A 144,179-nucleotide genomic window follows, 5' to 3' on the forward strand; every position below is an offset into this window, starting at 1 on the left:
GCCTGCTTTAAATCCATACTCAGACAAGAGGTTTGCCTTGCAATAACTTGCTTTCAACCTATTCCTATCTTTTAGGTTTGGTATAATTACAATGAAACATAATGAAGACAGTTCAGTCAGTGGATGAGGGCAGATTTTTATTAACCCCAAGTCTGTAAATTAAAAACTTACCAGAAAGCCAGCTTTTTATATGTGGGGAACAATTGCAGCTCAGTTGTTAAATGTTTCTATGTGGGATACCATTGATTTGTTTATATGTATCCAGAATTTGCAACTGACACAATGTAATTGTGATATTAACTTGTCAAAGTGATGTTTGCACTAAAAATTCTGTATTGTTGCCAGCTGCTTACAGAACACAATTTAAAATACTGATAGTAACTTTCAAAGCCCTGTATCTGACTTCGGAGTCCAACAGTGAAGTATCAAAATATGTACTTGGGGAAGAGAGATATAATTTTATTTAATTGATTTTTGTCTTCAACACATTTTTTAATGATAAAAATTGAATAGAAAGAAGAAAAAGGAAGAAAAAGGAAAGAACAACTGAATGGAAATGGATAATGGGAAAAAGAAAATTGAACTGGGAAAGGAAAAAAAAGAAAAGAAAAAGAAGTCCTATACAAAAAGTTTTTTTTTAAAGAAAAGACAGAAAGGGAGCCATGCTATTGTTCAGCTATACCTAGGTGGCTTCTTTTGCTGTGAGTCAGTTCCCAAATATGGAGAGGTTTCAATTTCTAGCCTTGACAAATGCCATTGTACTCCAGTTTATTTAATTTTTAATTTTTATTTTATTTTGTCAAGTGATTATTAGATAACAGGTATAAGTATAAACATGAAATGGATATGAATAAGAAAAAAAGAAACAAAAAAAGAAACAATAGGACAGGGACAATAGGCATGTTGGTGTGCTTATGCACGCCCCCTACAGACCTCTTAGGAAAGGGGTGAGCTCAATAGTAGACAGTCTAAGGCTAAAGTTTTGGGGGTTAGGGAAGAAACCACAGAGTCAGGTAGAGTATTCCAGATATTGACAGTTTGTTCACTGTCTCTCTCACTTGTCTTCTGGTCAATGACTTGGTTAGCAGTTTGCCAGGAATCTAGAAATGATGTGACAGGAATTTTGTTTTAAAGTATTGAGAGTCATCTTTACTACAAGAACCTCTGCTATTTTCCTTGCAACTTATCCTGGATCATTCCAAATGGCATCAATTTTTCACAGCAAACTGAATTTCTGATTGCTGTTATTCTATTTGACACCATCTCTATTTATCAGAACATTTCTTTCTCAGTTTTCAGACCTCTGTGGAGACCACTTTTTTTTTTAAAAAAAATCACAATTGGTTTTCATTGTCTTTCTGCACGATATTTGCTTTTATCCATTTTATCAGGTTTCTACTCATAATAATTCACTCTCTAAAATAGTTGTAAATATAAGACCATAAAATCCATAATTTTTATAATACATACAATCATAATGGATTCTGCCATTATGAATGTGACTGGCAATTAAAATCTGTGTGAAATATTTTTTTGAAGATGACAATCCATCAAGCACATGAGAGAACATTTGCTGGGCTGCATTCAGTTATATATTGCAACCCCTTGAGAACTGCATTTGACTCCATTCTCTCCATATTTAAAAAATCTGTAAAAATATTTGCTTTGGCCACTGTGTTAACTGATAATTAATTTCAGTATTAACTTTAAAAAAAGAATACTAAGTGGAATGCCAGGAATGGAGAAATTACCTGCTTTGCATGATAGTTTCCACCCTTGTCATCCTTAATTATGCTGGAAATATATCTGCTTGAAACCTGAGGCCTTGAAGCTGCATGTAGCACTTGGAACCCTTAGGTGTGATTCTAGAAAACTGTACAAGTTACTATCAAATGGTAACTTTGAATGTGATCTAAAGAAAAACTATGCAGAATTATAGAATTGGAAGACGTTTTTAGACTGTCTAATTCAACCCTCGAGTTCAGTTCAGAAATCCAAATCCAAAGGTTGTCAAGGTCTTCTTAGACATCTCCACTAAGGTAATTGGTTCCTCTGTCCAATTACACTTACTATTAGAATTTTCCTCCCTTCTCTTCTGAAGACTACAATTATCAAATTGCAGTGAGTAAGAATGCAGCTTGCAGATCCAGCATTCGCCTGTACACTTGTTTGGAAGGAGGTCAAAGCAATTTAGATAATCATTATGCAAGTAATTCTGACAATTATTATGTAGTCTAAGAAAGCATGAAGGGGAGGGATTACATGAATAGCCCTGCCTTCTGCTGGTTCTGCTTCCACCATGCCCATATTAGTCCCTTCCAGGTTTTTGAGGCAAGATAGAAGATCTCTTTAACATTATGTTTTCAGTGTTTGAAGATAGTAAGATCAGCTGTGGAGATCTTTATAGTTTCACTTGTGGATCTAGTTCACAATATGGCAACTAGGAGTAAGGTTTTCACAAAGATGACACCTCAACAATGTGCTCTTTCTTGGAAAAAATAGGCACACATGAAATTTTAAATGAGAATTTAAGTCATCCTTGTTCATCCAAGCATTTGCATGGCAGAGTAACAAGTGATTCAGATGAATGTTGTTTAACAGTTTAACATCTGAATACAGTTGTTTACCAATGATATTTATTAACTCATTTTATTGTTAATTATTTTATTAAATAATTTGATAGTTTCTACTTCTGTGTACTATTAGAGAAAGAATGAAAGAATTGAGAATACCAAAATGACAATTTTAAAAAATGTTGAATAGTATTTATGGTGTCTCAAGTAGCCAGGATCTTTTCTCATATGAAATATTTTGTACTTGCCTAGTGGCAAATATCTGATATAGATTTTTCCTCTGAAGTGTCATTGTACACATTAAAATTCCTTACTTGATTAAAAAAAACATTACTAAAATTCAATTTGGAAGCTACATTAGATAGCCAAATGAAGCTACGTCAAGTGACATGTTAGGACAGTTGTTAACATTATATTGTTGTCTTTATTGTGGTACTGTAGCCACTCTGAGTACTTCTACCGGCACCAGACTCACATCTTTTTCTTATCTTTTCTGTTTGCAGAACAGTTGTCATCACTTGTGTAGGACATTGATGTAAGATCAGATAAAAAGAAAGAGGATCTCTGGCTCTCAGAAAGGGAAGGAGGGAAGGGGATAGCCTGTAAACCTGGGAAAAAAAGATGTACCTGCAGGCCTGTATATTTCACAGCCCTCAGCAGGGAGATGGCAGCATGCATTTGGTAAGGTGATAAAACCAACAAACTCACCCAGATATAGATGATTCAAGTTTTAACCCATTTAGTTCTCATGGTGCATGAGATATTTCCTGTGGGACATAGTTATAAAGTTTAGTTCATGCTTTAGTCATTTAAACATGTAAAACAAGATTTCAAGATTACTCTTGAAATGGGTATATGCAATGTAACAAAATAAAAATTTGGCATCAATTCATATGTATGTATGTAGAGAGGAAATTGACATGATCAATAGTAAGAGATGCTGCAATACAAAATCATCTTGAGACTCAAATGTTGTCCATCCCTATTATATACTGATATAAGCCAAAGAAGAAAAACCAGCTGCTATGAAGTCAGTAGATCAAAAAGATTAAAGGATAAGCCTAATTAAGCAGGCCAGTGATCAGTGAAAAATGAAAAGAACGTTACAGCATACACAAAACTCTAACAGATATAACTAAGAATAAATCCAGTTGGAACTATACTGCTCAAAAGTAGATAACTTTCTTTTCTTCCCATACTTGGCTATGAAAGCTATATTTTCGACTATGAAAAACAGTATGTTTGGTAACTTTGGGATGAAAAGTACAAAAGATTGTTAGTTACATATCTAGGTTTGTTTTTCTTGGATGTCTGTCTTTGCTCAAGTTATGTACTCCGGTTTAATTTAACAAAATAACAGAATAACAGAGCTGGAAGGGAGGTCTTTTAGTCCAACTCTTGCACAAGCAGGAGATTCTATACCACTTTAGACAAATGGTTGTCCAAGCCCTTCTTAAAAACTTCTAATGTTGGAGCATCCACAACTTCTGGTGGCAAGCCATTCCACTAATTAATTGTTTTAACTGTCAGGAAACTTCTCCTTATAGATTGGTTCTCTTCTTGATTAGTTTCCATTAATTGTTTCTTGTTCTGCCTTCAGGTGCTTTGGAGAATAGGTTGACTCCCTCTTAGTTGCACACTTTATATATGGGAACATTACTAGCATATCACCCAAGTCCTTCTTTTCATTAAACTGGACAACTCAATTCTTATAATTGTTCATTATATGTTTTAGCCTCCAGTCCCCCAATCACCTTTGTCGCTCTTCTCTGCACTCATTCTAGAGTCTCAACATCTTTTTAAAATGATGGCTATCAAAACTGGATGCAATATTGCAAGTGTGGTATTACTAAGCCACTATAAACACTTCACATGATCTTGATTCTATTTTTGTGTTAATGCAGCCCAGGACTGAATGGAAGAGGACTGCATTCTGATCAGAACTGAAGAAGCTTCTTGAATGAGAAGCGAAACATGTTTAAAAAAAAAACACAGAGAAAGTCCAGTTGCCTTTTGAAAAACACCTTTGGGACAACTATGAACCTGGATGATTGGGAATATCCATAAATATTTTTACCAGTAACTTCTGGATTTGGAGTCTTAATTTATAATATATGCTACAATGTAATACAATGAAGGAGTGCAGTAGCTCTTGAGGTTAGAATGCTAGGCTGACAATCAGCAAGCTTGTGTTTGAGACCCATTGCTGCCACAGGGCAGGGAGAGCTTCTGTCATATGCTCTAGCTCCTGACGATCTAGCAGTTTAAAAGCAGGTAAGTTGATATATAAGTACCACTTCAGTGGCTAACTTCATGGGGACATGAAAGGAGCCCACAACTGAGTGGCCCCTGGGCAACAGTGATGCCATTGGCAAATCCTTTCACCATATAAGCACTTTAGTGCTTCCAACATTGAAGTATTAGTATGCAATGCAATATATTACTGTTCTGTACGGTCATTACCATTCTTGTAGAACCACGCAGTGATTGGGCAAGACGCGCGGCGAGCTGATTGGCCGAGTGATCCGCCCTGATTGGCCCGCCGCGAATCTCCCGCGATTGGTGGAAACTAATCGCGGGAGATTCAAAGCGGTGCCATTGGCCGCGGCCGCTGCGGCCAAAGAATAAAAGCCGCCGTTTTCTTTCGGAAGCCGAGCCGATCTCGGGAATCAAATAAATGAGCTGAACCAAGTCACTGGCTCCGAGTCTCATTCCTTGCGACGGACACGACACTGGCGACGAGGATGGGATGCCAAAACTGATCCCCATTGTACACGTGTCCTGAGGAAATGAGACCGACGAGATGGCCAGCAAAGCACCGCCCGCACCCTTTAACCCGGCTACTTGGGATTGGGAATCGTACACCGACCGATTCCTGATGTTCCTCGAAAGTAGCAATCTAAAGGATGCAACTGGGCAGAAGAAAAGAGCGGTTTTCCTCACGCACTGCGGGCCCGCAGTGTTTAAAATGGCAAAAGCCCTCGCGAAACCAGAGAACGTAAAAACGATGGACTGGGCCGATCTCGAGCCATTGCTCCGGAACCACTATGCCCCCGACGTGCCCACCCTTATCCGGCGGCACGACTTCTACCGACGAGACCAGCGAGCGGGCGAGAGCATCGGCAATTTCGTGACCGATCTGCGGAATCTCAGAGGCATGTGTGGCTTCATGGACATGGACGAGGCACTCCGAGGCCGCGTCGTCCTGGGACTCAGAGATCCAGTTCTCCAGAGCCGGTTGATGGCAAAAGGCGACATCGCCCTCACCGACGTCCTCGCAGACGCCACCGCAGCCGAGGCCACCCGGAAGTCAGCGGCCCGGATGCGGAGGCCCGACACCGGGGACCGAAATGCGACCACCGAGGCAGGCACGGCAACCGAGACGCGTTCCGAAGCAAGCTGCCGAGAGACCACCACACACCATGGCGACCTCGACTTCGCCTCCGACACCACCGACGGAGAAGAGGACGTGCATTGGCTCCAGGTGGACCGAGACCGGCGCGATTGACGGGGTCGTAAGTCGGGGCAACTGTGCGCCGGGTGCAGAGGCGACCACCCTCGATCGGAGTGCCGATTCTTCGATGCAATATGCCGGCACTGCGACAAGAGAGGCCACATCGCCCGAGTCTGCCGACTCAAAAAGAACTACAGCCCCCAGCGGCGAGACGACAACGACCAGAGACGAGACGGCACCCCCCCAGGCCCAGAGACCGCCAAGGCGAAAGCCGATGGAGCCAAGATGGACGGGGCCGATGAGACGGCGGGAACAGGCGGAGAGAGGAAACCCACCAGACGGTCGTCATCGGCCATTCCTCCAGCACAGATGCCCGGAAAGTATATGTGGAGGTGGGCATCGAGGGCGAGCCATGCAAGATGGAAGTGGACTCCGGGTCCTACCTCTCCATGGTTGCATGGCAGGAAATCAAGCGCCTGGTGCCTGCCATCCACAGAGGAGGGCTGGAAAGCCAAAACCTAATCATCAAGGACTACCAAGGGAATCGCATACCGGTAGTCGGGACAGGCCAGTTCGAGATAACCTTCAAGGGGCGTACAGCAAGGTTTCCCCTGACGATCGTGGACCGAGACTGCCCTAGCCTTTTGGGACTTCAGTGGTTCGCGCCGCTCGGAATTGAGGTGACGGGCATCGACCACATCGGGGAGGCCGACTGGGAGGAACAACTCGTGAGGGACTTCCAGGAAGTGTTCGACGGCACCCTAGGCAAGTACCGAGGGCCCCCTATTTCGTTCAGCCTAGACCCCAGCGTTCCCCCAATTCGCCTGAAACCGCGGCGAGTACCATTCGCACTCCGGCCAAAGATCGATGAGCAAATAGACAAGCTCATCAGACAAGGGGTCCTCGAGCCAATTGACCATGCCCGGTGGGAGACCCCCATAGTCACCCCCGTCAAGCCCGATGGGTCGGTGAGGATCTGTGGGGACTATAAGGCCACCCTCAATTGCGCCTTGCAGCAAAGCGCCTACCCCGTCCCAGTAGTGCAGCATCTTCTGCACTCACTGGGAGGAGGCAAGGTCTTTGCGAAGCTCGACCTGGCACAAGCCTATCAGCAGCTACCGGTCGACGCAGAAACGGCCGAGGCGCAAACCATAGTAACCCACCGGGGGGCTTTCCGCTGTAAGAGACTCCAGTTTGGAGTCAGCATGGCCCCAGGAATATTCCAAAGCCTCATGGAGAGACTCCTGCAAGGAATCAAGGGGGTGGTGCCCTACTTCGACGACGTACTGGTGTCGGCAACCAACCAAAAAGAGCTAGAGGGTCGCCTGAAGGAGGTCCTAACAAAATTCAAAAATGCGGGGCTGAAGGTTAAAAAAGAAAAATGCCAATTACACACCGAGAGGGTCGAGTTCCTGGGGTACCTCTTAGATCGGCACGGAATTCACCCAACCGAGGAAAAAATCAGAGCAATCAAGGAAGCCCCCAGGCCGAAGAATAAAACGGAACTACAGGCATTTCTAGGACTGCTTAATTTTTACAATGTTCTCCTGCCCCAGAAGGCGACCGCGGCGGAGCCTTTGCATAGACTCCTGGACAAGGCGGCTCCGTGGACTTGGGGGAAATGCGAGGAAACCGCTTTCAACAAAACCAAGGACCTACTCACCTCAGATGCCGTCCTCATCCAATACAACGAGACCCTACCGCTAGCTGTCACATGCGACGCATCACCATTTGGCGTCGGCGCCGTCCTCAGCCACACACTCCCCAACGGAAAAGAAGCACCCATCGCCTTCTTCTCACGAACCCTCACCAAACCGGAAAGGAATTACAGTCAGCTGGACAAAGAGGCCTTGGCCATCGTTGCCGCCGTCAAAAGGTTCCACGAGTACATCTACGGCCGAACCTTCACCATCGTCACTGACCACAAGCCGCTGCTGGGAATCCTGGCAGGGAACAGGGCCACCCCGAACATTCTATCCCCTAGAATGACAAGATGGTCCGAATTCCTTGCCGCCTACAGCTACCGGCTCACACACCGACCCGGTAAGACAATCACCCACGGAGACGCCCTGAGGCACACGCCGCTACCAGACTTCGACACCGACCCAGCACCCACGACGACCACCCTCAGCATAGAGACTCTGCCCGATCTACCCATAACCGCGTCAGACATTGCCCGGGAAACTAATAAAGACAAACGTCTGGCGCAGGTATTGCATTGGGTAGAGAAGGGGTGGCCCGAAAAAGACGACGATGAAAACTTCAGAACATTCCGGAACCGACAAACAGAACTGTCATTGCAAAAAGGTTGTTTACTTTGGGGGGACCGGGTTGTTATTCCGGAAAAATTACAGGGAAAGGTTTTAGAATTGTTGCATGAGGGGCACCCAGGCATCGTTAGGACAAAGGCCTTGGCCAGAAGTTATGCCTGGTGGCCAGGGATGGACAAACAAATCGAAGCCTGGGTGGCAGCGTGCAACAGATGCCAAGAAACCAGACCCAGCCCTCCCACCGCCCCAATCCTGGAATGGGAAACCCCTAGGGGACCATGGTCCAGGATCCACATAGATTTTGCTGGGCCCACAAAAAGCCACACCTTCCTCATCACGGTAGAAGCTTACTCCAACTGGTTGGAGGTAAGCAACATGAGAACTACCACCACAGAGGCCGTCACCAAAGAACTCAGCAAACTATTCGCAACCCACGGCCTCCCAGACGTCCTTGTATCCGACAACGGGCCCCAATTTACCTCGCTAGAATTCGAAAAATTCCTAGCGGAGCAGGGGATACGACACGCGTTGACAGCGCCGGCACATCCGGCGGCGAACAGGAGGGCGGAACGGATGGTTCAATTTACAAAAAAAAACTATCCAAAAAATAGAAAACGGGGAAATCCAAGAGAAAATAAACAAAATGCTCTTTATACAACACATAACCCCGAATACAACAACCAATAAAAGCCCAGCAGAACTACTGATGGGGAGAAAATTAAGGTCCCCACTCGACAGACTGCACCCCACATACAACCCTGAAAAACCCCCAAACTCCTCAAGCAAAGACTGAATCTTTAAAACAGGTGACGCGGTATACGCGAAAAACCTCACCGGAGACCCACTCTGGGTACCAGCAACCGTAACCCAAGTGACAGGCCCCCGCTCGTACCGTCTACAGACAACCGACGGACGAACATGGAAACGACACATCGACCAGTTAAGGTCTAGAACAGCCACGGGAAACACAACCGACACGCAAACAGAAACAAACACAGAAGGGAACCCCCCCAACACAAACCAAGAGGGGAGGGAAAGCCCAAAAGACCAAAACCCACGAGAAAGGAACCAGGAATACTCACCAGCATACAGCCAGCTCGACACCTCACCAGGAAGAAGCAGCCCGGAAAGACCAGGTGGGAGCGGCAACCGCAACTCAACCAGCCCGGGTAGACCGGGAGGAAGCTGCGACGAAAGGCCCGGCCCAGCCTTCCAGACGGTTCCATCAACAGGACTAGGAGCAACACAGAACCCGACCAAACCGGCCAGGAGCCAAGCACTAACTAACCTGCGCAGGTCAAGTAGACAAGTACGTAGCCCCGCCTACTTACGGGACTACGTTACGTAGGACCCTACCAAGAGGGGAGGGGTGTTCTGTACGGTCATTACCATTCTTGTAGAACCGCGCAGCGATTGGGCAAGATGCGCGGCGAGCTGATTGGCCGAGTGAGCCGCCCTGATTGGCCCGCCGCGCATCTCCCGCGATTGGTGGAAACTAATCGCGGGAGATTCAAAGCGGTGCCATTGGCCGCGGCCGCCGCGGCCAAAGAATAAAAGCCGCCGTTTTCTTTCGCGATCTCGGGAATCAAATAAATGAGCTGAACCAAGTCACTGGCTCCGAGTCTCATTCCTTGCGACGGACACGACAATTACCACTACAGCAACTATCTTTAAAGTTCAAAATTGGCCTGCATCCACTTTTTAAAATCTGAGGATCCTAGATAAATTGAACAAGTTATAAATCCAAGACATCTGAAGACCATAAGTCTGAAAAGGCAGATCAGCACGTACAGTCAACCACTTCTTATACTGAAAAGCAGCATTAAAACACACATAGCTTTCATCTATAAATCATCTGGTTTTTAAAGGATCAATTTATGAAGATAGTTCTTTGGACAAGCATTTTAAAGATGTAATTGCATTTGAGCTGGTAGAACAACTGCACGAAACAATAAAACTGTGTGATGGGAGCCCCCATTCTATGGATGCAAAAGGATCTATCTATCAACCTTTTCTATTTACCAAATACAGTATAACAGGTTAAATCCAGATTAAATTAGACATTAGTGTTAATTCTTATTCATTTGTTCATAATAATATTTTGATAATTTTCTATTTTGTCAAGCTATCTTTACTCAAGTCTTAAATAATACATCCAAAAAATCAGCAAAGGGACAATAATCAGTGGGACTGGAACAATCCAGGCCTTAAGTACTTTAGTAACATAAACTCTATTATTTTTCACCAAAGGATTTTAAGTTACATAAGGAAAATATTTGAATAAAATAATTAAATGCTATATTAATCTTTATTAAGACCGTAAATCATAGTATCAAAGAAATCATACTGCTGATAATTATCATTTCTGATTTTCCATTTATCTTTCTAGAGCAGTTTCTCTCATTGGTCTGTCCTTCTGGCAAGTTAAAACTTGCATGAGGAATGAGCAACTACATGAAAACCTCCCACCCATAAACTGTACACGTTATAGTTTAAAGTGCCATCATCCATTTATCATAAAACAAATAAGCATTATGATAAGTATATAAGGAAGTAATATAATGAAATGAATAATAGTTTTTTTTTTTAATGTTAGTACAAATGCTAATCCTGAGTCAAATGACAACATAAAATGTGTGTTTCAAGTTCCTTTCACTCGTAGGCCAAGTCCAAAGAGGTTTCTTTTACAGATTTAAATCTCTAATGATTACTTCCTTTAGTGCAATTCAGAATTTTTTGCTTCCTTAGTTGATCAAACAAACAAACAAAAAACCCTAATCCTCAATTTGAGTTCTGTCCACTATTAGTGAACAGTCAAGGTCAGATTTTTGACAGCAGTTTGTTGACAGAAAACACAAAATGCCGCATGAAGCAACATTATTCTCACTAACACACCTGCTTACCTTACTGGTTTGGATGCATATAGTTTGTGATGGAAAAGATTTTGACTACAGACTTTATGTAAAAAAAATCAGGCTCACCAGATAGTTTGATTACACTCTATGGGCACAGCCCAAAGTTAAATAGAGACCTGGTGTCAAAGTGGTTAGAATACAATATTGCAGGTTAACTCTGTCCATAGATTCTGATGGGCTCTGACTCAGCCTTACAACCTTCCAATGTTGGTAAAATGAGGACCCTGATTGTTGGGGGCAATTTGCTGAAATTGTAAACCAATCAGAGAGTTCTGTAAAGCACTATGGAGCCATAAATATTGCTATTGCTAAACATTTGAATAACTGTTTTTCTGACATACAGTAGATAGATCCAACTATAACTTGCTAATAATATAGTCTGTTGCTATTTTCTATAGCAACACAGGAAATTCAAGACATCACACAGGAAATTCAAGACATAACACCTAAATACTTCAATATTTGTATATGTCATCGTCTTGACATTTGCAAATTAAGAAGGACAATAAGGTTTTCCAAAAGAAAATCAATATTCAGTTTAACAGCAACTAAGTTTGAATTCATAAAGATGTAACATTAATTCCTGTTTATCAAGCTAAATAAATTTTAATCCAGCCTATTTATATATAGAGTTTAAAAATACTCATTTTTCTTTCAGATGGTAGAGAAAGACACAAAAAGATCAATCCTTCACAAAAGTATTTTTTGGTAAATTCAGAGCAATGATTCCAAAATTAAATAAAATTTCAACAAAAATGGAAAAAGGAAAAGCAGAGCTTCTTAAGGCCTATTTTGATTCAGTCTTCTTCAATGAGAAAGTACATGTTCCACTTGGAAATTGGGAAGAAAAGAAAGAGGATTTTCAAACTAACATGATCAGGAAATATCTATACACTATGAAGTGTTCTAGGATGCAGGTCTACTTGAACTACATCTGAGAGTATTGAAGGCACTAACCAAAGTTTATTCTTTGAATAATTCTGAAGAAGGGGCGAAGAGCAAACATGAACAGAGAACTAGAGTGAGAGAGTGTGAACAATCTGGCCAGACTTAATCTGGAGATTAATAAACTGAGAAAACAGTATTCTTCAAATATCTTAAAAGGTGGCATAATGGAACAAAATAAATAGTGCCAGAATGGAGGGATAATGGTATTAATGCTAGGCAGATTCCTGCTTTGAGCAGGGATTGGACTCAGTGAACACAATGACACCAATTCTTTGATTAAAATGCAACATTTATAGTGGCCAATAGAAGTCAGAGGAATACCACAGGAATTATGTCTATGTACTAAAATCAGTGTTTCTCAACCTCAGCAATTTTAAGATACATGGACTTCAACTGCCAGAATTTCATGCTTCATGGTCTTAGCCACTTTAGCACAGATATTGTTTTCATGATTACAGAGTAAGATCTACATAGACTTCTGTAAAGCCTACATAGACTACATAGACTTCTGTAAATCTACATAGACTTCTGTAAAGCCTTTGATTCAGTGGTACACGTCAAACTACTCCTAAAACTAAAATCGTACGGTATCTCTGGACACCTGCATAACTGGATAGAAGCATTCCTGTCAAACAGACAACAAATGGTCAAAATTGGGAGCATCCTATCAAATTATGTACCTGTCAACAGTGGGGTCCTCCAAGGCAGTGTTCTAGGACCAGCTCTCTTCATACTCTACATAAATGACCTCTGTGATCATATCAAGAGCAACTGCGTTCTCTTCGCTGATGATGTAAAGCTATTCAACACCACAGACAATACTACTACCCTTCAAAAAGACCTTGACTATGTATCAGAAAGGTCAAACAAATGGCAACTTCAAATCTCAACAAATAAATGCTCTGTCCTACATATTGGCAAAAAAAATCACAAAATAAAATACAGGCTGAATAGTCAAGACCTTGTTGATGATCCAAACTCTGTCAAGGATCTTGGAGTACTCATCTCAAATGACCTAAGTGCTAGATCCCACTATAATTACATAGCCAAAAAGGCGTTAAGAGTTGTTAACCTAATCTTACGTAGCTTTTTCTCTGGTAATATTACACTAATAACTAGAGCATACAAAACATTTGCTAGACCAATACTCGAATATAGCTCATCAGTCTGGAACCCACATTATGTATCTGATATTAACACAGTTGAGAAAGTCCAGAAATATTTCACAAGAAGAGTTCTCCACTCGTCTATTCATTGCAGAATACCTTATACCAAACAGACTTGAAATTCTAGACCTAGAAAACTAGAACTACGCCGCCTTCAGTCTGATCTAAGTATAGTATATAAAATCATACATTGCAATGTCCTTCCAGTCAATGAATACTTCAGCTTCAACCATAACAATACAAGAGCACACAATAGATATAATCACAAGGTTAACCTAACCAAACTCGACTGCAGAAAATACGACTTCAGCAACAGAGTGGTCAATGTCTGGAATACTCTACCTGACTCTGTGTTTTTTTCCCCAAACCCCAAAAACTTTAACCTTAAACTGTCCACTATTGACCTCACCCCTTTCCTAAGAGGTCTGTAGGGGGCATGCATAAGCGCACCAATGTGCCTACTGTCCCTGTCCTATTGTTTCTTTTTTATTTTTCTTATATGTATCCATGTATTCATAACTATGTTTTTACTTATACCTATTATCTTGTAAGCAATTGACAAATAAAATAAAATAAATAAATAAATAAATAAAAAGATAACTCATTTCAAACTAATATAATGATTATCTCTATGGTTAGCTCTCTGACCCTATAGCTTTATCCTGATGCAGAGAAAAGGCTTTCCTTTTGCAAAGTCATATTCTTATTTTATTTGTCCTATAATTGTCCCAATAAAACCACTGCCTTTCACTGAGTTTGGTTTTTTTTTTACAATTCTATAGAGACAATATTCAACTGTTAGGATCAGAATTCTCTAGCTGATTTGTTCCAAAAATGACCTAATGCCTCCTTCCTATATCTGATATGGTCCAGATGGGTTAGACTAGAAATCCAATAATCCACAGCCAATATATTTAGTATATGCTAATCATAAATAATGAAAGTTTTGTTATATGTGGCAGACACATAGTTGGAGAAGACTTTGGTTAGGAGACATTTCTATGGATATTTTCCTAAAGACCATGAAAATGACTTATCCATAATTATTCCCTGCTAGGTGAGTGATCAATTAAATTATGCTGAGCCAATTATTTTTATAGTATCAGCATCAATCATTCCAGTGTAGTATTATTTCAATGGAAAATACCTGTGCAGTCAGCATGGTGTGACTGCTGAAGCAACTTCAATGTTACATTGGGAAAAATAAATTACTTCATGTCAGTCAGAAGTCCCATCAAATGGTGACAGTTTTGTGCTAATAAAAATAAATATTTATGTCAGGGTATCTCTGCAATGTAATTCTGTGTGGTTAGGAGACCAGTGGTAAAAAATGGTCAGAAACCAACAAGGAAAACATTCAATTCATATTTAAGCAGTTTATTGGCTTTGGAAATGCCCACACTAAATGGTTAATCATAACCAAGTGAGATTTGTTTGTAATTAAATGAAGCTAAAATAAACTTCAGGGTGTCTTCTGGAGCATTTTAAAGCTAATTTTCATAAAAGATCCACTGAAAAGTTGGCTGTTTCCAAATCCATCAGAAATCATATTAAAAAGAACCTTCCAATGAAAACAGCTTTTCAGGAAAAGGTCATTTTCAAAGCTTAATTAATATAGAAAACAGATTTATCCTATTACACCAGTTCTGCAGCTAACATATGATCCTAGGCAAAACCACTCTGGTTGAGATATTCATGACCGCTGTGCCATACATACTCAGAATCCCATATTGTCCTCAGAGACATTTGAAGGTGAGAAGTTCAGAAAAATTAAGATGGCTGCAGCAACTGAACAAGCAAAACTCTTCCTCATGAGTTACAGTTACAGCCTCCATCCTGATTTTTTTTAACTCTCTGCCTGATGATGCTGTTTTTGTTCTTTGAGTCCAGATTGCTGCAGGTTTTTTTTATAGTTACACTTTTACAAAATGCCCTATTATGCAGATCAATACTTTCAAACAGCCACATGATGGCAGTACTACTTCATGCATGCTATAGTTGGAAAACTACAACCACAATTTAAAAACAAAAAAGGGCTGTCAGGTGAACTAAATAAAACAAATGTATATAAGATTTTAATGAAATAGTTGTCGGTCCAAATGCAGCAGCAAACCATGTTGCAAAATTTTGGGCACACAAACATTAGAACTATACAGCTGGGCTGCAAATATTTATAATGCCCTCTAAATGTCAACAACAAAATAGATTTTAGATGCCTATTGTTATCTAATGTTTGCCCAGAATTTTGAGCTGAGGTATGAAAGTCCTACAAAAGATTCTACATGGCAAGTAGACTTAATTTCTATTAAAGTATAGACTATCATATCTGTTTGTTCACGACTTTCTTTTGAGAGGTTTTATTATCCTGTGTTAAAGCATTTTGGGCATAAATATCAATAATTTCATATTTTGAATGAAGAATATATATCATTGAAAGGGTTCATTATACTGTAATCTCTGGACATAGAAAATAACTTTAAGGATATAACAATAGCACTTAGACTTCCATACTGCTTTGCAATGCTTTACAGCGCTCTCTAAGCAATTTACAGTGTCAGCATATTGCCCCCCCAACAATCTGGGTCCTCATTTTACCAAACTTGGAAGGATGGAAGCCTGAGTCAACCTTGAGCTGATGTATACAAATATATGGTATTTTTTTAAAAACCATTTGAGTTGGAAGACAAAAAAACATCATGTTAATATAAAAATATGCAAAGGATTTTGATCTGGGGAGAACAAAATTTGCTGACCTATAGTCTGCTCTTCTAGTGTAAGAAAAAGCTGTAGGTATATGCAACAGTTGTGCAAATTTGATATTTATAAAGAAGATCTTCCAATGGCCATATGATGGCAGCAATTTCCTACAGTGTGATAGAATCAGCCCTCCAAACCAATAGGATACAAATATCACTCAATACTGGAAATGCTGGACTGTATTACTAGTTGCAAGAAACTGCAATGATATCTTGTTATGTACAAAGAATAAGTGATATAATAAACAAAGTCATATAATCAATTAAATCTAAAAGAGGCAGAGAAAATTTAGGGATAGTTTTATGAAAATCCAACACTATTTGGAAATGGCTAAAAACTGCTAAACAAGAAGTTTTGCAGAGAATGAAATGAAAATAAAAGTGTCCATCATGGTATAGGATCTCCTGCTCAAGCAAGGGGTTGGACTAGAAGACCTCCAAGGTCCCTTCCAACTCTTGTTATTCTGTATTCTGCAAGAAGCATTTTACCAACACCATCACAAGTTTGAACTGTCACTGAACGAGTGATTATTAAGCAAGGACCGCCTGTAGATAGTATGTTGCCTGTAGGATAAAATGTAAGTTTGTCAAAAGAAGCAAAAATTGATGTGTGTAAGAACACCCTTCTGACTACTTTGTTATATGAAAGTGAGTGTTGTGTATGTCAGTAGAAACATAAAAGTTGAATGCAGTGGCAAAGAAGTACTTATGGAGTCTATGTGGTAAAGCAGGATCAAGAAGAGTCAAGAATGAATAGATAGTGAAAGAGTATTTGTTTAATACAAAATGAATGACCACTATGAAAAAGGTATATTGTGCTGATTTGATCTTACAGAGAAAATCAACTGTGTTAGAAACAAATGTATGAAGTAAGAGTGAATGGTTTACCAGAAGGAAGAAGAGAAAGTTGAATCATATTCATCCTCAGAAAGAAAGACATGAAAAGTTTAAAGAATAAATGACAACATATAAACGAGTATATGGACATGGTAGAAACAAGGATGTTTTGTGAGAATAGAAACGAATAATGTTGATGAAAATCAGATATAAGAAAATTTCCTTTTTCATACCACATGATTTACATTTTTTCATTTTCTTTTTATTGTTATTTTGCATACTGTTTCTTACCTCTCAAGAGAATATTGTGATACATGTCTATGTGAAATAACTTGCTGCAAAATGTCATGCCTCATTTTTCATACCTTTTACATAGATTCTTGGCTTGCTATTGTGTTTGCATAACTTTTTTTTTTTTAATCTTCCATTCAATCTTGACACCTGGTGACTGCCTAGCAAATCTCTATGGTTTTCTTGGCAAGACTTTTTAACTGGTTTCAGAATTGGTTTGATAGAGAGTGACTGGTCCAAAATCACTCAACTGGTTTCATGCCTAAAATAAAACTAGAGTTCACGGTCTCCTGGTTTCTAGCCTGGGGTTGTAACCAAACCAGCACACCAAACTGATTGTCTTGCATAACTTTTTGTTATAGTTTGTATGCTATTGAATGGTGCAGGGAGCCATTTAAAGCATCAGTATAAAAACCAGAAGAGAATGAAAATTATCGTCAGTTGGACATTCTCTCTCTCCCTCCCTCCCTCTCTGACATATAAAGGAAACAATGGCAAACAATGGCTGAAATTTTGCCAACAGGAACTGTTGGGAAAAATTGACTGAAAGGTACACATACAAATATAAGCATGTGTTATAAAAGAATAGTGTCAAATATAGGGAGATAAAAGAAGATCTTGGTTATAATCTATTACTTGGGGATCCAAACATAAAGCCAGCTGCTAAAGAAGCCAGTTACTATCTCTATGCTACTCTAAAGTATTAGTTCAATCAAGGGCAGGCAATATTATCAAACAGGCACTTCCACAGATCAAATTTATTTCTTTCTCTTTCTGCCTCCTCTCTACCAAGGAATAGAACCACCCTCCTTAAAGGTTCTTGGGGAAGGGGATAGCAAAGACTGGAGAAATCCTTCAATTAGCAGGTGTTTGTGAGCTAGCAAGGAGCTCCTTATCTGCATACCAGAGATTAGGGAACTTGGGAACATGCCCAGTGTCCTCTTGAAAGAAATTATCCTTTGAAATGAAAATAACAGGACCTTTTTCATTCATGGGAGTCATCTCCTTTTAGAAATCACGTGCACTGATTTCTAAAGTCCCATAATCCCAATATATTTTTTTAAAATAAAAATATTATAAATTTTATTTACTGTCATAGAGAAACCTCAAAAATCTCCTCTATTGCCTCTTCCAGTGCTTCTATAACCTCCTTCATTCTGTTGTGAATGAAAGGAAGACATTGAAAAGATTTTGAAGTGTTGAATATCCCCAATTCACCCCAAAGTGAATTATCTACTCCATTTTTTTTGAGCAATCATACTGAAAAATTAAAAATTTGTATTTATATTGAGAATAAGCAATTGAGGTAAAAAAAACACCCTCTGTTTGAAACCAGATACCTCTTTTGGTGACTTTTGCTTCTTCCTAGTTTTAAAGCCACATCATTCATTTTAAGTTCTCTGTTGTTTTTGTGCCATAGAGAGCATTGTATTTTGATACTTCTTCCAGTAATTCATTGACTGAATCAAATGATTGGGGGGTGGGGAAGTCTTCTGCAAGTTGGAATATCCCTAAATATACCTCAAATGGCTGTTGTTGCTTTTATAAGAGACTCAGACAATTTTGATTATGCAAAAGGAATACAGTTTATAATGGTATCAGCAATCAATGGCTGGCAAACTAGGGTTACATATGTTAGAAATTATTTTGTTTGCCTATACATTAAAAATAATACACAATCATATGTGAAGCTGTCTTTGATTTATTTTATGAGTATATAAAACTGAAGTTTCCTTTTTCATCAAATGTCTAAAGTGGTATTTGCCAGTACATCTATTATTTCTATTTAAGGCCTGAAATGCAATAATTATTATATCCAATGTTTACAGAATGAAAAATATATCCTATACTTTTCTCATTGTCTATTGTTTTGCTTTCCAAAGGCTTATTGGTCCTGTCAAGTGTTTGTGAGATTTTTATCTTGCTACAACAATTTAAGATACCAAGGAAATTCTCCCATCATCATTTCACCTGGCTTCCCCCTCACTCACACACTGAAATCTGGACAGTATAAGTGTATTTAGCTGAAAATAATACCAAAGCCCCAGTAGAATCCTCCTATCTGTAGATCATAAAGAGATATGATTTAAAAAAGGAACTTATAAATGTTCAAGTGCAATGTTGCTTAAATGTTTTTTTTCCTCTAGGGACAGCTTCCTACTTTTAAAAATTATGGAAGACTCCAAAAGAGCTTTTGTTCAAGTTATACTTATTCACATTTATCATATTAAAAATAGATGAATTTGCTGCCATTACCACTTCTTCTAACTGTTTGTTGGGATTTTAATATTGTAATTACCATAGGCTGGCAAATAATTTTGATTTTGTAGACCTTTGTGAGATTATTGGGGGAACCCCAGGGTCAGACCACATGTAAGAAAACACTATTTCTAAACTCTGCATTTTTAATTGGATGTCCTGCAATCATCTGATAAAGAAAATAGACATTTCTTCCGTGTCTTTTCTTTTAGTTACTTATACTCATTTTTTACTTTCAAATAGTACTACAATTTTTTCTACCTGGATAAAAAGAAAACTATTGAAAAACTCTTAAGCTTTTTTTTTTTTTTTAAAAAAAACACTCTTGAATAGTTTTAATAGAAGACTTATGATGTATGTAAAATGTAGGCAAATTTGGAGGCCTGGAGACACATTTACAAAGTTGAGACATAACAGGAACACTCTCACAAAAGGGCCACATGCAGGATTTTACATATACACCAAATGGCTGTCATAGTGATATGGTCAGCCATAAAGCACCAATTTAGTTAATAGCCAATTGGAAAGGTTGCTCGGTTTCTACTACTTCCTCTCATTTCAAGAATTCTCTCTACCACCTCTCCTTTGTTTGCCCTTTTTGTAACTAAGTAGGTATTTTCCTAAAGTAGCAGGCAGCATCTCCTCATCTTTTTTCTTGTCTAGGAATACCCCAGTAGTCTACAGGAAGCCCAGATTTTTTTTTAGAAATAATGATAATGCAGAAGGGCTTTTGCAGCTTCCTACATTCCCAGGTTTAGCTTGTTTGTTTTGAATCAAAAGAATTTAAAATCATTTTTAAAAATTATAAGAATCTAAAACGTAAAGTCAGACACAGAATATGTGGTGAGCAGCAAGAGAAATGACCTTATGAACTAAGTTGCTGACTTGTGAAATAAGTGCCAATATATCACACTAAACTTAGATTTAAAAAAATAAATTCTGCAGCTTGTCCATCTTCAGGGGATTTTGTTTCATTATGACCTCAGGTCCTTCCTCTTCTTTGAATCAAGAACTTCATTATACTACAGATGGTGGTAATTGAGATATATAAAGCTAAAGTTGTGGCTTCCTCTTAAATACGCAACTGTTTTCCTTTGTAGCCTAATTGCTGAAGAAGATATAGCATGAAACCAACATTTTTGAATGGCTGGACTGAAATGAATTAGCTATAGTAAGGATATATTTTGGAATGCAACAAAAATTTTATAATCTGTATTTTGTGGACTTCTAGGTCAGTGATGCAACCATCAAAGATACTATCTGGAAAATAGAGGTATGTGAAGTAGTCATCATTAGGTAAGTGAAAGGCAAGCTTCTACATGGAAAGGAAATATCAAACAAATATTTTTTTTCTGAATAACATCATGTTGAAATTACTGCAAAGAGGCATATGGTAAATTATATTTAAAATGTACATTGTATTTTATAAAAATGAGTTTTTCCTGAAACTAGTAGCATGTTGGCAGCATGGCATAATGAATACAATGAATCTTACTTCTGTGGTCACTTGAGCAGGATTGCAACATAAGCATGTCTTAGACTTCTTGATCACAAGGACATTTATTTTAAGTAAACATGCATGAGATCACATTGACTAACAAAACTCTTAACTAACTATTATGCTGATGTTACTAAGTATTACTTTATTAAAAGTATAAAAGTGAATCTTACATAGCAGCTTTTGGAGGTGGAATCTTAACTACAACAATAGTGTTAGTTATGAACAAGCAAGTTTTGATGGGCAAAGAGCAAAATTGTTTCTTGGAGACAAAGTGAATGAGGTTATTCCAGACATAAAGAATGAAGCTTGTTTTAGAGATGGGAGTTTGTAATAATCCTGTTTGAGGATTTATATTGCCAGTCTCATTTTTTTCAACAAGGCGCAACAATGCTGTCAATTTTCAGCAGTCATGGTCAGAGATAATTCCCATGACCACTAAAAGGGGACTTGGGGCCTCCAATGGGATTGCAGGGTGCCCATGTTTGGCATAGGAAACAAGCTAATTCTTCTCCTGTTTCAATTCAAATTGATCAATTTAATAAAAACAAAAACTTGATTAGATTAGAATTAGGATTAGGATTAGGAGTTCCAGAGTCCATTGCAATAGTCACTTCAGCCCTGTCTCAGTTTGGGTTACCTTGATTATAAGGTGACTTCAAGTAAATAGGTGCAGCATTATGTGTTCAAACCAAAGACCCAATTTTATCAAGGCTATTTTTCAATGTTATCAAAGTATTTATATAACATTCTGCAGTTTCCATTTAAAAATGGGAGACTGACTGTGCATAATTTTTGGAAGACATAATTTTTGGAAGATGACTAAATAAAATAAATTTGCCCTGCATACTTGCTGCATTAGGATGTGACCCACAGAGTCTTAGTGTGTGCTGTAAATTACATGACTCATTTCTGCATTATCAAAAAAGGAGAAAAAATAGAATGCAGATTTGCATTAGATTGACATAATACATACAGACATAGATTGAGAAATAATGATGACATTTTCATGAATACAATTTATCTTATAATAGCAGCAAAGGTTGTATCAAGATGATTCATGTATGTATTCTGTAAATTCTCAGTAGACTGCCATGGCTCTTGCTTCCTCCTTTTAAATGGCCATGCTATAGAAGACAGGGCTATGCTAGACAGATTTCTGGCCTGACAGACTGCTTGCATAAAAAAACTGGAACTAAACACGTCCCAAAGGTGCTTTTTCAACTGGACTTTCTGGTTTTACTTTGAAGATGCGTCACTTCTCATCCAAGACACTTCTTTAGCTCTGATTGGATAGTGGGGAATGGAAAGAATGAAGCTGAACATGAATTACTCTACTTGGCAAGAGATGGAACTTTGTAATAATCCTGTTTGAGGGGTTTGAGGGGTTTCCATCACTGCTTACAACCTTCCCCTAAATAATGTTTCTTTTCCTTAGAGAAGAAGAATAATGGGAGTAATGCTAAATGGTTGGCCTTTGCATATGAGACAAGGGTATATAGAAACATTAAAGATCTCTTAATTCCTTTTTACAGGAAGATTAGGCCTTAAGGCAAATGGGGAGAGATTAATTTATGTGGCAGAGAGCTTCAGGCCTAATTGAACTATATAGGCTGGGCGTTAATATGTGCTAACCTGATCAAATTTGAACTTTTGGTATGAATTATTATTTACATTTAGAGAAAAGAGTTTGGAGATGGAGCATAGTAAAAGTTAGTGAGATTAGGATTTGACACATAGGATTTGATTTTGACCTGACTTGACTGTGGCTGAAATGTAAAGTATAACTGCACCCAATTTAATCACCAAAAGAGAAGCTACCAAAGGACTCAGACATGAGTAAGCTCATTTGTTTAAATAGCTCTGAATTCAGTGGATAAAAACTGACGGTATGGTTAAATGCTCTAGATAATGTGCAGCCAAGCATTGATTAGAATAATCAGTGCTTGACTGCACATTCCAGGTAGGATTCCAGGTAGGATTCCAGGTAGGATTCAATATACTGTTAGATCAGGGGTACCAAACTGGCCAGATCATGCGCAGCTCTGTGAAGGGGAAAAATTAGTAATTATGATGGCAATGTGATGCCGCAAGTTTGACACCTGTGTTTTAGATGTTCTTCAATAGAAATTAAAATGTTTAATTCAGATGGAGTCCTGAGGATAACATGTTGAACATAAATATTGTTTTCATTCCTCTGCTGGCAATGTTATTTAGAAGTTCTAGCAACAGAAAAAATAGGGAAAAGAAGTTGATCTTACAAATGAATTTGGAGAAGTTTTGGAAGGAAATAAACCCTTTGGGAAAGCTGCTTATTTCTGCAGAAAGCATTTAATTAAATGTCCCATTGCTGCTCGTGAATGTTAAATACTGAATTTCACTGGAACTCAGTTTCTCTGAATCTCTCCCCCCCCCTCCCTCCATCCTCCCTCTCCCTGTCTCCCCTCTCTCTCCTGGAGTTAATGATGTCAATGGGAGTAAAAGGCACAGTGGGTAATCTAATGATGCAAAATGATGGGTGACAATGCCATACAGACCAATTTTCTCTTTTTTTTCTAATTTGGGTGGAATTCTTTGTTTTTGAAAGTAGTATTATTTTGGTATACTGTCGTTTTCATATGGTTACTAATTAAAAGTGGAAGCAAAATTCAGGGGTTTCTAGGGATGGAGAAAATTGGACTACAGATCTTCAGAATGAGATACCACGTCTTTTCTTTTTGATCTCTAATATGTTAAATGGTTTTTATATCTCTATCAGGCATTTCAAGACAGCTTGGAATCTATTCTGTTTCTGCCATCCAATTCAGATATTTTTCCTCTTGAATATTTCTGAACTCAAGCAGGATGCTGATTATCTTTATTTTGTTCACTGTGATACATGGTGAGTAGCCAGAACTTTTATCTTGTTAGCATCCTTAAAACAGCAATTGTGTGTGTGTGTGTGAAGCAACTCCCAGACTAATTTTGGGGGTTCATTTTTTGTAGTTTACCTATGTATATCAACCACTCAATCTTTTATTTATTTATGTATTTATTTATTATTTATGTCTCACCTTTATTATTTTTGTAAATAACTCAAGACAGCAACTCCTATTTTCCCCACAACAAGAACCATATGAGGTAGGTTGGGCTGAGAGAGAGGGTCTGGCCCAAGGTTGCCTAGCTGGTTTTTATGACTAAGGTGGGACTAGAATTCACAGTCTCCTACTTTCTAGCCTGGTGCCTTAATCACTAGGCTGGCTAATTTATGGACTAAATGGTTTCTTAATCAATATAGCTAATACATTGCTACTATTTCTAGCCTCTACTTCAGCTTTTATTCTTCTTAAACAGTTCCTATAAGTTTGACTATTTATTTTAATATTGAATAAAATGGCTCTTAGATTTTTCCAGAAGTGTAAAGAATCTGTAAATAAAGCAAGATTTAGCAAACTATATATTTTTTCTCTTGGATATTTTCAAATAATTAAATATTTGTCAGTTGATTATCTTTTAATTTATTAATTATTAATATTTAAATAAATATGCATATTACTATAATTTCTTGTCCTGCTAATAGAATGAAAGAAGTGTTGCAATAATATAAAATAATCCCACTGACTCCAGTAATACTCCCGTACTTACTGTCAAATGAGATTATATGGCAATAACTGTAATAAACAAAATATGTTCTAGCAATTCATGATTATTAAGGTTTTAATCTGGTTTAACTGGATCTGGGTTAAGATTATTAATTTTCTTTCAAATACTTGTATTTGAAAGAAAATCTTTATTTTTCTCTCCTTTTTGGGGGGAATAATATGCTGACTCCATTCCTTCTTTTTCTTCAAAATAGTTTCAAGCACATTATATGGACCAAGGCTACTGATAAGTCATGTTGGTGGATCAGTGACAATCAAATGCTATTATGCACCCACATCAGTGAATAGGCATGACAGAAAATTTTTGTGCAAGGAATTGCCACATAAAAGCTGTCAAACTATCATTTCTAGCAGTACTTTCATTGATCAAAATTACAAAGAAAGAGTGTCAATGTACAACAACCCTCAACAAGGGATTTTGCAAGTGACAGTAAGAGAGCTGAAAAAGACAGATTCCAGTTATTACAGATGTGGTATTGGCAAAATATATAATGGTTTGTATGCTAGGGTGAATTTAACAATTTTAGAAGGTAAGTAAATATTATAGATGCATTCTTCTCCAAGTATGATGACTTATACTAAAATATTACAAAATCAAGTAGTAATAATAGAGTTAGTACTACCAATACTAATCCTATTATTTTGTATGTAATCAACTTGATTTTGGATACATATGGTTATCACTTGATTCAAAGAAGGGAAAGGAACAAACAATTTTATATAAAATAAGCAATACTAGTAATACTAATTGCATTTTAGGAAATTATTTTATACAAATTCCTTTAATCTCTTTGCACCTAGTGACATCCATATTTAACCATGCTTATTTTATTATATTATATTATATTATTATAACCATACTGATTACGATGGTAAAGTTACACATTTGGCCTGCATGTATGTGTATCATTATACTATTGTAAGTACAGTCCACAATGCTTCAAGGGACATTTTTCTTTTAGAAAAAGCATAAAAATAAGCAATTCAGGCAGAGAAACGTAGTAACTAAAACACACAGAACACATTTCTTGTTGTGTTACAAATGAAACACATTCTATGTGACAGGCAAGTGTTATAACCACTGTAATGGTGAGAAAAGACTGCTGTAATATTGTAGGTGTGGAGGAAAATGAGGAAAAACAGGGAAAATACAAGAAAAAAATTTATTTTAAAGATCTTGTTTTGCGTGCATATATGTACATTTTGATGTTTTATGTTTATACATATGAGTTTAACTTTGTAAGCAAGTTTTATATTTGACACACATATACATGTAATGTTATTTATCTCCAGTATGACCAACCAATAGAAAGCAATTCCCACTTCCTTTTTAATAGGGCCCAGAAGTAGAGGAATTTTGAAGATGTGGTAACTGGCAGTTTGGTCTGGATACTTTGTACATTGTTTCTTAGGATTAAACTCAGCCTAGTGTGGACACAGGGCAAGCCCAATTTAAGGGCACAGCATAGCTATGGCCACAGTGGTTGCTGCCTGGAGGGGAGAATTCTCTTTGGTGGCACCTCAGATCTGAAAGTTATTTCCCAGAGGGTTGTGTCTGGTGCACAATATACGTATTATTTATTAGATGTGTATGCCTATCCCAAATACATGACTCTGGGCATCCAACAATGATACATATACAAAAACAGTAAAAATACAGAGCAGCCAGGAACTTGACACAACTACCAAAAGGAGTCCATCTCCAGGGTCAAGCACAGAGCCAAGATTCCAAGTCTTTATAGAAAGCCAATGGAAGGGGCAATCTAATCTCCAGAGGAATGATATTCTGCAAAGCGACACCATGGCAGAAAAGGCTTCCCGCTTGGCCCCCACACCCAATACCACCAGGTTGGGTAGGATGGGCAGAAATGACTGGGATGAGACAGTCCTTAAAACTGTAAAATTAAATGTGACAGTATGTTACTAATAAAATTATTAAAAAGATATATTGTGGTTATCACAGTCTAGTAATACTGGGCATAAAACCAAATCACAAAGGAAATGTGTTAATTTTATTTATTTCTTTGAATTTATTAGCTCAATGTTTAAATGTATTAAGTCATTATTAATGAGTTACCTGATTGATTAGAATCACTGATAACAAATAAATTATAACTGCAAGATTGGGAAGTTGCCATGTGATTTATTAAAGAACAGATAGATTTGTCTTTAGGGCTGTGTTTTGAACAAACTAGGACTGAATGGGATCAAATATTTTAGTCTGGGGAAAACCCCCTCAAACAGTATTGAGATAATTTTCTGTAATGTTTGATTTAGTTCCCAACAATATTCTGGCAGAAACAATAATCAATGTACTTTGTGAACTATTGACCACATAAATAAACAAATAGGAAAAAATCAACCAACCAACCAACCAACCAACAAACAAATAAGAGCTGTTGCTTTGGTGGTTATCTTATTTGACTGATTTTAAATGAACATTGTCCATCCATTTCCAAGCTTATGCCTTTTGGATATTCCAATTTGAGTCATCTGGGAATGATTGAAACAATAATCCAAACTATCTGGAATGATTGTGGCTGGAGCAGTTTAGCTCTGGTTCCCAAAGTGCAACAACTTTTTAGAATAATTTAAATTAATGGTATCTGTTGAAAGCCCAGTCTGAAAAATATGTAAAAAGTATTTCAGTGAATGATTACAATTGCTAGCCATACTAATTTATTTGTTCCTCTTGCTGTGCATTTGGAATGTATAACTAGAATTGAATAATGTTTCATTGCTATCAGATGATCAATTTATCAAGCCTTTGACTATTTTTTTTTTAGTTGAAAAAGATCGGTATTTACCCAAATCCCCTCAAATTGTTTGGGGTAAGCTGACTGGGTCAGTGGAGATCCAATGTCCATCAGAAACTCCCAGGCTGGAAATGGACAAAATATTGTGCAAGATGATCCATACTGATTGTTCTCCCATAGTGAAAAAAAGCAACAATAGAAAGTACAGTCACCGAATTATTATGACCAATGGAAATAGCTCAGGAACTTTCAGTGTTACTATAAATGATTTGAAAAGACAAGACTCTGGAGTCTATGTGTGTGGGACAAGAATATTGGACAAGAATGCAAGTGTGAAAACTATACAACTGCAAGTTGTGGAAGGTAAGCATTTACAGAAAAATGATAGAAGGTAACTGTAGTCCCACAAAAGAAAACTGTACAGGGGCAGAGGAAAAACCGAGATGGAACAGATTCCTCATTGTACAATCCCTTAAACGTATTCAGTTTTCTGACTCTGTGCTATTGACTCAAGGCAAATATGCTACTGTAGTAATCACCTATTGACTTAAATTGAAGGTGCACCTGGGGCATAAAGTCTGCAACATCATGTCTATGGAGATTCTCAGTCATGCAGGTCATGGTTGTCCCAAAGATGCTTTTTCAAGAGGCAACTGGACTTTTCTGGTTTTCTTTGAAGGCGTTTCACTTCTCATCCAAGAAGTTTCTTCAGCTCTGAAGAAGCTTCTTGGATGAGAAGCAAAACATTTTCAAAGAAAAACCAGGAAGTCCAGTTGCCTCTTGAAACAGCACCTTTGGTTCAGTCTGCAAGATCAGCTCTACAACTCCTATGATGGCTTTTGGAGCCAAAATGTGCTTCTTCTTGCTCTTCCTTTGAAGTAGACCCTCAGCTGGCATGTTTCCCATGATGATTTTTCTTAAACAGTAGTTCATCTCATTCTTTGGAAGGGAGTTAAAGCAGGGATGGGATTATACTGCTTCTATCCGGTTCTATAGAACCCCTTGTTAACTTTCTAAGCAGTTCGGAGAACCGGTAGTTAGAAGCAATCTTCTTTTGTTTTTTTTCCACCCTTATTACATTTTTGGCAGACAGCCTAGACTTACTGTCTCCGGAGCTTTTAGGGCTTGGCTTTCTTAAAGGGGAAGGGTTGTTTTAAGTTTTTTACACTGCTGTTGTGAGGAAATACTTCCCTGGACAATCAGCACTCTGAAGAAATAATTGAATAATGAAGCAAAGCTTTTAGTGACAGGGAACCAAGATGAGTGACATTCAGCAAGGCTTCTTGGCTAGCTAGAAGGATTGACATTCAAATGTGAGTTTACATACCCTTTCTGAGTTTTGGACTGAAACTGTTTTTTTGTGAAGGTTAATTCTGTGCTTGGTGATGTTTAATCCTGTGTTTATTGATGGGATAATTTTCCCTATTCAGCTTCAACAAGCAACAGCTACTGTTGTGATTTAATTATTTGTATTGTGTTTGAATTTTTTCTTGCCCCATTGTTAGGGATATACACCCTAGCAGAACGTGCAACGGCAGTCTAGCAGACAGGCAGATATGTGTGAGATAAAAACGTTGTTGTAGCTTACACTCAGTAAGACAGATACACTGTGCAAGTTAAATAGTTTTTATTCCAGCAAGAGTTATAGCATAGTCAAAACAGTCCATATATCATACACTAAGTTCAGTCCATCCGGGGGTTATTCAGTTTGCAAAGTCCAGTGTCGAAAAAGAGGTCAGTAAACTTACAATCAATCAGTCCTGTGATATATCTCTTTTGCAGTCAGAGATATGAAGAAAATCAAACCTCCTTTCTTCTTCTCAGCAAACACGCAGTTTATCACCATCAATCCTTCATTGTCAGCATTCCAGTAAAAGCCGAGCAAACAGTGAGCTCTCTTGCTCCCTCTTATGGTGATTTTACAACCGCACCCAAAAACTTGGTTTAAAGTTTAAAGTGATACATACACTTAAACTCACTAACATAGTTTATATATTATTCTACCCAAACTAAGTTAGGTAACCAATGTTATCCCTAACACCCATGGTTTCTTTTTCTATCTGGGGAGGGGGGGTCTTCCTTCACTGCTTTAGTACTATTTAGCACTGTCCTTTTGCGGTATACTTCCAAGAGGCAGGATGCAAGCTTGGCACTGATTTTTTTTACTGCCTTTCTGGGGGGCATGTGACCTTTCCTTAAATCTGGATGATTTCCTTAGGATATCTTGTGAGGTGAGTGAGTTTTAAGTGGTGCAAATGGATCTAAGGATTGCTTTTTCTAGGTGTGCTTTTTCTGGAGAGCTTAAATGACCTCTCTGCTAAAGGGTTTCACTTTATGAGCAAGAGTTGGTTGCTTGATAGTTATCACTGCATTTTAACTATTTTCATTCCTCAAGGTGCTCTGGCACCCTGTCTGATTTGTAACTCTGGCTTGCAGGTATTTTTAATCTAATGATTGGTATTTAGAGCAGCTTTTTGCAAGCAAAGAGCTTTTTGTACTTTTGTACAGGTAATCCTTGACTTACAACAGTTCATTTAGTGACCATTCAAAGTTACAATGGCACTGAAAAAAGTGACTTATGACCATTTTTCACACTTATGACCATTGCAGCATCCCCACTGTCATGAGAGGCCAGGCGAGGAGAAGCGCCCCTTGACATGAGTGATGTTGAGTTAGCCATGCCCACCCTGTCACATGACCACCAAGCCACAGCCACCAACTAAGCCATGCTCACAGAACCAGTTGTTAAAAAAACTGAATCCCACCCCTGAGTTAAAGGGGTTGACTCTTCTCACTGGATAAATCTTCCTACCAATATCTTTGCTCTTCTTGACTTTTTCTGTCTCACCTTCCCCCCACAGTTCTCACTATCCACCATCTGTCATCTCAACTGTTTTGCATTCTATATTTCTTTCATCTTTCATTTGGTAGATTTCAGCTCCTGAGAGGCAATTGTTAAATTTCCTGCAGTTTTGTGAGCTGGTTGAAAGAAGAGCTGAGCCACAACTCCTAAAAAGGCCAATCAGCTGTTTGGTAGCTTATGGCATGGCAATGGTAACAGAGGAGCTGTCAGAGCTGGTAGTAATACATATATATCAGCACAGAACTGTCTATACTTGATTTAAATTAACATTGAGAATCCTAAGTATTCTGTAGTTCTATTTGTCTCTACGTAATATATCAAAATGGTATCAAGTCATTTTCTTTTGTTCAAACTGTCTGTTAGCTCAAGACAGTCAAGGGTTTGTACTTGCAATAATGTTTTTTTTCTTATTCATAATTTACACAAATTCCACTAAGCTGCTTCCCAAAATATATGCAGATGGAATCATATGCAGATTTGAAAAAAGTCTGTTCACAAAAAGACTGTAATTCCTTGAAAATGTGTAGACTTAATACTAATTTACCAAAATCCCTTCTGACTATCATCTGCCTGAGGGGATTATCAAATTCAGCATAGTATAACTTGTCAAGACATTTAGTTTTCCTTATATTAAAGGCCCATGTAAAATTCAGAAATGACAAAACTGTTGAATTTGACCTTTTTTTCTCAGGTAATTTTGCATTTTTTTAAAAATAGGAAAAAAGAAAACTTTCAAAAGAAAATTTCCAAAAGAAAAAATCTCTCTATATACAGTATAAATATAGTTATTAGAATTATTTTTCTACAAATATCCTTTGTCTGTAAATATGGCAAAACATCCAATTATGTGAGATTCTACTTGCAGTCTTGCTAATGCTGTTTAACTAACATTAATTTTTGAACAGCTGGTCAGCAGTCCAGAATGTTTATAAAAGGAAGAGCTGAAAATCACTGGTAAAGCACATGCTTTGTAGGCAAGAAGTTAGAGGCTAACCAGATCATGGCTATTTTAATCTCCAGGGAGTACATGCTACCACAGAGAAGTCATGACTCTGGGATCCAACAAGATCATGTTTTTTAATGGAAGGGACCTGGATCACACTTTCCCTGCTGGATCTGGTGGAACAAGCAAAGACAATGGGAGATATGACAGACCTGCAAATGGCCTTTGCATAGTGTTTGTCATATTCTTCCACTGCTTTTTCTAGAACAAAATATAAGAATTGGAAGGCCTCTTAGATTTCAGTTTCCAACATTTAAGCCTGTCGGCTACAATTCTGATATGTTTCTGACAATTCCAAATAATGCTACTCAGATGGAAGGCTGATTTTTAACATATAAAAACAGGAAGTTTTATCTTGATTTAGAAACACTTTGAATTTCAAGCTATAACATTATTTTATTCTATTTTTAAAACAGAATCAGTTTTCTCTACTATCTTAAATGATACCCAAACTACATATGAATCACAGACTATACCTTCGTACTGGAATGTGACATCTACAAATGAAGTCTACCAAGAAAGGTATAGTTAATGAACACAGATGGTTTCTAATTAAAACATTTTTCCATTCATTAGTGATAAGATTTTTTTCTGAAATGTAAGCTTCAAACATTTTATTACAACTTGTCTCTAAAGTAGCCATCCCTAACTTGAATCCTTTGAAAATTAAGACACAGGAAAGAATAAGAAACTGGATTGAAAATAAAAGAAATTGGATTGAATAGCCTATAAACAGAGATTATTTAAGTGCTGCACGTACTGCATGAATAGCATATAAACAGAGATCATTTAAGTGCTGCATGTACTGGACTAACCAAATAGTTGAATTCAGACTGAATGTATTTCTATTTTTTCAAATAGGTCTGTTTAGAACATGGCTAAGTCTGAATACTGTCCAAAATGCTAAGGTTTAGTTTGTGGTATTTTTAGAGTTCAGCTTCATAATCAACAACGGTAAACTGTCTAGTATATTTCAGTTTTCTCCTGAAATGTATACCAGGTATACTCATGAATAAGCTAAGAATTTTAGGTGCCAAAATTTACCTCAAAAAAGAGTCAACTTATCCCATGGATGGTCTTGTCCTCAACTATATACTGTAATACTTGTTTTAAAGTACCCATATTTCCCATATATACCTGCAAATAAGTTCATCTTCATTTTTTTAAATCAAAAATATCATTAAAATGTGGGTGGTGTGTGTATATATATATATATATATATATGGTGTTCGGCTTGTTGTGTGTAGTTCTTTAAAGTGTAGCAACGTTTCAGCAGTGTGTGTGTGTATATATATATATATATATATTCTGTATATATATATATGTGTGTGTGTGTGTGTGTGTGTGTGTGTGTGTGTGTGTTCTGTCTCACCTGTGGCCACAAGGTGAGAGTCCAAATGTCCAAAGGAAAAAACAACAGACAATATCAGGAACAACAGAGTTAACTTTCCTTTGGCTGAAGTCGTCGTTGGCAGCTTTCCCAGAAGCTGTCTGCAAATCCAGATAATGAGCAGCACTATAAATCAGAGCCGAACGGCAAACAGAAAACTTTTTCCAAACTGCGAACGTAAATAACAAAGTTTGACCCGAACGGGGATTCCAAGCTAACATGCCTCCTTATATTCCTTGAAGGGGCGTGTCAGTCTCTCTACTCAGTCCCTGATTTGACGTTTCCTTTCAATTTGTGCTTGATGTCTCAGCCTACATCTAGTCCTTACATCAACCCAACATTCATCAGCTTGATCATCACCCAAGGACTCCGGCACGTTCTGTCGATCATCTGCTGACACCTGAGGCATAATTGATGAGGACGGTTCTGGAGAGGATGATGATTCCGATACTTCCTCACCCTCCTGGCTCACGTCTGCATCTTCCATTAAAGCAGGCTCAAATCCCAATGCCAAACCTTCCTCATCACTCGAACTTGTGTCATCTGACACATCAGACTCAAAGCGCACAGCAGGCTCAAACCTCCCAGTCACAACACACACACACACACACACACACACACACACACACACACACACACACACACATATAATACATATATATATATATACATATATATATATATATATATATATTTGTTTTCTTATATATATATTTGTTTTCTTATATATATATATATTTGTTTTCTTATATATATATATTTGTTTTCTTATATATATATATTTGTTTTCTTATATATATATATTTGTTTTCTTAAGTTTTCGCGGGTATTTATATGTATGGTGTTCAGCTTTGTTTGGGTATTTTCCCATGTCATTACTGCCATCATCAGGCTTCTGTATTGTGTTCGTCTGTGAGTCAGACTTTCACAGCCGTTTCTGTTTTAAATTTGGCGCTAGCCTACTGCTGTGCCAGAATGGTTTTTTCTTCATCCTGATTGGCCTTGGAGTCTTGGTCTGTGTTTATTGGTCTTGGAGTTTGCTGTGTTCTGCTTGATTGGTGTTTCTAGTATCTTCTGTCTGTTTTGTAGCTTTTTTTGTCTTGATTGGCTGGCAGCATTGTGTTACTTTATTGGAGGTCTTTAGTGCAGCTTGGCTTCGGGTAAACGGACGGCTATCATTTATTAGGAAGCTAGGTTTCATCTGGGTGCCTGGTTGGGGTGTGTTTGAGCTGGAGGTATCAGGGGGAGTCTGTTTGTGCCCAGATGTTTGCCTGGCTTGTGGTGTGGAGATTTTTTTGCTTGAGAGTACAGGCTTCCAGATAATTGACAGTCTGGTGGAATCATCTCTTCTATTCATGCTTTCAGGTCTTTTTTCAATCTCTATGGCTTCTCTGATAATTCTGTAGCTGGGGTTTTCTATAGTGGCTAGGGTTTTGGTGCCATTGAAGTCGATGCTACAACCTGTGGCTTTCATGTGTTGGACTAGTGAGGAAGTGTGTTCCAGCTTTTTTACTGCATTTTTGTGTTCATCTAGGCGGGTACTTATTCTTCTATTCATCTGTCCAATGTATAGGCTTCATGCCCTGCCATATACAGTGGACAGACCAACTATAATGACGTGGGAAACAACAAAGCTGAATACACAACACACACCACACATACAGTGGACACACCAACTATAATTGCCACGATGGCCCCAAGAAACAGCTTTCTGATTTTCTGAATCTAAAAGGATAAATATACTAGCATTACAATGCATTACTATTGTTAACAACTTTCAAAAACTCTGCCTTCTTGTGAAATAGACTGTTTCTTTTGTTGCAAAATTAATTATAATTAATCATAGCCAGTAGATCAATTTTTATTTGATTCAATGTACATTCAGTTAGAAAACAAGTGGTTTCTGCTACAATAAAAGCAGAAATTTAGCTACCTATCGCTCTACTTATACAATACTTCTAATCAAAACTTTTTGATTGAATGGTTGCACCATAAAAAGGTCCAACTTCAGAACAGGCAAGAACAAGATCCAATACCCCCCCTTTTATCCAAATAGACTTTCTGAAAAGAGTGGTTGTTCAAAATTGCAGCTTCCCTACTGAGAATTTTAAGATTGAATACAAAAAGGACGATCCATACTCATGAAAATCCATTATTTAATTTTTATATCAGTGGTATTCATTGTTTAGGCTCTTAGTAAAGCAGAATTCCATCCCCATTTCTTGGCTAGAAAAACCACCTCCAATCTGCTTTATGGTAATAATGAATAATCTTGTCTATATCTCAAATAGAGTTGCAACGCGGGCTTCACACAATACCTTCCCTTTGCAACCTAAAATACTAGAAATTAATCATGCACAAACAAAGGTATATTCACATTGCAGCACCCTAATCACCCCCACAGTTGGAAGATCAACAGCAACTGAACTGAGCAGGTAAATGCTTTTAAATATCTTGGCATTTATTTCCAGTCATCTTCTTCCTTGAAGCTTCACTCCTCAGATCTTTCTCTGCATGCCTAAGCAATCTCAATGCAATAATTACATATTCAACATGTAGGGCAACAAACACATCCCTGCAGTAATTAAATATTCTAAAACTAAAGTGCTATACCTTCCTATGACCAAACAAATTTGCAGTTCCCATATGATTTAAAGGTAATTTTTGACTAATTAAGTAATCTTGTTTTGCGTGTTAAACATGAGTTTAAAAAAAAGGAAAAAGTTTTCCATCAAGCCCAAAAGACAGATGCCAGTGGAGCAACTCTTAATGATCTCTGCTGATTCCTAATTTTATTCTTACAAATTTCTGGTTGTTTGATTTTATGCCACCTGACTCCAGATGGCTCACAAAACATCATACAATGTGAAAATAGTTTAATACGAGGCAACAAGTAACAAAACCAAACTAGAACAGAACAGAACAGAGGGAGAGAGAGGGAGAGAGAGAGAAGATAAACCTCGCAGACACCCAATAACTTTCCACATCCAACAAAAGGGGCTTCAGTCACCCTGACTCAAAGCATAGGAGAACAGTCAGATCTTTACAGTGATTCAACCTGTCCTTTCACCTGAACTCTCTACTTCTGTCTTATGTTTGTTTCAGATTGACGGCATCAACTTGTTTTAATTTTACCTTTCCCAATTTAGTACAAAAATCTAGTGGTTGGACATTGGCACCAACTTCCTCAGTATAGTATTAAGCTGGGGAGACTTTCTATAATATGATGTAAATGTGATTCTCCTAATTCTTAGACCATGATATTGTTTATTGTACAATACTGAGGAGAGCACTCACTAATTAAAACCATGCAAGGTGTTTGAAACTGAGACCCAGTCGTTATGTGACCCAAATCCAATCAATTCTGGCAGATGTATAGCAATGGCCATAATATGCAACGTTTTTCTTGTAGGTTTTTGGTGTTTTTTGTTGGCTTCCAGCAAAAAACAGCCATTCAAATGAATAGGTTTGCCTGACAACTGCAGCATTTACTTAATGAGTGCTCTAAAAAGATCATAAAATTACTTCTGATCACATCGGTCCCTCAACTTGCAACCATAAATCCAACTCAATTATAGTTGTAAATTGAGGATTAGCCCAAAGCTGAAACTGGGTCAGGCATTTAAAGTCCTCCAGAATGCCATCAGGTGCATCAACTGAGATAAAAGTAACTAGTCTTGAATAAACTGGGGAGGGTTTACCATATTTCAGATGGCTGGCATCTTGCCAGAAAAGGCACACTTCCAAGGTCCCTATAGAAGGCACTGATTAATCAAAGGTGTGCCAATCCTGTTGGATCAAGACCAACACTACAAGAAAGGTCCATCAAGAAAACCAGGTGAAATAAAGCCTCACAAATCATGATAAGCACCTCGAATCACACTCAAAAGCAAAGTAACAACCAATGTAGTTCATTTAACAGGGGTGTCACTTGCCTATCACTGTTCACACTGCTGCATTCTGGAGCAGTTGAAGTTTCCAGAGGTTTCCAGATGGTCTTAACCCACCAGTTATAATTCCTACTCACTTGCTCGAAGAGGTAACCAAATCTACACCTCTCCCCCCCCACAAAATAGAATGAAGAGTTAGTTTCTTAAAAGCCAGAACATTCAATGTTATCATCTACAATTTTCCTCAGTATTAGGTGGAATCATTATGACTGATAATGTCCTCTTCATCATGGGAACAATTATATTTCCTGATGGTTGGTATTACACTAAATGTACAATAGGTATTTTAACAGCATATGTGATAAATTTCTAATCAGTATTTAAGTGTTTTTATGATCCAGATGATGATTCTTCTCTTTTATTTAGCCAATTTCCAGATACAGGTAGTCCTCAACTTACAACAGTTCATTTAGTCACTGTTCACTATGACCATTTTTTACACTTATGACTGTTGGAGCATCCCTATGGTCATGTGATTTACACTTGGATGCTTGACAACTGGTTCATATTTATGATGGTTGCAATATCCCAGAGTGATGTGATCCCCTTTTGTGACCTTCTGACAAGCAAAGTCAACGGGGAAGCTGGATTCACTTAACGGCCGTGCTACTATTTTAACAACTACAGGGATTCATTTAAACAAATGTGGCAAGAAAAGTCATAAAATGGGGCAAAACTCAACAAATTTCTCACTTAGCAACATAATTTGTGGGCTCATTTATGGTTGTAAGTCAAGGACTACCTGTACTTCAAAAAGGTTGCAAAATACTTATCAATAGATATGGCTTATAGAAATGATTTAGTTCCTTCCTTGCATTATTAACTATTCAAATTTTTCTTCTAACTTTTGATTACTTTTATAGGTATTAAACTGGACTATTTATTTATTTATTAAATTTATTTGCTGCCCATATCACCTCAGGGCAACTGTGGCAGCTTACAAAGTTAAAAGCAATAAACAATACAAATCTATATTTCAATAAAATTATAAGTTAAGGTAAAAAGATGGGAAGGGAAGGAAAAGGTATGCAGGGTGTAAGGTGGGATCTGCCATTAGTCCATCAACCACCTCTAGCATGAAACCCACTACTGGGGCCCCAAGCCAATTGTCAGATTGAGGTTTTCAGGCCCTTATGGAAGGTCAGGAAGATGGGGGCAGATCTCATGTAAGGGGTGGGGTAAGATGTTCCAAAGGGCAGGAACCACAGTAGAGAAGGTTCTTCTCCTGGACCCCATCAGCGAAAAATTTTTATGGATAGACTATGAATAAATAAACTCCAAACTCTAGTAAAGGATCTTGTGGACATTTATGCTATATCTATTTTCAGATCTTCATACACTGAGCAAAATCTATTGGCAATTGTAATACCAGTTCCTGTTCTACTTCTACTTTTTGCTGTCATGGTTATTTTGGTTCTTGTTAAAATAAGGCAAAGGAAGACTGGTAAGTAAAATCATAAAATCCCCAAACAGCAGGCCTCTTAATCAAAGGAAAAGAAAAGAGGAGAGGTGAGGAAAGAGGAGAGAAGAGATGAGGGGAAGGGAGAAGATAGATTATTCCTAGTAACTGCATCCATTCAATATTCTAGGCAAATCAGGTTCTTAGTTGAATAGCCAGAGCACTTACATCCGTGTTTGTCAAGTCTACTGTATAACACAAGACCAGAGTAAATATTGTCTTTTACTTAGAAGAGTTCTAAATAATTTTTAAGCTCTCTACAAGACAGAGGTAAATATTTTGAATTAATTTTCACTGTTAAATACTCAGTCGAGGATATGTGAAGTATTTCTTCTCTTTTATATGAAGTAAGTATTTAAGAATTGGTTTCACTACATTTTTAATAAGTGCTGAGAGCTTTTGAATTGGCAGCGTCCAAAATATTGTTTTTGGTATGATATATTTATTTCATTTCTTCCAAGTAATAATGAAATATTAACCTTACAATGTTACCTTTCTACATGGGGATATATAACATGAGATGTCTTGAACAAACCATAACTCAGCTAGGCTCATAATAAATAACTGAGCCCAATTTTTCTGCTACTGAGAATAACAGAAAGGACTCTTCAAACTTCTAATTACATTTATGGAATTTTGTATTTTGGGCACAGTTGTAACTAAGATTATTGATAATCCTACAGATGCCACTCCTTAAATCATTTTGTTTTCTTGCAGAATTTGAAAATAATGGGGTGCCAATATTGTTAAAACAGTCAGGAAAGAAATTTGAAAGCTGCTTATAAGTCTGTAGGTTTAGTTAATGAAATTGGTGGTATAAAGATTTGATGGACCAATCATATCTGGAGCTCTGAAATCAGACCTTGCTTTTTTATTTCCACCATAAATCTTAGAATCTTCCCACTGACCAAAGGATTACAGTCTGAATTATGTAAAGATGACCAAGGCATGAGTGACCATAAGCAAGGCCTCCTGGTTCAGAAAAGGGCACAATTGACACACTAGATGAATCTATATAAAAGCTTCCCTAGCAACCATTGCCACCTGCTCCTTGAATAGGAGCCATGAGTTCAGAAGCATCCCCGAGTTGTGCACCAGCTCAGTTTGGGGAAGTGCCACCCTGTGCAGAGTCAAAGATAGAATATTATCTAGACCTGGGTGGCCAAAAACATGGAACTACTTTATCTCGCCAGATTATTCAGATTACTCTGTCTGTAATGCACATTGCATATATACAGGCCTAGATGCAGGGGTGCAATTCAACTGGTGTAAGAATTGGTTCAGTGAACACACACTTTGCACGCACGCAGAGCATTTGCTACTGACCTTCTCCAGCGATCTCTATGTTAAACAGCTGATGCATGGCAATCCACTGTGCTGTGCAAATCAGTTGAGCTTGAAAACCAGGATATAAAGCACAGACTAGAGTCCGGGCAGGCGGATGGGCTCAACAGCTGATCATTGGAGAGAATGGTTGACTCACAGCTGATTCTTGGAGCTAACAGTTCACCCAAACCAGGCCAAATTGGTAGAATCCCACCCCTTCCTAGATGGTCCTGTTTAATTGCAGACACCTGATAAAATGAATGGCAGTTTAGAACAAAAGCTACATTTGCAAGCATATATATATTTAGTTACTGCCTTTATTTGATATATTTTTGCAGCCAAGTTTGGCAAAAATGGATATTTTCAAAGAGTATTCATGTATGTATGTCTGTGCACAGACATATGGGTCTTGGTAAATGTGTGAATGTGTATATATGTATATGTATGGTTTGTTCCAGAGGTGGTAATCAGCAGGTTTTGACCAATTCTGGAGAACCGGTAATGGAAATTTTGAGTAGTTCAGAGAACTGGCAAATACCACCTCTGACTGGGGATTTTACAGTATCCTTTCCCTGCCACGCCCACCAAGCCACGCCCAAAGAACCGGTAGTAAAAAAATTTGAATCCCACCACTGGTTTGTTCCCACATTTCAAGAAAAATCAGGGTACAGTAATTCTATTATGTTATATCAATGGTTAATGGATAAAAATGTAAGGATCTGTTTTCTTTTTTAAAGCATTGCTTAACATTACTTCAAAAAGTCCTGAAGGAGAAATGCTATCAACTAGTCAAAAGCATTCGGAGGAACATACCCAAAATGATAGTAGAAATTCAGCAGAAGAAGATGAGGGTGTTCTAAATTCTGATGAAGGTACAATATTTTCACCTCTGTGACTCAAATTCCCTTCAACTTTTCATTCCTTACTAATAGACCTACTTTAGTTGGGTTGCAAAATCTGGCCTATTTGGAAACATATATTAAAATATTTAATAATAATTAAAAACTATTTGAAAACATTTTTTTTTCTCATCTGGAGTTTGCGAGATATGGTATGCTTGTCTTTGGATACAAGTGAATTTAGTCTGCAGCAACTTGTCAAAATCAAGCACTCTGATGCCTACCAGCTATTCTGGACAAAAATTACACATTATTTTGCTATGTTGTGGGAACTAATAAAAGTTAAGGCATCTGAAGGGTACCAAATTGTCATCATTTATTATTTAAAAGAGACATTTGGAAAGTTATCTAGGTTCTTGAGAAGAACTTGATGCATATGAAAGTAAACACCAGCTAAAGAACCAACAGCTGTGAATTTACATTGTTATGAATAGATGATAATATTTTTCTTCTCAATAATTATTGTGTTTTTGTATTTACCCTCCCTTGAATAATATTTTGCAATAATATCACTCTCTTATAGTCAATCCAAAATTTTTATGATGAATGGATCCTATAGCAGAGCCCTGGCCTTATCTTCTGTTCATATAAAGTTCCAATAAAAGAGAATATTTATAGCTCAGAACTGAAAGCAGTCTTTGGTGTTCTCTGAGCTTGATCGTTTTCTTGCAGACATTTCATTACTAGGTAACATCATCAGTACTAGTGCAAGAAAACAAGCAAGCTCAAAGAGCACCAAGGACTCCTCATATTAAGTTCAAAGTGAAAAAAACCACAATTTATGTGGGACTTTAAGATGCTATAGTTTACATTTTTTAAAAAGCTAGTAAGCGCATATTTATCAGCTAAGACAGCAAATTATATAATTGAAATGTAAAGCTTCAGAAAATAATAAATTATTATAAATAAAAAATATCTAAAATATTACATTGGATAGGAATTTCCACTATCAAGCTTCCTTTCTGTCAATTTTGTATAAACACAATTATTCTAAAATACTTATGTGCTTAAATCCATAGGATATCAAATTAATTCCTCTCTTTTTTATTCTCTTTTAGCAAATGCCACAGTTACTATCTATTGTTTAGCCAATCCTGAAGACTCAAGTAAAAATGACTGATCGCCTTCAAAATAACTTTGCTCATATTATACAGAGAACCTATGGAGATACCTGTTAGATTATACAGATACGATTACCATTTTGTATTAGCTTCTTTCCCCACCTTATTTTGTAATGTAATCTCATCCCATGCCTATTTTACTGGAATGAAATTTGCTAAGATTTAGCAGTAAGCTTTGGAATCTGGGGGTAATGGCAGAATACGTAGCCATCATGTATTACAGTAATGTGACTCTCTTAATCGCAACAGTCTTCAAAATGAGAATGATGCAAATTACATAATCAGATCATTTGTGTGACAATGTCATGATGCATTAGACCAGGGGTCTCCAACCTTAGCAACTTTAAGACTTGTGGACTTCAACTCCCAGAGTTCCTCAGCCAGCAAAGGATTTCTGAGTTGAAGTCCACAAGTCTTAAAGTTGCCAAGGTTGGAGACCCCTGCATTAGACAACCAGTTTGCATCACTAAAAATTCAAATGGTCACCAGGTGATACAAATTCAGTCCCACAAATTACAGATATTGCAGATCAGCATTTACTGAACGCCATCTTACTTTTATTAAGGAGCACTTGGATATCTGATATAGGCTGTTCCAGTGCAGCAGCTGACAGTAGAGGAACTGATGGTTATAACTACCCCAGCGTTCCCAGGGCTAAACTTACTCATTTTCTTTTCTTATTATCTTGCCTCATGAGTAAGATATCCATATATCTTGCTCATTTCAAAATGAAGGGCTAATACTTTGAAAAGTGTTTGTTGAATAAAAATCCTTGTTCTATATATGATACAACTTTCTCCCACTTTTGATGCTTCACACCAGATTTAATCCTAAATATGTGGCCTCTCAAGTTGGTTCAGTGAACGATGGCTGTGACGATTGGATTTTACCATTTAAGAGATGTTTTACCCCTTGAGCTGCAGTTCTACAGATATTTAATAATAATAATTAAATAAGTTTTCACAGTGAGAACTTGCTGTCCTAAAAGCTCATTTGGATATAACACCCTGTAGCTATTTTATACAACATGTGTTCTTTATGTTCTTGACCAGTTTGAGGCTTTTAGAAGATTTTAGATTCATAATTAAAATTACCTTTTGCCTAATTTCCATCTTTTAGTATCTTTTAGAAATAGTACAATTGTAGACAGTAGATTAAACTATCAAGCTCTACTGTAATACATTTGCCTATGTGCAAATGTATATTTAAAATAAAATGATTAAGTACACATATATAATGGTAAAGTATTAATGCAAGACATAAAACCTCAAGTCACCAATGTAACGTGCACTTCTGTAGAAATATATAAAACCCACCGTAGTTAAACTGACATGGAATTTTGTAATGATGGAAACCATATTAAATAGTAATAATAATAAAAACAATAATTGATTTTTAAAAATGATTTTTGAGGCTTCTAAGAGATGTCTAACATTGCATGCATGTGCGTGGCTCCCTCTCCCTCCCTCCCTCCCTCCCTCCTTCTCCCTCTCTCTGTCTTTGTTCTCCCTCCCTACTTCCCTCCCTCTCCCTCTCCATCCCTCTCTCTCTATCTTTGTCTCTCCCTCCCTACTTCCCTCCCTCCCTCTCCATCCCTTCCTCTCTTTGTCTTTGTCTCTCCCTCCCTACTTCCCTCTCTCTCTGTCTTTGTCTGTCCCTCCCTACTTCCCTCCCTCTCCCTCCCTCCCTCCCTCCCTCTCTGTCTTTGTCTGTCCCTCCCTACTTCCCTCCCTCTCCCCCCTCTCTCTGTCTTTGTCTGTCCGTCCCTACTTCCCTCCCCCTCCCTCTCCCTCCCTCCCCTCTCTCTCTGTCTTTGTCTCTCCCTCCCTACTTTTTACTTCCCTCTCTCCCTCCCTCCTTCCCGCTCTCTGTGTAAATTAAACACATCAGTAGTGTGTTTAATTCAGTGGTAATGTAAGCCAAAAAAAATTTAAAAGAAAGATAGACAGTTCTTCATTGCTACTAGTTTCAGTCTCAAAATTTCTCAAATTGCCGGTACAATAATATTTCATTTCCTAGCAATTCAGTTTCAAAGAGTAATAGCAGTTATTGAAATCTGAATTGAAGTCCTAGCCCTCATTTAAAATGATAAGAACTCATAATTAGTATACAACTCACCATAAATCAGCTGCCAAGCAATAAATCAACGTTTTTTCTCTTCAAGTTGCCACATAGTGTCCAATCTAAAGAACTAAACTAAATAATTCAGGAAGATTACAGTGGCACTTTAGTCAAGTGCAGCCTTGGGCAGAATTCTTCTGATAATATTTAATGGCAAAAAGTCAAATAATTCTGCAATTGTGGTTATGCAATCCAGGGGACTTTGGCCTTTTTTGTGTGGTAAATAGTAGAGGTTATATATGTCATAACCCTAAATCTGGAAGGAGTTTAAACAGGCAATTCATTGTACGGTGTACATATAATGAGAAAAATCAGAAATGTAACCAGATAGTTCCACCCACTTGAACTTTTGTCTCCTAGAATTTTTGATATAAATTACTACATTACTAACCTTATTATGGTTGGTTGCAGAATCAGCCAAATGTTTAAACTGGATTGGCATTTTTATCCACTTATTAAGTCCTTCTTGAAGATCTGGAATAGGCAGGTGTTAATAATTATTTAATAATATTAAAGATATTGTCACAGGAAGTAACCTAAGTCAAACTGCCTTTGCAGACTGATGGTGATTTTGTCAAGGCCAATAGCATTCATACAATGCTCCAGATGCTCCAAGATACCTATCACTATGGATTCTATGTTCGCTTTCTTTTGCCATGGCTGTTCTAGTTCTATTTGCATGTCTTTGTATTTTGTGATTTTCCCCAGTTCTTTCCCGTTTTTTGTTTTTTTTTTGCTATCTCCAGGTATTGCAATATACATGATCCAGACTTTTTTTTCCTTATCAACAGTGATTATGTCTGGGTGTTGTATAGCAGATGCTTGTTTGTTTTAAAGTCCCAGAGCAGATTAGCTTCTTCATTTTCTATTATTTTGTTTGTTTATGGTCCCACCAGTTCTTACTTGCCAATCTAAACTCCAGTCCAAATATTGGCTATATATTTGGACAATGTTAAGTGGTGATTCCATTTCAGATGGTCTTTTCCATACACATTCAGGTCATCCATATAAAGGGGCTGGCCGATGTTTTTGATGTTTGGTACTCATGTCTGATTTGTTTTGTAGTATTGACAGAGGAATCAGTGCTATGAGAAACAGTAGTGGTGATAGTGAATTTCTTTGAAAGATTCCTCTGTTGATATTAATCTCTCCCAATCAGAGGTGGTATTCAGCAGGTTCTGACCAGTTCTGGAGAACTGGTAGTGGAAATTTTGAATAGTTCAGAGAACCAGAAAATATCACTTCTGATTGGAGATTTTACAGTATCCTTCCCTTGTCATGCCCATCAAGCCACACCCACAGAACCGGTAGTAAAAAAAATTGAATCCCACCACTGCTCCCAATATATATCACCATTGACCAGCATCTTCCATTATACCATTGATCTTTTCACAAAGCTTCAGATTTTTTTACTGACTCCTATTATTTTTAGGCACTTGATTATCTAGTTATGTGACAGGGAGTCAGATGCCTTCTTGTAATCAATCCAAGCTACGGTCAAGTTGGTCTTCCTTCTTTTACAGTTTTCCAAAATCGTCTTGTCAATTAGGAACTGATCTTTTTTTCCTCTGCTGTTTTTTTCTGCTTTGGTGGAAAATAACGTGTTTTCAAGTGGATGCTGTTGAACTGCATCTGCTACCATACCAGTTAGCAACTTTAATGTTGTTGGTAATTAGGTAATTGGCCAGTAACTGCCAATTTAGTTGAATCTTTCATTAACTTTTGTTGAATCTTTCATTAACAGGTAGGTTTGGCCAGATATTAATCAATGTTTGCAAAGGTGGTGAATATCTGTAGCTCGAGTGGAGGATGAAGGTTGGAGCTTCATTCTCTGAGCTTATGGGTTGGTTTCTGAATGTTTTATTACCAGGCTAAGTAACATCTTCAGCGGAACTAATCCAGAGGGGAATTAATCTAGAGGTGGTATTCAGCAGGTTCTGACCAGTTCTGGAGAACTGTTAGTGAACACTTTGCGTAGTTCAGAGAACCAGCAAATATCACCTCTGACTGGAGATTTTACAGTATCCTTCCCCTACCATGCCCACCAAGCCACGCTCACAGAACCAGTAGTAAAAAAAAAATTGAAACCCACCACTGATCTAATCCACTGAAGATGTTACCTAGTCTGGTAACAAAACATTTGGAAACCAACCAACAAGCTCAGAGAATGAACCTCCATTATTCAATATTCAATTTCAGCTCCTTGCTGTATATTGTTAAACTGTTTGGAAATCTGTGGGTGCAGAGTGGTCAGATGATTCAACCAAATATTATGCAGTTCATCTTCAACTTGTCTTCCTTGCTCTTTTCTAAACCATTTTTGCTGTTATTACAAGTTCTTCCATTTCAACCTTTCCCCCTTCTCCACTTCCTTTATCCAAGCTGCATTCTGGTTTTGTTGTTCCATAGTTGCGCCCAGAACTGCAGTTTTTTCTTGTAAGATGTTGGCTGGTTTATTGCACTCTCTCTATTGATTAATTGGTAGAAACCTTTCTGATTAGGCTGAAATTGGAGACTCTGGCTGTAAGGTACAGTTCAAACTTTGTACCTGCTGATTTTCTTGGCTACTGTTGTTATTTCCTGCTTTAAATTTTCCAGGGCTTGTCTTTAGGTGTTATTTCTGGATCAGATATTCTTTGGTCTTCTTTTTCAGCTTTTTTTACATTGGCTGTAGCTTGATTGCATCTGATTTTAACATACTGGCCTTATTGTCTTACCCTATCTTCCATTTTGGTGGTGCGCAGTTTAGCTTATCTCTTGCTCATTGATTGCTTTTGTATCCAAAATCTTCAGTTATAAATGCAGCTATGCTGTACATCAGTTGGTTTGTTTCATGCAGTTAGCTAGTGCTTATATTTGATATTACAATATTGGCATCTTTTAATACTTTGGCCAGCTGGTTTTTTATTTGGTTGGTTGGTTTTGTTCAAAGCAGACTATGTCATTCTATTATTTTTGTGCTGTTCTAGATGCTCAGTTATTTTTCATTTCAGTTCCTCTTGTTTTTCAATTGTAGGAATTTGTTCTTTCTGAGGAGAAGGTAGAGCAAAAGGTGCTTGGTTTGGGAATGAGAATTCCCAAATTCATTAGTAATGCTGGCTTTCTCTATTACCAATTCCTTCTGGTTTTTCTCTTCTGTCTGAATTACTTCTGGCAAGACTTTGGTGTTTTTTTTTTACCTTGAGTAGATCTTTGCAGTTCTTCTAATTCTATCTCTTTAAATACTTTATTTCATATTACAAACTGACATTGATCTGCTAGTCTCCTCCCTGTTATTACTGGATATTGTTCTTTCTAGAACTGGTGCATTCTTTTTGAATATCCTCTTCTCACTGGTATTGATTTGTAATAGCAAATCAATATTTCTTTGTTTTCAGTCTTCGTATATTGCAATAGGTAAGCAACTCTTCTTCCATTCATCCTGCTGCTGTTGATCCTGATTGCTCAGCTAATAGTCCTGAGTCCTATAGCTCTCTTGTCACCAGATGTCCAAGAACTCCAACACTGACCAAAGTCCTTGTTGACCCAAGCAAGGACTGATCCAGTATAAGTTTCTGTAAGTTGTATCCATATTGTTTATAGGAAAGACACATTTCATCTGGATCCTCTGTTGAGACCTGTCCAGTATAGTTGAACCTCTGGCATAGCTCTCATCTTCCTCAGAGCACACAAGGCCCACAACTATGTGCTTCACTGGAGGATTATTATTTTTTAACCCCATCCTTTTTTTACCCCACACTTGTATATCTATTACTCAAGGCAGAAAACATACCTATTCCTGCCTATTCCTGCCTATTATTTTCCAACATCAACTCTGGGAAGTGGGTTGGGCTGAGGGAGAGTGAAAACCCCGTCACTCAACTGGCTTTCATATTTAAGGGAGGCCTAGAATGCAATCTCCTGTTTTCTAGGCCAACACCTTAATCATTATATCTATACTATTTAGTAAGATGTTTTTAAAAGTGGGGGGGAAGATGGCTTCATCTGTTTGAAATGTTCATCAAATACTAATTTTGTTAAAAGGCAAATGATGAGAACTGGCTGAAGAACAATGTGCTCCAAGTTGAAAAATATCAACACTCAAAAAATAAAATCAATATTGTAAAATTGACCTGTGATAACAAAAAAATGGGGGGGGGATGCAAATAGCAATAAAGCAATCTGTCCCCCCCCCCACATTCAGTTTTTTAAAACTATAATCATTTAATTCTTTTTCTGAAAGATGTATTTTCAAAATCAATTGAACAAAATATGTGAATCTATTTCTCCCCTTACATTGGAAAAATACCCTTACTGCAAATAGTTTTGATAACTCCTGCACAGTTTTTTAATTTGCTTAACATCTGTTCCAGCCCTTTTATGATAAATTATGTAGTACAGGTAGTTCTCGACTTACAATCACTCACTTAGCAATCACTTGAATTTACAATGATACTTAAAAATGATTTATGACCAGTTTTGCATTTTACATCAATTGCAGCGTTTTCTCGGTTACATGATCAAAATTTGGGCACTTGGCAACTGGCATATACCGTATTTAAGACAGTTGAAGGGTCCTGGAGTCATGTGATCATCATTTGTGACCTCCCCAGTTAGCTTCCAACAAGCAGAGTCAATGCAGGGAGCCAGATTCGTCTAATTACTGCATGATTCACTTAACTGCAGTGATTTACTTAACAAGTATAAGAATAAAGTTTGTAAAATAAGGTGTAATACACTTGACAACAGCCTTGCAATGGAAATTCTGGTCCCACATGTGATCATAAATCAAGGATTATCTACACTTATAAATAATAGCAGGGCAAATGCAAATAATGTGCACTATTGTCTTATTGTCAGCCACTTGAACGAATGCCCAGACTAAAAGCCAGAATGCTATTAATAAGTAATACATATTGGTTTGGAATTAAAACTTACTTTCTTTTAACTGCAGTAGTCATTTTCATAAAAGAAATAATTTGTACACAAAAGCTATTAATAGAATAGGAATCATAAGTTTGGATTTCACTTGCCTTTCCTTATTTTATAGTTTTGAGAGTTAGAAAAAGTAAATGAATGCCTGCATAAGGTCAGCTGAATTAAAGGATATTTAAAACTAAGATATTTTCTATTGCAGTGAGAATGTATGATCACAATCTTAAACCCAAACATAAAACCTGATATATTATTATTATAGTTCTTTTTAAACTTAAGGTACAGGACATGTGATTTATGGTAAAGCGAAACTATCTTTCTTTGGTTCATTCTTGTGATGAGAAACAGGTAATAAGTTTCTGTTTCAGAAAAATCCTTGTCCGTCCGGTTCTTTTTCTTTCTTGTAAAGCCAAATGACAGAAGAGTCTGAAGTCCATGTCTCAGCCACTTTAGACAAAGCACCTTATGAATCTTTTTTGTTGCAATATGTTATGTTAGACCAGGGATGTCAAACTCAGGACTGGGGGCTGGATCCGCCCCATGGGGTGCTTAGATATTGCCCATGGGGCTGCCCTGGAAACAACAAAGGACTGGCCCACAGTGCCTCTGCCAGCAAAAATGGAGCTTGTGAGGGCTGCAAATGGTCCTCCCGAGTTCTGTTTTAGCTAGCAGAGGGTTGCAGGAAGCCATTGCAGTTAAAAATGGAGCTTGGGAACCCATTTTCACTGGCGGAGTGCTCTAGCCTCCACAGGTGCCCCCGGCATGAGTGATGTCATGCTGGCCATGCCCCCCCAGGGCTCCCAAGGTCAAACACAACCCTGATGCAGCCCTCAATGATATCAAGCTTGAGACCCCTGTGTTAGACCATTATTTGTCCAACATTTCATTTCCCAACCTGAAAAATAGCTTTAGAGACAAAAGAAGGAGGTTAAAAAAAAGTTAAAGATGGCGGCCAATCACACAATTGAAGCCCCACCCCTGTTTTGTACAAATCATAACACATATAAAAAAGGACAGGCTTCAACCTCATGGTTTTAGCAGCCATATTGATTTTTTTAAAGCCACCCCTCTGCAGTCACCTCTGGTTAAAAACCACTGGACATTTCTTTAGCTTTGTTTTTGTGGTAGCATTCCCGGTATGACTAATGGTTGTACTTACTTTCATAGGATATTAACATTTCAGCAATTTTTATAATGTGATGTGGCTTTGTGGTTCAGAATTCTCTGAAAATTCAAAATAGTCGTCCATCAATGATCTTAAGTTGTGTGTGTGTGTGTGTGTGTGTGTGTGTGAGAGAGAGAGAGAGAGAGAGAGAGAGAGAGAATAACTATAACCCTCCTTCGCATAATAAGATTCATAGAATCACAGATTTAATGTAAAAAGCTTTAGAAAAGAAAATTAACATAATTTGAAAATTTTGAAAAGTGTTTTTTTAATCTAATACTTTCTTTATTTGCAATAACAAAACCATTATTTTCATATATTTCTCAATTTATTGATGTGATATTTGTTTGGGCACTGAAGTCTCAAGCTAAGGCTGCCTTTACAGAATGGATATGTTCTTTGAGATTGTACTTTCCCATTTCTATAATGCTATATATCCATGCATCCATTCAAGCTTTTTTAGCATCTTGGCCCTGCCTTGGTTTGAAAGACAAAGTAGTTCAGTGAAATGTGATCAAAAGGCAATCCAGAAGTCAAGCACAATAGTTCGCACTGTATAAAAAGTAAGTCAACCAGGTCAGAACCTAAGACATAGTTGGGGGGACAGGAATTACAATGCAGAATTATAGTAATCCTGGGAGCCGGAACTAACTGGCAGGGAGCCAAATTAGAAGCAACAAATCATACTTTAGTACTGGGCTGCTGCAGTCTTACTAGGCCTCGGCAATGAGATTTGTAATTACATTACAAACGAGGAGCCCTTCTCTAAAACCTAGAATTATGTGTCTATTCTGCTTTGAGGACTCTAAGGCATTTGCATTCCTTAGCTCCGTGTCAGAGGTGGTATTCAGCAGGTTCTGACCAGTTCTGGAGAACCAGTAGTGGAAATTTTGAGTAGTTCGGAGAACCGGCAAATATCACTTCTGATTGGCCCTGCCCCCCTCTATTCTCTGCCAAGTCCCAGCTGATCGGCTGGGTCTTCTTTTGTTGCCCTGTGCAGGAGAACAAAGCTGGAAATCAGGTTAATGGGATTTTGCAGTAACCTTCCCCGAGGAGTATGGAGGGAATGGAGATTTTACAATATCATTCACCTCCCATGCTCACCAAGCCACGCCCACAGAACCAGTAGTAAAAAAAATTGAATCCCACCACTGCTCTGTATCATAATTTCTCTGGATATCAATTTGACTGGAATTTAACATGTATTCTTACTTTTTCCTTGTGATTTTTTTACATTTTTAATAATGACTCTTTTTATATGTTTATTGTTTTATTAATTGCTGTACACTGCCCAGTGTCACTTTTCATGACATGGACAGCCATATACATTTGATATATAATTAAAATAAAGATATCAAAAATTGTGGAGTTCATGTGGGTTGACTCTATTCCCGTGTCCACATTTCTGCTACCGAATTGACAAATATTATCCAGAAAACTTGTATTTTCTTTCTTCCAAAGTTTGCTAATATTCCCTATTGCCATTATGAAACCATTGGAAACATTGTGCAGGCTACAAATCATATTTTCTTCATGCATGTGCCTGCAAAATTATATGCTGTGTGCATTTGGGAGGCTGATATTCCTTTAAGAACCTCAACAGGTAGATAGATGTGCAGGGCTGGAGTTAAGAGGAGGTCTTTAAATACTTTCAGTTCTTAAGTATTGCACCAGTAGTACTTACTTAGTCTAGGGACAAAGAGCTACAAAGAGAGAAGTGTTTAAAAAAAAAACATAGTAGGAGAATTGAAAAAGGAGGATTTGGATCAGTAACTTAATCTGCTCAGCTAAACCTGGACAGTGAGTAATGCTTTTTTTTACTATTCCATACCTGAAATTATATAGATGACTGTAATAATGGTTCTAAAAAAGCAACAACAAAATCCCAAATTAGAAAACAAAACAGATTTTTAAGAAGTGCTAAAGGCTTATTGCTCATATTCAATAAATTTCTATCAGCCTGTATGTACTGTATATTAAAATATTTAACATTCAGTTATCAATCTAATTATTATTAGTTGTATATACTCTGTAGAAGAAAAAATTATGAGGGAGTAGCAACTCAACAATTGTAGAGGAATTTTCATGCAAGTATTTGCATACATTTCAACTATACTTTCTTGAGGTAAGCCTACAAGGAGCTCACTTCTAGTAGCTCCACTTAGGATTTCAGCCTAAGTGAATAAATAAACTTGTGTTTAAACAATATTTGCTTTATAGATCCGATAGAGATTTTTTATAGAATCTTAATGTGTTTAGTATTTATTACTCTGTAACAATCTGAAACCTTGTGTCTGAAGAGGCCTAAAATATCACTCATTCTCATATCACTGTTCTTTTGACTTGCAGTGATGAGGTTGAAGTGGTCCCTGCTATAGCCATAACAATGGAGTCAGCAAGTAATTTTCCAAATGTTATTGGACTGCACTTCCTGTAATATTTTATTTCTGATGCTATTCACTAGATCTGCTGAGAACTGGGGATCAATGTATCTGGAGGGTCATAAGTCAACTCCTAAGTGCACAGTTTGCAGTTCATGTCGGCATGTGGCTATAAAGGGTTTGGATATTTGCTCAAATTCTGGATGTGCATGACATATTTTACTGTTTTACTCATGTTTTACTCATGTGTTTTTAATGTGGATTAAAGGCATGTTTCAATTGTACTGCATTGGGATCTAGATCACTACCAGTGGGTTAAAATCAATTCAGCATTTTAGTTTTTGTCCTATCCCTCTTACAGTGAGGTCCCCACTATGCCATTCAAATGTTGCCAAGACCTTCGGAAGCAGGCACTGTGAATCTTTCATTAACTACTTTCTGTAGTAATTTATCACTCGGAAAGAAGAAATTTTAGGCTGCTTAGACTGAAAAACCATGCCTAAAGATTTATTGGAAACTCTTGGAAATTTCTTTGAAAGAATTTTGTTCAAGCTGGAAATTCCAAATGCCATTCAATTTACGATATAAGCAGAATGCAATAGAAGTGTAGAGTTGCAGGAAATTTAACAAGTTCTACATATTTTTATTTTGTTAAACTTCCTAGTGCCAAAACTAAAATCTAAAACTAGATCCAAAAGTAATCCTAGTTCTGCATAATTGTTCATACTATATTAAAAAAAATCAATGTAACCAGGTCAGAACTTGTGCCATAATTAGGGGACATGAAGCACAATGCAGAACTATTGTAGTTCTAAAACCCAGAACTAAACAGGCAGTGAGACAAATTATAAACAATAAATCACGTTTTTGTGCTAGACCGCTGCAGTCCCACTGTGCCTCAGCACTTGGAAGTGACATTTGATGAGCTTTTCTCTAAAATCTAGCCTTTCTCTGTGTATTACTCTTTGATGGTGACTTGATCATCCCTTCTGGATATAGAATCCTAAAATCATAATGCTGGAAAAGACCTTGGAGGTCTTCTACATCACATTAAGTGGTTGTCCAATCTTTGTTTTGAAAATATCCAGCGATGGAGCACCCACAACCCCAGGAAGCAAGCTGTTCCATTGATTAATCATTCTCACCCTCAGGAAATTCCTTGTCATTTCCTGGTTGAATCTCCTTCTGATGAAGTTTCACCCATTGCTTGTTGTTCTGCTTTGGAGAATACATCGATTCCCTGTGTGACATCCCTTCAAATACAGGAAAACTGTTAACATATCACCCTCTTCATTAGGCTAAACATACCTAGTTTCTTATTAGCCTAGCTGGAACTACCATCTGTTCTCTTATGCATTTTGCAATTGCAATTATGTATCTTGCAATCTTGCAATAACTATTAAAATTATATTTAATAGTAACTGTATTTTTAGGATTAGTGTTTATTATATATTGCTTACAGTCACTTTTTCTGACATAGGCAGCCATATAAATTTGCTGTATGAAATAAATAAATAAATACATGCATGCATTACATACTTGTATGTACATTACATACTTGTAAGCAGACCCAATGCTGTGGTCTTCCTGAAACTTTTGTTTCTGGAGAGCAACTAGAGTAAATGGCCATAATTGACACTAAATCAATCAGCTTGATATTATTCAAGCTCCTGATTTGTCATTTTTTGGTTTATAATACATTCTCATGTATTAGCCAAACAAGAGCATCAAGAAGTTTTGGTTTAAATAGAGTTGAAATTGCAGTTCAAATTTCATCTGATGAAACATCAATCCAGTTCACAAATAAGGTGCCTCCTAATAATTCTGCTGAATAAGAAGACCCTGGAGTCTTGTCCTGCCTTGATTCTGGTATCCACATTTGTTTTATGGAATTGGCAAATATTATTCAGAGAAGTTGTGCTTTCTTACTCTCTTTGTTCATTAATATACCTCATTGGCATTATGAAGCCATTGGTAGTGCATTAACAAATACGTTATAGATCACAGCATAATAGCATTGTGCAGACCACAAAAATAGTATAATAACATTGTGTAGACTACAAATAATATCTCCTACATATAGGTATCTGCACAATTATATGAAAAATAGCTCTATTGCTGTGTGCATTTTGGAGGTTAATAATTCTTTAAGAATCTTAACAGGTGGATGGATGTGCAAAGCTGGAGTTAAGAAGATATTTTTAGACATTCAGCTCTTAAGAAATTCAGTATTGCACCAGCTGTTAGTGAGTAGAGGAAACACAAAAAGGGAAGTGTTTCAAGATTTTTTAAAACAGAAGGATTGAAAAGAAGAGGATTTGGATCACTAATTTATTCTGCTCAGCTAAGCATTTTTTAAAAATAATTTTATTAATTTTCTTTTAAAAAACAAACAAATTTTATTAATTTTACAATTAAAAACAAATCAACAACATATACACAAATAGAAAATCCAGAAAAGAGCAAGGAAGAAAGGAAGAAACGCGAAAAGAAAAGAGAAAGAAAGAAAGAGAAAGAAAGAAAGAAAGAAAAAGGTGAACACTTAAAAACATTCTCATTTTCGACAGTTTGTAAGATCTTTTCTTTTCTTAATTTATATCATATACGCACCTCTTATCCATATCTATATTTAGATTACACTCATATAAGTTTATCCCATTCTTTTTTACCTTATGATATTAAGTCTATCTTTGGTCTAACCATTTATACAAGCAATTCCAATTGTTATAATATATTGAGGAATCTTTGTTTTTTAGGGCTAAAGTTAGTTTGTCCATTTCTGCACAGTCTGAGATTTATCCCATTCTTTTTTACCTTATGATATTAAGTCTATCTTTGGTCTAACCATTTATACAAGCAATTCCAATTGTTACAATATATTGAGGAATCTTTGTTTTTTAGGGCTAAAGTTAGTTTGTCCATTTCTGCACAGTCTGAGATTTTCTGGATAATCATCTGTTCTGTAGGTATGTGAGGTAGTTTCCAACACTGAGCAAACGTTAGCCTGGCTGCTGTTAAGATATATATTGTTATATACTTCACTTTTTTAGGTAGCTGTTTGTCAGCTACCTAAAACAGCTATTAATTTTCTATTAATTACATTTCTTAGTGCTTGATAAACATTGTGTTGTCTGGGTATTAAATTTGCTTAACAATACAGATTCCATTCTTACTCTCCACCCAGAGGTGGGATTCAGCAGGTTTTGACCAGTTCTGCAGAACCGGTAGTGGACATTTTGAGTAGTTTGGAAAACTGGCCAATCCCACCTCTGACTAGAGATTTTACAGCCTCCTTCCCCTGCCAGGCCCACCAAGCCAGGCCCACAGAACCAGTACTAAAAAAGATTGAATCCCACCACTGTCTCCACCCCTTTTTTCCAACCACTGGTAAAATAAGTTCCATGTCTGATAATATATTTTGTCTTCTTTCTGTTTGATTTTCAATGTAAGTCTATCCATTTCTACACAGTCTAGTATCTTCTTAATTATTTCTTCATCTTGTGGTGTTTCTTCATCTTTCCAATATTGTGAGTAGAGGAAACACAAAAAGAGAAGTGTTTCAAGATTTATTGATTTTTTAAATAGAAGGACTGAAAAAAGAGGATTTGGATCACTAATTTATTCTGCTCAGCTAAGCCTTGATAGTGAGTAATGCTTCTTTACTATTTCATAGCTGAAATTACACTGATGCTCATATTCTATAATTATTTTCAGCATTTTGTATATAACCGTTTGCATCAGACAACATTTATGAAGGAGTAGCAAAGTTATCAGTTGTAGAGGAATTTTGATGCAAGTACTATATTTGCATACATTTCAAGTATAACCAGAATTTGGAAAAATGGGTGTATAGCCAAACTCTGTAATGCTGCCCTGGGCTACAAAATGTGCACTGAGGTGTTGATTTATGACCCTCCAGATACATGGATCTCACCAGATTTAGTAAATAGCATCAGAAGTAATATATAACAAGAACTACAGTCCAATATTATTGTTGATCTCCACGTTATGGCTATAGGAAGGATCCCTTCAACCTCCCCATTGCAAGTCATCAGAGCAAATGAGTGACTGATGTTTAATGCCTCTCCAGAGATCGGCTTTCAATTTTGTGACAAAGTAATAAATATTAAATGCATTAATATCTTTATTAGCATTTTAAGGCAATTTAGTTTTCACATAGTTTTGTATTCAGCTGAATTTGTAGTGGAGTGACTAGAAATGACTTACATCCAAGATTGTACATTTATTTCCAGGCCCCAACTGAGACTGAAACCTTTGTTACCAAGCACTGAGGTTGTTAAGTGAGTCATCCTGTGACTACACCCAATTTTACAACCTTTTTTGCCATGGTTGTTAAGCAAATCCAGCTTCCCCCATTTGCTTATCTGAGGTGGCCAAGAAGATTGAAAATCGATCATATAGTCCATGGAACATGGCAACCATCATAAATACATGCTGATTGCCAAGCACCCAGTTCTTGATCATGTGATCATAGGAATGCTGCAATGGTCATAAATACAAACATCAGTCATAAACAAAACTTTTTTTAGTGCCATGGTAACTCTGAATAGTGATTAAACAAATGGTCATAAGTCAAGGACAACTTGTAATTCTGAGAAAATAAACATTCTAATTCCAGTTCCATGTACAAGACTTTAGAACTTAAAAAAAATAGGATGAATATTTAATTCTGTTCAGAATGATATTGTTATGGACATATGAGAATCTCAGCTATCCAAGAAAGAAAGAATCCTTCTCCCTGAATCTCTCAAATACATAAATATGTTCTTTAATTTTCAAAAACATGATGTTTTGAGTCTAGCATTCACTCCTGTTGTTTAGTTAATTCTTTCATTATTTGGATGTATTTCTTTCTTTGGGCTTTGGAGATCTTAAAATAAAATAATGTTTAACTCACATGAATCATTTAAATATATTTCATAGTGCCATGCTAGAAAAGAAATACTTTTTCAGTGGAAAACACAGCTTCAGGCCCATTTATTTCATGCTCAGGAGCGCTTTTTCTTTAAATTTAATCTTAGAAGCCATGAAATAAAACTAAATGCAACAAAGTTAAATAAAGTGTTGTTTTTTAAAAAAATTAATGGTGCCGCTTAAAATTCATTTATTGTTTGGGTTAATTATTTTACAAGTCTTATTTTTTTTATCCCAAGTGTATTATTTTTTACAAGTAACTCAAAGTGATGAGCATACCTAATATTTCTTCCTTCCTTCTATTTTCCCCACAACTACAATCCTGCAAGATGGGTTGGGCTGAGAGAAAGTGATTGGCCGAAAATTACCCAGCCAGCTTTCATGGTTAAGATGGAACCAGAACTAACCGTCTTTTGGTGCGGGGGGGAGCGGGATCCATTCTTTGCAAAACACAGAAATAAAGTCAAGTGTCTATGTTTCCAAACTGTCTGAAAAGAATGAGAAGCTAACTGCCTGTTAGATAAAGCTGTTGAAAGAACCTTATAGCAAGGAAGCTGCTATTGATTTATAACGAGTAAATAAGCTACTCACATTGTCAGAGTAACATCTATGTTGACTTAGCCGTGCTTTCTTAACCTATGACAGGGACTTTTGATTTTATTACAAATTGTATAGAGAAGTGACAGAGGAAGGATTAAAAATGTCAAGATAGTAGCTGCATATAGGCAGTTGAAGCCCTACTCCTTTTAATGTGTACCTTGTTTCCAGCATCTTAACTTTTTTTGTCCAAACCCCAATGTGAATGGCTTATTGATCTTGAAACACTCCTCTGGCTTCTGGTCTAATTAATTTTGGTGTGAGCCCTGCTGATTTAATTGACAGTCACACAGCATAAATAAAAAAATGCACACTACAGTGTGTGTGCGACATATTACACAAACTAGATGCCCTGTTTTCCAACAATAATAAACTTATGAGAAAAAGTGCACTGAAATTAATGAGCCTCAGACATTTGTCAGAGATGAAGCACCAAAACATTTTTACCATCCCTTTCAAGGTAAATCACTAAATATTGGTAATATAATTCCCTGCTATTTTCCAGTGGAAAAAAATGAAGAAGTAAGGTCTACTAAAAGCCATTTGAAAGGCTTAGTACCTGATAAATATCTCTCCAAACACCTCATTAAAAATAGCATTTTTTTAAAAAGGACTTATCATCTTGTACAATATCAAGTAGATTTTTTTGGTTAAGTTCTTGTACAGTCACTGGCCACCAAAAATTTGATCATTCTGTCTGGAAATCTAATTACAGTAATTGCAAATAAATGTCATGGGAGTGGAAGAAGTGCTTCTGGATAATACTTACAATGGTAAAAATCCTACTGAACAACCATACTTGATTCTCAGCTCTATAGCTGGATTTAAATAATCACCTATATGTTGAAGTTCTATTTGGTCAGTTGTTTTGCTTAAGACTTGCAATAAAATAATTAATAAAATAGGCTGACTGATTTTAAAAAAAAGTTTCAGGTCTGTTAACTTTTCCTTCTCTAATCACTCCAGGAAATGTTTCCTGAATACAGTTGAATGCAGGAACAAGGAGTACTTATACAGACTCATAATTTCCTAATTCAAAAAACTTTTTTTTTTACCAAAATCAATATAGCCTTTTCAATTTTCTCTTTTTGCATACGTTGCATTACAGATTCCCATATAGCATGGCCATTGGGAATGTACCCCTAATTGTAATGTAACATATTTGTAGGTCACCCAGGTTGCAGAAAACTGATATAAGACAACTAAAATATTTTTCATCCATCAAACTACAATCAGAATATCAGTATTTAAACTTACTTACTTTTGAGGTAGATTGTATTTTTGGGGAAACACAGTACTAGATCAAACCTTGGCCCTCTGGTTCCAAGGCTGCAATATTCTAATTCAAATTGTAGGTACGATGTTATCACAAATAAAAGATATAATAGCAGTCTCAAATGGAATGAAAAAAGTGGCTCCCTATCTATTTATTATAAATTATATAATGCTTAACCACATGTAAGATGATAAAAATAAGTTTGACTCCTAATAAATACTTGGACATGTCCAGATTGTTTTTATGGTATGTTTAAGCAAGTGGTTTACTAGTGTCTTCTTCTGACATGTTTTTTTTTTTTCAAACTTCCAATCTAATCTAAAGTTTTAGAATTTTCACATTGTCTACCATCATGATCATTGTGTAATATTATAAGCCATCCTGTCAGACATGAAAGACTAGGTCCACACATGAAGTTTCAATTAAATTGAGATATTGCTAAAACCCCATGCATGGAAAAGCCTTCTCAACTAACAGCACCTGATTATAGTTAGAAAAGGGTAAATGGCACTCATGGAAGATTGGACTTACTTCATTTGTGGTTACGCAGGGATTCTAGGCTGATCCCCTTTTCACTCCACCCCCAGATTTGGCTATTTCTTCTTCTACATGTCCAGTGAGACTAAGAAGGAAACCCTGAGGTCTTACTCCGCTAGTCGTTGCCAACTATAGGGGGTGATGTTCTTTTTAATTTCAAGGCCATTGAGGCAGTTCTGTCCAAAGACATTTCTGCAGTCATGTGTCCAGCATGACATCATGGAACACTGTTACTTTCCCACCAAAGTGGTTTATTTATTATTTATCTATTCCCATTTGCATGATTTTGAACTGCTAGGTTGGCAGGAGCTGGAGTGAGGATGGGAGCCCAATGAGACTGGTAGCATAAAAATGTAATAAATGAATATAATTGCATATCCTGAGGTAAACCAAGGTCATCTAAGAGAGGTTCCTGATGTAGAGTAATAATTTACAGGTAAGCTTCAACTTACGAAGAGTGGCAGTACACTGATATTCAGCTGCAACACATAGGAATTCAAAATTTTAATTTAAAAAAAAATCACAGAGAATATGGATATGCTTAAATATTATGCTTAAATATCTATCTTGATTATTTTTAAGAGTTTTCAAAAACCAATATGTATTTGAATATTGTGGATTCACTTTCTGGCAATAAGACATACAATAACATAATCTAGGATTAAAATATAATTTAGAATGAAAAAGTGAATTATACAGCATAAGTAAAGAATTTTGCATCCAATAAATCCTCCTTTCCTTGGCAGTCTATGTATGTATGTATGTATGTATGTATGTATGTATTGTATATATAATTGTTAGAGTTATTGTATATATAATTGTTAGAATCTGCCTTAGTTTCCAAGGGGATACTTGGAGCAGGCACCCTGGAAACATGAATTAACACAAACACTTCAGAATGAGCTTCCATTAACCAGAATACAAATAATTATGCAATTGGGTTCAAGGGCCAAGAGAGCTTTACATTGTAAAACGTATGGGTCATTAAAAAAATTATAATAGGCAAAGGTTGCGATGCCTAGAAAAAAATTGTCAAAATTCCTCTAGGTTTGATTAAACCTCTGATTTCATTACTTTCTGATAGCAACAATAGAAAGTGTTGCACTTTTTTTTAATATCATAGAAGTTGGAAAAAATCTTCAACCTGCAATGCAATTTGGCAATTTTCAGTATTAGAATAAATAGTTACATGAATAAAATCTTTTTAGAAAGCTGCCAGCCTTCTTCCAAAGTTCTGCTAAGAAATTACGGTGAAGTTTAAATTTATATGTTTTCAGTGTGTTTATAATGACATTTCTTAAAGGGATAGGGCTATGCAACTTTAAATATTTGATTTTTTAAGAAAGTTACACTCACATCCGCACACACCTCAGAATTACTTTTTAGATGTAAATACAGAGTTTTGCATAATAGTAGTGTCTGTACGGCAAATGAGATACTGCTGAAAAGATCTCCTTTTGCAGAAATTAAGATCAGCTAGGAAGAAATTGGTTACATTATCAGTTTCAAATAGGTCTAATACTCTATCAACTCTGTTAAATATTTAGTAATAGCAGAAGTAAGGCTGGGAACAGCATTACATATTTTTCTCATAAATCATTACATGAATAATAAGAGTTTTAAAAATACTCTAAACCACTGCATAGCCAGGTGGTAAAAGAGCAAACATGCAAATTTACTTGTTCAGATTAAGTCTGACTATACCACAAGTTCCTATAGTTTGATACACATCCGTGATTTATATTAGTTAGTCAAATTTCTCTTTGTACTGGATGATTCACTTTTTCCCTGTTGTGATAAGCAATGAACAGCAATGTTGAGATGCTGCCTTTAGTTTTCTTTCATGGTGCCTGTTGAATATTTCAGACCACGCAATCTCATGTCCTAGCTTTATTTTAATAATGGCTAAATTCTAAGGTAGATTTACATATTGTATACATACAAAGACACACAGACACACAGAGATGATTGATAGATAGATAGACAGACAGACTCACAGATAATAGACAGACAGGTTGATAGATGTGTACCAAACAAAAAAGCTACATATTGTGGAGATTTGGAAGCACTAACTCTGACTTTTCTAGGAATATGGTAGTTGTAGAGAAGGTTTTAGCAAAAGCTAAAGGGACAAAAGTGCATTGAAAAAGAAATGTTCTAAATGCAAGTATAGTTGAAGCCAAGCTTACATCTGGGGCCAGAATATTCTGTAATATGGGGGTTACCATAGATAAGGCCTATCTCTTGTATATTCTCCTGTTGACTTTTATGAAGAGGTAATCTAAGTTGAGCTTTCCCAGATGGTTGGGCTGGGAAAGAGATGGTTGGAGAGAATAATCATGTATGGTGAGGCTATCCTGGCCCTCCATGTAACCATCACATTTAATGAGCCCAGAAGTCTACTGGGAATCAATGTGGTAACCTCAAGATGGGCAGAGCTCTGCAATAATAGATTTCCTAGCTAGCAATTTGGTTACCACAGTCCAAACCAATTGCATCCTCCACATTATTTTTTAATCAGGTAGAGTGCTTTGAAATAATCCAACATAAGGTAATATGATGGATTGTGTCTACGAAGGGGGAGGTGATGCAATAGATAGTAGTGAAGCAGAATTTCCCAGGAAGAAGGGACCATATTCCAAGGGAAGCGAGACAAGGGACAGCATAATCTGGAGCCTGACTGGAGAAAGAAGAAGATATTTTGGATAGCTATTTCCTAGAATCTTTCAAAATATATCTATTAGGATTAGAGTAATACAGGTTTAGTATGGCAAGATTCTGTCTATAGATACTATATACTATAATATGAGCAAATAAAGAACTGAACTTTGGCTGAAATGTCCTATGTTCTTCTTGGGCTGGGCCTAACAAGTAGGGCCATAACTGGCACACCAACCAAAGTCTAGCAAAGCTATAGTATGAACACTCCAATCATCAAGGCTACAGTTTCCACCTTCTGTTCAATCAGCAACATTGAATGAAAGTCATGGGTCAGCTCTTTAGGAGGAGCATGACCATATCAGGAGCAATTACCAGGTTGAAGTTATCACAAAGCTATTTTGTTTATAGGTGCATAGAATTCTGTCTTGTTTGGCTTTATTCTGGGCTTGGTTCTCCCCATCCAATCTCATATAACCTCCAGGAATTAGTTCAAATTTTTCTTAGCATCTCCAGACCATCCTGGGGTAACAGTATATAATTGAGTGTCATCAGCATATTGAATGAGACCTCACTCCAGAGTGAGTTGTACAACAGATTTATGTAGAAGTTAACTAATATGGGATAATCCAGAAGTATATAATATTGGATGGTATTAAGTGTTGCCAAGATACGTGATTAGATTATAAGAGAAATGGTCCTCCCATCCTAAAGCTGATGAAGAACTCTGAAATGAATTCATGTGACACAATCTTCTTCCAAATCTGTTCTGGGAGATTTCTCCAAACTTCTAGAAGAGTTTTTTAACCCCTTGTAAGGCTTCTAATAGAAGAAAAAAGTCAAGTCAACAGAAAGAGAACATTAAATTCCACCTCAGATAAGTGCCCTCAGGTTCACATTTGTTTATTTTAATGAAGCCAGTAGCTAGGATGTGTATTGAAAGTTACTTTGGGCTCTAAATTTTAAACAACTTTTTTTCACTGCTTAGCAGTTAATCAACAGCCTGAAGCATTTAGTCATTGAGCAATATCTTAGCAAGAGGAAGAAACTCAATAAAAGATTATTTAACCAAAGGAGGAAATAAAAGATTTTTGTTGCTGGGAAATACCCTTTACAACAAAGTCCATACTTGAAGGCCAGAAAATAAATCCTTTGGGTAATTTAAAACAGTCTCTGAAAATATAACAGATGAAAACATCACTCCCTGGGCATTTACATGAATATCCATTTGTTCTTGTTAACAAATAAGGAAGTTGGATCAAAATTTCACTTTCCTAATAATCATACCCACAGTTCTATTCTACTTTTCAGGCACAAGTGTCCACTATGGAGGGAAGTGACATTGCATGCATCTTCATGTTCTGCAAATGCCACAGATTTTGTAATGCAGTATCATTGTGACATTATCGTAGCTTCTGCCAAATTCCTGTATCTTCATACCATTTACTTGGAATGATTTCCAATAATTTTCTTAAGTTCAGTACACAAAAATGCCGCACAAAAGTAAAATCACAGCAAAACAAGTATGAAGTACAAAAATAATTGCATGTGTATTTTTTTAAATGCAACTTTCCTAAAGCAACATGGGCCCTGATGCATGGCATATCTAACACAGTAAGTCTCTAAATTAGTCATATGTTCATCAATGAATGACCATTTGTACTGCATGTCTCTCTATAACCCCTTGAGTAGTACATGGAGTGTGGACCTGGTAATAGGCCTTCCCAGGTGCATCACCCATTCTATGAACTCCATCCCTTCACCAAAGTACAGATGACCCCTACCCTATCGCCATTTTGCAAAGTAACCCTATTTTAGCAGGTGGCTTAGAATAATTTAAGTTATTAAGCCCCTGTGAGGTTTTGGATTTGGTTTGCTCAGAGTAAACTATGACTGAAAACACAAACATTTATCTTGTAAACTTCATTTTTCTCCTTCAAAGTAGACAAGGAACAAAGATCAAATCTGATGTAAACTTAGAATTTTAAGGAGTGGTTTTGGCAACTCTTCAGGAGCCTAGGACTCTCTTTTTCTTCTTTGATGACCACTTGTGTAAAAGACTGCAAGGAGAATGCCAGGAAAAAAATAGGGGAAGAAAAAAGGTAGGTAGCAAAACACAGTAATGGGGTAAAGTTGTAGAGAGTTTTGTTTTGTAGCACCTTATCAAAATTGCCTATACCAGACAGTGGGCAGAGGCATCAAATTTCACTTTGGTATAATCCCTGAAAGAGGAAAGGTAGAGAAAGCACCTGGGTTAGTTTCTAAATTGGAGTCTAATGATTAAAGTTCTTTGATGTGGATCTGGATTCCAAATAACCTTTAAAAATCTACCATTTTGAAAATAAAAACTGACTTTTATTCTGTCCATTATAAAATTAGTTGATCTCTGTCTTGGTTCGGACACTGATTCCATGAAATAGCTAAGTCTATTTTTAAAAAAATTCTGTCTGAATATTAGTACAACATTTAGGGGGATGATAAAGGTAAATATGAAGAGTTAGAGACCAGAGAGAAAAAGTCTTGTCTACAGGTTTCAGAGGATGGTTGATTTCTATTAAGGAGAAATACTTAAAAACACTGAAGAAATGGACTGGTTAGGAAAGTTTCTGTAAGACCACAAACGAGGTTTGATGAAATAAGATCTTCTCATAAACATACAAGGGAAACTGTAAATATGCCTGTCACAGTCAGTTAGGAACAAGCAACTGCTAGGAAGAAAAAAAAATCTGCAGAAAGATAGGTCTCCAATATTCAGAGCCAGCAAGTATGCTAGAAGTATCTATTCCAAATGTAATATCTCAGAATCGGTCAAATTTTTGAAAACTTTCATTTCTTTTTAAGAAAACTTAATAGAAGTTGCATAATAAATGATACTGATCCAATGATGGTAAATACCAGAAGGGAAACCATGAGAAACAGAGGGATGAGGATATAATGCATATGAAAAAAAATTAAAATTCTAAGTGTAATCCTCCAATTAAAGAGTCACATTATTTTTGATATTAGGATAAATTTTCATATTTGAAATGCATATCATTGGAATGATATTGCTAGACAACTTTCAGTTTGGCAAAGAACAGGAGTGTCTCTGAGATTAACCAATGAGGCATAGGCTAGCCACTTTTAATGCTACAAAATTGCAAAGTTTCTATTCTTTCTTTCTTTCTTTCTTTCTTTCTTTCTTTCTTTCTTTCTTTCTTTCTTTCTTTCTTTCTTTCTTTCTTTCTTTCTCTTTATTTATTTCTTCATTCATTCACTCTTTTCAGACTATAAGAACCTAAGTTACACATGTCACTAAAATCAGAAAAAAAACCGCCCCTACATTGAAGTTAAAGTTGTAGTTTGAAGGTTGTTAGGCTGAGAAAGTTAATAACATACTCCCTTAGCCAATCAAATGAGAATAGTTCAAAGCGTAAACAATGGAAGAAGTCTTTATTTACATTTATATTTTCTTCTCTGTATTGCAATAAAGTGATTGATTAGCCCAGGAAGGAAGGAAGAAAAAAGTTATGTGGAGACTGTAGGTGAAGACAACTATGCCCTCTTGTGGCTATTGAAGAAATAAAACTATTAAAGGTCATTTACTTTTTTTAATCAATTAACTGATTAGCCAGCAAAGTATGAATATAGTATTAAATGCTAAATTGTTTTGTGAATGTTTAGTACTGAAAATTATTTATTTTGCATAATACTAGTTTTGAAGAAACAATCTCAAATTAAATAATTAACTACAATTTCAAATTAAATTAAATTTCAAATATGAGGAGGAAGATATGTTGGGTATGTTTGCTGCCTTGAGTTATTTGTGAAAAATAAATAAAAGTGTATTGTCCAGTTAGGAAAAGTATATGAGTCAAATTATGACAAGGGCATAAAATATGATTTAGGGCTATATGCTTGGAACATGCCTTCTACAGTATGATAATGAAAATGGGCTACTACAACATGTAATGACATGCTTATGTTACGTGAACCCTGATATTCATCGTTGACAAATGCAATACGAGTTTTGATATTTTATCATTGTTTGTTGGATGCAGCTATTTAAACAAAGTCAATTTGTTGGCTGCGTGATTGAAGGTCTAACTATGTTTTATATGTGTAGCACATACACATATGTCATCATAGCTGCCCTCTTAACTTTTCTAACTCCCCAGATATCCCTGGCCAGGACAAGAGAATACATGTGATTACATTTACTGTTGAATTTATAGTTAGTTTCATTCATTCTCATAATAATCTTCCCCTTCTATATCACAATTTGGGAGTGGGTTGTGTTTGTGGGTTGAAGATTAGTGCAACTTGGAACTCCAGATTCTGCATTTTAGTCATGGCAAGTTGTGCAAACCAATCACTGTGACCGTGTGTAGTAGTTATAATACATTTCTTCCACATAATGTTTATCTGGTTTCTTACATGTAGTGATTTATCTGGTTTATCTGACTGTTCTAGGTACAAATATTCACCCATCAATTTACTTTTTCCTAAGAACTGTGCAATTTATTTGTTTATTTAAAACAATTATTATAGTCCCTCATCATAAATCAAACTCTGGGTGGCTGCCAATCAATTAAATTGACTTCCATTTCATCCAGAAACATATACCTTGGATATTTATTTGCTTCTGCTGACTAAAGGTGTCTTTTGTTTGCATGGTGACAAAGTTCAAAAGTCATAAATGCTCTTTGATTAATGCAAAGTTAAGTTGTATAGTTGCTTTCCTTTTTAATGCCTACGACAATGTTATTAGCACATAATACAGATTAGTTTGGAAGCAAGGGTGTGTGCTTTTATTGCACATAGCTACCAGGTTTGACTATATGTTTATGTAGATAGTGATTGATAGCAGCACAGTATTTGAATATTCTGAGACATATCTCATTATTTTCACAGGGCTTCTCTTTCAAGTAAGAGAGTGCAGGACTGAAGTCCTAAGATACAAAATTAGTGATCTGGGAAATACCGATAATCTTGAAATGCAACCATGTAGATGCTGAAAGCTCGGTAGTAATGGAAGATAAAATGCCCTTTCCCTTTAAGTCCACCGGTATTACTTGTACCTTGAAGAAAGTTCCAGTCCATACAATCTTCATATTAGTGATGTAGATTCTCATGATGTTATATACTCATGGTTCTTCTGAATTATTTACTTGATTGAATCTATGCATACATCTAAGATACATTATATTTACAAGGCTATTTAATTTATTAAAAAAAAAATTTTTTTTTTCAAGGAACCTTGGGTTTCAGGACTATCTTTTGAAATGGCTCTCCTGTTCTTTGTCTTGGTCTTAACTTTTATCCAGGCTGAATTTGAAAGCGGTGAGTATTTAAATAAGCATTAAAAAAATCAACTACATTAAACAAAATGTAGGTGTAGTTTGTCCCTTTAGCACACATTGTTGGCTTTCAACCCACAGACACCTATGACAGAGCAAATACACAAGTAACAATCAAGGCAGACTTACTACATATATATTTCATATATCATAATGAATTAAAACAAATCTAATTAAATCAAATAAATATTTTACTCATAGTACAGAAGAATTTAAAACATTTGAGTTTAAATAGTTCAGCTTTGATTCTTTCCATGTATATATATTTATTAAAAATACTATAATAGTAAAATCTAATACAAACAAAACTTAAAGGAAAAAAGAATAGAAAGGAGTAAAATGTACCCCAAAAAAAGTATGCGGTGGTTGAACAAATCTGGCTTCCCTAGACTTTGCTTGTTGGAAGTTGGCTGGCAAGTTTTCAAGTCACAATCATGTGATCACAAGACACAGCAACTGTTGTAAATGTGAGCCAGTTGCCCAAATAGCAAACATCTGACTGCAGAGGTGGTGTGACACTCCTAACTTCAAACAGTGGGTTGGACTAGAAAACCTCTGAGGTCCTTTCCTTCCCTATGATTCTCTGTTCTGCATTCTAAGGATAGGTCATAAGTCACTTTTTCTAATGCCTTTGAACTTTTGAACTGTCATTAAATGAACAATAATCATCAGTCAGTCAGTCAGTCAGTCAGTCAGACAGACAGACATGATCCCATAATGCTGACAGCTTCAGTTGCCCTAGGAAATTGAGACAATGAATCCCTCAAATTAATCAGTTCAGCTCCTACTCCAGAAGGGGGGGTGGGAAAGGCTCCAATATTCCTATTATGCTGAATTTCTTGACAATAAAAAGTTAGAAAATTTGGGTTTAGTTGCTTTATTCAGAAAACTGAAATAACTCTTTATGTGCATGACTGCATTTCCACTAACGCTAGTAATACTATTGCTAAATTTGCAGATGATACAACAGTGGTGGACTGGTTGTTTGTGTGGTGTGGTGTGGAGACAATAACTTGGTCCTCAACACAAATAAGACCAAGGAGCTTATAGTGGACTATAGAACGAACAGATCAGACATCCAGCCCTTGCTTATCAATGGAGACCGAGTGGAGCAAGTGGCCAGTTTTAAGTTTCTTAAAAGAGGACCTGACCTGGGGTGCTCATACTGCAGCACTGGTCAAAAGGGCCCACCAGAGACTTCTCAGAAAACAACAACTGAATGAAAAACTGCTGGTGACCTTCTACTGCTGCACCATAGAGTGTATCTTAACTTACAGTACCTCTGTATGATTTGCCAATTGCGCAGTGGCAGATAGGAAAGCACTCCAGAGTCCGGAGGGTTAACATCATTACCCAGAAGATCATTGGTTGCCCTCTCCCCTCTTTGGAAGAGCTTTATAGCTCCCGCTGCCTTAAGACAGTTCAAAAGATTCTCAAAGATCTATCTCATCCTGGGCACCCTTTTATTACCATCTGGTAGATGGTACAGAATCTTAAAAACAAGCACAAATAGGTTGAAAAACAACTTCTATCCCAGGGCAGTAGCTCTTTTGAATTCTGCTGTATAGTGCAGTGTTGGTGCAGTGTTGCGGGTTTTCGGTTCAATGTGTGGAGTGTGAAGGATGTTTGTTTGTGTTTATTTTCATGGTCATGATGTGCACTGAAGATGGTGTTTGATTTCATTGTATGAGGTGCAATGACAACAAACTAAACTAAACTAATAATGAGAAATTGCTTGAAGTTCCACTTGAATGTCAGTGATGAAAATAAGGGTTATTTTTCTTTTTGTCAGGAAAAACACATTTGTCAGATATATTGAGTATTATATAAGTATACATATACTTACATGTTCCCATATTATTTTATTTTCTCAGTTTCAGCCTCAAATGTCCTCTTTGGGCCAAATCAGGTAACTGGATTGATGGACGGTTCTGTGAGTATCAAATGCTTCTATCCTCCCACAAGTGTGAATATTCATTCCAGGAAGTACTGGTGCAAGGAATCAACAAGACGCTGTTACACCTTTATTTCATCTAATGGTTTTGTGCTCAAAGATTACAAAGATAGAGCCTCCATAACTGACTTTCCAGAGAATGGCATGTTCATCATAGAAATATCAGACCTGAAATTGAAAGATGTGGGTCTATACAGATGTGGCATTGGTTTAAATGACTATGGATTGTCTTTTAAAATCAAGCTGGAAGTTACTCAAGGTACTGTTTTCTAATTGTCTAATACATTAAGATTGCTAAATGTGGATCTTCCCTAAGAAAAATGTATTAGGTTTATTTCACCCATCTCTAAGAGAAATATATGAGATATTATAAATGAAAGGACCTTTTCTGTGGTCTCATCCCTACATAATTTTCCAAAGCATTTAAATAATTGTATTTTTATCTGGTAATTCACTGTTATATTTTTATTGCATTGTTATTTAATATTTCATGAATTGTATTAGAGATTGAATATATATATATATATATATATATATATATATATATATATATATATATATATATATATATATATATATATATATATATATATATATGGTGTTCGGCTTGGTTCGGGTATTTTCCCACGTCATTGTAGTTGTTCTTTTAAAGTTGTAGCAACGTTTCAGATATGCGAAATACCACTCACACATCATTACAAAATCTCCAGAACCGTAAAGCTTACAAACTTGAAATTTGGCGCGTATGTTCCTCTTGGCTTCTAAGAAAGGATTTTTCTAAATGACCATCAGAGCATTAGTATTTCCTATGTTATTATTAACACGCTCTGATGCTAAGGAGTTCTATCCCCATCCCCACTTGAAAAGAAATCTGTTCCAAATGCAAAACACAAGCAGAGGAGAGGAGTTTTGGTTTCACAGCACCAATCAGCTTTAGTACAGAACAGTTGAGCTAAGCCATGGCCAAACTCCTTGCTGTCTCCTTCTTGCTCATACAGCAAATACTGTTCAGTTTCCAAACAGCCCTCAACTCTCCACTGACAGGACGCTAGCCAGATGAATACTGATGGATGCTGGTAGGCAGAGGCAGTATTGTTTCCCCTTATTTTCGTCCCCAAAAACTAAGCTCGACCACATAGTTTCGTGGCAAAGCACAGGTATCAAGCATACATACATAAATACATACATACATACACATACATACATACGTACATGCATACATACATACATACATACATACTTTTTAAAAATAAATGCACAGCTTAGAATTTCTTAAAATAAGTACACTTTGTGAAGACAATTTATCTGTCTTATGTTTCCCCCTTTAATAAAAATCTATGCATTTATAGTTTAATTCTAAGAAGACATTCTCTGAAAGAGCTACCTGACAAAATTGGTGTATGGGGAAAGGATTACAGCTCGGTATAAACTTTAGTGGGTAGGGAGTAAAAATGTCTTCAGGTTTCCAGTTGTTTGCTGCATTTTGTTATGCCAGAAAGTAGACATTGAAATTTGAAGTGTCTTTCAGTGATTTGTTTCCATACCACAATTGGGCATTAGGGGAAAAAAACACAAAATGTTAATATAGTCTGAAATACCATGTTAAAATATATTGACAAAAATAATTTGTTTTTTACTCCAAGAGTGTATTTTATTTATTTATTTATTATTGTGGTATAAGATAGTATAATGACATTATAGGACATAGGATCTGAAATCAGAACAGAGTGCCAAACCAGGGTTAAGAATTGCATGCATACATTTGTTCCTTCATATACTCATTTACATGCACAGCATACCATATCCATATACTCATTGTACTAATAAAAAAAGCATTCTTGATCTTTCTCCCCCACCCCTAACAATTAGTCATATTGTGCTTTCATCACTAGCAATGTAGGAAACTAGATTGTTTTGTTTTGTGTCATTAATTGCAATAGGAAAACAACAGTCCATGTTGATCAGCTGGCCAGAGAGAAAAGTAGACAAACACTTTGCTTTTGGAACAGCACTTTTCGTGACCAAAATCCACAAACAGCTCTCTCATGCTAAGAGAATGATTACAATTTGTAGGGTGCCAAACTAGGCACAGGTTACCAGGATCACCAGAGTTTTGATCAAGCTTATGGTTTATCAAGCTACTTTTGATCCTACTTATCTGTTGTAGTTGTAGCTAGAATGCTAACATAAAATAAATTACTACTAGTCAAAATGCTAATATAAACCATTGTGTGATATTGCAAGAAGACAGCATAAGGGAAGGGAGAATAAATGCATCTAAAGACTTGTCATTACCTTAATGCAGACCAAGTACTACCCGAGGAAGCACAACTTTATTATGCTGAGCATCAAAAAACAGTGAGCATGACTTGTGACTTTGGTATTCAGTATGCAAGTTACAGAAAATACCTGTGCAAGATGACAAAGACCAATTGTTACACTGTGATTGATACATTTGGAAATGTGGAACCACCCTACTTAGGAAGAACTCTGTTGACCAATCTTGGTACACCTGGATCTTTCAGTGTCATTATGAGCCAATTAAAAAAAGAAGATTCAGGTTTATATCTTTGTGGAGTTGGGAATTATGGAGCAGATGGAGAATCCAAAAAGCTAGATCTACATGTCTATGAAGGTAAGTGAAAGAGCTTTTGGATTCCAAATCTGTCTCTACAAATACATAACTAATCAAGAAAACAATTATAATAACATTTTTTTATAATTTTATGCTCTATGTTTCTATCCGTAGATGGATTGGCACCTGAACAACAGTCAGTGTTAAATGGAGTCCAAGGTGGTTCTGTCACTGTTGAATGTCATTATAAACCAAAAGAGAATGATACATTGAAATACTGGTGCAAGTGGAAACAACGTGGATGTACTGAATTAATAAACAGTAATGGCTTTGTGATGGATTCCTATGAGGGAAGACTTGTGATGCATGATGATCCAGAAAATGGCACATTCACTATCATACTGAACCAACTGGAAAAGGATGACATAGGCTATTATTGGTGTATGACTAATGGAAAAGGGGAAAGGAAGTCCTCAGTAGAGGTGAAGATTGTAGAAGGTACTGCTTGATGTAATGTATCTCAGAAACGTCTTTTGCCTATTTAATGAGTCCTGGAAAAATGAACCTAAGCCGTCCCAACCATTCTCTTGGTTTTAAATAAGATATATTTACAGAAAAATGCTATTCCACATGATTAATATTCAGCATATAGACCACCTGCTCAGGTAGCTAAATAATTTTTTTTTAAAACTCAGCAAATTAAAACTTATTGAACCAAAGACAGTTCACATATTCAGACAATTAAAATGGGCTTGCAGAAGAACATGTCCTTAAGTCCTTTTGAAAGGCAGGCTGGCTTGGCCCACCTGAATCTTTGGGGAGTGCTGTTCCAAGCCCAGATGGAAAGTCAGAATAAATAATATAGAATAGAATAATAGAAATAATATGGATATGTTAACTAGGAAGTTAAATAAGAAGGGGAAGTAACTCTTGTCTCCCTCGCTGATATCCAAGCAAAAAATTCTACTAGCTGCTCTTTGCTTTGAAAGTATCATTTCCCACTGTTCATGATTTTTATTAGTTTAAAACTGTTTTGAATTAATTTAAAGCATTTCAAGATTTTTGTAATAAATTAAAAATAAATATAAATTTATTTAATCAAACACACACACACATATATAAATAATTTATCTAGCTTGCTGTACTTTTAAATTCTGATTTATTTTGGTAGGAAAGGTATATAGAAACAGAAATTTAATTTGCTGTTGAAATAGTGGGTACTAACAGACAGCAGTCTTTATATCTATATCACAATTTGTCCACCAGGTACAGAATTTACAGAATTTTGAAATTATAGATGTCCATAAATAAATTTCTAAGCTATTACTTTAGTTAGAAGAAGGATAGACAATACATCTCAGTGTCAGCTGAATAATTTTCATCTTTAAATTTCTACATGTTTGATCAGGATGCAACCATAACTCAAATATTTTCCCCATTTTTATTTATTTTTAAATTTAAAAAAGTATAAATGGAGCCCCACTACTCCCCCCCCGAAAGTACCTCCCACCCTCATCATGGCAAGTATAAACAATTCCACAATCTTCACTTCCATTTAGCTAACACATGTAAAACTTTTCATCTCATAACCCATAACTTAACAATAAGCAAATCAAATATGTAGTTATTTTTCAATCCAATTATCAGCAAAAGATCCAAGCAAAGCTTTAATTAACTTATATAATACTCCACAATACACATCTCAACTCTTAGGCATGAATAAATCCTATTTTAAAGACATAAAGTGGTCCCAATATCTTAATATAAACAAACTAAAAAACTATTCCAATTTAATGTGATAAAGAAAGATCATTTCTCCAAAAAGCAACCTCCAATATACAACTTTCCAAATACCAACTTATTCTGTTCAAATATATATTTTATGTGTCTACTCTAACACATTAGCACATCCACATTTCAGAAATTTGCAGCTTTTTCTTTGACTTCATATTATCTTTTATTGTTCTTTCCAAAAGTCTTAATAAAATTACTTCAAAAAGAAGTACATAAAGGAAAAAGACTTCTACATCATGTCAAATGTAAGCACATTTTCTAATTACGATATCAGTAAATCCAAAAGGAACCATCCAAAATAACAACATATTCTATTTTATCTCTGACAAAATTAACTGACTTAATAGTCCTTCTTCCTTCTATAAACAACAGTCTTTCTAATCCATTCAGATGATTTTTGATTTTTATTACAAATTTCTTACTATTTTAAATAGTCTCATTTATAAATGCAGCAAACGGAAATTATTCCAGTTTTTTTCTAGGATGATCATTTTTATTTCCTTTTTAATTTTTAAAACCTCATTCTGTTTCCTCTCCATATCTGGTGACAAATTTTTATTCAAAATATCATTCCTGAATAATTTATTTTCATCATATAAATTGTTGCATATCTTCTTGTGTAACATCTTTGTTTGGAAAAAAAACTTTTTCAAGAAGATATTTAACTGGCTAACTGGAGATTTAAATCAAGATTTCACAACACTTTAACTACTATATCACAATGCAATGTGTGTATGTGGTTGTCCACATTAATAATGAATGTTTTCATATGAAAGATTCATGGGAACTATCTCTCTTAAATTAGTTAATTGCCTAATTCAAGTGTGATAGTTACCCATTTGATTATGTGCCAAGGAAAGGCTGGCTAGATTTCTGCTTGCATTATAGCTATGTAGATTTAGTGGGGAAATAAGCTGTATTATGTAGACCAGATAGGCGTTATTACACTTTTTTCCCTTTCTCCTGACACAGGGCAACCTTCATTACTAACAAAGAAACAAGTTCGCGCTGTTGCTGGCTCCTCTCTGACTATATCATGCTCTTATCCATGCAAATATTTTACAAAACAGAAATATTGGTGCAAATGGAAGAACACTGAATGTAAACCTCTCATCTCATCTGAACAAAACCAGACCGGCTTGGTAGTTAACTGTGACAAAGATAGTAGAACTTTATCTTTGAACTTTGACCAGGTGACACCCATAGACCAAGGATGGTATTGGTGTGGTGTCAAACATGGACAGCAATATGGAGAAACAGTTGCATTGCATCTGCAAGTACAAGGAGGTGGGTCTAATTAATAGGGAACCAAATTTCCCTATATTTCCAATTTTCAGCTGCACTTAATCCAAGACATGTCAAAGTATTGGAAGTTATTTCTTTCACCAGCATAGAACTGTTACTTCTTTGAGGATGATTTTCTCATCTTCCCAATCTAGCTGTAGCCCTGGTATTTCATGGTGGTGTCCATCTAAGTATTAACCAAGGCCAAGTCTACTTAATTGACCAAAGTTATCTGGTGCTGCCATCTAACCAGGCTGGTTTAAAATTGATCGTCTGCTAAACCTTAGTCATCTTATGACACTACAATACTTGATGATTCCCAAGACAATTATTGAATTAGCATAAAGTTTTACAAAAATGCTTACTACAACTTATGACTACGATTAGTGTCTGAATTTGACATTCTGTGTGGTTATAAGAAAAATACTGGATATTTCAAGTATAGTTATGTTTTTGCATCAAAAATTCCTTGTTTGTCTTATACTGAAATATAGGGAGTTATTATAGAAAATGATTTATCAAGAGCTAGATATGTTTGTATGTGTCAGCAAAAGCCATTAGATCAGTGAGGTGTGCCCCTAAAATAATGGAACAAGGGTTGGATCTATTTATTTTTATTTATTTATTTTGTCAAAATCTTATAATACAATAGAAATAAGAATAAACGTAAGTTTAAATGTAAGAAATAGGAACTAATAATTGGGGACAATAGGACAAGGATGGTAGGCACGATTGTGCGCTTATGCACACCCCTTACAGATCTCTTAGGAATGGGATGAGGTCAATAGAGTTTAGTTTGAGGGTAAAGGAATGAGGGTTTGAGCAGGTGATAACAGAATCAGGTAGTGAATTCATGACATTGACCACTCTGTTGCTGAAATTGTACTTCCTGCAATCAAGTTTGGAGTGGTTTACATTAACTTTAAATCTGTTGTTTGCTCTTGTGTTGTTATGGTTAAAGCTGAAATATTCACTAATTGGTAAGACGTTTGATTTGATTTTATGATTTTATGTACTATGCTTAAGTCCAATCTTAGCTGGTGTAGTACAAGATTGTCTAAGCCTAGAAGCTCAAGTCTGGTGGTGTAGGGTATTCTGTTATGAACAGATGAATGTAGTACTCTTCTGGTAAAATACTTCTGGACTCGCTCAATTGTATTTATGTCCGATATACAGTGCAGATTCCAGACAGCAGAGCTGAATTCAAGTATTGGTCTAGCAAAGGTTTTGAATGCCCTAGTTTGCAAATCAGTATTACCAGAGGAGAAGCTTTATAAAATTAAATTTACAACTCTTAAAGCCTTTTTGGCAATACTGTTGCAGTGAGCTTTGGCGCTTAGGTCATTCGATATGAGACCTCCAAGGTCCTTGACAGAGTGAGGGTCATCAACAAGGTCATATCCACCTAGCTTGTATTTGGTATATAGATTTTTTTTTTACCAATGTGTAGGACAGAGCATTTGTTGGTCGAGATTTGGAGTTGCCAACTGTTAGACCATTCAGACACATAATCAAGGTCTTTTTGAAGGACGGTAGCATTGACGGTGGTGTTGAATAGCTTTACATCATCAGCGAAGAGGACACAGTTGCTAATAAGGTGATCCCAAAGTCATTTATAAAGAGTGTAAAGAGTTTGGGTCCTAGAACACTCCCTTGGGGGACACCGCTGATAACTGTTGCAGGGTTTGATAGGGCATTTCCTACTTTTACTATTTATTGCCTGTTTGACAGGAATGCAGTAATCCACTTGTGAAGGGATCTGGAAATGCCGTAAGAATTTAATTTTAATAGTAGTTTGTCATGTACCACTGAGTCAAAGGCTTTGCAGAAGTCAATGTAAATTACATCTATTGCTTTACCCTGGTCAAGTAGTGTGGTCCATATGTTTTTGCAGTGTAGAAGTTGCAAATTGCAGGACAATTTTTTTCTAAAACCAAATTGTTTATTGGAGAGTAAGTTGTTTGACTCTAGATGGAAGGTAATGCATTGATTAATAATTGATTCCATAACTTTGCAAGTGACACAACACAATGAGATTGGTCTGTAGTTTTCAACCAGACAGGGGTCACCTTTTTTGAAAATAGGGATGACCGTTGCTAAAGACCATAAAAGTAAGGAGCTGATTCTGAATGATATCTCATATATTATGCTTAAGGGTTCTGCTATGGTAGTGGGGAGCTTTTTTTAAGAAGAATGCACATAAGCCATCAGGGCCAATAGATAAGGATGGTTTTAGGTGGCGTAGTGCATTTTCTACATTATCTTCAATAAAGTCAATTTGTAAATCGTTGCAGTTAGTTGTCGTATGATTAGGAAATGTGGGGTATGAGCCATTACTGTTTAGAAATACTGAACTGAAGAACGTGTTGAAGAAGTTTGCCTTCATGGCTTCATCGCTATAGTCTTTCCCATTAGGACCTTTTAGGGGTGGGATGGTTTTTGAATCTTTAAGTCTTTAAGTTTGGTGTTTACAAAGTTATAGAAGGCATGGGTGGATTTCATGCGTAGATTTTCCTCTTGCTTAATACATTCTGCCTTTATCTGTTGGCATAAGGTATTGTTTTTTAAAGTTAGCTACATATTTGGTTTTGTTTTTACGCCAGAAGGATTTTTTTTTTAGTTTGAAGTTTTCTTATTATTTGGGGTAAATTTTTGTTTCTGTTTTTGGGGGTTACTAATGGAACATATAGTTTAATGGCTCTTTCAAGTTCAAACAAGAAGGTTTTATAATGTTCTTCTGTAGTGTTACAGCCAGAGAACAGAATGTGCCAATCAAGAGATGATAAGTCGGCAGCTATGAGTTCATAACTGGTTTTTTTAAACCAGTTGGTGTGGTGGGATTCAATTTTTTTTTACTACCAGTTCTGTGGGTGTGGCTTGGCTTGGTGGGCATGACTTGGTGGGCGTGGCTTGGTGGACGTGGCAGGGGAAGGATACTGTAAAATCTCCACTTGCACCCCACTACAGGGGAAGGATACTGCAAAATCCCATTCCCTCCCCACCTAACTAACTTGCTTTCCAGCTCTGTTCTCCTGTGCAGGGCAACAAAAGAAGACCTAGCCAATCAGCTGGGACTTGGGAGGCAGAGAATAGATGGGGCGGGGCCAGTCAGATGTGGTATTCCAAACTACTCAAAATTTCTGCTACTGGTTCTCCAGAACTGGCCAGAACCTGCTGAATACCACCTCTGGTTATGATCCTATTTGAGAGGGTGTAAATTTAGACAAAAGTCAATCATGCTATGGTCACTGTTTGAAAATGGTTCCTGTATTTGTAGGCCATAAATTGAGTTTGAGCTGTTGCAGAAGATGAGGTCAAGGCAGTTGTTGAGTCTAGTGTTGTTATATACTAATTGATCCAGTCCCAGTGTGGTAACGGCATTGTACAGGGTTGTATGAATGGGTTATACAGATGTACATTCATTTAGTGTCCAATTTATAAGAGGTAAGTTGAGGTCACCAAGAAAAATAAGAGGGTGTGGGCAAGAGGCAGCCCATGTCAGTAGTGAAGTTAGCTTGTTTGCATGAACAAGCTAACATAGGCAGGGGCTCAATAGCAAAGTAAGAAGTGGATTGAGGTATTTAAGCACAGTTCATATACGATGGTCTCTTATGGTTGTTGTTGCTCTTTGTGAGTGAATTTATTGAGAAGAATGTATTTATCTAGTTCATGACTATCAGCCTCTTATTTCTGCCTGCATGTAAAATATTAACACATCATTTAATATAAGATTTCTCAGTTTGCCATTCATTCAGATGCATATAATGAAGTGGTCTCTCACCCATGAAAATATATACCATGTGTTTCCTTAGTCTTTAAGTAGACACAGTAATTTATTACTATTTTAGTCATATGAAATCAACTTAATGTGTAACATATATGTTTAGGCTCTCCTTACAAAAGGTTTGGGTTCCTGAACATTCACTAGAAATTACTTTCCATATTACAGGATAAGACAGTTTTCCTTATGGGTCCTTTAGTAAAGTTAGTAGGATGCATTAGGTTTTTGCAAGAAGTATATCCAAAGGGGAAAAAAAGCAAATAGGAAATTGTGATTAAAAAATTAACCAAGAATATTTCATCATTGATTGAATATGTATACTTGTCTATGGTATAATTGTCTTCATTAGCTGACTTATGTAGAAGAGTATAACTTAAGTATGATCTTTTTTGCTGATTTTTTTTCTTGCCTTCTATGTTCTCTTTGCTTCTGGGTTACCAACTCCCCAAATACTTCTAAATAGTACTTCTAAATTTGGAAGAAGCATCCAGAATCAATGAAGATCTCAGTAAGATTGCCATTCCTGGAATAAATCCTGTCAATAGGAATTCTCCCTTAGACAAAGCTAATCAGGCAGCTGAAAGTGAAACTTCAGCAGGCAGGTAAACAACTTTGAAAATAATTAATGATTTATGAATGCATGTATACAGAGAAGCAAAAGTATTTAAGGGGAACAGCATCCGCATATAATTATTGGTTTAAATAATATTAAACAATAGCAAAATTAATTTGCAATTCTGGAGAGCCAGAGATGATGCAAGGAGTGGCAGGTTGGTGTGTTTTAAGTTCTGTGCAATTGCACAGAAACACAGCTCAGGAATTCATCTTATTTCTATAAGAGAAATATAACAAGTTTCAGGCAATCTCAGTCTTAATCAGATTTTTAAAATCAATCGAAGTTTCAGGGGTGGGCTGCTGGGGGCTCGCAGGGGGTCAGGAGAGCCCCTAGCTAAGACTCTGCAGGACTTGGAGAGCCCCCAATAACCCCAGAAAGACTAGAATAATAAATCAACACCTTTTCAAGGTTTTTTTTTCCTTTCTTGGCCTTTAGCCAAGAGCATTTCACACCTCATAAAAGTGTCAAGTTAGATAAAGCGCTTGCCGGAGGGAGTGCCATTGAGAAAATCAGATAACATAACCTCTAGCCTCTGAGGGGATTAATTTCCAAATAATAAGAATCACGTAAACAGGGGTGGGATTGTACCAGTTCCTGGGAGCAAAAATGCCCCCCAGGAGGCTTCCCTGAGGCCCAGGAGGCCCCAAAATGGAGTGTAGAGGGTTGCTGTGAGCCCCTCCCCACCCCATGATCCATTTTTTTTCCTTCCTGAGTCCCAGGGAAGCCTTCTGGGAGCAAAAATCCCCCCCAGGAGGCTTCCCTGAGGCCCAGAAGGCCCCAAAAGATGGGGGGGGGGGGTTGCTGCAAAAAAAAGAAGCCATGCCCAACCAGACCCATGGCCATGCTTACCTAGCCACACCCACCTAGCCATGCCCGCAGAACCAGTTGTTACAAAATTGGAATCCTACCCCTGCATGTAATTCACCAGAAACTCCACTAGGACGCCAAGATCCCTCTCACAGTCACTGCTATTAAGCCTGGCTGGTTTCACCTAGTCTTTTATTTAAGTATTAAATGCACGAAATAATAAACAACTTTTTGGTATATTATCTTTTTTTTTTAGGTAATTAGGGCAAAGAAGTGACATCGTTGGCCACATCCAGCCAGTCACATGACCACCTAGCCATGTCCAACCAACCACAGGACCGCCCAGCAACGCCCAGCCAGCCAGTCATTAGGGCAAAGAGCCCCTTGCTAAAAAAATTGAAGCCCATCCCTACCAAGTTTGTATCATGATGGTTAAGCTTGCTCAACAGGATATTCTACAGGCAGATGGCCCATATACACCCAGAATTCCCTTGTATATTTGACTACTACTGAGATTAGTGCCTTCCCCAGGTCTATACAATATGTTCTTTTCTGTACATCACTGTGGCCATATGTGGATATTGTAGACTTTTTTCTGCAAACACAGAAAACTACAATCAATCAGAAATTAAAAGCTAATGTTTCCCATCTCTTCATTATAGCCAAGATGGAAATATTAAAATAAGAGAGCCTTGATGGAATCATGTTCTTTCCTACAGCATTAAGTTCTGGAACTTCTTCACTGTCTTTCTGAAAAATATTATTAAGACTGTACTAATACTGTATATTTGCTATGCCAATTCTTCTCCTTTTCCAGCCATGATGAAAATAAGAACTCTGTTGTTCTTCTTGCCACTTTGATACCTTTTGGAATTGTGTTTCTACTTCTCATCGCTGTCTTTACCATAAAGAAGTTCAGAATATTTGGAAATTCTGGTGAGCCTATACTACATATAACCTCCTTGGAAACCATTTTAATTTGTATACTGATAGCTTTAGCATTTTTTGTGCATCAAATAGAATAAAGAAAATTTTTACATATAGAAATAAAATTACAAGATAAAAATTAGGAACTTTACTGTCTGGATTATAAATGTACTGTGGCTGAATAATTTTAAAAAATCCAGAAGGAATGAATTAAAGTTATCTGTTTTAGGGCTGTCACCATTTATAGGTTTCTTTAGTGCAATATTAGGGGAATGAAGAGCTTAGATTTAGTCCTAAAACCTTATCTATCACACCTGTGGATTATGGCCCAATAATTAATAGAACAATGCAAGTACCATATTGTGAGATTTTCTGATCCAAGCTGGATCTGGGGTAGCCCCTTCAAACAATACTTCTGCTTTACACAATAAGATTTCAGCAATAAGTCTACAATCTACATCAGCTTTTCTCTCCTAGAATTAATACAATATGTACATAGAATCTAAGATGGAACGAACTGTAGTGAAATGTTCTTTTCCTTTTTATAGATCTTGTATCAGTTGGAAGCTACAGGACAAATATCAGCATGACAGAGTTTGAGAATGTGAGACAGTATGGGGCAAAGGACAATGCACACCTGGAAGAGTTTCATGAGACCCAAATGGGAAAGAAGGATGGTAATGCTATTCAAAATGTATTCTAATTATGGCTTGATGCTTATCAGCCAAATACAATTGTCACTTCTTCAGCAATGAAGCTACATTATTTTGCCAATTATAGAATTGATGGATACATGAAGTTATCTTTTTTCACATTAATCTTATCTTGTATTCTTTTCAGAATATTCATGCACTTCTGGCAGTCCCAAGGAGGATGGAAAATCAAAGAAACCAAAGAGGGTAAGGGCAAATTGTTTTTTTTTGAGAGGGCTATAATGGGCTAATATTATTTATATGTATATTTATTTACTTTTAGAGTTTAAGATGGTATGCAGGGACTTTTCTCTATCACTGTATTTCATATCTTAGTCTCTTTTAGCAATACTTTGTCAAGCACAAGCTTTCTCATGATTGTCCCTAACTGCAGAATTTTCTGTACTTTGGAGTAAAGTTGGCTATCTTTCCATTCCATTTTGAGGGAAATAAACGTTTTCTTGTTTCATAGTACTATTCTATCACATCATAGTAATGGTTTTGGAAGTTGGATTTAGTTATTTATTAATCAAATTTACATAACTACTCATCCAGAAGGGACTCTGAGCAGCGTAAAAAAGGCAATGGATGTAGGACCATTTAAAAAAGATTGTCATGTTATTTTCTTTTCATATGTAATTTGACATTAATAATTTTAAGTTAACAGCTTATTTATTTGATATTCTAAAATGTTCCCCCAAATCTTTTGTAAGCCATATTGTTTGAAATATTGTACCTGTATTGTAGACTGGAAGATACATAGCTTAGAATCCTGCAACAGTTCAGGGTTCGGTTCTGTTTCTTGCTGGTTGGGGGGGGGGGGGAATTGGATTTGAAACTTTGAAAGTTGTTTCTCATTAATGTCAATAATGGATTAAATAAACCAATGATCTCATGCAGTCTAGATTCCTAATATTGTAGGGATTAATTGCATACGGGATGAAGTATAATGAATACTAACATGAAATTGTAGTATTAAAGTTTATGTTGTAATACATTTATTAGTATTTAAGGCAAATTTGGACCAGAAATTTATAACTGGAAAATTTGGGGAGCTGAGATTACATACCTGTAGAATATCCAATTTGGGGATGACTGTTTTAAAATGCAGGTGGCAAATTTGGTTAAATACCTCATCATATTATCCTCAGGCTCCATTAAAATAATGCTGGGATTTCTATTTGTTTTAGGGCTCTAAAGAGGAAGCTGAAATGGCTTACACAACATTCCTGCTTCAGTCAGAAAACATTTCTTCTAAAGTATCCTCCTCAGACCAAGCAGCTGAATAATATCATTTGGGGCAGCTCTGAAGATCAGTGAAAACCAATTATGCCTTAATGATTGAAGACAGATCATGACTGGAATCAGCAAACATATACTCATTTTGATAATTTCTCAGATAATTTCAGTGTCATCACAACTTATCCAATTATACCCTTCTGCATCTGATATATTGGTTTAAAGAGTTAAACAGCTTTATTCAAATTGAACCATAAACTTCTTAATCTTATAAACATAACCAACTGTGTTTTGAAATGATATTCAGAAATTTTGCATGTGATTTGGTTGTCTTCCTATAAAAGGCAGAAATTCTATAGATCCTAATGGCAATGTGTTTTCATAAAATACTGGGTTATTTAATAAGGGGGCATGGAAGGATTTCCTCCCCATTAGTCTAACCCAAAATTAAGCATACTGTATTCTCTCTGGAGAGCTCAGGGAGGAAGCATTAGAATGATTATCCTTTTTTTTCTTGTTCTTTTGACAACCTTATTCTGATGTCTTTAGGCTGAGCAATAATGGCTAGTGGTCTAAATACATTTCAGGACTGGACAGGGATTTTCATCACCCCACCCTAAATCTTGTGCACCCTGGACCTTCATCTGGGAGAAGAGAAGACAATAAAAGCAATGGCTCTGGGCTTCACATAAGGAGAGGACCCCATCTAAACCATTGATCTTTTAATTCAAGGCAGTAAAATAGATAAATTAAAATTCAATCCCAAATTAGTTGCACTTTTAGGGTTTTACAATATATATTTCTTTTTTTTGAACCATTGATAGTGGCATTCACAGCAACGATTACACCTATAATACAATAACAATATGGTTGTATAGGGATCTCCAATGATTGCCCTCTCCTTGGAGCTTTTACAATTTTACAAAGTCTCAGGCTACAATACACTTAAAAACTCCACTGATACCAAATGTTAGAATGCTTTAAATGTCAATATATTGAAGAATGGGACAACCTCGAAAAAACTCTGAGCAGCAGGCAGAATTAAATCTTTTACTTTAAACCAAATCACAAGAATTGAGTGAATTAAACTCAGTTACATCTGAAAAACAGAAAAAGCCCAAGCATCAAAGTGCAATAAGAATAAATTTAAAAATATTTTTGTTTTGTGTGTTTTATTGTGCAAATTAACAGTCTGAGTATTTCCATGATAACTGCAGGATGTCAGTTGGGTAGTCTGCAGACCCTCCACTGTTTTGCAACCATCCCCATGTGGCTTAATAAATGTATTAACTGGGTATACTAAAATGTTCTGCATTCACTACAATGAATCTGATTTAAGCCATGTAGAATCATCATCCTCATACAGATATTTTAAAGTCAAAACTGAAGGCAAAAGCATTTGATGCTGATTACGATCCCTGAGTTCTGAATGAATTTAGCTATTGATGTGCTTTTGAAAAACTATTTTTTAAAAAACATTTAACCATCTTTTGAAATGCTAATGATTTTATCCGATCATTATGGAATCAACGATTTGAAGACACATATAATGTTTATTGTGTTATGTTTTCATAAATAAATATTTGATTAAGCATTTGAGTGTGATTGTTGGGTTTATCTTTATTACTGGCTTTGAAGCATAATTTCAAATGCCATAAGTCCCCTTCATGTTTCTCACATCAGGAAGAGAAAGAGGAAGAATATAGCAGGTTATAGGATTTTAAAGACATGGAGACCATTTGTTTTCTTTAGTTTGTAGAGTCATAGTAATTAATTGTCCTCAAATTTTGATATCATTACTAACCACAGTAAGCCAATATAGTTCAGATTTTGGAGATACATTATATATAATCATTGCTAGTTCAATTTCTTCCTCCTGAACAACATTGTGACAACCTTGAATGAAAAAATGTAATGCAGTTCTTGTACAGTTGTAAAAAGATACATTTTGTCATCATTAATTTTATAAGTTTTATTAAGTTATAAACATAATTAACTACAATAATAAAATCTAATACAAACTAAAGGAAAGAAAAATGCAAAAGAGTGAAAGATGCAAAAGAGAAGAAAAAAGAATGTACAAAATAGAAAGAAAAAAGAAAAGAATATGAGAAGAGAGAGAAAAGAAAGAAAAACCTTCAACACAAGTATAAACATGTTAATAAGTCTTTGCCTACCTTTATTTACATCAATAACTCCTCATCCATATCCCACCTCTTATCTAGAGCCAAATCCATAAAACATAATCTTTTTAGTCCCAGTGTCAGCAGAAAGTTCATTAAGGGTTACCAGAAATAACACCATATTTTAACTTTGATCAAATAAACTAATTATATACAGTATTTCTTCCTAACAGTTTTAATTGCTAGTTCATTCAAATAATGTTGCTGGAATTTGATATCATTTCTTCTTAGTTCCTTCTCACAAGATTCTTCAAAGCTTTATCAAGCATATTTTGTAAATTTAGCGTAAAAGAATTATGCAGGTCACTCTTTTGGTTTCTTATTTGCATTTGCATTTTGACTTTTAAAACATCAACTAGTTTCTTTTGTATATCTAGTGCAAACTCACATTGTCACAATGTTATCACGTGACGTATCACAACTTTCCCCTTCTCTAAAATGATGACCATTGCTAGCACAGGACACATCTGGGCTGTGGGCCGCGAGTTTGACATCCCTGATCTAGTGTGACACCTTTTCCATTGCCATTCTCATAAGCTGTAATGTTTAGATCTATTTTCCATGACATCTTTGCCATGTCAAATGGAATTTGTTCCTCATTTGCCACTTTTTTCCAAAACATAATTTGAACACATCCATAGACACAAATATCTTTATTGAAACTGTTGGTATTAACTTCTAATTTTATTTTTCCAAAGTGTCTTTCAATATTTTCAATGTTAAAATGTTTTATACATCCCAGTTAAGTAATGGTTAATCAGTCTTGTGTATGTTTTTCCTTTAACTAACTTCTTTGGTTCTGTCTAGTATCCAGTTTTCAAAACTGCTAAACTTTTTTTGTCTTGTAAAAGTCCAGCCAAATCTACCTCCTATCGGAAGGATTCTTTATAATTAATTCCAAAATCTTATTATAAATTCATCTGGAGACTTAATCCATTTATAACTTTCTATTATCATAGTTTTATTTAGCTTTTTGCTAGTTATTTCAAACTTTTTAAGTTCTTAAGCTTATGATTAATGTGTTTTTCAGGAAGGATTGAAGGAAAACTCACCCAGTGTCTTCAGACTAAAGGCTTCCAAATAGCTTAATAGAAGTTAACAAACAATTTACAAATACGTTTAGGAAAAGAAGTTTGCAAACTTAATGTCCTTTAAAAAGCATTGACTGTGGTTCTGAGCAAGATGACTCTCAGTGCCCAAAGCCACCAGGGACTCCTGACATGTGATGACCTCATAGGAGCAACTGTTTGGAGCACATGTTGATGACTTCCCATCTTTTCTTAAGAGAGATTCCAAAGAGCTGGTTAATTCATCAGCTATTTCTTCTTCACTGCAGTCATCAATTCTACTTTTCACAAAGCCATCTTTAGTCTGACATTTCTTCCTCTGGAAGTCCTTGATTTCATCATTCTAGATGATCATTTCAACTCTGCAATTTTCTGATTGAGTTATACAATTGGATTGATTTTTAGTCTTGTTACTGACTTTGTTAAGTGCTAAAGTGGCAATAAAGGAAAACAATGTTTGTGTCACGGGGATCTAAGAAGATACAATTTGGAATATAGAATGTACTATATTCTGTAAACCAGACAGCATATTTATGCTATTTTTTAAAAAACTGTGAGTCACCCTTCAAAAACCAATTTTCCTGTGGCAAGTTTCAACACAATTAACTATACTCTTTATAGTTTTAGTTGTTATATTAGGCTGTATACAGGGGTGGGGGTTCTCCCAGTTCAGACTGGTTCAGGCGAACCCCTTGTTCCAATGATCAGCTGGCTCCGAACTGGTTCGGTCCAATGAGCAAGTGGGCCTCCCTGCCCACCCCTGCTATTTCCTGTGCTTTATGTCTTTTTGTTAGAGCACAGCTGATTCAGGCGGCAGAGCGGTTTGCCATGCCTCAGCTGTTTTCTTCAGCTGCAGTTGAAGGTAAGTAATAGCTTTTTAAAATGCTGAGCACACAGGCAGAGTGCACATTGGCATGTGTGAGCGTGAAGTGCATGCTCATTGAACCAGTTGTTATACTGGTTGAATCGCAGCCCTGGCTGTACACAATTCAGAACCTGGAAAATCTGTCTAAATCTCTTTCCTTCTATAAGATTTGTTTGCAAAAGAGCCAGAATCAAATTATATAACTGGATCTACAAACTGCAAATAGAATTGGAAATAATAGGTCAACCAGATATACTGGTTTATAGATTTATAGGCTTGAAAGAGATTTTGAAGATCTTCTAGTTCAACCTCTTGTTCAAGACAGAAATTTGCATGCCATCCCAATTTTTTTTTTGTAAAACTATAATACAGACATGACTCCAGAAGGTATACTGTTCCTCTGCTTAGAAGCACATACAATTATTTAAAATTTGGATCTCCTTTTTGTAAAGTTTCCAATCATTCATTCTTATGCTACCTTTGGGTGATCTGGGGATAAATCCATACTCTCTTCAAATGTTAGAACATTAGAAAAAATAGAAAAAGAATATTTTAAGAAGTGACTCTTGGTCTTCCTTGCAATAAGTACAGGCAAATTAATACTTTCCCATCTCTTATGCAGTTAAACACAATTTACTTCTTCCCATAACACTGAATTTATCCAATCATAAACCCCAAAATTGTTGTTATTTCTGTCCATGTAGCCATAAAGCAGAGGTGGTATTCAGCAGGTTCTGACCAGTTCTGGAGACCCGGTAGTGGAAATTTTGAGTAGTTCAGAGAACCAGCAAATATCACCTCTGACTGGAGATTTTACAATATCCTTCCCCTGCCCACCCACAACCCCCCCCACCTAAAAAAGTTGAATACTCTGCAATAATGTCCCTTTAAAAGTTTTACCATATTCAACACACACACACACACACACACACACCTATCTTCCTCTAATAGTCTTTATCTTTCAGGAACCAGAACTTATTCTATGTTATGATTTGATTTCACAAATTAAAACAGTTTCCATATGTAAAAACAGTGAAATGAGTCAGTCCTTTATGGCCTGAAGAGACTCTGGAGCCCAAGGAGCCAAAAAGAAAAAAAAAACACTCCCACCACCTACAGTTTTAAATTACAGCTGAAGTCATTTCCTGAGATTCACTCCATGGGAGAAATTTTGAGTGGGTGAACAGTGTAGAAGGTTTATAAATAGAAGTGCTTTAAGGACTTTCTACCTTCCCTAACCTTTAGCCTTTTCTTTCACTTAAATACATCTGTCAAGGGTAATTAGTGTTATTCTCTAGTACCTGATCTGCCAGACGCCTGAGAGGAACACATCCATCTTCTTGGATGGAAAGTTTCCCAACAGGTGTGGTGATCTCTCTGTTTCTCTCCAGTATTGCTTCATTTAAAGTTTCAATAAAGACAGGCAGCAAAAACAAGCCACCATAATGAGTTATATTTGACTGGCTTACCATTTGTGTTATTGTGTTCAGTAATGACCAGCTTTGATCTTATGGACTTTGAATGCCTCCATCCAATAAGATGTGGGGCACATAACCAGATCTTCACAGTCTTACAAAAAAGTGGGGGGAGGTCATCTCAGTTTCTCTAGAGAAAATATTCCAGAGGCAAGGTTTAAGCAAGAGAAAGCATGACTCCTTGAATCTGCCAATTGACATTCTTTGGCTGATGGGACTCGTAACATGTCCAACCTGCCAGACCAAATTGGATGGGTAAGAAATGACTGAGAAAAGAGGATCCTTTAGGTAGCCTGGTCCCAAGCCATGGAAGGCTTTAAAGGTGACAACCAGTACCTGAAATGCATCCAGCTCACATAGCATTGATGTTACATGTATCAACTATATGACACAATTTACTAACCATACTACATTCTGCGCCAGTGGAAGGGCAGCCCCATATAGATTTGTGAGTAATATGCAGAAATCTATTGAATTCCAAACTGATTCACAAGGATTGAATTCAATGCAATGTACTGAATCTACTCAAAGTTTTATTTCAAATATTTGCAGTCTTACCCCTTTTCTCCTCTGAATTTTTGCCAGTTTTGTGATCACATGAAAGACCTGGCATATTTTAATTTCCACCTGACATGTTCCTTCTCTGGGTTTTTTTCAAGACTGGGATTTCCCAAACAAGTCTGAAAGACCAGGAAGTGTCAGATGTCCTTGGATTGTAGAGAGGAAACACTATTTCCTGTGGCTACTAAGAATTCTCTTGTATAGGTTATATATTTGCATTCTCAATATATAATTACATCATTGATATAAATCCATCATGATTAGAAAAAAATTAAGATGCCATGTACAGATATAACCTTAAAACAAGAAACATTTTGCTATTTACAAACAAAAATTCTTAGATGACTGAAGATGCACTGAGGAGGGAAATCATACAATAATGTTACAGTGTTGTATTTCCTACAACATCTCAGGTTTATGTATTACGGCAGGGGTGCCCTAGGCAGCAGAAATGGCTGCCACGAGGTTGTAAATCAGCACCCAGTCAGCCTGGGCTGGGCCAAGGCACCACAGGCCAGTCTTTTGCTGTTTCCAGGGCAGCCGCATGGGCCTGATTTAAGCACCCCAAGGGCCAGATCTGCCCCCCTGGGCCTTGAGGTTGACACCCCTGTATTAGGGCAACTAATGTATGAAACAACAAAGTAATAAAATGAAGGCAAAAACTGCACTAGTTAAGAAATATGTAATTGTTGCTATGATGAGTATAATATTAACTCATGAAAGTTGGAGAAGCAAATATGCAAAAATGAAAAAAGACCACCCTCTGCAACTCTACTTCAGTTGGTAGAAATGCCACAGGTGCAGCTGTAGCACAAAGTTCTATTGCTATTTGAAAGAATGAGGCTAGTGGTGATGATGACAGTCTTCAGTCTTTCTGGAGCAAAAGTCATCCACATGTGTTTTGAAAAGAAGACATCAATCTTTAGGCTTGAAATGTAGCAGCCTCAAGGCAAGAGCCAATTATGACGAAATGCAACTTGTTTGGGACCCTCCCAAAGTGAACAAAAGTTTAGGGTTGTGCAATCATATCTAACTGCTGCATGACAGGTGATTTCTAGACTTACAGTAAGTGAAGAACATCACTAAAGTTCTGCTGAATCAGATGTAAACTCCAGCTAATTTGTCATTCTTTTTCCGCAGCCTCCAGACAGATTGGGAACTCACAAATAGTTTTTTTTCCTCTGGTAATCACAGGGCTGGGCAATGACCAGCTTCTAAGCTAAAGACATTTCTAACACTAGCAAGGTCAGAAGTATACCCTTCTTCAGCAAAAATATCCCCCATATACCATGGGTGTGACACTGGTGGCCTATGGGCTCAATGCATCACATGCAGGCCATGCCCATCCTACCTCCACAAAGGCATAAAATGTTGTGATATGTCACGTGACATCACATGACCTGATTGAGTTTGACATCCGTGCCATATACTATTGACTAATTCTTATTTTTCAGGGCCTTTTGTGGTAAATCAACAATCACTTTGTTGTTGGCATTGGGACCAACTTCAGAAAAATTGCAAAAAAAAATCATATTTCACCTGTTGACCACTTACAATAAAATCTGTTTTCACAAAGTCCCAAATCTTAATTCAAATATTAATATCAGGGATTTGGCTGTAGTTAGGAAGCAACACATAAAAACACAAGCCAGAAGTAACACGAATCATTAACCCAATTGGGTGGAAAGTTATTTTTTGCTTATTCACTATTATTAGGTTTCAGGTGTTTCTTTAACATTAATTAACATTCTCTATCTCAAACTTTGAATAAGATCATGGCTCTTTTTGGATTATTAATAATGCATTTGTATGATTAGGTTCATTTTACATGCTAAAGCATAGTATGATTTCTTGATTTAACTTAATACATTCTGTGAAACCAACCTCTGTTTCCAAACCTTACATAACCTGGGTATTATGTGAATTTTGTTGTATGTATATATTATGTATATATATTCTTGTATCTACACACATACACACACACATACACACAATGACAATAAAGTTAATCTTATATTCTTGTGCTATTTGAATTCAAGCAACCATGGTTTGTGTAACAAACCATGGTTAAACAATGATTTGTGATAATATGTGAATCCAGTCCATGTGATATTTTTTGTTAAAGTTCACCTGTAGGCACATTCAATTTGGGGTGCAAAAACCTGAGAACCAGCGGATAGTAACAAAGACATTCAAAAAACATTTTGCTGCCACAATATGTTCTACCCTATAATTCTAAATTATTTTCAGGAATATAAATATACACATTAAATATATTGTTATACACTTCTATGTCTGTATATTGTGTGGATCTCTTTGCTTCTTATGTATGTGCAACATGCCATACAAGTGATTTTTTTTCTTTTTACACACCTTCACTTTTATGCAAGATAAAATAGCCACAAATAATTTTTATTTTAGTCTTAGTAAGTATATTTGTAGAATACATTATGTATAATAGAATCTCCTTTGGTGATATGGGAGGCGTACAGATTTGATAATTAATAGATAAATAAATCATATCATAAATAATTCTATAACCTATAATGTTATTGACAAGCGATATAGACCCTTTTGTTATTTGTGTGTGTGTATGTGTAGATACAAGAAAAAAACACCTAGAAAATAAAAGAAATAGATTGAAATGTGAATGACAACCATATTTTAAAGGTAGCTTTAAAAAATTCAATAAAAGAAAATAAACCTGCATGTTGGAATATTTTTTACCAGTTTAAAATCTGTTGTCACTGCAAAGATAAATTAGTATTTAAATTAGATTATTTTTGCAATAATGACTGTAATCATTATAAATAGTATCACTCAAATTTTAAACCAGGAACCAAGTTTTTAAAAATGGTTTAAGTTATGAAGTTTACCAATTTTATCAAATTATATTAAAATTACAAGCTTTAAAGAAACCCAAACCATGGATGTGGTACAAATATGAGATTATAATTCCAAAACATATTATTATCAAATGGTAAGGAACTCCTCACTCTATTTATTTTTATTTATTTATTTATTTATTTATTTATTTTGATTTGTCAATTGCTTACAAGATAATAGATATAAGAATAAACATGAATATGAATACAGGAAATAGGTATGAATAAATGGTGACAATAGGACAGGGTGGTAGGCACGATTGTGCACTTATGCATGCCCTTTACAGACCTCTTAGAAATGGGGGGAGGTCAATAGTGGATAGTTTAAGGGTAAAGGAGTGGGGGTTTGAGGATGTAACAACAGAGTCAGGTAGTGCATTCCAGGCATTGACCACTCTGTTGCTGAAGTTGTACTTTCTTGTTAATGACAATGCCAAACCACATATTATCCCTTATGCAATTTAGCAACTTACTTACTTATTTACTTTATTTATTTATTTATGACAATTCACCACAGCCAACTCATGACCAGTTTGTTGCGGGACAATTTGCTGTGAGACAAAAGTTACATAATATCAAAGAAATAGTAAAATAGAATCATTAAAGAAAGGATGCAAAAAGAGAGACAAAATAAAATGTGAATGTCATTTTAAAAAAATTAAATAGTTAAATAAAATTATTGAATTGTTCTGCAATGAGTTTTTCGCAGTGAATTGGCCACAATGAATTGGCCATGGCAAGCTGGCCATGGCAAGTTCACGAGGACAAATTGGCAGTAGTGAGTTGACTGCAACAAGTAGGCCATGGTAAGTTGTGCCATTCCATTCCATCTTGTCTATAGGCAACTTTCTTACCTAGTAGTATCTCTGCAATGTTTTCTGTTTCTACAGAATTCAATTAAGTCAAGCCAATCAAGCTAGTGTCAGTTTTTAATACCACTCACATAAATGGCTTATCAAATAAAAATAGATTACCATTTTTTGAAATCCTACATCCAGCAACAATACACAAATCCATCTGAAAATGTCCAGAAACAATAAATGTACTCTAGTGGAATACCTTTCCCCTTTGAATAAATGTTAAATATATTGGCAAGCCTTTCCAAATTTGAAAACTACATCCATTCAAAATCAGCTGCTTTGTGAAATGTTTAATTTCTGTTTAAAAAAAAAGAAAAATAAAAGAGAGCTGTGTCAGCTAGAGGACTACAGGAAATGACAGTAGAAATTTCCATGTCCCCTTCCATTCCTATAGTACCCAGATGAGTAGTGCAATAGTGGTAATCTGAGAGCCTCCAATTGCAACATTGGAGTAATGGGAGTAATGTATATCAAGATTCTTTTTCAATACCCACTGAAGTATTGTGGTTGTTACCCTTTACTGGATATGCCTTGCGGAGGGGAAGGCTAGCAGGAGGAGGCTAGCAAAAGCTATTTGGCAGAAACCAATTCAGATCTGGATCTGTTCTTCAGTCAAAGTGTCTCCTTTACTAGGAGCTCTAGGGGTCCCCACCCCCAGTAGGGTTGCCAGCTTAGTATTTTCCAGTAGTCTGTGCAAATTGGTATTGACAAGCCATAACGTATGCCTTGATTTCCTTTCCTGCTGTCATCCCCACCCACCACAACCTCATATCCAGGTAGTGATGTTTAGAAGGAGGAGCAGGAAATACGTCCTATGGGAAATACAAGCTTCCTTAGTGAGAAGCACTGATTTTTCCCGGTAAGAGTTTATACTACCAGATGATTCTTCCGTTTTGAATTAGACATCTTTCTAGCAGGGGCATGTCATTTCAAAAATAGTGATGCAAACCAAAGAAATATTTTGCCTGCTGGCATGTTAGGTAATCTTTTCTAGCAACCCAGGTTACTGACAGAGATGGAGAAGGAAAGAGATATAGGCTTTTTACATTTTCCTTCTTTCACATGCCTCTTTATACTAGGAATAGGTTTGTCCTTGTTTGAATCACCATTATGGAATCATTTTGTCTTAATCAAGAGTTTTTTGACAATGGCACTGGGAAAAACACAAGCAAGTTTGTCATGACATAACTGGAGCTCCTGTTCAATACATAATCATAATCTAAAGTGTTTTATAAAGATTTAAACTTGATATGAGCCACAAATGCTGTCTGGATAATATAAGTCTTCATATATTTCTTAAAAAACAAATCCATTGAATATAAGGTTTATTCCTAAATTAGTGCCTGAGAAATTTGAGCTTTTTTCTTTTTTTTTCCTAATCAAGCATCTGAGTAATCTAAACCATTTTTAAAGTAAATAAAAGCATGTCTATAGAGAAGATACATTTCAGGGTCCTGATAGATGACATTGTTCAACTGAAGTAATTCGGGGCATGCCAACTCTGCCAGGTCAAACTGGCAGATAAATACTATGCAAGGCAACCAGTATCTCAGCTAACTAGATCTTTGCCATATACGGTTTTATAGGTGCAGTAATGACCAACACATTGAATTGCACCCAGAATCAAACTGGCAACTTGTGCATCAGTGATGGTATTCAGCCAGTTTGCACCGTAGCAAGAATTTGGCATGGGTCGCCAAACTGGTAGTAAGTTCTGGCTGGCCACGCCCCCCACCCGGTTGCCCTCCTGCCCAATGCTCGCTCACCCCGCCCGCCTGCCTGACATTCACCTAAGGTATTTCTTTTTTTTTTCCTCCCGACAATCAGCTGTAGATAAGATCAGCTGTGTCGGGATTTCCCTTGCTGAGGCCCAGGAAGGCAAAATATGGAGGGAGGAGCTCAGGTCCCCCTCCATTTTTTGCCTTCCAGAGCCCCAGAGAAGCCTTAGGGGAGCAAGAACAACCCCCAGAGGCTTCTCTGAGGCTTGGAAGCTCCCAAAACAGAGCTTGGAGGGGTGCTGCGCGCCCCTCCCATGCTCTGTTCCTTTTCTTTCAGAGCCACAGAGGAGCCTTAGGGGAGCAAAAACGTCCCCCCCCCAGAGGCTCCTCTGTGGTTAGGAAGCTCCCAAAAATGGATGGGGGCTGCAAAAAAGCCACGTCCACCCAGTCACATGGCCACGCCCACCAAGCCATGCCCACAGAACCGGTAGTAAAAGTTTTTGAATCCCAGTACTGCTGTGCATCTTGTGAAGCAAAGCTATTACATGGGCATACCAAGGCAGGGCCATCATTGCTTACACTGCAGTGTACTAGAGCAGTTAAAGTTTCTGGATTGTCTTTAAGGGCATTTCACTGTACCATGTGTTGAGTAGTCAAGCTGCATATGACCAGGGTACAAATGATTGTCTGAACCCCCAATCTAGGAAAGGGCATAAGTGGCACCCTAGATGAAATAGTATAAAGGTCTTCCTAGTCATATTTGCCACCTTGTCTTCAAGCAGGAGCAATGAATCCAAGAAGTCACCCAGACTGAAAGGTGAAAGGAGGTTCTAAGATTCCTTTGAGAAGGCTTCTGGTCATTAAGTTTAGAATTAGGCTTCGAATCGCCTCTTGTCTCTTGATTCTGAAACTAGAGCCACAGCTGATTGCAGGGGTGAAATTGAGAATATCCAACCTCCCTGTGCAAGTTTCTCTTCCTTGTTTCTTCTCTGACATCATTAGTTTCTGCCTCCTCTCATTTTTAATCTCTGCCTCTATCATTCTGAATTAGCCCCTCTTATTTTGCTGTCTAATTTGACTGAATTTACAAATTAAGCAGATTAGATTTGGTTAATATGTGGATGAGAGACTAACAGAAAATACAAAAGCTGTTCAAAGTAAAGCAGATTTTTTAAAAAATCCCATATGAAGGTAAGGAAAGTCACTTCCATATTATTACAAAGGAAACTCTATAGGTGTGTCTATGAGGTCATTACCTACTCCTCTTGAGTTTAATTTCTTAACTAAACCTTACTATTCTCTTTCCCAGATTCACTACATTGTCATTTTCCAGTGCTATGCTTTCATACTTACACACCTTTTGCTAATACCTTTAGTTGGTTCACATTTATGCATATATACTGTAGTATGCCATTTACAATCACTTTAAACTTTAAAAATTACTTCCTGACTTTTATAACTTACATGTTTAATACCTTAAACTTCCTTGCAATAAAACTACTCTATAATACTTGGAGACCACTGAAACCTTAACTTCCCAATACTCACAGAACAGCTGTGTTTGGATAGCTTGACAAAAGGGTGGTAATCTAAGCTCTGAATAGAAGTTATTCTATAAGGATAGGACCATCACAAAGAAAACAACCTATGGGCTCCCACCAATTTCATATCTGAGAGACATCAGCATCTCCAAGTTTATACATTGAGCAGATACATTTGATGGATTGGTGCCACTTCCTCAAGAATTTAACAGCCATGCCATGTTCAGTTTTAACTACTAAAATACTAGAAACATACAAGGTAGCACCTATAATTTATTTATTTATTTAGTGCATGGCACATGTCAGCCAGGCATCACTGAGTTGGCTGGGTGCCTCTGTGAAAGGAACTTTTACAGGAAGTGTTATTTTTATCCGTGGGATGCCTGACTGGTAGGCAGTCAGAGGAGGCTCCTTTCTTGTTCCTCCGCAATTTGTTCACTCATGGGAATCAAGCTGACGAACTGCCAGCCTTGGTGGTGAGCAAGCCCAGAGTCTTACCACGGGAGCCACCGTGACCTCCAAGCACTTATAATATAAGTTATATAAGCTTCATACAGATATCTGTAATGAGTGTCACCTTAGATTGAATATCACACTTAAAAAAAAACTGTACGTGCACAAAGCATTCAGCCTTGATAAAATTTGCAAAGCAATAAAACTATTATTGGAAACTTGGAATGACTCTGCTCAACTTTTTAAGACCTGCATTCTGGTTATAAATTCCTTCTAGCATAGGTGTTACCTAATCTAAGATTATTTTGGTTTATAGTAGTGCTATTTTGAACCATCCTACATTAAGACACAGTCAAAGATATAGAGGTATGTTAAAATTGCTTCAGGCATTACAAGGAACATCATCTATGATGTGACTCATGTATTTAACTATCAGTACTTCTGAACCATATGCAGAAAGAAATACTTTTAAAAGACATGCCCAAAATCTCTCTGCACATTAAACTTGAGTCTCTGCCATGTGATTTCACTCCCCCGCCACCCTTTGGCTATTATAACAAAACATAATAGGCTAAAAGGATGAATTATGAAATTACAACAATCTAGTAATAAAACAGAAAATTGGTAGTTGCAGAAACAGAAAAGCAATGAAACACACTATTCCCAGCCCCCAGCACAATAAAATAATTAAAATAGTAAAATGTAAAATTATCTTAGTACTATCCATAGGGAAAATGAAAAAGTCACTTTGGTAGAAATCATAATAACTTTTGCAGGAGTAATTGTAAAGGTCATGTTGGTCAAAGCAGCATTATTGAAGACTTGCCATATCAACATTCATGGAAAAGGGACTATGAGAAATTGCAAGAAAAGTGGGGGAATCCTATGACATTGTAATTAACAATTTTTATGGCATATCCTGTGACATTTTAATTATCACCCACAGTCAGAGGATGCTCAAAAATGTTTTCTAATCAAATTGGAAACAGGTAGTAAAATGGATGTCCCAAAGTTGAGTCCTCTACTTGTCAATGTTTTATTGTTTAGTTGAACATGTGTATTGATTCCTTATCAAACATACAGATGACATAAATTGGGGCAAATGAGTAATACTCAGGAACATGATGGGTAATTAAAATGATTTTAATTTAACAAAAATAGATTCAAAGTACTTCTATTAGTACAATTACAAATGTAATTGTATAGGTATAGAATAGACAACTACATAATGTTCAGATCTTGTGGAAAAGATCTTGGAATAGTTATTAATTGTGCTCAATGTGAATCAGCAGTGCTGCTGCCTAAAAGACATGTAGTTTTAGACTGCATCTACTAAACATCTATCTATCCCATCTCTCTCTCTCCCTATCTCTCTCTCTATCATCTCTCTCTCTCTCTCTCTCCCTCCCTACCTCTACCTCTAACTCTACCTATCATCTCTACCTCTATCTCTATCATCTCAATATTAGTATGCTGTCCACTTTGCAAAACCATTCACAATTCATAATAGTAAAACATGAAATATTACAAATATCATTAATTAAACAATATTAAAAATAAAATAAAGTGTCAATCAACATTAAAATAACCGCCAAACATGGTCTAACATTCCTATAGCCCTATACTATGAAAACCCATCCAACAACGGGGGTGGGTGGGTTTCAAACTGAAGCAATGAGGGAGTTAGCATGACTTTAATGAAAACATATAAAACAAGATAAAATAAATTACCCATAACAATAAGGAAGCTTCAATCCAAAAAGAAATCACTTTGGGGGGAAAACAAATCTGGTCATGTTGCCAACTTCAAAAGCCGATACAAAAATTTATGCCACCAGATGGAGACTGAATGCACCAATTATCACATTAAACAAGAGGAAAACCTTCCATGCACCAATTCCACCCGCACTTTCTACAATTTTGTAAACAACAAACTAAAAGACTCAAGGTCCATTCCACCCCTGAAAGGACCTAATGGTAAAGACTGCAACGACAACACCTCTTTAACACATTCTTTGGCATAGTATTTGTAAACAGCAATGGATCATGCCCAGTATTTCCTAGTCAAACCACAAACAACTACAATGATCTAATACATATTGATTTTGCAGAAGACAATGTTGAAAAAGCACTACGCAATATAAAACCATCTCTATCTATTGGACCGGACAGAATATGTGCCTACTTCTTAAAAAAGATACCCACTGCCATAGCCGAACCTCTAAGCATAATCTTTGAAAAATCTTTCAGGACCATCCCCTTGCCAAAACTATGGTCACAAGCCGCGGTCATCCCCATCTTCAAAAAGGGAGACCCCAGCCTAGTTGAAAATTGCAGACCAATCTCTTTATGCTGAGTCACCTGTAAGGTCATGGAATCAATTATAACCAATCCATCATCCTCCACTTAGAGACAAACAACCTACTCTCTAATAAACAATTTGGTTTCAGAAAAAAACTATCCTGTAATCTGCAACTCTTACACTGCAAAAACATATGGACTACACAACTCGATCAGGGCAAAGCAATAGATGCAATCTACATATACTTCTGTAAAGCCTTTGATTCAGTGATACACAACAAACTACTCCTAAAACTAAAATCTTACGGTATCTCTGGACACCTGCATAACTGGATAGAAGCCTTCCTGTCAAACAGATAACAAATGATCAAAATTGGAAGCGTCCTATCAAATTCTGTATCTGTCAACAGTGGTGTCCCCCAAGGCAGTGTTCTAGGACCAACTATTTTCATACTCTACATAAATGACCTCTGTGATCATATTAAGAGCAACTGCGTTCTCTTCGCTGATGATGTAAAGCTATTCAACACCATAGACAATACTGCTACCCTTCAAAAAGACCTCGACTATGTATCAGAATTGTCAAATCTCAACAAATAAATGCTCTGTCTTACATATTGGCAAAAACAAATCAGAAAATAATATACAGGCTGAATAGTCAAGACCTTGTTGATGATCCAAACTCTGTCAAAGATCTTGGAGTACTCATCTCTAATGATCTAAGTGCTAGAGCCCACAGTAACTACATAGCCAAAAAGGTGTTAAGAGTTGTTAACCTAATCTTATGTCACTTTTTCTCTGGTAATATTACACTACTAACTAGAGCATACAAAACATTTGCTAGACCAATACTCAAATACAGCTCATCAATCTGGAAACCACATTACGTATCTGATATTAACACAGTTGAGAAAGTCCAGAAATATTTCACAAGAAGAGTTCTCCACTCCTCTACTCGTTGCAGAATACCTTATGCCACCAGACTTGAAATTCTAGACCTAGAAAACTAGAACTACGCTGCCTTCGATCTGATCTAAGTATAATATATAAAATCATACATTGCAATGTCCTACCTATCAATGAATACTTCAGCTTCAACCATAACAATACAAGAGCAAACAATAGATACAAACTCAAGGTTAATCGCACCAAACTTGATTGCAGGAAATACGACTTCAGCAACAGAGTGGTCAATGTCTGGAATACTCTACCTGACTCTGTGGTTTCTTCCCCAAACCCCAAAAACTTCAACCTTAGACTATCTACTATTGACCTCACCCCTTTCCTAAGAGGTCTGTAGGGGGCGTGCATAAGCACACCAATGTGCCTACTGTCCCTGTCCTATTGTTTCTTTTATTTTTTTTATTTTTCTTATATGTATCCATGTATTCATAACCATGTTTTTACTTATACCTATTATCTTATAAGCAACTGACAAACCAAATAAATAAATAAATATTCCAAAGTGCTGGGAAGAGCCATGAGAAAAAAGCCAACTTCCTTTTTCTCATTCCCCCAGAACACTCAGGCAGAGGGAATCACAGCATATTTTCCTAAATCAATCTTACATACTGAAATATGTTAATTGGAGGAACTTGTCCCATAGAAATAAAGGACCTGATAAAGGGATGTACAAATAATGAACATTATTGTTTGGTTAGATATATTCTGCTGAATTAGATCTGGCCTGCATACAGTTGCCTAATGTTTTTTGGACCAGATGCAATTTCTGAATAGTATTCAAAAACAATCTGAGCATCACAATAATTTATTGTTCCATTGATCAGTGCACACCATGGGTACAATGTTCACTTGTAGAATTCAGAAAAATTGGATCAGATACAAAAAATGACAATGAGGATTACCATAGGACTAGAACTAAGCCCTGCAAAAAAAAAAAAAAAAGATTGAAGGAGGTGGGTATATTTAGCCTTGAGAAAAGACTAAACGGGAATATGACACAATATCCCTCTTCAAATTTCTGAATAGATCTCATATGGCATGAAAGAGCTGAACTGTCTAACTCCAGAGTGCAAGATGCACAATTATGAATGTAGATTAGCCAAAAGTAGATTACAATTGAATGTTAGAAGAAACTTCCAGATAGTAAGAGTGGTACTACTAGACACAACTAGAGAGGTAGACTCCCTTTCGTTAGTTGTGCTCAAGATAGCTCTCTTTTAGGAATTCTGCATTTTTTTTCTTCCTCCTGCACTAAACAGTGGGTTGGGTTCAGCAACCTAAATGCCCTATTCATTTCTATGACCAACAACTCTAAAAACAAAAGTGAGATGAATTTAAATTAACTTTAAATGATGTCAGATCTCAGGAATTTTACTTTCTGGAGACTTCTGCTAAAGCACTTTGCTCCATTTCTGACACCACTATCTATGATTTTTGCTGTTATGTGTATCAGATAAGGATAAGAGAACCTTATTAAAAAGGACACAAGTTATAGCACAGCCATCTTAGGGAGGTACAGCTCAATGCTGATGTGAGATATTTTGCTACCTACTGCAAGTCAATGCTGCTTTGAGGTATTTTGTAATGGCAATATGCATATATAAAAGCAATCTCTTTTCTTGCTTTTCTGACACCCATCCCCCTTTTTTCTCTGTTATATCTGCTAATGAAGTAAAATCTTGAGATCAGAATCTTAACCCACTGAACTTTACATCAATTCCATTATCTAGCTTCTTAAATTGTCCTTATCAATTCTGCCATTCAACTTCTATCTCAAAGTGAATTTTACTGGATATATTTCCTCTGAGCTGATGATATTTTATCACTGACCATCAATAATTCCAAAATAACAGGTATTTTCTTTGTATGATAGCTGATTTCACAATTGGCATATAAGCAGTATCTGTATTAAACAAGTAACATATTTTAAATATATAGGTGTTTTCTTCTATCATCTACAGTACAGCTTGGAAGACATAGAACTATAATAGGCCAAGCATCAAATGTGTCATATGTTTTTTATATTTGGAATCTGGCCCTCCTTCTACAGAAAGTCCATTAAAGTACCATCTAAAATTAGCCCTATAGAAAGATTTTTGGCCCACTTAGTCCTAGCTGAAAAGTTTGTTCTTTCTTGGAAGAAAGATATAACCCCCTATTTAATTTATTGTGGTCGCTCATCCTAATTTTGATATTGCTTGAGTTTAACAAGTCTACTTTCATTCCATTTCCAATTTATTCCACCCATCAAAAATAAGGTTTAGGATTTTGTCATAAATTTACAGAGCTTTAGACTGCTGTATATTTATTGCAAATTATTATGTTTGACTGAGCAAAGTATTAGATCAAAACATTATTGTATTAATTACTGTTGAATTTCTCTCCTTATCTTTTACATGATAAAAAGCTAAGCAGAAAAAATGTATCTGTTAAATAAAATGTGTATGTTGTGTGTGAGACAGAGCAAGATCTCTAAAATGTTGTAAAAATATTCCATTTTTATTAAGGTAAAATAAAAATTTTGACATTATATAAAATAAGGCATTCAGAGTTTGTCATACATGAACTAAAATGTCTTTTAAATTAAAATAATTTTTAAAACATACAAAAGCTTATACTGGATCTTATTAACAATAAATACAATACAGTTTAAAAATATTTCAATGAATTAAATATATTTAAATAGATTAAATAACATGATAATATATAATTATTTATAAATAGCACTACTTTTTTCAAATATGATAATATATAATTATTTATAAATAGCACTACATTTTTCAAATATTTTATTTTATGGTCAATTAATAAATAGATCAAAATAGATCAAAATGCTCTCCTCATTTTGAAAGATTAACACTTTAAGAAATTTTAAAGTTACTGAATTCCAAGCAATAAAGCAAGTACAAAATTGTTGCTCAGAATTGCAGAAGCCTCTGAAATATCCAATTATTGCTTTCAGCAATCAGCTGAGCTCATGACTCATGCTCTCTGATTGGATATGTCAAAAACAAATGCATTTCCAAGAGTCCCTGAATAGGAAATACTATATAGCCAAGTATCAGGTTCTTGTTTGCCATAAATCTGACAAACTAACCTTGACCTTGTAGCCTTAGTGCTTCATCAGTGAAGGATTTGGACATCTTTATTATAAAATAATGCAAAATAAATAACTATAAATAAATATAAATATTTTAAATTATTGAAATGAAAATATTTTTCTCTAATGAAAGTTTGAAGACTCTTTCTTTCTCTGTCTGTGGTCAGGTTTAAAAGCGCTCCATCCAGGCAAAGAGAAGGTCCATTTCTCCCAGAGCTTTGCATGTTGCTTCATTCCTATCAAGCTGCAGGGAGGAAATGTTCAAATGATGATTAATGATACCGCAATAAACTTTTGCTTAGTGTACATATAAAAGGTGGACAAGGGTTGCCAGGACTTAATGGGTTTTTTTCTATAATTTTTTAACACTCTATATTCAATGGGACAACAAAAAATTAAGTACTAAAATTATGTACTAAATCATCTATGAGGTAATTTCTTTAAACCAGTCATTTCTACTCATTACAGCTACAGGTAGGTCTTGGCTAACAATCACAGTTTCTGAGTAAGCAGGATTGAATGCACATAAAACAGTGAGCTGAAATTCCTTAATCTTGCTATCCACATCCTTTTCTAAAATAGTAACAGGATCTTTAAGGAAAAGAAAAACCCACCCACTTTACCTTGCCATATTCCTCCAGTAATAACTTGTATCTCTTATGTGATTCTTGCCCACAGGAACATCTGTTTTGATCATGCTGATTTTAGAAAAATATAAAGAGAAAAGAAACAATGATTAGACAAAACTATGTATGTATGTATGTATGTATGTATGTATGTGTGTATATGTATTTGTATAACTATTAAATATGTATTTGCATAAATCATTTGCATGGCTCCCAATAGGACAGAAAACCAGAGTTTTATGTCATACTTACACATTGTTTCAGCTTTGTCTTAATGCTGAGGAAAGCATTAGCTAAAATGCTGCTTTTCCTTCTAAGTGTGTTACTTGTTGCATTGTAGTTCTTGAATATGTTTTCAACATAAAACCTCAGTAGATGGCGGACTAAGCAGCAACTTTCTGAAGACTAAAACAAGAATAAAAGCAATTAGAATTCCATTAGAGCCATTTACTTTTTCCCCCAACGGTAAGTTTACAACAAAGTTTAGGCCCTTCACTGATTCAAACTCCCATGGAAATGTACAGCACTAACCACTGGTGTCTTTCTGCTGATGTGGTCAGCTGTCTCCATTAACAAAGGTATAATTCTTTATAAACCTTCAATTTATTCAGTTGCGTGAAGTCCAGCAGTCTACATTATGACTTGCATAAGGGTACTGAGTTATGAATTGAGGCAGGCCACCAACTGCTTTCATTAATCTACCTGTATATCTATATCAGCTACTAACTATATTTGCTGTTTGGTAAGTCGACCACATATCCTTAGTATAGATTCTATAGCAGCTATTGAGCTGGCATAGATTCATATGCAACAGAATATAAAAGCTAATACCATTTTTTTCCTATCTTTTAATCTTTAATATGTCACATAAAACGGACAGTTTAGACTATAACATCGCAAGCATCGTGAGCTACGTATGGAAGAAGGTTATTGCTATTGTATATTCATGAAAGAAAGCTGGATGTTTTTATGTTTTGTTTGTTTGTTTGTCTTTAAAAACCAATAAAATTGTTTTCAAAAAAAAAAAAGAAGGTTATTGCTAAACAGGACTGCCTGTTCTTACTAATGATGCATGCGAAAACTGAAGAAATGAAAGACATATCTGGACAAATGCCTATTGTATGAAATTATCTAAAATAAATAAAATGAGAGAAATGCAATTAGCCAGTCACCTTCTACACTTGTACATTGCATTAGCTACACTGGCCTTGTCATGTATTCTTGACTTTCCATGCAAACAATCAAGAGCACTCTTGCATTCTAAAAAAGGTATTCTTACCAAGACATTCAGCAGGACACTTTCCTTCAGCAATTTAATATCTGTTCTCATATCTTGGGATTGCTACAATTGAAAGAAGATAAATTAGGTGAATAAATGAAAAAATCATTTAGAAAATAAATCAGTGTGAATGGAAACAGAAGTATGAAATGCAAGTCTTATTATTTTGGGCAGGAAATGAACCATAGAATCCTCACATACTTCTTCCTGGTTCTACTATGGTCAATTTTAGGATTGTTGCTGCTCAGCTGACCTAAAATATTTGATACTTATAATGCTTTGGATTGACCTGGCATTTTTTAAACCCAAGTCAGTAGGGTTCTCATTTGAGTCACCCTCAGTCCATGATTTATAGAGCCTTAGTCTGCAGCTCTTTGTATTATGATTGAGATAGCAATAAAGATGGAGAGGAAGGGGATAGCAAAAAAAAAAAAAAAAAAAATCAAGACAATTCATTAAAATTCATGACAACTCATTTTAATGTTATAATAGAAGCTGGTTGATTTATTACAGAAGTTTTACTACCATAAAAAGTACTACATTTCAGGAGGCGTTGAATAGTAGTAAAATGACAACAACAAAGAAAGCATTTAGCAGGTGATTGATTAGTAACATTGATTTAAGTGATGATACCCCATACATTGTAGAGGTATTTTCTGTTTATATTTTTGCAAGTATCCTTGCAAAGTGTTCCATGCCCTTGAATGATTATAAGTAGTTTTTATCAGAAGGCAATAAGGTAGCCTTTCCCAAAGTATGTCGTCAACATTGTAAATTCTGGATTATCTAAACAAACATGGTCAATGGATTTTCTGATATGATTTTATGAGAGGTAAACTCTAAAGTGAAGATTTTTATAGAGAAAGATCCAAAGTCCTATTCTCTATGATTTGGCCTCTTTAAGTATCCCACTCCTTTTCTGACCAATAATATTAGTCAATAAACTAGGTTGGTGGGGTGGATAAATCACTGAAGAAATAACTGAACTTGGAAATGTGGTTAATTGGATTATTGAAACAAACCACTTCATTAACTGTAGTAATAAATAAAGTTAAAGACACATAAGGCCAGGATAGCAATGTTCCTTAGCATTTATTGGATACTTTGATGTGATAAAGAACTGGTAGAAAGTACACTGCAACTGAAAAGAAAATGACTCTAAGATGATTGGCTGAAAATATAGTCAAAACACTACCTGCAAGTTCAAATTTATCAAAAAAAGAAGACTTTCCTCTATTAGAGATTATTTTTCCTGCTAATATCAGAGCCTGAATTTAGGAATTTAGTCAAGCAGGATCTTCTAAATGGTAGTGAGAAGCTGAGGGACACTGGAGGTATTAGAGAGGAGATATGGGAATATAGGGTTTATGTGTATATAAATGGATAGGTTTACATTTGTGATAGAGAAAAATCAAAGAAGAGAAAACCATTGGCTGTTTATGCTTACTATGGATACTATGCATGTGTAGTTGATGTATAAGAAAGGCAGAAAATGAATTAATGAGTGATGAATTTGGAAAAGTGAAGAAAAATGTTTTCATCCACCTCTTGGATTTACTTCTCCAGGAAACACTATATTCTAGTGTCAACTATATTCTATCTAAGCAATATGGCCTTCAACTTCAAAAAGGTTGAATATCCCTCACTTCAGTTAAACAATAGTGCTCCTGTAGTTTTTTTTCCCCATCATTTTTTCATTGATTACCATAACAAAAATTACATCAACAAAATACTAATTTAGAATGATACTTACAACATCATCTTTAATTGCACCAAAGTGGTCTCTTAATTCCCGGAAAGATACCCCATTTACTTCACATTGGCCAAAGCTGAGGCTTCTGCCTTCTGGGGTCATGGGCTCAACAAAAAGAAATGAAAGAACAAGACAGACAAATGGCCTGACATCCATCCTTGTTTGACAATTGCAAATGATGCTGTAAAAAAGACACAAGTTGTTCAATGGTCTAAGTATAAGTAGTGTACTTAGTGTAATTTTTAACAATTCTACACACACACACAAAAAAAACCTTAGAAGGAATTGTATAATTTATCCCCAATATCTGCTACCCAAATGCTACTCTGAAAAATTAGAAATATTCTCTAATGCGTTTACAATGCATTCATATAAATTGATCCATTAAACTTGATGGAATTTGAAGATAAATTTATATATAGAGAGAATTACAGCATATCCTAAACAAAATTTATTTTCTATTTTTTTTAACTTGTGGAATTTCATAAATTTCCCCATTCTGTTAATTCAAGAGCAGTATTTAATATCAGAATGCTTTGCTTGTACTTTAAGATACGTATACATTTATTTCTATACATCCTTGATCTCCCATCAGGTTAGGTTAGGGTATCATTTCCACCTTGATGCAGTGAGTTGCGCATTTTGTCCAGTTAATATGAATATACATTTCTTCCTTTCTTGATTTCTTCCTTTTACAAAAAATACATACAAATGACTATTTATTTGCCTCTCAAAACTCAGTTACTCAGTTTATGATTAATAATATCAATACTATGAAATAAAATTTCTGTATATTTTATAATAATTTAAGACCTTAATTGTAATGCTTACCTTAGGGACCTATTTGCTCTGACTTGAAGTGATGTATAATTCTATCTATCTGTCTTAGTCCTTTATATATATATGAAAGGCTTTACAGGAAATTTTCTTTACCTGACTGTGGGTGGAGTTTAAAGCTCTATGCTCAATTTCTCTGTGGTGTTTCATTTGCATATTTCCAAAAGTGTTTCCCTAAAGCAAAATCCAAAAAAATGCTAGAGTCATGAGTAAGTAGCAGATGACATCATAAGGTAAATTATGGTGATGAAAGTGGTACTGGTGTTTTTTTTTCTTTGTTTCTATTTTTTTTCTTTTACTCTTTTGCTTCTCAAAATTTGTATTAATGTGTATTAATGATTTTAAAAATATGTACCATAATCTAAACATTGTACATTAGGCATGCGGGGAACAACTCATTCTCCTTTAAATAATTTGTCTTCTTATATTTAAAAAAATATTAAGAACGTTATTAAGAATAAAAAGAAGGAATACCTTCCATTTTAAAATATTTGTATCTGCAAATAAACAGTGGGAGCCATTATACATATTTGTCATCACATAAAACTACATATATCTACCCCATCTGATAACTAAGTTTTTATTTAAAGATTATTGAAATTAATTAACATCTCATGTAATCACTATAAAAATTATCTGGTACAGTCAAAGAAAAACTTTTTAATTGCATCTTTGTTTCAAAAAGATGCTAAAATATGGACCTGATGGACTATCAGAATATAGCAAAAATGTGGAGATAAAAAAATAATGGGAACATTTTAATATAAAGCCAATTATAAAAGTAAAAATTAATTAAACCAATTTGAACCGTGTCTTTGGTGTATTTCTCACATGATTAATGGTATAAAGTATATATCAAAGTGGAAACAAAAAATGAGAGGCTTTTTATTGAAAGATATAAGATTAAAATATATCAGAAACCAGGGAATTTTACTAATAGTACGGTATAATTGTCCCCCCCCCCCAAGTAAATATTAAAACATACAACTAATTACAAGGGAATGGTTGAGAACTCTGTTAGAAAATATATTAGAAACTTTAATGATATAAACACGTCTGATAGGTCTGTCACATTATTAGATCCTTATAGTTAATTTGAAAATAGATAATAAAGATATCTGTAAAAATTTATGTAAAGAAAAGAAGAGCAATTCATAATAAAGAAAAATATATATCTTAGTATATCTCTAAACAGCTGCTGTATCCCAGAGCTTCCTTATGGAAAAACATATATGACATCATACAAATGAAAGGATGCACATCCTTTCTGATATGATTGACAGCCTAGTTGCAAAACCCACAGAATCCTATTTGGTTTGCTTCCTGACAACTATTCTATCTATTAACAGAATAACTAAACTTTTAAAAATAACATTACATATATTATATGCCAAGATTTCTTACTAAATGTGATCCTTATCAGTGGAATGCGGTTCTGCTTAGTTGATTTATGTTCATGGATAGCTGGCATTGAGAGCGGTTCAGTTAGTGGGATTTATCCCTATATCTTTATTGGGTTTTATCTTAGTACTTATTTCATACTTATGGAAGTTATATTTGTGTTTGTTTTTCCAGAATCAAAACTTGTTCCCTGTTCTAAGGAGAACTAAGGAGAAATTTCCAGAGAGTTAGAACAATTAATCAGTGGAACAACTTGCCTCCAGAAATTGTGAATGCTCCAACACTGGAAGTTTTTAAAAAGAAGTTGGATAACCATTTGTCTGAAGTGGTGTAGGGTTTCCTGCCTAGGCAGGGGGTTGGACTAGAAGACCTCCAAGGTCCCTTCCAACTATTCTATTCTGTTCTTTTGAATATTTTATTTGCAGAATTCCTGTTATTTCCATGTTAAAATTTAACCACATGAAATGAAGAAAAAATAATTTTTGACTATGGCAGTTTAAAGCAGCTTTCTGGTAAATATCCATTTCCTAGACTTCCTTCACATGTGAAATTAATAAATCTGGCCTGAACATATTTTAGATCCCAGACCCACCCCTATTGTTTCATTTCATTTAATAATTTGGATTCTAGGAACTTCCTCCTTCCTTTAATATATGTAAAGTTCCTATTACATATATTAAAATTATTACAATACCTCCCTTTCTAAAGGTAGGTTGTAAGATTGTGACATCAATTTACATCATGAAAATCAAGTAGTGCGCTGTCATCTTACAATCTACTGAGTTTCTACCACTACTCTACTATGGGAACCCCATTAAAGGTAGAGACAACATTGATTTAAACAGAAACTAATTAATCTTATGTAGTCTGGAATCTGAATTAGTTTAGCATGTAATCTTGCAGGCTCAAATGTACAACTCATGAGGTGGCTAACATTCCTGGTCCTGTTCTTTATCTGAGAGCCTACATCTCTTTCCCCCTTGTAGCTGCAATTCTGTTGTGCTAAACCACAAACTCCAGGGAAGCTCTGCATCAATTGGAAAATAAGTAACTATTTCTGTAGTTGAATGAAGACTCTGATCAAGTTAATCTTCATGTATGCAGAATTGGATCTTCTTCATATTTTCACTTCTCTAGTTCATTTCTGGAAGAATTGTGGGGGGATTTTAGGGTTTGATCTAAGAAGAATTATTAAACCATGATACAAACTCTTATATATCCAGACAATAAGATCAAGATTTTTAGCAAAAGGAACAATCTGATACTTATGTGTGCCCCCTTGTATCACATGATGTCATAACCAGCTTGTACTTGTAATTAATTTTAAATGTATTACAAAGTCAGTGATGTTGAATTGCAGAATTGGCAAACCATCAGGAACTATCAGAATATAGCCTAAAGGTATCCGGACATTTTATGGTTGGTAGTATCAAGCATGGACAAGTTAAAATATGATTAGTAAAGAATACACTCCAAAAGTGAAGACATTAAATTAAAGATACAGTAGGAACACCATCAAAGCTATCAATTCCTGGACCATACCTGTGACATTGTTGGAATTATCAACTGGATACAAGACTGAAAATCAAAAAAACTGATTGCTATTCAATATGCATTATAACTAAATTAAAGGATTACAGGGTCATAAAAAGGGAGTGATATTAATATATTACACCTGCTTCACAGAAATAGAGGCAAAGGTTTACTTCAAGTCAAACTAATTGTTGTGTGCATTGGCTGATTATGTAAAAGACAGCAAGGAACAAGCCTTGGTGTAATTGGAACTTACTAAATGTATAGGAAATAAAAAGTGAATATCAAAATAATGTAATAAAAACCCTAACAGAATGTTGGCAAGGAAAAGCATTGCCTAATCAATTTCTACAAAAGATCAAGGGGATCTTTGACCTGTTGCTTTCATGTGTTGGACTAGTGAGGAAGTGTGTTCCAGCTTTTTTACTGCATTTTTGTGTTCATCCAGGCGGGTACTTATAAACGTTGCTACAACTTTAAAAGCACAACTATAATGACATGGGAAAATACCCGAACAAAGCTGAATACCATACATGTAAGTACCCGCGAAAACTTAAGAAAACAAATATATATATGTATGTATGTGTATGTGTGTGTATATATATATATATATATATATATATATATATATATATATAGATATATATATATCTATATATATCTATATATCATATATCTATATATATATATATATATATATATATATATATCTATATATATATATATATTATATCTATATCTATATCTATATCTATATCTATATTATCTTATCTATCTATCTATCTATCTATATCTATCTATCTATATATATATATATATATATATATATATATATATATATATATATATATATATATATTTGTTTTCTGAGGTTCTCTGCCTGAAGATGATGAATGAGACTTCATCGAAACGTTGCCTAGATACTTCCAATCTTACGCGGGAGAAAACCCGAATAACCAAAGATCCATCTATATCTATCTATCTATATCTATCTATTTATATCTATATCTATATCTATATCTATATCTATATCTATATCTATATCTATATCTATATCTATATCTATATCTATATCTATATCTATATCTATCTATCTATCTATCTATCTATCTATCTATTTTCTTAAGTTTTCGCGGGTACTTACATGTATGGTATTCAGCTTTGTTCGGGTATTTTCCCATGTCATTATAGTTGTGCTTTTAAAGTTGTAGCAACGTTTCGGCAGAATCTCATCTGCCATCATCAGGCTTCTGTATTGAAGATGAACACAATACAATTCTATTCTGAAGATGAACACAATACAGAAGCCTGATGATGGCAGATGAGATTCTGCCGAAACGTTGCTACAACTTTAAAAGCACAACTATAATGACGTGGGAAAATACCCGAACAAAGCTGACTACCATACATATACATATACATATACATATACATATACATATACATATACATATACATATACATATACATATACATATACATATACATATACATATATAAATCTCTGACCATTGGTGATATGATTAACTGAAACTGTTTCATCACTTTTCTTTCCTAGCTTCTAATTTGTCAAAACAACTCCTCTTATCTTTCTCATCACTAAAAGTGAAGAAACTTAGCTATTTTAAACCCCCAGTATCTAAAGGTTTGCTAATTGTGTACTCAGGAGATTTGGTTTACATTTTAAAATAACCCTTATATATTTGAAGCACTCTCCTATTAAATATTTGCCTCAGTACATATTTCAGAATAGTGTATTATGAAAGCCTCATCATTATTATATCATTTTATGAAATCTATTATGGTCACCTGCTCCAAAAGACCCTAGAGCACTTCCAAACATCCAGGCTTTCAATTTCATAATCCTTCTGAATCAGGTTTAACATATATAGGACTGATCCAGCAGACAAATGCGATGGTTATTTTTAGATCCCTTCAGACATCAGAATACTATTAGAATGATTATGATTGGTTGCCTAGTTATCCAGATGTTTAAACTGGATATGGATTTTTGTCCACCTCTTAAGTTCTTCCCAAGGGTCTGGGATAGGCAGATATTGTTGTTTGATGGTGTTAAAGGTATCATCATACAATTTAAGCTATTTCAAAGAAAGCTGTCTTTTGCAATTGATTGATGATGATTTTTTGTCAATGCCAAAAAATGTGGCACCTATTAGTATTGGCACTATCTTCGCTTTCTTTTACCACAGTGATTCTACTTCTATTTGCAGATCTTTATATTTTGTATTTTTGTTAAACTCTTTTTCTTCTATACTACTATCTCTATTTATTGCAGCATCCACTATCCAGACTTTTTTGTTTTTCTTATTAACAATTGTTAAGTCTGGAATGTTATGTGGCTGGTGCTTCTCGATATGAATTCTAAAGTCCCAAAGCCCTTTAGCTCCTTCATTTTCTAATGCTTAATCTATTTTGTGGTCCCACCATTTTTTGCTTGGCAAGTAAGTGGCATTTCTTGCAATATTCCAATGCACCTTAGTTGCTACTGTGTCGTGCCATTGCATGTAATCAGTCTTGTCATCTCATCAGCTAGCTAGATGGTCCAATGTTTCTTCGGCTTCTTTTCAGAGATTGCTATTTTTTTTTAGGTGCAGGCCATGTAATACTTTGCCCTGCCAGGTCTCTTTTATATTCTTCAGTTGGTATTGTAAGCTAGCTTGGTTTATTTGGTGTACCAACTTTAGTGCATCTTCTTCACTGCATTTCAGATATTTTTCCAATGTCCTTTTGCTTTTTCAACTGTCTGGTGTACTTACAGGATTTCATACCCATCTAATTTCCTTGGTAAATGGAATCTGTCAGTATTGCTGTGTAGATGAAGGGCATGATTCATTGCTATTATTTTTCTGATCTTCCTACATAGCTTTCTACACGTTTTCAAACACACCTGATCTTCATACGCACTGAGATTTTCCCAGGGTGTCAAAATATATTATTAATAATTCTATCTCTAACAATGTGAACTCACAGCTGCTAGTTCTTTAGCTGGTAGTGGCCTTCATATGCCTCAAACTTTCCCCAAGAATTTAGGAACTTGTAATGTATTGGTACAATATATGTGTGAATCCTAGTAGTGTCACCTTTTGGAATTGACAACTGGTAATTTTGTCACTATGCAGATTTTATAAGTGCTACTTTGGTATGGCACCCAGTGTGCTGATAACCACTGGAACCACCATGGCATGTTTGACTCTAACCCTCACCCAAATCCTTCAGTTTAGATTTTCAAATCCTGATACTTTGTGATCTTCTTCAATTTATTGTCCAGAAAAATTATCCACATTTTACTCTTTAATGATAGTTGTGGAAGGTGTGTTATCAGTCTGTTTTCAAAAATTCGACAATATTTTAACTTGCTCATTTTAAAATGTTTTTTTTTTCTGATTCTATGTTCCCACCACTTTTCCATTAGTGGCATGTAGTAATTTTTATAGATATTCCAATGAATCATTTTAGTGACTTATGTCATTGTTTATAATCAGTTTGTGCTATATTTTTGCATGAGCTAATGCTCTATTATTATTTCTTCTGTTTCTTTACACAATCAGCAGTTTGAATAATCGATTTTTCAATTTTGATCTTGTGAATTAGTTCAAATAGCTTATTGTTCCACAAACAAAATTAAGTTTTCAATTTCTTTTTTTTAGTGTTACAGTTGTAAGGCACTGCCATTTTATCTTTATCCGTTTTCCCCTTGATAGTTGTGCTTTTAAAGTTGTAGCAACATTTCGGCAGAATCTCATCTGCCATCATCAGGCTTCTGTATTGTGTTCGTCTGTGAGTCAGACTTTCACAGCTGTTTCAGTTTTAAATTTGGGGTTAGCCTACTACTGTGCCAGAATGGTTTTTTCTTCATCCTGATTGGTTGGGAGTCTTGGTCTGTGTTTATTGGTCTTGGAATTTGCTGTGTTCTGCTTGATTGGTGTTTCTAACATCTTCTGTCTGTTTTGTGGCTTTTTTTGTCTTGATTGGCTGGCAACATTGTGTTCCTGTATTGGAGGCTTTTAGTGCAGCTTGGCTCCGAGTAAATGGACGGCTATCATTTGTTAGGAAGCTAAGTTTCATCTGGGTGCCTGGTTGGGGTGTGTTTGAGCTGGAGGTATCAGGGGGGATCTGTTTGTGCCCAGGTGTTTGCCTGGCTTGTGGTGTGGGGATTTGTTTGTTTGTGAGTGCAAGCTTCCAAATAATTGACAGTCTGGTGGAATCATCTCTTCTATTCATGCTTTCAGGTCTTTTTTCAATCTCTATGGCTTCTCTGATAATTCTGTAGCTGGGGTTTTCTATAGTGGCTAGGGTTTTGGTGCCATTGAAGTCGATGCTATGACCTGTTGCTTTCATGTGTTGGACTAGTGAGGAAGTGTCTTCCAGCTTTTTTACTGCATTTTTGTGTTCATCCAGGTGGGTACTTATTGTTCTATTGGTCTGTCCAATGTATGTTGCAGGACATGATGCACAGGGGACTTCATGTATGCCTTGGTTTTTCAGGTCAATTTTATCTTTGGGGTTTCTTAGGATGGTTGCTATTTTTCTGTCTGTTTTGAAGGCAGTCTTGATGTGATGCCGTGATGCTTGTGTAGTATCTTACTGATTTTGTCTGTAGTATCTCTTATGTAGGGCAGGACAGCAGTTCCATAGGTCTGTTCATCTTCTAGGTCTCCATTATGTCTCAGTATGTTTTTGTGGATCAAGCCGGTGATTTTGCTTTTGTGGAAGCCGTTAGCTGTCAGTACTTTAGTCAGGGTGCATAGTTCAGTCTTTATGTGTGTCATGTCTGCCAGGCGTTTGGTTCTGGTGATTAGTGTTTTGGCCACGGAGTTTATCTGTCTGGGTGATGGTAGGATTGGGCGTTGAGGTAGCGGTTGGTGTGTGTGTTCTTCTGGTATATGGTGTGTCCTAGTGTGCCATCTGTTTTTTTTGTAGATTAGTACATCTAGGAATGGTAGTTGTTTGTTTGTTTCCGTTTCCATGGTGAACTTGATTTTGGGGTGTGTGCTGTTTAGGTGTGTTAGGAAATTGTTTAGGTTTTCTTTTCTTTTCCATGGGGCCAAATCACAAATGTGTCATCGATGTATCTTAACCATAGTTTGGGTTTGCATTAGCTAGGGCTCTGGATTCGAATTCTTCCATGAACAGGTTTGCAATGACGGGTGACAGTGGTGATCCCATAGGGGCTCCTTCAATTTGCTTGTATCTTTGTACTTTGTATATGAAATATGTGTTGGTTAAGCAGTGTTCTGCTAGTTCCATGAGGTGTCTAGCTGGTTGGTATTTATTTTTGATGACTTCAAGAGTTTCTTTTATTGGGACTTGAGTGAATAGTGAAACCAAGTCGAAACTTACAAGCAGATCTTCTTGCTCCACATGTAGATCTTTGATCATTTCCAAGAAGTGGTATGAGTTCTGTACATGTGAAGCTGCTACGTCAGCATGGGGCTGTAGCTGCTTTGCTAAGTGTTTAGCTAGGTTTTGTAGTGGTGCTCCTCTGGAGCTGACTATGGGTCTGAGAGGTATGCCTTCTTTGTGTATTTTTGGGAGGCCGTATAGTTTGGGGCATCTGGAAGATTTTTCTCTTGGGATGATTGTATCCTTCTGAAGCAATTTTATGAAGAAATAGAGGCCCTGGTTTGCTTTGTTTTGGTCTGCTTTGGAACCTCTCTCAACCCAGCCAGCATATCCCAAGGTTGGCCAATATACCCTGGGATATTGTGGTCAATCAACACTACCACTTTACCTGCCACTTTCCTGCCACCAGTTAAATTTAGAGTAGAATATTCAATTCCAACAACAATCATTTTAAAATAACCCCAAACCATTTGGCTTTATGTATAAGAACCCTGCAAAGAGATGTTTAGTATTGACAGATTTGGTGGTATTCATGTATTTATGTTCATATTTGAGAAGAACTCAGTTCAGAATGAAACATTTAAACAGACAGCCTACTAACATGCTGATTGATGAATTTAACAATTGATATAGAAGGTAGAGCATCCATCTAGGCAGTGCTGTCAAACTCATGTTGTCATGGTGTTGTCACATGACGTATCATGACTATTTCCCCCTTTGCTAAACTGGGCATGGGCATGGGCAGTAGGTGACACATCTGGCCCATGGGCCGCCAGTTTGACAACCCTGATCTAAATGTGATTCTGAAATTTACACGAAGCATACAGTACATGAATTTGATTCTGCTATTGTGTAGTTGCCATTTCTGCTGAATCAGCATGATACTTGATTTCTACATCCTGTTTTCCTAAGTGAGGAAGGATAAGAATATTCGATTTATTACACAGCTTCCTTCCTAGGCTTGACACATATAGTGTCCTATCAATGAAAGTCCATCAAATGCAAAGGATGATGTAAGAACGATGTTATGTGCAATCTCTACCTCCTTAGCCAATGTAGTTTGAGATTAAGTGTTGCATTAGTTTTTCCTTGCATATTACATCACATTTCATCCTACCTCCCTTCAGAGACAGTTAAGGTGGATTTGTTCTTTGAGGAAGGATGTTTAGTTCTAGTATCAAAAATTCCCTTCATCACTGAATTTTCCAGCTTTCATTTACATCATAATTTTGATATGATGGGAAGCACAAAATGCTTCAGGAAAAAAGTATTCTCTGATGCAATGCTGGAATATTTCAATTTCAGTAGTGAACCACTTTCACATAATGATTCAGTTAAAACTGGCTGGACTCAGCTTCAAATCAGCCATGTTGTTCTTCTTCAATATCTAATCTACCATACAGGATTGTGAGGTTAAATGTGGTGGTGGTTCGGAAATACATATATCTTATCTTAAACAGCAATTTGGAAGGGTGCAAATGAAACGTAAAAGAAATACACAAACAAGTAATTGAGAACATTTTTCTTCTGTGGTTTGGAGACAGACTCCTATAAAAATTGGTGTAGGTTTTGAATTTAATTTATGATTTTTAGAATGCTAAGCTTTCCCACCCACTTTACAATTTAGATTTTTTTTAAAAAAATCAAAAAATTATAAACTAATCAATTTTAACCAAACATTAAATAAAAAGAAAAAAGTAAAACGATTCAGGAAAAATAACGTTGTTTTAGTTTATTTAAACTGACATCACTTCATGACCAGGTAGGCTTTGGATTCAGGACAGCTGACCTGATTCTAGTTGCATGGTTTTTGTTGTGCATGCCACTATGAAAAAACAGAATGAGGGTTTGAAAATTCTTTTTCAGATACCAAATACCTTGAAAGCACTATTGTGTAAATAAATATTTTAAATACAAGTTTGTCTTCAAACGTTGTAGGTGCTTCATCACTGGAGGTTTTTAAGAAGAGGCTGGACAGTCACTTGTCTGAAATGGTATGGCATCTCCTGCTTGAGCAGAGGGCTGGACTAGAAAACCTCCAAGGTCCCTTCCAGCTCTATGCTGATTCTTTGATAATAATATGTCAGAGAAGGCAGAAAAATCATGTTTGTTGTTGCAGCTTCCCAAAGTTTGAGGTGAGCCACACTGAAGGGGCAAGTGGCACTTCAGCAAATGATGTGGAGATGCTTAATGAAACTGGTTTAATGCTTTTAAAAAACAACCCAGACTTTTTTGTCTTTCTTATCAACAATTGTTAAGTTTTGAATGTTATGTGGCAGATGTTTGTTTGAATTCTAAAATTCCACAGCACCAAGCTTCTTAATTTCCTATTGTTTGTCTGTATTATGGTCCTGCTACTTCTTGATTACAGGCATGTAGTATTTCTTGCAATATTCCAATACACCATTACTGCTACTTTGTCACGTTATATAGTTGATCTAATCATCTTGATTATAAGATCAGAGATTCAGAAGGTTCATATAGCTTAAACCTCTATTTAATGTGAGTTCTATTAAAACATTTGGGCTAACAACTATCCAGCCTGTTTGAAGCTGCTTGAGGAATGGAAACAACTTCATAAGGGAGCAGATTCCTTATCCTAATATCTAATCAGAATCTATTTTTGTGTACAGTAGTTTCAGATTATACAAGGCTCTGATCTTTTCCACTGGGGCAAGAAAGAATAAGTCTACTCATTCCTTTATATCTTAACTCTGTAAGTGTTGCTATATAAAATCCAGGTGAATACCTCAAGTTGTTTCAAAGAGTTTGATTTCCAATCTCTTTCTCCAGTTTAACAACCTTTGTTTGAACTCATACCAATTTGTGAATGTGGTGGCCAAGACTGAACCCAATATTTCAGCTGTGGCATAAGTAGAGTGAGACAGTTAGTTTTGGTGATTCTGGCTTAATACACCTCAAAATAATATTGGCCTTTTTAGCAATTACATCATAGTCTTGTTGAGTGGCTTATCCAAGCAATTTTGGTTATAGCTATCCCATGAATTGCAGTTCTGGCTTCCTTTGAAGAAATCTCTTACAATGATGCATGGAGAAAGCAATGATTATTTAAGAAGTATGTAACTGCAACTTGTTGCAATTATTTTAGCTTGTTTTAGCTTATTATGAGAGGGAAACAGCATTGGTGCACTTGTAGCAAAAGTGGGATGGGCGTAGTGCATCCATCCTCTCAGTGGCTTTCAATACCATCAATAATATCTTTTTGGAACAGCTGTGGGGTTTGGGGCTGGGCAGCACAATCTTGCATTGGTTACACTCCCTTCTCTAAGGCAGGCCCCAACTGGTGTTATTAGGGAGTGAAAGGTCCAATCCATGCCCACTCCACAGAGCTCAGAACTTCCTCCACTTCTTTTTTAACATGTACACGGTGCATGGAGTTCCCAGCTCCAGGACTTTAACACTTTTAGTTCTGGAGGAGGTTGCACTGTGCACAAGCTGAGGGTTCTCCTGGACCCAAGATTCCTGTTTGATAAGCAGGTAGCAGTTGTGACTAGGAAAGTTTTTGTACAACTTCATGTTGTGCACTAGTTGTGTCTTTTCCTGAATCAGAAGTGCTTGCACTCAGTCACTCAAGCCTGGTCATTTCATACTTGGACTACTGCAATGTGCTCTACATGGGACTACCTTTAAGAAGTATCCAGAAGCTTCAGCTGGTGCAAAATGCAGCTGCATGGACAGTTCTTGGGGCTTCTAGGGTGCTCCACATTATACCACTCTACTGTGAGCTGCACTGGCTGCCAGTTTGCTTCCAGATCCAATTCAAGGTATCACTTTTAAAGCCCTTTGTGGAATGGATGCAGGCTATTGGAGAAATGGCTCATTCTGATGGTATTAATCTACCCAACTGTGTGGACCATGTCCTAGAAACAGTACAATAACAGAGTTTGTATTGAATTTCATCCTGGGTTGCAAATTTCCCTCTGGGAAATCATCTAAAAATTATAATTTAAAATGCAATTGCTTTTTTAAAAAACCTGTCATTTCAAAACATCTATCTTTATTTTTGTAGAATTATAACTTCATTACAGTTGGTTATGGCACCAGTTAGAAACCAGGAGACAGTGAGTTCTAAGCCAGCCTTAGGCACAAAGTCAATTGGATGACTCACTCTCAGCCCTAGGAAGGAGGCAATAGCAAATCATTTTAGAAAAACCTTCCCAAGAAAATTGCAGGAACTAACCCCTATAGCTGTCAGGAGCCCAAATACTGACCCAGAGGGATTTGCATGCGCACACACACAGAAACACACACAGACACATTTAGAAGACTATCACTTCTGAAATAGATCTGTCTGTCTCTCTTTCTTTCCCACCTTTCAGGAAATTCCAGAGGATCCACTTTGACCTTCCTGTCCCTCTAAGACACTTTCCATGGACACACCTTTTCCCATTGCACCACAACCAGTCACTTCCAGCAACTGTACACATGAACAGGCATGTCCTTTGTCCCATTCATTCTTACCTTGAGCATACAGGACATTAAGCATTTTTATGTATGAGAACAAAACAGGATAATGAGTCAAGGAAGAATCAGTGTAAAGAACTGAATTCCACAGATACAGAGCAAAACATTTTCCTCCTGTAATTTCAATCCAGTGGGGTCCTAAACTATTGAATCTTGTACTATTAACAAAAGTTTTTCCAACACTGCTCATGCTACCATTATCAGGGTCAAGGGTGAAATGAATGATGTGTCAGAGTCGGCTGCAACTGGGAAACACCAACATGTCAACTCCTAATAAATCATTATTTTTTCCTCTGAGAGATGCGGCTAGAAATTTATGATTTCAATGGGGGTGTATGTTAGTGTCCTGATAGCAGCTGTATTTTGGGCATTTGGCAACTAGCCAACTGGCCATTTACAGCATCCTGCAGTAACATGACTATGAGTTACAACTTTTTTGCCAAAAACTGCTGTTTACTTTCGATTTATGGCAAAAATGCCCCTTAAGAAATGGATTCACTTAATGACCACTTAAAGACAGCTGGCAAAAAGTCATAACATTGGTCACATAATTGTCCACTTTACGACTATCCTGATTTATAATTTATTCTAATTGGAATAGAATAGAATAACAGAGTTGGAAGGGACCTTGGAGGTCTTCTAGTCCAACCCCCTGCTTAGGCAGGAAACCCTACACCACTTCAGACAAATGGTTATCCAATCTCGTCTTAAAAACTTCCAGTGTTGGAGCATTCACAACTTCTGGAGGCAAGTTGTTCCACTGATTAATTGTTCTAACTGTCAGGAAATTTCTTCTTAGATCTAAGTTGCTTCTCTCCTTGATTAGTTTCCACCCATTGCTTCCTGTCCTCCCTCAGGTGCTTTAGAGAATATCTTGACCTTAATCCATTCATGAAATAGCCAATTGTAAATCCAAGTAAAAATAGTGGAAAAAAAGAAGCAAGATAAAAATAATTTAAAAAAAGATTTCTTCAGGTTCTTGTATACCTGAATCCAACCAATTAGTTAAATAGCAGTAAAAGCTCAAAAAAGGAAGGAAAAAAAAACATAAACAGAGAAAGGAAAACATTGTTAAATCTTGTGGAAGACAGAAAAATAAAAAGTAAAAAACTAAAAAGAAGAAGGAATTTCTTCAGGTTCTTCAGCACCTTAATCCAATTAAAAAGTCTCCGGTATGAAAAAGTATACAAAAAAATAGAAGCCACAAAAAAAACCAGTATGGAGGGTAGATAAAAAATGCAGGGGAGGGAGAGAGAAAAAAAGAAAAAGCCTACTCCCTTAAAAGAAAAAAGAATGAAAACATTAATACTAAGATTTTTCCTTTAAAATAAAATGCAAAAGTAAAAATTAGGCTACAAAAGCAAAAAGAAAGACAAAAGCAGGTTCCAAAAGTTCAGAGATCCAAATAACTATTACAAATAATAAGCTGATAAGGAGGGGGGTGTGAGGAATAGCCCAACTTAAAAAAGAGAAAGAGAACACACTGCACCTACTTAGTTATCCAAGCTTTTGTTAATTTTTATAGCTTCTCTAGAATCTTATCATCTTTTTTCTGTATACTTCAACACCAGACTTCAGCTACTGATAGAAACCCAGAAGAGCAGCTGCAATAACACTCTACCATGCTCTTCCCTCTATCTTATCAGACAGGCTCAAAGTCCTTGAAAAGAAGTCTGAATTCTTTCTCAGCTTTGTCTGGTCCAAAGAGAAAAAAAGAAAAACAATATTTCTAAGCCTCTAGTTGGCAGTGTTACAAAGTTTCCTCTGTTTCCTCACTTTCCCCCTCCTTTTCCAAACAGATTATTATAAAAAAATTAATTAAAAAGGAAAAAGGGTTTAGAAAGAAAAAAAAAAAGGCTAAAAGGAGATCTCTAGCCTAAAATATTGTAAAGACAAAAAGGAAAAGAAACAAAAATGAAAAATAAGATAGAAAAAAAGACCAGTCCAGTTCAAAGTAAAAAAAATCATATACAAAGAGTCCAGCAAAAAAAAAAGAAAAAATTAATTTGACTTCCCATTTAAAATAGCTGCTTAATTACTTCTGTCTGAAATTTTACAGATTCTTTCTTTTCCTTAGGGTGTCCTTTTAAATCTTAAAGTAAAGAAAAACTTCTCACCAAACCGGCACACTTTCTCTTTCTATCTTCTTTGTGGCATCCCCTGAGATATTGGAACTCTGCTCTCATGTCTCCCCTAGTTTTTCATATGTTTTAGCCTCCAGTCCCTCAATCGTTCTTCATATGTTTTAGCCTCCAGTCCCCTAATCATCTTTATTGCTCTTCTCTGCACTTTTTCTACAGTCTCAACATCTTTTTTACACCGTGGCAACAAAAACCGAATACAGTATTCCAAGTGTGGCCTTACCAAGGCAATAGAAAGTGGTATTAACACTTCACATGATCTTGATTCTATCCAGAGGTGGTATTTAGCAGGTTCTGACCAGTTCTGGAAAACCGTTAGCAGAAATTTTGAGTAGTTCAGAATACCACCTCTGACTGGCCCCGCCCCCATCTATTCTCTACCTCCTGAGTCCTAGCTGATCAGTTGAGTCTTCTTTTGTTGCCCCGCAAAGGAGAACAGAGCTGGAAAGCAGGTTAGTGGGATGGGGAGGGAATGGAGATTTTGCAGTATCCTTCCTCTGCCATGCCCACCAAGCAGGGTTGGGATTCTACCAGTTCGCACCTATTCGCTAGAACCGGTTGTTAACATTCTAAGCAGTTCGGAGAACTGGTTGTTAGAATAAATTACTGGCCTAATCCTGTAAGGAAGACAGGAAGGAAACATTCTGGTGTTGCTTACAGAAACTGCCTCTCCGTTAACCCTTATTACGTTCTTGGCAGGATTAGACTTCCTGTCTCAGGAACTTCTCTGGAGCTTATTCCCCCTCCTTTGCTGGTACTTTGCTTGTGTGGAGTGACCATTCAAAGTTACAATGGCACTGAAAAAAGTGATTTATGACCAATTTTCACACTTACGACTGTTGAAGCATCCCCACAGTCATGAAAGGCCAGACGAGGAGATGCGTGCCTCGACGTGAGTGATATTGAGTTGGCCATGCCCAGCCAATAACATGACCACTAAGCCATGTCCACCCAGTCACATGACCACCAAGCCATGCCCACCACCTAAGCCATGCCTACAGAACCAGTTGTTAAAAATTTAAATCCCACCCCTGCCACCAAGCCATGCCCACCAAGCCACACCATGCCCACCAAGTCACACCCATAGAACCAGTAGTAAAAATGTTTGAATTCCACCACTGACTCTATCCCTCTGTTCATGCAGCCTAGAACTGTGTTGGCTTTTTTGGTAGCTGCTGCATACTGCTGGCTCATATTTAACTGGTCGTCCACTGGGACTCCAAGATCCCTTTCACAGTTACTAATATTGAGCAAGGTACTACATATATTCTACCTGCGCATTTTGTTTTTCTTGCCTAAATGTAGAACCTTACTTTTTTCACCATTGAATTTCATTTTGTTAGATAGCGCCCAATGTTCAAGTCTAATGAGCAGATTCATTTACAATGCTGAATTTGAGTACACAATATGACCATCCTGTTGGCTCCCTTTGGGATCCTCAAGGTTGCTTTAAAAAAACACATTTTCAGGGCTTTCCAAAAGGCTCAGCTAACCTCATCTCAAGTGAGATGATGTTACGGAGAATGGTAGCCACTGTAGAAAAGGCAGGCCCATTTGGACCGATCAGATAATACTTTGTGGCAGACATGGAACACAATCCTCTTGCTGTACCTGATGGGGATAGATATGATCAGCAGGAGGTGGCCCCTTAAATAGCCTGGCCCCATACCATGTTGGGCTTTAAAGATAAAAACGAGCACCTTAAATTTAGCGGCAGTCAAACAACTCACAGAACAGAGGTGTAACAAGTGCCATCCTGGGAGCACATAGAATTGTTTACACAGTCACATTCTGCACCAGTTGAAGCTTGTTACACACTCTTCAAAGGCAGCCCCAAGCCAAGTGCTTTCCCACAAAATCTATGGGCAGAGATTAAAAAAATGTTTAACTAATTGATTCTTTCAAATACTTTTGTTAAGCCAATATGTCTCACATCATGATCGACTTAGGGAATCAGAAACCTTTTGACTCATTGTTGATTCAGTGCAAGCTGCTTGATGTGTTCCTGCCATGGCCACTTAATTGATGCTTTTGTTTCACCTGACTTCCCCTTTGGCACTAGTTGAAGTCTGGAGTTATAGGCTGACTCAGCAGTCCATTAAGGTGTGGATATCTTCAGCTCACTTTTACTCTCACAAGAAAGCTCCCAACATCACTTCCAGGAACTAAAAACATACTAATCCTGTAAAGATGCTGTGACATAGTGTATAATGCAACATAAAAACAAAATAGCTGTAATGAAGAAAATGCAATAATAAGTTAACTTAATCAATTTGAAAAAAAGGGGTTTTAAATAGCTTGGATAATTGGGCAGATTCAAATACTTGTTGAATTGGAATAGAGTCCTAATAAGAATCTGAAGGTACAAAATAAAAAAAATTAGTGTTACATAGAACCAAATGAGACCTATCTTAAGAGTTCTTCCAATCTGTATGGATCTACAATGTCTCTTCCAGTGTGATAGTCCTACTTAAAAAAGATCAATAAACCTTTCTATGGTTATGAAAACCAAACTAAATCAACTCCTCTCCTATATTTAAATGATAATTCATTCTATCAATCTTTCTGTTTTTGAAAACAAACGGTTTTCAGGATGGCTGCGCACATGGATGCTGCGGCTGACCGCTCCTTCTTTCAGTGCATGGTGTGTATGATTCTCTGTGTGTTTTGGATCCTTTCCTTGATTGAATCCTGTGGGGCAAAGAGCATCTATAGTCGGCAAGCCTTGTTACAAATTGGACTGAAATGTGAAAAGGCTATTATGGACGATTTTATGCATTCTCATAACATACCGAAGGAGGCAGCTAGGCTCCTGGGGGAGCCATGGATTACTATCCCTGTAGGAAGGAGGAAGAGGCGGAGAAAAAGGAACAGGAAGAGGAAGAAAGGATGCCGTGCTGGGATTTTCTTTAGGTTCAGTAACTTTCCATTTTAGGTTCAGTAAGCCTTCAATTCCAAGTATATTTCTTACCAATGCAAGATCGCTGACTAACAAAATTGATGAATTAAGGCTACAGATTGCAAAGACTAAATTCATCAAGAACTGCTGTGTTTTGCTAATCACAGAAACTTGGCTTCATTCACTCATTCCAGATGCAGCTGTTGAGCTGGAAGTCTACATAGCTCATCGGCAGGACAGGAGTAGAGATTCTAGCAAGAGCAAAGGGGGAGGCTTAAGCCTTTAAGTGAACAAAAGCTGGTGTATCAGTACAAAGACTGTAGACAGCCACTGCTGGGATATATGACTCTTAAATGTAGACCCATATATCTTCCACAGGAATTCAGCATGGTTTTGATTACTGCAGTCTATATCCCACCTCATGCCAATACTACCATAGCTTTGGGATTCTTGTATAACATTGTAAGTAATCAGCAGAATAAGTATCCTGATGCTGTGCATATCACAGCAGGGGACTTTAATCAAGCTGATTTAAAAGCAATGCTCCCTAAATTCTATCAGCATGTTAAATGTGCTACTAGAGGAGCAAACATATCGGACCAAGTATATACCAACATCAAACATGGCTATAAGGTTATACAATTACCACATTTGGGACAATCAGACCATATGTCACTGTTTTTAACACCAGCGTACATCCCTCTTAGGAGACGGGCTCTGCCTATAATAAAGACAGTGAAATCTTGGCCAGAAGATGCTTCCCAACAACTTCAGGATTGTTTTGAGAGCACAAATTGGAACATTTCTTACCACCCTGATCTAGAGGAGCACACTGCAAATGTTCTGTGCTATATCAAACACAGCACAGATACTATCACTGTGGATAAACATATTAGGATCTCTCCCAATCAGAAACCCTGGATGACCAAGGAAGTTCAGCACCTCCTGCATGACAGGAACAAGGCCTTTAGATCCAGAGATGGGGCAAGATACAGTGTTGTCAGAGCTAATCTGAAGAAAGGTATTCAGGAGACTGATTATAAGAGGAAGATTGAGGATAATGTTTATAGCAATAACATGAGGCAGGTGTGGCAAGGGATTCAACAAATTACAAACCATCAACCAATCAATGTCATCCCTGCTGAGGGGGATGCTTCATTGGCCAAGGAACTGAATCATTTCTTTGCTCGCTTTGAAGTGGGATATAGAGATAGGTAAAATACAACAGCCAGTCAATTGTAGCCCCCACCTTAACAGGAGGAACAGGAGGTGAGGAGTATTCTGAGGGCTGTGAACCCAAGAAAGGCTGCCAGTCCTGATGGTATCTCTGGCTGAGTGCTTAAAGACTGTGCTGATCAGTTGGCTGGAGTCTTTACCAGGATCTTCAATCGGTCTTTATCCCAGTCCACTATTCCATCTTGTTTGAAGGCTTCCACCATAGTTCTGCTGCCAAAGAAGTTCCCTATCAACAACCTCAGTGATTACAGACCAGTGGCACTCACTCCGATCATCATGAAGTGCTTTGAGAAATTGGTCTGCCAGCACATCATTTCTGGTCTTCCACATACATTTGATAAATACCAGTTTGCATACAGAAAAGATAGATCTACAGAGGACGCTATAGCCATCACTCTTCACACTGCTCTGACTCATCTAGAACAGTGGGGTGGGGGGCTATATGAGGATTCTTTTTGTGGATTTTAGTTCTGAGTGTAACACAATTCTTCCACATAGACTAGTGTCTAACCTTCTGAACCTTGGACTTTTTAATTCAATCTGTCTTTGGATTATGGATTTCCTATCTGGCCACTCACAAAGGGTCAGATTAGGTAATCATACCTCTTCAGCCCTTATTCTTAACAGTGGTACACCACAGGGTTGCATGTTGAGTCCCTTACTCTATACTCTTTATATGCATGACTGCATTCCCACTCACTCTAGTAATACTATTGCTAAACAGTGGTGGGACTCATCTCGGGGGGGGGGACTCATCTCGGGGGGGGAGATGAGGTGGACTGGTTGCTTTCGTGGTGTGGAGACAATAATTTGGTCCTTAATACCAATAAGACCAAGGAGCTTATAGTGGACTATAGAATGAACAGATCAGACATCCAGCCCTTTCTTATCAATGGAGATCGAGTAGAGCAAGTGGCCAGTTTTAAGTTTCTGGGTGTTACCATAAAAGAGGACTGATCTGGGGTGCTCACACTGCAGCATTGGTCAAAAGGGTCCAGCAGAGATTATACTACCTGAAACTTCTCAGAAAACAACAACTGAATGAAAAATTGTTAGTAACCTTTTCCTGCTGCGCCATAGAGAACATTTTAACTTACTGCACCTCTGTATGGTGTGCCAATTTGGCAAATAGGTGGCAAATAGGAAAGCACTCCAGAGGGTTAACATCATTGCCCAGAAGATCATTGGTTTCCCTTTCCCCTCTTTGGAAGAGCTTTATTGCTCTCGCTGCCTTAAGAAAGTTCAAAACATTATCAAAGACCCATCTCAACCTGGGAACCCTTTTTTTGAACTATTACCATCTGGCAGATGGTACAGAATAATAAAAACAAGGACAAATAGGCTGAAAACCAGCTTCTATCCCAGAGTAGTAGCTCTTTTGAATTCTGCTGTATAGTGCAGTGTTGGTGCGGTGTCAGGGGTTTTTGGTTCAGTGTGTGGAGGGTGAAGGATGTGTGTTTGTGTTTATTTTCATGGTCATGATGTGCACTGAAGATGGTGTTTGATTTCGTTGTACAAAGTGCAATGACAATAAAGTAAACTAAACTAAACTGTGCATTTTAAAACCCGTACAATTATGGTATATGCCCCTAATATATAACGGATAACAGATAACAGATAATCATTGTTGGAAGGGACCTTGTAGGTCATCTAGGGCAACCCCTGCTCAAGCGGAAAACCCTACACCATTTCTGACAAATGGCAGTCCAATTTCTTCTTGAAAGTCTCAAGTGATGGTGCTTCCATAACTTCCGAGGGCAAGCTGTTCCATTGGTTGATTGTTCTCACAGTCAGAAAGTTTCTCCTTATTTCCAGGTTAAATCTCTCCTTGTTCACTTTCCATCCATTATTCGTTGTCTGGCCTACAGGCCCCTCAAATATTGGAAGACTGTTATCATATCTCCCTGGTCCTTCTCTTTACTAGACTAGCCAAGCCAAGTTCCTGATGTAATGTAATGTTCTGTATGTTTTAGCCTCCAGTGCCCTAATCATCCTGGTTGGTCTTCTCTGTACTTTTTCTAGAGTCTCAACATCTTTTTTATAATGTGGTGACCAAAACTGGATGCAGTACTCTAGGTGTGGTCTTACTAAGGCTTTACAGAGTGGTATTAGTACCTCCCTTGATTTTGATTGTATCCCTCTGTTAATACAACTTAGGATTGCATTAGTTTTTTTTTGGCTGTTGCTGCACACTGCTGGCTCATATTTAGCTGGTTGTCCAGTAAGACTACCAAATCGCTCTCACGTTACTGCTATTGAGCCTGGTTTCACCCAGTCTGTATGTGTACTTTTGGTTTTTCTTGCCTAAGTGTAGGACTTTACTTTTCTCTTCATTGAATTTCATTTTGTTAGATATGGCCCAGTGTTCTAGTCTGTCAAGATCCATCTAGATTTTGAGCCTATCTTCTTGGCTGTTAGCTATTCCTGCCAGCTTAGTATCATCTGCAAATTTGGTAAGTTCCCCTTCTATTCCCTCATCTAAGTTGTTAATGAAGATATTGAAGAGTACTGGGCCTAAGACAGAATCTTGTGGCACCCCACTGCTTACTTCCCTCCATGTAGCCTTAGACCCATTAAGGTCTATTCATTGAGTATGGTTTGTCAGCCAGTTGCGAGTCCATCTTGTGGTGGTGCTATCTATTCCACTTTTTTCTAGCTTACTAAGAAGTAGGTTGTGGTCTACTTTGTCGAATGCCTTGCTGAAATCTAAATATATTATGTCCTCAGTATTTTGCTGGTCTACTAATTTAGTCACTGTGTTGAAGAATGAAATAAGATTGGTTTGGCATGATCTGTTTTTAACAAACCCGTGCTGACTGCTAGTTATTACTTTACTTGTTTCTAGATGTTGGCAGATCTGTTTTTTTTTATCTTTCCCAGTATCTTCCCAGGTATTGATGTTAGGCTGATTGGTCTATAGCTTCCTGGGTCTGTTTTTTTTTTTTTTTTTAAAGATGGGAATCATATCAGCTCTTTTCCAGTCCTCTGGTAGTTCCCCGGTGCTCCAGGATTTTTGAAAGATATGGTGCAGTGGTTCTAAGATGACCTCTGCCAGCTCCTTTAAAACTCTGGGATGTAATCCATCAGGCCCCGGTGATTTGTTTTCATCAAGACTGTTCTTTTCTTTCTTTTTTCTTTTTTGCTTATTTTAACTGTTATTTCTGGTCTGTCTTTTACAGTTATGTTTTTGGTGGGTTGAGCTATAGTTTCTTTTTGCGTGAAGACCGATGCAAAGAATGAGTTAAGCAGTTCTGCTTTCTCTCTGTTGCCTGTTACTTACTTGCCGCCTTCTCTCTTTAGCGGACCGACTGTTTCCTTGATTTTTTTCTTGTTATTTATATGTTGGAAGAAACTTTTTTTATTATCTTTTACTTTTGTTGCAAGTCTTTGTTCGTTCCGAACCTTTGCTATCTTGACTTCGTCTTTGCAGATTCTGGCTATCTGCTGATATTCTGCCTTAGTTGTATGCCCTTCTTTCCATTTTTTGTACTTGTCCTTTTTTTCTTTCAATTTGCCAAAGAGATCTTTGTGCAACCATGCTGGTTTCTTCTTGGATTTCTTGTTTTTCTTTCTCATTGGTATTGTGCTGGTCTGGGCTTCTATGATCATACTTTTTAGAGTTTCCCAAGATTCTTGAGCTGTTTTCCCCTTTAGGATTTTCATCCATGGAATCTTTCCCAAGTTCTCTCTGAGTTTATTGAAATCAGCTCTTTTAAAATCCAAGACTCTGGTGTCATTATGTTCTGTTGCTTGTGTTTGTGTTATGTTGAATTCTAGTATGACATGGTCACTCTCACCCAAGGTTCCTACAGTTTCAACTCCCTCTATCACTTCTTCTCTGTTTGTAAGAATTAAGTCCAGTATGGCTGTCCCTCTAGTTTCACCCTCTACCTTTTGTACAACAAAGTTGTCAGCTAGGTTGGTTAGGAACTTATTTGATTCTCACTTGGTGCAGAATTAGTTTTCCAATTGATATCAGGATAATTGAAGTCTCCCATTACTATTGTTGTGTGTTTCCTGCATATGTTTGTTAGTTGGCTGGCAAAAAGGGCATCTATTTTTTCTGCTTGATTGGGTGGCCTATAATATACACCTATGCCTATGTTATTCTTTTTTTCTTTTATATCGACCCATATGCATTCTAGGAGGTTTTCATCTTTGGTTTCATGCATTCTATAGCAATATAGTGGTGCTTTACATACAGTGCAACTCCACCTCCTCTTTTATGGGGTCTGGTTTTTTTTTTTTTTTTTTTGAATAGTTTGTATCCTTCTACCAGTATGTTTTGCTTTATCTTTATATGCTTTGCTTTATCTTCTTCCAGCATATCTATGAATTGGTGTATAGCATTAGATGCAGAGGTGGTATTCAGCAAGTTCTGACCAGTTCTGGATAATTGGTAGTGGAAATTTTGAGTAGTTTGGAGAACCAGCAAATACCACCTCTGACTGGAGATTTTAGAGTATCCTTCCCCTGCCACGCCCACCAAGCCACGCCCACATAATTGGCAGTAAAAGTTTTTGAATCCCGCCACTGATTAGATATAATTCAAAAGAATTGTAGACAATTTTTTATATCCATTAAAATATCATTCTACCTGATGGGCACATGGCTGTTATCCAGATAATCCAAATGTTTAGCACATATGAGAAAGATTCATACACACCTATTAATTATATAAGGAGAGATCTTCTAAATGCTGATGAAACTCCATCTGATATATGGACTTCTCTGCCCTGAATCACTCAGTCATAGGAGACCATAGCAAGTGGCTATAATCCTGCTCCTCCATCTTTAGTGAAGGCTATTGAGGACTGTCTCAGAAGACTGCCAACATGATAACAATATTTTTAATGTAAAATAGTTATTTTGCTATCGAGGATATAATCAACACAAAAGGCAAAAAGCAGTTTCAATATTAAATATTACCTAGTTTCATACAACACAATTATTCATAAGTGCTATTATAATTTATCTTGGCTGTGATAGATTTCTCAATAATTACTACCAAATCATTTCAGTACATGGAGATTCTCATTTCCTCTTTTTGTAAAATAATTCATAACTCTGTTAACTTCAGATTGCTCATCTCTTCTCATTCCTTTTCCATTTCCTATTCCATCTGTAAATTTGTACAATTTTTAGCCTAGCTGCTTCCAGCACACTAATGCATTAATTCTTTTTCTAATGGCATATTATGAATTTTTCCAATATTTTCACGTTTTGTTTTCAAATACTTAAATTATTCAAAATTATTACCAGTGTTTATGAGAAGAACCTGCTTCATACAACATATGTTTCCTGTATTTGAACACTGATATTTCTTTGCTTTTCTTCATTCGGTTTTTCCCTCTTGTCTTGTTCCTGATAAAGTCATGATGACATAATTTATAGACATGATCCTTTTTGCATATTCCAAGACACTAACAAGTACAAGCATTCCTTCTAAAACAAAAGCATGGAATGCTAAAAAGTGCATACCTTCATGTTTTGACAAACATGTGAAAAAGGGATACTGAATTGGAAATAGAAAGAGGTATGTCTTCTCATTTCATACCACTCTAGAATGTAGAATGTAGAATACTTTATTGGCCAAGTGTGATTGGACACACAAGGAATTTGACTTGGTGCAAATGCTCTCAGTATACATAAAGAAAAGGTACATTCGTTAAGAATCAAGAATCATAACGTACAACACTTAATGATAGTCATAGGGAACAATCAACAATCAAATCATACTAGGAAACAGTCAATATAAATCGTAAGGATACAAGCAACAAAGTTACAGTTCTACAATCACAAGTGGGAGGGGATAGGTGATAAGGAGTGATGAGAAGATTAACAGTAATAGTAGTGTACACTTTGTAAATAGTTGAACAGTGTTGAGGGAATTATTTGTTTAGCAGAGTGATGGCTTTCGGGGGGAAAATGTTCTTGTGTCTAGTTGTTCTGGTGTGCAGTGCTCTATAGCATCGTTTTGAGGGAAGCAGTTGAAACAATTTATGTCCGGGAGGTGAGGGGTCTGTAAATATTTTCACAGACCTCTTTTTGACTTGTGCAGTATACAGGTCCTCAATTGAAGGAAGGTGGGTAGTAATTGTTTTTTCTGCAGTCCTAATTATTCTCTGAAGTCTGTGTCTGTCCTGTTGGGTTGCAGAACCAAATCAGACAGTTATAGAGGTGCAGATGATAGACTCAATAATTCCTCTGTAGAACTGTATCAGCAGCTTCTTGGGCAGTTTGAGCTTTCTGAGTTGGTGCAGAAAGAACATTCTTTGTTGTGCTTTTTTGATGATGTTTTTGATGTTAGGTGTCCATTTTAGGTCATGTGATATAGTAGAAATTTGAAGGTCTCTACTGTTGATACTGTGTTGTCTAGTATTGCAAAAGGTGGTAGTATGGGAGGGTTTCTTCTAAAGTCTACCACCATTTCTATGGTTTTGAGTGTGTTCAGTTCCAGATTGTTCCGGTTACACCACAAGGCAAGTTGTATAACCTCCTGTCTGTATGCAGATTCATTGTTGTCTCAAATGAGACCAATCACTGTTGTGTCATCAGCAAACTTCAGTATTTTAACAGATGGATCGTTTGAGATGCAGTTATTGGTATATAGGGAGAAGAGAAGTGGAGATAGCACACAGCCTTGGTGGGCCCTTGTGCTGATTTTACAGGTATTGGATGTGATTCCACCTAGCTTTACCTGCTGCTTCCTGTCTGTTAGGAAGCTTATGATCCACTTACAAGTGTGTTCAGGTACCGCTAGTTGGTTTAATTTACTTAGAAGAGTGTCTGGAATGATGGTATTTAATGCTGAACTGAAGTCTACAAGATTAACAGTAATAGTAGTGTACACTTTGTAAATAGTTGAACAGTGTGGAGGGAATTATTATTTACTTAGAAGAGTGTCTGGAATGATGGTATTTAATGCTGAACTGAAGTCTACAAAGAGGACCCTTACATAGGTATTTGGAGATTCAAGGTGTTGTAGGATGTAATGCAGAGCCATGTTAACAGCATCATCTCTCGATCTATTTGCTCGGTATGCAAACTACATGGGATCTAACAGCGGATCCGTGATGGTTTTCAGGTGGGACAGCACAAGCCTTTCAAAGATTTTCATAACTACAGATGTTAGAATAACTGGTCTGTAGTCATTCAGTTCCTTGATGGAGGGCTTCTTTGGCACTGGGATGATGATAGAACATTCAAAGCAGGAAGGAACATAGCACATTTCTAGTGATCTATTGAAGATTCGGGTGAAGATGGGGGCCAATTGGTCAGCACAGACTTTTAAGACTTTTAAGCAAGTAGGAGTTATCTTGTCTGGCCCTGGTGCTTTTCTTGGCTTCTGTCTATGTAATAGATCTTGCACTTCTTTTTCTGTGATCACCAGAGGTTGTGAGCCCAATGGATTGGGGCCAGTTGTAGGAGGCTTGGCTGTTGTTGGTGTGTTTGAGATGTGGGTTGTGGAGATAGGTGGCTGTAGTTTCTTTTCAAACCTGCAGTAAAACACATTCAGGTCATCTGCTAGTTGTTGATTTCCTTCTGCCTGGGAAGGTTTGCTGAAGCCAGTGATGTTTTTAAGAGTTTTCCACATATTTGCTGGTTCATTTGTTGAGAATTGATTCTTTAACTTTTCAGAGTAGCTTCTTTTTGCTGCTCTGATCTCTCTTGTTAATATGTTTCTGGCCTGGTTGTATAGCATTCTGTCACCTTTTCTGTAGGCTTCCTCTTTGGAACGACGTAGCTGCTTTAGTTTAGCTGTGAACCAAGGTTTTATTGTTACTATATATTTGCAGGTTCCTGGCTGGTACTTATATATTTGCAGGTTCCTGGCTGGTACACATAAGTCTTCGCAGAAGCTGACATATGATGTTACAGTATCTGTGAGCTCATCTAGGACTGCAGAGGCATCTTCAAAAACATTCCAATCAGTGCAGTCAAGGCAGGCCTGGAGTTTCAGCTTTGCTTCATCCAACCAAGTCTTCACTAATTATTTCCTGTTAGGATAAGCAACTTTATTCAGAGTACAGTAAAGGAGTGAAAAATAGTCAAAGAAATTAAAGCAAGAGATAAGAATGACAAGAAAAACTATTAAAAGTAGTTTATTCCAACACTATTCATTATATTTCCCCCGTATCCCCTCTCCCCTGTTTCAATCACATCCAGTTACTGTTTTATTACTTAAACTTTGGCCTATTTCATTCTGAGTATATAATCAACTCCTGGCAGTGATGACATTCTTGCTCTTCTTCATCCTCTCTACCCATTTCCTCTCCCTTCATGGGTTTGCTTTGGAATTCATACCACATTAATTCTCACTACTTTTTCATTCTAGCCACATTCATTCAGTACCCATTCATTCTTCAACCTGTTTCTTCTTCACCATCCATACACTTCTTACAGTAAATAACTCATTCCCAATGTATTCAGCTTTTATTATTTACCAGGAACTCACCCTTTATTATAACAAACCAGGAGAAAGCATTCTCTTAAACTCAAATGTTTTATCTTCTTCTGACAAATTTTCATTCATTGCAACTGAACAAACTATCCAACTATTTGTTTTACCAGCATTTGTATCTCTGGAAATTTCTCCACCCACTTTTCACTTCTAGTAAACATTAGACAGCCCATGCCCCATTGGGTCATCAACATTGGTCTAGGAGAGCTGGTTGAGTCTAGTGGTTAAGGCAGCTGTCTAGAAATCAGAAGATGATGAGTTCTAATCCTACCTTGGCATGAAAAGCCAGCTGGGTGACTTTGGACTAATCACTCTCCCTAAACCCAACTCAGATAACAGATAATCAGAGTTGGAAGGGACCTTGTATGTCATCTATTCCAACCCCCTACACCAAGGGTCCCCAACCACCTGGCCGCGGACCGGTACCGGTCCGTGGATCACTTTGTACCGGGCCGCAAAGAAAATAAAAAATAAAATAAAAATGGCGGCTTTCTTCGCCTTCGGTGAATGCTGCTGGGATCAGGGATCAAGGACACAAATGAAAGAAGGGGAGGGAGGAAGCAACCAAAGCCTGTCCTGCTCTCCGGCTCAGTGGGCTTCAGTTTCCTCCCACCTCGTTCCTCTCTCAGTCGCTCTCTCGCTCCTCCACCAGCCCAGGAAGAAACTGCTTCAAAGAAGCTGGCAGGGTGGCTTTTCCTGTCGGCGCAGCTCTTCCGAAGCGCCCGTTCACCCCCACCCCGCCGCCCTTGGTTCAATCCAGTGCTCCGTTCTGCCTGCCTTCGTTTCTGGTGGTTTCGGAGCAGCTTCAGCTGAGAATAATAACTATTCACCTCTTTTACTCAGCTGAAGCTGCTCCGAAACCACCAGAAACGAAGGCAGGCAGGAAGGCAGGCAGAACGGAGCACTGGATTGAACTGAGCACGGCGGGGTGGGGGTGAACGGGAGCTTCGGAAGAGCTGTGCCAACAGGAAAAGCCACCCTGCCGGCTTCTTTGAAGCAATTTCTTCCTGGGCTGGTGGAGGAGCGAGAGAGCGACTGAGAGAGGAACGAGGCAGACACCTGAGGGATGAGGCTGAGGGAGGGAGGGAGACACCTGAGGGATGGGGCTGAGGAAGGCAGGGACGAGAGGCGGGGCTTCTCAGCCGTCCTGCAGGGACTTGTCCTGAGCCACGGAGACAGCCATGGGCTGCCGCCACCCAGCGCTCAGTTTTGAAGGCGCTCCTCAGCCCGGCGCAGTTCCTGAATCTGCAGCTGAAACCCTCCGTTTTAAATGTCCCAATAGAAGAGAATATCTGTCGCTCAGGGTTGCAATGAGGAGGCATTGGCGCTCCCTGAACTTGGTGGTTTGCTGGCAGACGTTTATTACCCGACTAGGTAACAACATCAGATGTTACCTAGTCAGGCAATGAAACGTCTGCAAGCAAACCACCAAACTCGGACTCCTCCCCCCCCCCGGTCCTTGAAAAAGTGTTTCTGCGTGAAACTGGTCCCTGGTACAAAAAAGGTTGGGGACCACTGCCCTACACCATTTCTGACAAATGGAAGTCCAATCTCTTGTTGAAAGTCTCAAGTGATGGTGCTCCCAAAAGGTGCTCCATTGGTTGATTGTTCTCACTGTCAGAAAGTTTCTCCTTATTTCCAGGTTGAATCTCTCCTTGTTCAGTTTCCATCCATTATTCCTTGTCTGGCCTACAGTTTCTTTAGAAAATAGTTTGACCCCTTCCTCTGTGTGGCAGCCCCTCAAATATTGGAAGACCGCTATCACGTCTCCCCTGGTCCTTCTCTTCACCAGACTAGCCATGCCCAGTTCCTGTAACTGTTCTTCATATGTTCTTCAAACTCACCTCACAGGATTGTTGTTGTAGGGAAAATAGGAGTATTATGTATGTTTGTCTCCTTGAGTTATTTATAATAATAAAGATAGGATAAAATATAATAAATAAACAAACAGAGAAATCAAATGACACAAGTAGGCAAAAACGTAGTGGGGGAAGGAATGATTTCTGACTTCCTCATTGAGAAGCTGGCAAGGAGGATCAGAAATCCTTCCTTCCTCCCTCCTTCTCTTAACATCTCCATAAGCACTCCTTGTATTTCATAATGTACTTCATAATATAATAAATAACCAAACGGATGCCACACATCCTTGCCTTAATCCCAGTTCCATACTGAGCTTTACACTATGCATTCTGTTTATTCATATGCAGATTTTACTTCCATCATACACTGATCTTATCTTATTTGGCAACCAATTTTCAATTCATTGTTTCTTGCATTCATTCATTGCTGAAGAACAAAAATCTGGTCTGCATGCCTCCTAGCGGATATAAAGTCACTCTGCACTTCTCAGATTTTGTTCACAGTCACTTCTTGTGCCCTTTCAGCCAACAATTAAGCCAAACAATTTTGCAAACAGATTTTCGCAGATAAAAGGTATAATTCTAGTCACAACGAGTGATGCAGACTTCACACAATTATTGAACAAGTCATAGCATTCTATTTCTTCCTTTATGCCATCTAAACTTGCACTTTATTTTTCTACATTTTAACAGGTCCTCATTTTCAACAATTCCTTCTTGAACACTAATATATGTGTCACTGGTTTAATCAATCCATATTACCCACTTTATAATAAGTCTTTTAATAATTTATATACACACTGCAAACTTTCATTATGATGTGCCAGTGTAGTTTGTAAATAAAGGGACCAAAGAGTGAATACAGGCAATATTGTCACTTGTCCACAGCTAGTGGTAAGGCCAGTATCCCTGATCAGCATGTCTGGGCACTTTCTGAGATCCCAGCCCAAAAGGATCCATTAACAAGCCTGAAAATTCTTTCTCAGCCTTTGAGCCTGTTCCCTGACCATGAGAGAAATGATTAAAGATTAATATAAGCAAAACTAGTATCCCCTCCCATTTTTTTTATAGATAGATAGAATTCTTTATTGGCCAAATGTGATTGGACACACAAGGACTTTGTCTTGGGGCAAATGCTCTCGGTGTATATAAAAAAGATACATTCAGCAAGAATCAAGAATCATCAGGTACAACACTTAATGATAGTCATAGGGTACAATAAACAATCAAATCATACTAGGAAACAGTCAATATAAATCGTAAGGATACAAGTGACAAAGTTACAGTCACACAGTCACAAGTGGGAGGGGATGAGTGATAAGGAGTGATGAAAAGATTAATAGTAATAGTAGCTGGACAGTGTTGAGGGAATTATTTGTTTATCAGAGTGATGGCATTTGGGAAAAAACCGTCCTTGTGTCTAGTTGTTCTGGTGTGCAGTGCTCTATAGCGTCGTTTTGAGGGAAGGAGTTGAAACAGTTTATGTTTGGGATGTGAGGGTTCTTTGGGCTTTCCAAGGTGAGAAATGAATACCACATTGCTAAATGAATATCACATTGCCCAGATGGAGGTGTGAAACCACTGAGATTATGATGTCACCCTGAAGAGGTGTTCACAAGAGAACATTTCACATACAGAATCTATTTGTGATGGAATGTTGTTGGGATTCCCAGGAAGGAGTGAGTGCATTCCAGTGAAGCAAGAGAGAGCACAGTTTTTGTGAGAGAAAAGGGGTGAAGACAGCTCCTCCCGAATAGTTCCTACAGTATATGTTTTATGGTACAAGTAGTCTGTTTTAGCTTGACAAGATGTCTGTCTGTAGGTGAGAAGCAATAAACACATCTGCTTAGAAGTGTGTTTAGAACAATGTATTCTTCTTAGTTTTTGGAGCTGGTTAGGGCTTTAGTAACAAGCATTTGCAACATCATATGGACACTTACAATTTATACTTACATTCCCTATTCAGAGGCGATCCAGTTTTACAACCAAAAATCACTTCTCAATGATAGAACAGCCAAAAATCTTTTCTCCATGTAAATCTGTCCCTGACCACCCAACAAATCTTGTTATATTGCTCATATTGTCAAGGTAGACATTAATGTCTCCTCTGTTCCTTGTTGGAACATATGCCACAATCTTCTTTTCCTCTTTTTAGATATCAAACCCAACATTACCTATAAGGTAGCTAAATTTTGTGTTATGGCTATTAAAGTCTGTGAAAAAATGACCAGAGAATTGGATCCGGGGTAACAAATAATAAATACTATACCTCAAGGTAAATTATGTCACATGTTTTGTTATTAGAATTTTACTTATGGTTTCTATCACTTTACTTATGCTACATTATTGAAATGCAATTTTGTTGCCTGACTCTTTTTATTGTTGTGATCATGGATTCAGTAAATACAGTATCTATCTGTCCTTCAGGAGGAGAGAGCAGAATCTGAAAATTTAAGATATTGAAGAAGATTATCCAAACTTGCATAGAAACAAATATCACACTTTTTCACCATTTACTTCTAAAAGAACTTTAGAAAGTTGCTTAAGAAAAATATTGGCTGTAATCAAATTGTAGTTAGTAATTTTGATTTAGAAGAAGGAAAAGGTTTAAGAAGCATTATTTACATTTGACTGCAAAAAGACAAGCACACTTATTATTATTCTGAAATTAATGGGAAAATAGTTCCATTGCTTTCAGTTCAACATACAAGATCTGTATTCTGTATGTATGAATTGTATCATTAGATAGCCTGCTAAATAATACCACAAAAAAAAACAAAGATCCACATTCAATGAAAAATATTTCTGCTGTTGTAAGTGTTAACCACCAGATGGCAGGATAACCCAACATATTTCCTATTTTGTCAGTCAACCTAGGGTAACAATTGGCAATTTATAACAAAACCATTTGTTTCATTTATTTTATTTATTTATTTGCATCCCACCTTTATTATTTTAACAAATAACTCAGAGTGCTGAATATTTCCAACACACCATATTTTCCCCACATCACTTGCGACTTTCAAGAAGATTGGACTGCCATTTGTCAGAAATGGTGTAGAGTCTCCCACTTAGGTGGGGGGTTGGACTAGATGACCTTCCAACTCTGATTATCTGTTAACTGTGTAAGATAAAGTTTCTGAAATGAATTAGCATTTATTCTCATGGTTGTTGATATTATTATTGTGATAACTTTTGAACAGCCATTGCTGAGAACACAGTCACCTGTTCCTTGCAGCACACTGGTCTCAAGGCTGGAAGTGGAGGTGGGGGAGCAGGAGCCCACACTGCTGTGCCATCCACTCACAGATTTTTCACAGATAAATCTAGATAGATGGAATGTGTATACAAGCAGGCTTTTCTGATCATTGGCTGCATTTCCCTTCCCACTGCAAAAAGGGGGCATTTTGAACAGATACATAAATAGCATCACATTGTTTCTCGAAGTACATATACAGTTGTGATATTTATGATCACAATTGTGCCCAAAATTTAGTTGCTAACTAGATAGTTGTCAAATGAATTTTGCCCTATTTTGTAACCTTTCTTGCCACAATGGTTAAGTGAATCACTGTAGTTGTTAAGTTAGTTAAATGGTTGTTAAGACAATCTAGCTTGCCCATGGACTTGGCATGTCAGAAGGTCACAAAAGGTGATCATGTGACCTCAGTACACTGCAACCATCATCAATGTGAGCATCATCAATTAGTCATGTGTCAAATTTTGGTCATGTGACCATGGGGATGCTGCAACAGTCATAAATGTGAAATATAGTCACAAGTCACTTTTTTTCAGCACCGTTGTAATTTTGAATAGTTACTAAATGAATGGTTATAAGGCTGTAAAAACAACAAGATTTTAAAACTTAAAATATGTTACCAATACATCCCCCTGTTCAAGGTAGGAGAGCTTATTGTATCCCAGACAAACGGTTGTCCAATCTTTTCGTGAAGACCTCCAGCAATGGAGCATCACAACTCTGGGAAACAAGCTATTCTACCATTCACTGTTCCTCACATCTTGGATTTTCTACCTAAGAGACAGGTTTCTTGCATTTCTTAAGGAAGAGCATACAAGTAGTCTGCAGATGTTCGTAGCTAAAGAATGTGAAGATTGTTATGGTAAAAAGGGTGTGGCTTTCTGGTTTTTTTTCCTGCCTACTCATCTTAAAATCTGGATTTAAGATTTGTTAGCCTCTTCCTCATCACCATCACAAAAATCCGGTGGCCATTCATTTGTTTCTGTAAAGAATCATCCAGTGTTCCATTGGACACTGCTAGTCTGGGGTGAGCCATCATGTCCCTTATACTCTAAAAGTGTTCCCCCCACACACTCCCCATACTGATGGACAAGGAAGGAGAATATGAAGTGGAATAAATTCTTGGCTGTAGATGCAGGAGGTAATATTTCAAATATTTGACTCACTGGAATCTGCGAGGTCATGGAAAAGTACAACAGTTGTCCATATCTCATGCTGCGTATGCCAATATCGTATGAAATTCCCATACAAGTCCACTGCTTTTGATTTGCCACTGCTGTCACCACTATCAACAGCTAGTGAATCCCAAGCTAAAGAGGACTCTATGCTTCTGATCACAATAGACTCTCCAGCGCAGGTTGCTGTGATATAAGAAGGGAGGGGAGATTTTCCAGTTCTATCTGACTCTGCATGGCAAGACTTGTCTAGTGATCTTGGAGAGCTTCCAAACAAGGGTGGAGGAAGTTTATTGTAGTTGTGGTCTGTGGTTGATTCCCAAAGCAACTTGCCAGTGTCTTCTTTGTGTGAGGGAGAGTGGAGACAGATTCTGATGGGGTAAGTAGAGGAATATGGAACCAATCTTGAAAAAGGAATGCAAAAACGATTAAGCAAATACCTTCTTAGCCCTGGGTAGAAAAAGAGCGTGAGAAAAAAACTGACTTACCCTGACTTAATTCTGTTTAGTTTAGGAAGGGGTAAAGGAAAAGTTTGGTCACTTCCAAAATTCTGCTAGTATAATATGCAATAGAGTTTCAGTGGTCCTGAAAGTCTATTATTGTATATAATAGAGCTATAATTGTATCATATATAATAGAACTATAATATACAATAATAGAGTCTCGGTGATCAGTTCTTGTTCAGACTTACTGTGAAAGCACAATATTTGTATGTGCAACATCTTTAGCCAGCCTAGTATACTATCAACTTGAATGAAGCTCTCAAATCTTCAAAAATCCCTAACTATTGACTAGTGGTCATCCAGTTTTTTTGTACCCTTGATATAGGACCTATAATTTGGGTTGGATAACACTATACCTAAAATGTAATTTTTTCTCAAATTTCTATAAAAATATATATTATGTTAGAATAATCTCATTAAAATATAATGGTCTGAAAGTACTGTATATGAAAATAAAATCCCAACTTCCTAGATCAGGAGTCCCTGCACACAGCCACTCAAGCCCTGGTCATCTCATATCTGAACTATTGCAATGCACTCTACATGGGGGCTATCCTTGAAGAGTATTCAGAATTATAACTAGTGCAGAATGCGGTGGTGCAAGCAGTTTTTGAGGTCCCTAGTAGGCTCACATGACACCCTTTTCTGTGAGCTCATTGGCTTCCAGGTACAATTCACCATTGTCACCTTTAAATCCCTTCATGGCATGGGTCCAGGAACCATTTCACCCCAATGGGTTTGGCCTGCACCACTCATGCCAGCAGAAAGGGCATGCTATGAACCTAGCTATCAATCAAGGAATTTCAACTTCCAGGGTTAAGGAGAAGAGCTTTTTTGGGGGTATGGTTCCTGCCCTTTGGGAAATCATACCCCACAAGATAAGATCCACCTCCTTACCTTCCACAAGGACCTAAGACCTGGCTCTGCCAGTTGGCCGGGCGGGGGGGTATCACTCTGGAGGTGACTATAAGATCAGGAGAAAACCCCTTGCTCTTCTTGATCCTTTCTGGTCCCTATCTTTTAATGATATATTATGGTCCACTGCACAATTAGAGGTTAAAACTGGATTTGGCATTTTTATCCACCTATTGAGTCCTTCCCAAAGACCTAGGCAGATGTGGATGTTTATGGTCTTAGGTATCGTCGTAGGATGTAGGCTGTTCTGAGCAAAGCTGCCTTTGTAATTGACTGGTAGTGATTTTTGTCAATATTGGTAGTGTTCAAGTCATGCTCTAGTTGTTTTGGGATTATTATTGTTATTCATTAATTTATCCATTTTAATGTTTGCTGGTTTTATTTGTAAGCCACCCAGAGATGGGTAGCACATACATACATACATACATACATACATACATACATACATACATATATACATACATACATACATTATTCAGTAAACTAGAATGCTGACATGTGATATAAAACTGAGTCCAACAATTTTATAATGCTGTTCCTGTTCAATATGTAGGCTTTTAATATTTGTTCTCATTACCACTTTATCATCCTCCTCTTCTGAATGGCATAGTTTTCTCATAAGCTAGTTGCAGGAGTCCACAATAATTTAATGAGATAATAATAATAAATTACAGGACAGAAATTATAATAAATATTAATTTCCATTCCTGCTTTTTCTTGCTTAATTGAATAGGTGTTGCCATGCCCCATTGGTATTTATGCAATTAGAAGCTAAGTACCCCAACCAAAGCTGCTGATAACATTTGCTTTGTTAATTCATTTGAGCATTACATGAGGATAGTACTTTTTACTTCTCATGGGAACTTGTAAAAATATTTCTGAATATCATTTACTTAATGCATTATTTCTCTCCAGGATACCGTCAAAACATGTCTTTGCAGGAATGAAGTCAATCAAATATATGAAGAAGTCCTAAATCAGTTTCACATGATAAATGTGTTTTCAGTTAGTAATTTGGCTACTGGAAATGCTGGCGATCCCTTCAACTGGTTGACAGTGTTTAATTTGAATACATATGTGGAATCAAGCTAATCTGGAAGCTACTCTTACTCATTCACGTGTTCTTGATAGTGGTTCAGGCACCAGGCTAGAAAGCAGACCATGAGTTCATGTTGTGTTTTAGCCATGAGAGCTAGATGGGTGACTTTGGGCCAGTCATTTTCACTTAGTCCAACCCACCTCACAAGGTTGTGGGAAAAATAGGACAGGAAAGCTGTGTTGGATATGTTCACCGCATTGAGTTGTCTGTAAAAATAATACAAGTGGAATGCAAATAAATAAATAATAAAATATAAAGAATATTTTCTTCTGTAGTCTTTGGAACCAAGAATAGTTTCTTTTTTTTTTTTTTTGGAAAAATACTTTATTAGTTTTACCTTTAAAAGAACAACACAACTACAAATTATGTACAACAAAAAGAAAAATAGGCCTTGGCATAGACCAAGAGGGAG

General features: G+C 36.7%; 2 protein-coding genes across 7 annotated transcripts; both read left to right on the top strand.

Annotated features, from left to right (window-relative positions):
- The first annotated feature begins 20,502 nt into the window (after positions 1-20,502).
- Positions 20,503-41,699, top strand: FCAMR (Fc alpha and mu receptor). 3 transcript variants are annotated; one of them, XM_087958965.1, is made up of 9 exons: positions 20,569-20,765; positions 23,726-23,848; positions 24,803-25,138; positions 27,395-27,727; positions 31,647-31,752; positions 35,005-35,055; positions 37,899-38,014; positions 40,093-40,227; positions 41,313-41,699. In XM_087958965.1, the coding sequence occupies exons 2-9, from the start codon at positions 23,812-23,814 to the stop codon at positions 41,372-41,374; spliced, it is 1,176 nt and encodes a 391-aa protein (XP_087815091.1). In that variant the 5' UTR covers positions 20,569-20,765; positions 23,726-23,811; the 3' UTR covers positions 41,375-41,699. The 3 variants fall into 3 exon arrangements, with proteins under 3 accessions (XP_087815093.1, XP_087815091.1, XP_087815092.1); XM_087958966.1 differs by having other exon boundaries at positions 20,569-20,742; XM_087958967.1 differs by lacking the exon at positions 35,005-35,055 and having other exon boundaries at positions 20,503-20,765.
- Positions 41,700-51,218: 9,519 nt separating this feature from the next.
- On the top strand, positions 51,219-84,561 carry PIGR (polymeric immunoglobulin receptor). 4 transcript variants are annotated; one of them, XM_087959601.1, is made up of 12 exons: positions 51,246-51,375; positions 59,600-59,737; positions 67,194-67,281; positions 69,173-69,511; positions 71,558-71,887; positions 72,002-72,325; positions 74,594-74,908; positions 79,150-79,288; positions 80,927-81,045; positions 81,585-81,713; positions 81,877-81,935; positions 82,919-84,561. In XM_087959601.1, exons 3-12 carry the CDS (start codon positions 67,224-67,226, stop codon positions 83,015-83,017), a joined length of 1,911 nt encoding a protein of 636 aa, XP_087815727.1. In that variant the 5' UTR covers positions 51,246-51,375; positions 59,600-59,737; positions 67,194-67,223; the 3' UTR covers positions 83,018-84,561. The 4 variants fall into 4 exon arrangements, with proteins under 4 accessions (XP_026532557.2, XP_087815729.1, XP_087815727.1 ...); XM_026676772.2 differs by lacking the exon at positions 59,600-59,737 and having other exon boundaries at positions 51,219-51,375; XM_087959603.1 differs by lacking the exon at positions 59,600-59,737 and having other exon boundaries at positions 51,245-51,375; positions 66,853-67,281.
- The last annotated feature ends 59,618 nt before the right edge of the window (positions 84,562-144,179 follow it).

Source organism: Notechis scutatus, chromosome 3 (assembly GCF_049901735.1).
Source record: "Notechis scutatus isolate UNSWTSFEM ecotype Mainland chromosome 3, rNotScu1.2, whole genome shotgun sequence".
In the NCBI taxonomy this organism is placed as follows: Eukaryota; Metazoa; Chordata; class Lepidosauria; order Squamata; family Elapidae; genus Notechis; species Notechis scutatus.

What these genes read in the sequence shown, in the direction of transcription:
- FCAMR (XM_087958965.1), top strand. Translation starts at nt 23,812, where the DNA reads ATGCTGATTATCTTTATTTTGTTCACTGTGATACATG. An exon ending in AATGAAGTCTACCAAGAAAG is followed by an intron (nt 31,753 to 35,004) that starts GTATAGTTAATG and finishes TTCACATTGCAG; the next exon opens with CACCCTAATCACCCCCACAG. An exon ending in TGTTCTAAATTCTGATGAAG is followed by an intron (nt 40,228 to 41,312) that starts GTACAATATTTT and finishes ATTCTCTTTTAG; the next exon opens with CAAATGCCACAGTTACTATC.
- PIGR (XM_026676772.2), top strand. Translation starts at nt 67,224, where the DNA reads ATGGCTCTCCTGTTCTTTGTCTTGGTCTTAACTTTTATCCAGGCTGAA. An exon ending in AGAGGTGAAGATTGTAGAAG is followed by an intron (nt 72,326 to 74,593) that starts GTACTGCTTGAT and finishes CTCCTGACACAG; the next exon opens with GGCAACCTTCATTACTAACA. An exon ending in CCAAATGGGAAAGAAGGATG is followed by an intron (nt 81,714 to 81,876) that starts GTAATGCTATTC and finishes TATTCTTTTCAG; the next exon opens with AATATTCATGCACTTCTGGC.